Consider the following 121896-nt stretch of genomic DNA (forward strand, 5'->3'; position numbering starts at 1 on the left):
AGAATACAAACTGTTCGGCATGGCATTTGGAACACAATAGACTTAACATTACAATTATCGAACACCGACAGGTTTGGATTATCGATATCACAGTACCCACAGATAACAATATTAACAACAAAGAACTGGAAAAAATTACTGAATATCGAGATCTGGCAACGAAGTCGGCAGGCTGTGGCTTAAACCCACTAAATTTATCCCAATAGTTATCGGTTCACTTGGCACAATTTCAAAGAAGCTATCCAACTATTTACAGCAATTAAACATCAACGAATTGACCCCATGACCTACAAAAAACAGCATTGCTTGGAACAGTCCATATTTTACGATGCTACCAGACAGACTATTCTTAGATTCTTGGGTAGAATCTGAATTGTTCTGTATCACCAGTCAAATTGTTGTGTATATTTGTGTATTTGTTGTTGTGTTTTGACTGTATATCAGTTATTGTTATTATTATTATTATATGACACCTCCAGGGAGTCCAAAGTTTCATCGAGGTCAGTATGGGCAATAGATTATGTGAATAAATAATAATAATAATATTCCGTCTCTGGATCTCGACATGAAATCAGAGGTGGCGAATATGAGGTAAGCGAGGAAGCGTATGCGTATTAAGATATGCATGGATGGAAAGATGGTCATCTTAGAAAGTCATTTGTGAAATCAGATGCGGTGTTGCGACAATAAGGAAGTGAACTGGCAATACCTCTGGCTACGTTCTTTAATGTGAGTCTCAACTCTAGTAGAGTTCAAAGGGAATTAAAAGAGTGAAAATAATTTCCTTGTATAAGGGAAGTTCTAAGACGGCAGTAGAAAATTGTAGACCAATCAGTATCTCAAGCATGTTGGTAAAAAACCGGAAAAATTGGTCAAAAAGAGAATTCAAGAATGGGGATAAAAACATGATACTGTGTGAGCGCAAGATGGATTTGTGAAGGGTCGGTCATTCTTTAGTTATTTACTAACTTTTTATAATAGAGTAACAGCAGAGTTGGATAAAGAAAATGGCTAGACGATGATTCTGCTGGATTTAGCAAAGGCATTTGACAGAAACCACATGGAACTCTGTTAAGGATTAATATGACACAGGTTAAGTGGCTAAGAGGGTGGCTGCTGGACAGATATCAAAAACCGGTACAGGGAAAGGCAGAATCAAAACATCAGAAGGTATTTGGACCATTGCTATTTAATTTGTAGTTAAATGAAATAGGAAATAACCTGAAAGTATGAATTCAGCTGTTTGCTGATGATGCGAAATTAAGTAGAATAATAGTTAATCAAGGCGATATGGAGGGCTTCAGGACGATTTAAATAGGCTGTTATTATGGGCAATAGATAATGATTATCAGTATAATATCGAGAAATGTAAAGTTTGCATTTTGAGATAAATAGATTACAAACCGTGTATGACATTGATGGCACTGCACTCCAGGAAATAGATGAAACTAAAAATTTAGGAGTGATGCTAGACAGATAGTTAAAGTTTAGAGGACATATTGCTAATGTTGCTAAGTTAGCTCATAATATTACTTGGCTATTGAAGTACACATTAGCAAGTAGAGACAAGGGAGTTGTTCTCTAAATGTGAAAGGCTTTGATACGTCGACATATGGATTACTGTGCTCAAGTCTGGTCTCTTGGGTTTAATGGGAAAGAGGAAGTGTTGGTGAAGATTCAGAGGCGAGTGACCAAGATGGTGAGTGGTTTGTAGAACGTTCCTTGTGAATATAGATTGATGGTGTGTGGATTTCAGAAATTGGTTGATTGGAGAAAAAGAGGGGAGATGATAGAAATATTTAACTTGCTTAAAGAATTTTATAGGGCTAATGCAAAGTAAATGGTTCTGCACTTGGCTGGAGGGGGACAGAGAAAGGGATCATCCCTGGAAGTTGAATAAAGTAGGGGTGTGAGGACTAGATATTTTGCTTGGAGAGTTGTGAATGAGTGGAATGTGTTGTCAGAGTCAATTGTTAGTTCTTCATATGTTAATGGATTGAAAAAAGAGATATGATAGATTTTGAGTGTAGTTTAGGTCTTCCGCGACGAGTCTTTGAACTCCATGAAGGTGCCCGTACAAAAGCAACAACAACAATGATAACATTGGTAACCAAAAATTCGACACCATTTCTAGTCAGGGATTCAAGTTTTAAGAGTATTGGTGAATTAGAATCTTCATAAGCTTTCCTGGATGTAGAATATGCAGACTGATCGAGGCGTTGGATAGGATGAGGAATAAGAGAGCAAAAGTGTTATTGATAGTAGTAGGGACAAATAATTTGGACGGGAACAAAGAGAATGTTAGATTGGATATAACGAGACTGTGGAGGAGAATAAATGATAGTTGCAGGAAAGGTAGTCAATGTGTTGCATAGGTATGACAGTGATGAGCTGGGGGGGGGGAAAGTTTGTGACTGCTATTTGAGGAGAAAGGAGTGCATTTTGTGGATCTGTGAGGTGAAGTTAAGGAACAAATGGAAATAGTTTTTGTGTGAGTCACCTGGATACATAAATTTGAACAAATGGGGGTGGATATGAGAATGGCTCATGGACCGATGCTCAAAGGTAGTGTATGGAAGAGCAGAGTGATTAATGAAGCAGGTGACACTGTCTGTGATTAGACCATTATTTGGATCAAATTGCTCACAAACATGTTTGGTCACAGAACGCTTGGGCCATTTGGTCTACCAGCCCCGTATGAACGAAAGTAATGCTCAGCAATAAACGTCTTTTGATCCCACATCAACACCATTGTTACAGCTAAGTGTAATAATGTACAATTTACATGTGCTCTTCTATTAATGTGCATGCAGTCCAATGGCATATCTCCTAGCACGTATACTGACTGGGGTATTGAAGTTTAGTACTGTTTTTTTTTTTTTGCACCATGCCATATTGTAGAATAAGATGTTCAATAACTTTTGTTTGTTAAAGTAGATCGTCCGGATATAATCGAAGGAGTGCCAAAACCAAAATCAGTAAAGGACTGCCGCATGCTATCATTTGTAAAACTGTTAATGGTGTTTGATATTATTTGAAGAATAGAATCTCGCCATAGTTGGAAGATTTTTGGAGAGGGATCCATCCGTCTTTACATGTAGTGTGCTTCCAAGGTGGTAATCTAGTTAACCAGAGCGAGCAATAATGAATTTGTAAGAGACGTCGTTAATCAGAGTAACTGTTTTTTTTTTTTTTTTTTTTTTTTTTTTTTACTGAGTCAAATATTTTTGAGGTCTTTAGAATGTGTAGCTCAATGGAAGTGGCACTTGCGTTCTCCGCGCTTGGTCGCTCGAAATTAGACTTAGGTTGACTAGTCGCGAATGGAGGAGCTTTTTCTAGGTCTATTTTCGACCTGTTCCCGAGTTAGTCTACCTCTGGCACGGACAAGCTTGTTTTTATTCCCGGAAACTGATTTTTCATCCCATAAACTCAAGAAAATCGACCGTAGTACCCACATTATTTCAGACAGTAACATATGCTGTTAGGGTTAGATACCAAGAGATGGCAACACTTTTGTTTGTCAGCCTCTTCATCGGTCGCTGTCTATAATTAGTAATAGACATGGGCCAGCTATCTCTGATTGGCTACCGGTGGCGATTGAACTGCCTACTCAGTCTCCGAAAGCTAGATAGGGTATAAAGGCCTCGCCTACTCCTTATAAGGAAATAAAACCGTTATTTGTGAGAGTGACCATAAGGTCTTTTCCTGGGAGGTGGAAAATTGTGTGAAATTTTCGATTAAGACAGGGTACATGTGTAATTACCGTGCTGGAAAGTATGACAAGCTTATGAGATTGCTTGGTTCAGTGCCATGGCATGTAAAACTGCAAGGGATGGATGTTTGTAGGCATGGGAAGTGGTCAAGGAGCATTTGCAGGAGGTTATAGCTGACTGTGTACCTAGAGTCCGAATTGTAAATCACGTAGGAGTTAAATGGATGAATAACACCATTAAGCTTGAGTTGCAAAAAAAGAAACAACTATGGAGGAAATTTAAGTAGAAAGGTGACCTGCAGGCAGGCGGACGGTATAAAACGCAGGCCAGAAGGTTAACGAGTGTGATAACAAATGTAAAAGCGCATTATGAAAGGAAATTAACCATTCAAGCTAAAGAGAATCACAATCAGTTCTTTCAATATGCTGTAAGTAAAAGAGAAACTATACACGGCAGAATAATTTTAAGGAATGCCGATGGTAGGGAGGTCGATATAGTGAAATTACTGAGTGAGCACTTTGCAAGAATATATCATCCAGGTGGTGACATTGAAGGAATGAGGGCACCATTAGTTGATACTGGAATTGTGGTATACCATCACGTAAGACCCGTGTTGGTATACCAGCACGGGTCTTACGTGAAGCGGCTAAAGCATTGTCAGTGCCCTTGACCATATTGTTTAATCTGAGTCTCGGGTCTGGTTTAGTCCCGAATGGGTGGAAAGAGGGGAAAATAGTTCCACTGCATAAAGGAGCATTCAAGACTACTGTTGCAAATTACTGATAATCAGCATATCAGGAGTCATTCTCAAGTCTTGGAGAAAGTAGTCAAGGGAAAAATACAGGAATGGATTGATGAAAATGAGATACTGTATGGTGGAAGGATGGTTTTTTTGAAGGGCAGATCATGTCTCAGTAACTTGCTCAGGTTTTATAACACATTGACGGCTGAACTGGATAAGGGTAATGAGTTTACAGTGATACCACTGTAAACCTGGCTAAGGCCTTTGACAGGATACGACATGGAATTCTAATCCGTAAACTGCAACATATGGGAATGGATATAGGGTTGGTGAGATGGATAGGAGGGTGGTTGATGGAGAGATATAAGAGAGTAGTTTACTCAGGAGTCCAAAAGATGGCCTGTGAGTAGTGGTGTGCTGCAGGGTTCTGTTCTTGGTCTTGATCCACTGCTGTTTAATTTGTTCATTAGCGATATAGGTAAGAATCTGAGAGGAACGGTTCCTTTGTTCACTGAAGATGATGCAAAGTTCGGTAGAGCAATAGTGAATGCAGAAGATGTCAAAATTTTGCAGGATGATTTGGATAGATTGGACGTCTGGGCTAAGGAGAATGGATGTCAATTTAATGTGGAAAAATATAAGGTTATCCATTTTGGGGCGAAAAGATTAGCAGCAGTATATCACATTGGTGGAACTGCACTTCAGGAGTTTGATGAGGCCAGGGACTAGGGAATGTTGGTGGATATGAGTTGAAGTTTAGGGGCACATTGCCAAAGTGGCTAAATCAGCTCATCAAATCACTTGGATGCTAAAGAATACTTTGACAAGTAGAGACAAGCAAGTTATTGTTCCTCTGTATCAAGCCTTGATAAGACCCCATCTAGACTACTGTGCCCAGATTTGGGCCAGGGTTTCTTCTTCTTGATGGGGAGGAGGTGAGAAGATCCAGAGGCAAGTGACCAAGATGATAACAGGTCTATGGAATGAACCTTATGGGCACAGGTTGAAGATTTGTGGGTTGCAAAAATTGGTTGATAGGCAGAAAAGGAGAGATATGATTGAGACATTCAAATTGCTGAAGGGTTTCTCTAGGTAAAAATATTCAGAGGATATTTTTGAGAACAGGACTGGTGGTGGGAGGACTAGGGGACACCCATGGAAGCTGGGCAAGAGTGTGGTTAGTAAGGGTGTTAGAGCTAGGTTTTTTACTTGGAGAGTGGTGAATGAGTGGAATGAGCTGCCAGAGTCTGTTGTGGGTACTATGACAGTGAATGAGCTCAAGGCAAAGTATGATTGATACTGTGTGAATGTCGAATAGTTGTGATGGGAATGATGTTTAGGGCCTCCCTGGATGAGTCTAAGGACTCCTTGGAATCGCCCATAATAATATTAATACTAATACTAATATTTAATCTTTTTATAACTCATTGGGTACTAATCTGGTAGAATCCCTTAACTATATTGATGGACTCTATCATATATCTTTTCCTCCTATCCACCATACTTTGCAATCCACATTCCCTCAAACACTATTCATAACCTATATTCCAAATACCTGATATCACTTAGGTCATTCGTCTTTGGACCCTCTCTAGTGTTTTACATTACAATGAAAAACCTGCTGGCACGGGCAAGCAGGTTTTTCCTATCGGAAACTCGGGTTTTTCGTCCTGTAAACTCAAGAAAATCGACCGTAGAACCCACATTATTTCAGACATTAAATATATTGTGTTAGGGTTAGAGACCACGAGATGGCGGCACATTTGAGCCGTCTCTCTTCACTGCGTACCGCTTAATTAGTGATAGCCTTGGGCCATCTGTCTCTGATTGGGTACCAGTGGAGATTGAACTGCCACTCAGTCTCCAAAAAGTTAGATAGGGCTAAATGGCCTCGCCTACTCCCGTATATACGGGAATAAAAAGGCGTTAGCTGATAGCTGATAGCTGAAATCTATGCGACCAAATCTGAGCACAATAGTCCATGTGTGGTCGGACCAATACGTGATATAGTGGTACAACCAACCTTCTCTTCTTTACTCATACATGTCAATGTACTTTTTATCATAACAGCAATATGATGTGCAGTCTTTGCTACCATTGTAATGTCCCTTTGGAATTTTAGTGCAGTGTCTGTCATTATCCCAAATCTCATCCACTTCCTGAAGTATAGCTTCATCAATACAGTATATAGTCTTATATCACTGTACCCCAAAGTTAAACACTTTGCATTCATTAATATAAAAACTGTAATCCCACTCATCTATTCAATCTAAAAGTCTATTCAAATCTTCCTCTAAAGAATTAACATTAGCAGTACTCCTAATAATTTTACCTAACTATGCGTTATCAGCAAACATTTGAATATCCCCATGCAACAGCATGAAATGTTATTAACAAATAAGTTAAAAAATAAAACGGAGGAGCGAAAAACAGAACCCTGAGGTAGTGTGTCATTGGTCATCTTCCTATACTGAGATACTGCTCCATCATACAGAACTTGCTGGTATTGGTATTTTTCAGAATGCCAATCTTCAATCCATCTAACTAATCTCTTATCTCATCCCATCTTCTGCAATTTATACACCCATCTATCGTGTGGTACTCTATTAAATGCTTTTACAAAATCTAAGAAAATCTCTGTCTATTAATCTTCTTTATCCAATATATTCGTCACCTTATCGCAAATTAGAATTGATTTGCGATAAGGTTGGTAAACCACACCAATCTGTAAGCAGATTGGTGTGGTTTACCAACCCATTCTGACCATCATAGAGAATCTTATGTCCATCAACCCAATCCTGTATTCTATTCCTAAGCAATTTTCCCAACACTTTGACCACAACTTAGCTATACTGACTAATCTATAAGTGGAACCTTCTCTACTAGAACCGTACTTGTGAAAAGGTATGCATATGCATTTCCTTTATGGAGTGAGTTTGCACTTTGTTGTAATACTTAAGTAGATTTCTGAACATGATCTCTTCCCTAACAAACCCATGCTGACCATCATAAAGTATACTGCTATTTTCAATCCACTTCTCAATCCTAGTCCTCATCAACTTCTCTAACACTTTAACAACAATCCCAGACAGTTCTATAATTTGTAGCATTAGTCTTGTTCCTCCCTCCACTTATGAAGTGGAATAATTTTTCCCATCTTCATTTCCTTTGGGACTCGCACTGTTGCAACACTCGTGTTAAATAGTTGGCCAAAGGTGTCATTAATTCCATAGGGCATTCCATCAAGACACGTGGCGATATACTAGAAATCCTTAATTTCTCATATACTTTCTGCTCATTCACCAGCAGTCCGTCCTCCGCCATACATTCCACACTTCAGCTTCTGAAGTTGCCTTCACGAGAAATACGCCGATAAACTGGTCATGTAATTGAATAATTCAGCTCTATCTTCCTCATTGGTTACCAATCTGCCAGTCGTCAACTAACATAATCCTCTGATAGTCATTTTCCATTCTACTTGCAATATATCGAAAGTACTCACTAGGATTTTTCTTAGCTTGAGTGGCTAATTTCTTCTCATATTCCACTTTTGCTGCCCTTACACTTTACACAAGGCTGACCGGGGCTAGAGGGGCTTGAGTGCTCCAGGACCCCCATCTCTCATTGTTTTGGGCATTCAAATTGGCTCTAAATTTTTCGGGGCCCCAACTAGAGCCTGGTGCGCCTGTGTTAAGTACGGCCCTGTTGACCAAGTGAAAAAAATTTCTAGAAATGTGCGTGTGTGTGTGTGTGTGTGTGTATATTGTTGTCAAGCAACAGCTGCTATATATCCAAGTACAGTATATATACACATATGTATATATATTTGAGAGAGAGAATTGAAATGACTTTTTAAAATTTTAATAAGCTTTATTTAGTAAACTTCTAATTTATAATAAAATCTGCTAACTTTTTATGTGTTTTCTTGGTTATGATATTTTGCAGACGCGAAATACCTACTCTTGTTTGGGCTCAAATCTGCGGTGCCATATCTCTTATCAAGATTTTAACTTTATATGTGGTTGATCGTCTAATATCATGTCATGCGTTTAGTTATCATGTCATGCTTTTAGTTAGAAGCAGCTTGGTTAAAGGGTTGTGGGAGGAGGATTTTTATATGTCGGTTGCTTTCGGCACTTTTAGATTTACTTTAATTTGTAATATGGCATGTTTCGTGACTTAGATAATGAATTATTCAACGAAAGAGTGAGCTTTTCAGTTTCAAGGCCGATTCAATTTCAAGCATCGTTGAAGACACTTATGATTTAATTTTGCTGAAGTAAATTCAGAATTTAAGCATGATTGCTCGTTCGTATAGATTCAAATTATTTTCACGAAGCGTGAAATTGTGTACAAGGCAGAGTAGATATTCAATGTGCACATCTAAGAGTAAAGATGAAATAGACTCCGAGAAAAATAACAGACCTCCTGAGGGGGTTTCAAACAAGGTGTTTCGTCTACTGAAAAATGAATTTAAAAGTTTCAGAAAAAGTCAGCTTAGTCCTAATCCCGAAATAGTGCCCAAAGAAGTCGATATTGCTATAATTGGTGGAGGTATAATGGGTTCGTCTATTGCATATTGGCTGAAACAACGGGCACCAGAAAGTTTTAGTTTGGTTGTTTTAGAGAGAGACCCTACAGTAAGTATACACACTTTTAACTGTTTTGTCGTTCAGTATTTATTACCATTAGGTGACATCTCAGAGGAAGCCAAAGACTCATTGTGACAAGGTAGTTCACAGCACATAACTGGCCAAACTACTTAATCCACTATGTGCATGTGCTACTTACTGATAGTATTTTTTTTTTTTCCCTGTTAATTATATGTGTTTTCTTTGGCTGATTTGCTTATATGCTAGATGAAAAACCAGTTTCCAGGAATGGAAGACCCTACTACTTCCATATGATATAAATTTAGTTCTTCTTCTTCTTCTTTTTTTTTTTTTTTTAATTGAAAGGCAATATCATTGCCCCATTGTTCTTCCAGCTGCATTGATCTGGCTAATGAAGACAATTAAAATACCCTCACATAGACTCATGGTTGGATCAGTTAGTATTGGCAATGCCCTTTGGTTAGAAAGACTTGGGTTTGAATCCTGTCTAGGATGTGAAGAATCTTTATAAGGTCTTTTCATCTGAAAATGAGCCATGGTCTCAGAAGGAGGTGTAAGGGTTTTTCACTCTACAAAACATAAACTGGCAGAAGAATACACACAATTAACAGATATGACTTCATCACCTTAGCTGCTTCAGTAATAACTCAAAATAGCTAAGTAGCTCATCATGAAAGACCCATTTTGTCTCATACATTGATTGTTATGCTTCTCTTTACTATCAGTTTAGTGCACTCACTATTAAGACATAACATTTGTCTCTTGTTAGAAGACCAGTTTCAAATCTAGTCTGTCTTGGACATGAGGAACCTTTGCAAAGGCTTTTAACTGAAGATGAGTTACCCAGTTTCATACAAAGGTAGCATTTTTTTTTTTTTTTTTTTTCTCATTCTACAACAAACTAGTCAGAGGATTTATGCAAATAAAAAAAAAAAAAAAGTTATAATATACTGGATCCATAGCCTTAGTTACTTTTGCCATAATTTTAATCCACCCATGCCATCAGTGACTTATCACATCTTTTGTCGAATACTCCATTCACTTGCCACTAAAAAAAAATCTGCTTCTCGCTCACATATTTATTTGTCTATTAATCTGTTTGTTATGCACATTCCTAACACAAAAGAATTTATTGGACACTCGGATGCAAGCTTGGTTACTTCTAATCTGGTAAGTTTGCTTTCACAGAGCATAGTAATTTTTCAAGGTACTTAAGCCTTTAATAAGCAGAATGGTAGTCTGACACCTGATGTTGAAAATTTTCTGTACCTCCAATTCTTTCACAAACAGCCATGCCACGGTGGGATTTGAATCTACATTTGTGTATTTGAGAGCACTCTAACCTGCTCAGCCAACCTGTCAAGTAAAATTCCAGGATGTATGTATCATGTCTTCTCTTTTTCTCCTGCTTAGCATCATGCAAACACTAAATCTTGCTTTTTTCTTTTTCTATTCCCTTTTGTTTTTATCAACTTTGTCAGTCTTTGCATATTTTTAAACTTTTCTTGCTTCTTTCCCACTGTGTCAGATGTTTCTTCATTCCAGTTGCTACAGTGTCATCACAAAGTTGATAAGAAGTTTTAGTCCTGGACTTCATCTTTTGCTTTATCATCTGTGACCTGACATTCATTGGTGACGAGGCCTAATTTTATAAAGCACTTGGTAATAGATTCAAAAGTCGAAGCATTTCTCAAGTCACGTATATTGCATTCAGGATATTCAGATTGTCTTACTGTGCTGTCAAGACAGCAAATGTTTCCTCTATAAAAGCATTACAGTATATTACTTTCATTATGTGGATGATGCCATAATTGCTTCAGACTTGATAATACCAGCAATATATATGCTGGTTGGTTGGAATTATTGCACTTTGGTATGGATGTTTGTGCATATCTTTAGGTGGTCTGTGATTTTAATTGCAGGTTGGTGGTTTCTGTGAGCCCACTATCCTACTTGTTAAAGGCCTGAAGTGCTCTGGGGAGAAGGAGGAATTTGGTCTCTCTACAGACCAATAAATATGGATTCTTTCTCTTTTGTAACACTTTTGTAATCCTTTTCTAACTTTTGTAAACAAATTCTTTAACTGACCCAGTATATTAATGTGGTATGTATTTGTAACCTTTTTGGGTGGAACTGTCAGTGTATGTATACACACACACACACATATATAGCAGATGCAAAAGAAAGGACATAAAATGGTGTGGTGGTTTACTCATGGATTACTCAAATCACATTCAACCACACACAGCAATCCCAGAAATGATAAGACAGGATGATAATTATTGCCTTGATGCATACAAAGAAATAAGCCAGAGCAGAGACTCAACTATATCGTGAATTTGATACTTTATGATAGAAGCGTTTTATTGTATGATTAAACCAAGATTTGAAATAACATTATAATTTTTTTTCTTTAATTTTCATTGATTGGGAGGTAGTGGTAACTTGTCACATAATTTTGTGAATAAGGATTTATAATGTTTGTTAGTTTGTAAACAGAGGGAAAAGAATGGTCAAAAAAAACAACATTGTAATATGTGAATGGCCCATATTAAAAGGATGCAAATATTTATTTTTTACTCATTTTTCTCTTTTCAGTACTCTCATTCTACAACTGCATTATCAGTAGGTGGCATTAGACAACAGTTTTCACTGCCAGAAAATATTAATTTGTCTTTGTTCAGTGCAGAGTTTCTACGGAACATAAAAAAGCACTTATGTGTCTTTGGTAAGTTCCCTATAATGATAAAATACTTTTAATACCCAGTTACATTTGTTTAAACTATCATTATGTATTATTCTACACTATGTCTAGTAATTAAGTTAAGGGGGATAGTAAATCCCGTATTGTTTTACAGCTGGGTACGAAACTCTGAGATCAAAATCTAAGAGTTTCATGCCGAAGAACTATCGGCGAGTCCAAGCATAAGTCATCACTTGGGTAGTACAACACTAAGGCAACTCAGAGCAAAGGTGGAGCAAGCTCCGTCACTATCCTTAATATTTTCTCATAATGTAAAATGCAGCTCCTAGGAGATGTATTACTGTTTTACATTGAGGAGAGGTCACTACCCAGACCGATTTCGACCCTTATTGAGGTCTCATCAGTGAGTAGGTAGACCCGGAATATCAAGGTTTAAGTGAACCGAACTTACATATACCCCTACTAATAAATTGCCAGACCGGTGTACTCGTATATTATTATTACTGCGATAAAGAGCCAAGAGGCTATATTACTATCACTTTATTAAAAAAATTACTGTCTAGTAATTTTTTTCTCAATTATCCCTCTCCAAACCAACAAATATATTTATATTTTGTTAGCATCTGGCTGGTTGAGCTCTGTAATTTTACAGAATTCTTGACAACAAATATTTGTTCTAATTTGAATTTTACTCTAGCATAAGCAGTCAAAAATAATAGCCTGTTCTTGAAGTAACTATGTGACTTGCCTGTTGTATGTTGCAATCAGTTGACTTCATAGGTTACACTAAGTATACTCTTCATTGGAAGGCAGATTTCCTTGAAAATATATATTGCCTTACATATTGTGGTATCTTATTAATAGACTCATGGAGAAACTCTGTAGTAATTTTGGAATTCATTTTTTAAGTGTATAAAAATTGAAAGTGTTAAGTCACGATGTAGCTTCATGCGAAGACTATTATTTTTTTTCACTTACACAGATAAAAACAAGTATATAATTTGCCAAATATAACATTCTATTCAATCCATTAAAAAAAAAAATTACATTTATCTCAAATAAGAGCCTCTGTTTTTATTTGAGATAAATGTAATTTTAAATAAGAGCCTCTGGTTGGCCGAGTGGTTAGCATGTCCGCTCTCCATCCAAGAGGCTGCGGATTTGAATCCCGCCATGGGCATGGATGTTTGTGATTGTCCTACAGACTTTGTGTGGAAAGGGAATCTGCAACTCTACCACTTATTCTAGCAGAAGACATCATTGCCAAAACCATGTGAGATACGGCAGTGACCATATGGCGTCTATGGATGTCAAATGTGAAAAAAAAAAAGAGCCGCTGTAACTCAGTTGGTGTAGACAAAGTCCTTTGGCTGGAAAGACCTGGGTTTAACCTTGTCCTAGATGCGAACAACCTTTATCAGGGCTTTTCAACTGAAGGTGAGTTAGCTGGTCTCATACAGAGGTGGTAGGTTTTTCTACCAGAAACTTGGATTTTTCATCCTTCAAAACAGGCAAACCATCCAGAAGAACATGCATAATTTAGAGCCATAGCAGACAATGAAGATAGGATTAACTGCACTATCATAAGAAGTATCAGGTTTCTAGAGACAAATTACTTGGCCATTGAGAGCGGAAGTGAACATCACTTCCGCTCTCAATGAATAGGCTGCGAGTTTGAATCTCCCTGCAGGCAGTAATGCTTGTGAATGTCTGCTTTCTTGATCAAGTAGATAACGTCTTCTGCTCTTAAGCTAATGAGCTGTCGATTTGAATCCCACCGTGGCACGGGTACTTGTGAAAGTCTTTAGGTGGAAGTTTTTTTTTCAGTGCTAGACCATCATTAAAATTAGATTAGATCCTTCGAGATAATGTGATTTAATTTATAAATACCTCCACAACAGTTTGTAAACTTATATGTAAACACAGTACACTGTTTACAAATACATATAGTAAATATATACAAAAAAAAATCAGCTCAGCTAACGCCTTTTTATTCCCGTATATACGGGAGTAGGCGAGGCCATTTAGCCCTATCTAACTTTTGGAGACTGAGTGGGCAGTTCAATCTCCACTGGTACCCAATCAGAGACAGATGGCCCAAGGCTATCACTAATTAAGCGGTACGCAGTGAAGAGAGACGGCTCAAATGTGCCGCCATCTCGTGGTCTAAATATATACAAATATGTATATATTTATGTAAATATATATATTGATATTCACCCTGTTCCCTACTGCTGGGTGAAGACCTTTCGCTAATGCAAGAGGATTGGGTCAGCTTCTCCCATGGTAATCCAGTCCATTTTGGGAGAGAGTATCTATTTGTTAAGTATGCATGTTAGGATTTTGAACCCACTGCCTGTTGGCTGGAGAGCAGATATGCTTGGACAATCTTGGCATGTACACACACACACGTATGTATATAAAGTAAGGTACATATAGTAAATATAAATTATATAAAGGCCTGTGTAGCCTTATGGAATTGGCAGTTACATCCGTAGTGCTAGGCTGCCAAAGAAAGCTGTCATCATCATCATCATACGTATCAAGGATTTAGGCCTAGCATGGCCTGTTCCGGCCTTAGAAGTCATCGTTGAATCATTTAAGAGGACGTCCTGGTTTTCTTTTTCCTAATGCTTGTACTTTAAGGCTTGTTTTGGTAATCTTTCTGTTTTCATTCTTTGAACGTGTTCCATCCATTTATGTTTATATTTTTTAATTTTTTCTGTTACTGGTTCTTGGTTTGATTCTTTTCTTCATTTCTTTTGTGATCAAATAGGGTATACTTTGCAGGTTTTCTCTTGCAGAAGAAAAAAAAGAAAGCTGTTCTCAGTTCAAATCTAGTCACTGACTATAAGAACTTTTTCTAACCCTTTCTTTAACCAGATCTTGAGTAATTTGATCTGTGGTACAGGAAAGGGTTTCTCTGCCCCCCCCCCTTTTTTTTTTTACCCCTCTTGGAAACTTGGGATTTTTGTTCCATAAACTTGAGAAATTAGCCATAAGAACCAAGTTATTTCAGACAATAAATATATTTTGCTTGTGTTAGGGACTATGAGATGGTGGTACTTGTCAGCTCAGCCATCTCTTCACTGGATGCCAGTTATAAGTGATAATCTTGGATCTAATCTAATCTTGTGACACCCTCTTAAAAGAGGAGGTGTCACAAGATTAGATTGCAGCTGATGAACAGTCCGCTTCCATCTCTCTCTATCTCTTGCTTCTGTAAGATGCTTGCCCGTCCATTCTTTGATGTTGTCTTTCCATTGCAGTCGGGGTCTTCCTCTTCTTTCCTCCACCATCCCCTGCAATACTATTCTGGGGAGCTCTCCAGAAGAACTCCTTATCAAGTATCCTGCAAACACTACTTTTCTTCTTTTGGATATTAGCCATATAGTCTCTTTTCACCTTGAATCTTTTAAGAATCTCTTCATTGCTCACTCTTTCAGTCCAGCTGATATGATCCATTTTTCTCAAGTGCCATATTTCAAATGCATTCAATCGGTCACTCATCTCCTTATTGATCGTCCAGGACTCATATCCATACGTCCTCATGCTCCAGATCATTGTCTTGAGGATTCTTACTTTTAAGTGTTTGTTCAGATTTCTTTTTCCTAATATGTGGTATATTTGGAAAAATGCTGGTTTTGTTTTTTTAATTCTGTTCTTAATCTTGGATCATCTATCTCTTATTGGCTACCAGTAGAGATTGAACTGCCTCCCCTCAGACTTCAAATGTTAGATAGGGCTAAAATTGCCTTGTCCACCTCTTATAGCAGAATAAAAGGTGTTAGTGGATTTTTTATTTATGGAGACACACACTTTCCATGTGGGCTAGAGTCACAGTTCCAAAAACACCTGGTTTCTCTAGATTCAGGGTGATATATGCTTCCAAGGAAAAGTGTCTTTTGTTGTAGAAAATACGTAAGGCAGCAACTTGCCATACAGAAAATATGTTATGACGTTACTTTTTGTATAAAATGTTATTTGTTTGCCTGTGCTAAGGTTGAATATAGATTTTTTTTTTTTTTTTTTAAAAGAGAATATAATTGCTTATCAAGTATAACATGCTACTCAATCTAGTTAGATAAAAGCTTTCTACCCAACTATCTTCTCAAACTTGGAGTCCAGAGTATGATTTTTTATTTTGTTTTGTTTTATTTTATTTATTTATTTATTATTATTATTTTATTTATTTATTTATTTTTTTTTTGAGATCTTTCTTGTATTCAAAATTTGGGATAAACTGAAATATTTAGAAAATTTAAGTAAAACATTTACAGTTAATTTGTTTATAATTTTGATGTTAAATGAATATTATAATATTGTAATTCTTTCTTTCACATGGTGATCAGCATTCATTTTTAAAAATTATAGAAACAACTACTATGTTATAGTAAAACTTCAATTTAATGTAAATCAAATTAATCACCTGATGTTTTGACCTTCATATCAAGGTCATCATCCAGACTGTATATACATTCCAGATGACAACCTTCATATGAAGGTCAAAACATCAGGTGATTAATTTGGTTTACATTAAATTGAAGTTTTACTATAACACAGTAGTTTATAATTTTTAAAAATTAATAATATTATATTGTTTTCAGTTCAATAAGATGTTGTATGTTTCAAGTGCAAAAAATGTTGGTTTTTACTATTTTAAAAGTGTTCACATGCTATAACCATACCAAACAGGAACTGTTTATGGTGGCATATTCTAGACTACACTATTTTACTGTTCAATTAATATTCTATTTCCTGTACACTGTTTACCAGCAAATATGATTGTTTAGTTTTATCATCTGCTATATATCATCGTGCCTAGCAACATGCAATATTTTGTTATAGTGTAAAAAATAAATTTTTTAATAACTGATATATATCGCCCTCCTCCCAAAAAAAAAAAGATAAATGTAGATCAGTGTTTAATGATCTGAACTAAATGAGTGTTTAGGCTTAAGTGATGGTTTACATTAACAATTAAATTTAATCGAATGACTACAGCACAGAAAAATAATTAAACATAAGTTTAATCATTCCTATATTTCATTTGTCATCAGGGATACAATAGTAAAATGGTATTTGACACACACAAAAATATAAAAACAGTAAGTGAAAGAATTAGAAACTAGAAGCCTGAAGTCTTATGAGGGGGGGGGGAGATCCTCTATTTGTTGACTAGCCTTAGCTGTTGAGTGGGAAGCCTGAAAATTAATGTTTCCCAAATCTTGGGAAGCTAAACACAACTATACTTTTATTTAGTTTTTAATTTGCTGCTGATTCTAAAGAAAGCCTTTCAAGTTTATCTTTGCTGCAATGCAGTGTAGTAGTTTTTTCCCATCTGATTCAGTGTAAAGTATTCATCCATACTGGTTACATCACTTGGAAAGGCACTATATAAACAGAAAGAGGGTGCAGCCATAGGCTCTTCCCTCTCTCCTCCTGTAGCCAATTTTTATATAGAGCATTTTGAAAAACATGTGCTTGATACTGCCATTCTTGAGCCTTCTATTTGGTTAAGATATATTGATTATTCTTCTGTATTTGGCTACATGCCTTAACATATTAGACTCTCCTCCTCAACCTTAACAGCCAGCACCTTAGAATCCAGTTTCCTATACAAAAAGAAAACAATAGCCTGCCTTTTGTAGATACATATCTACACCAAATAGCACCTGTTCTTTTTCAGTTTACAGAAAACCTATCTACACAGGTTTCCCGTGATCCCCTCTCAACAATACGTTGACAAGTGTTATTAAAACCCTTGTCAACAGAGTCTCAAACCAATTTTTGCAAAAAATCAGGTTTCTTTCACACCTGAACACTCCTTTATTCACCAGACTTTCCTGTCCAATTGTTACAATGTCTAAAAATATTAACTAAATAGTTGTTCTACAAATTAAAGATGCCAAAAATTATATTCTTGGTTTAATCCTTAATCCAAGTATAAACAAAGTTTGCATGTAAAGCAACTTCATGACTGAGTAACTCATATATGAGTATAGAGGCTAATGACTTCATATCACATTCCTTAGTATCCCGTAATGCAAAGCACATATCCTTCCAGACATGTATAATGTTATGCATTATGGGAAAGATCACTATCCAGACCGGTTTTCACCTTTGTTGTTTAGTCTGATCCAGAAGTGATACCAAGGTTGAAATAATGGAGAAGTCATATTTCGATATATAAGTAGCCAAAAGGTCTCACACCTTTAATTTATAGTATAGTCAAACGAATAATTTAATTTATAGTATAGTCACACCTTTTGGCTACTTGTATATGGAAATATGACTTCTGCATTACTGTATTACTTTACTGATACTTCAGTAAAGGCCGAAACCGGTCTGGGTAGTGATCCTTCCCAGAATGCACAGCATCATACATGTCTGTAAGGATATGTGCTTTACATTATGGGATACTGATTGCGAAGTTGCTTCTTGCACAAACTTTGTTTGCTTACGTGGATAAAGGATTAAACCAAGAATATAATTTCTTGGCATCTTTAATTTATAGTATAACAAGTGGAAAAACTTTCAACAAAAAAAAAAAATTGTTGTTCCTCACACTCATCCTCTTAACATACAGAATACAGTAATGCTATTACTATTCTCTATATCTGGGACATATTAAAAAATAATAGCTAGAACTATAAAGAAATATAATCTCTGCACTGCTTTCAAACCTCATTTGAACCTGTGCTCTTATCTGCTCTCCTAAGGATTCATTTCCTCTGTTCCAAGTGTTTACAAGGTTCCTTGTTCTTGAAATTTATCATATTAGGATCAACCGAGAGATCTACTAACATCTGCCTTAGAGAGCACAAGAAATACATCTGTTGCCACAATTATGGTCAGTTGGGTCTAGATGACCATGTTTTGCATAACTTGTACCAAATCAGATGGGATAAAACTACTATACTTCACTCAGAACAAACACAAACTTGAAGGACTTTTTTTTAGAATGAACAGCAGATTTAAAAAACTAATCTAAACTAAATAAATATAGTTGTGTTAAACCTTTCAAGATTTGGTAAACATTAATTCTTAGGCCTCCCACCCAACAGCTTAAAGCTAACCAACAGCATTCATAGATGAGAGACTCATAGAACTTTAGGCTTCTAATCTAACTTCTTTTACTTATTGCATTTATTTTTTTGTGTGTACAAATATTATTAATATCTTGACAGATGAAATATAGACACAATTAAACTTTAATTATTTTTTGTGCTGTATTCATTCCATTAAACCTAATTATGAACTAATCATGATCTAATTATTAACTATCAATTCATGATACTGTCAACCAAACTGTCTACTCTTGCTGTGCACCAGTGAAGCTGGTGTAGAGTCTTAATTGGTAATTGTTAAAATGAACAAACAGTAGCTAAGAGTTTCAATCTTCTATGTAAGGAATGGATATTTTTAAAATGTTCTGTATGAAATAAAAAAAAAAGTAATATTAATAAAATAAAAGAAAAAAGAATCTTCTGCAATGAGGTTTATCTCATTTTCTTCTCAGTATAGTAAAAGAATTAGTGACATTGCACAAATGCATGGATGGAAGCTTAAAACAGTACATATAATGAGTATAATTAAGTAATGTAGATGGTTGATTGTGTGGAATAGAGTTCTCTTCCCTGATAAGTCCTTGGTATCACATAATAATAATAATAAATAAAAAAAATTTTTTTTTAGATAGAGATCCTCCTGACATAGGTTTTCAGCCACATGGATATCTTTTTCTTGCAAATGAAGCTGGTGCTGAGCAGTTAATAGAAAATCATAAAATTCAAATGTGAGTTATTTTTTAAGTGACTTAGTAGTAGTCTAAAATGGTTATTGGAGTTGTATTTTTAGTACCATGAACAAGTATAGCTTGGAAGAACAAAAGAAAATTTATCATCATCATCATCACTATCAAATTCCTGCCATGTACCCTCAAGGGGTGTATAGGATATGACAGTACTACATGAAAAAATTACATCATTACTAACTTCCTATCTACAATTTTCCTCCAAATCAGTCTGTTACTTGTCAAGACTCTAACATTATCAGATCTTATATTTCTATCGTCTAAGGCACTTTGTACCATATCAATCCACCTATATCTTGGTCTTCCTCTGGGTCGTTTTCCTGCCAACCTGGCAGAGAACACTTGTTTTGCTAATCTTTCCTCTCCCATTCTATTAAAGTGACCATACCATCTGAGATTAGCTCTGCTAACGCATTCCTGGATGCTGACAATGTCAAGTTCTTTCCTAATATCCTCATTTTTAATATGATATTGCCATTGATGCCATCTGTTCATGCCTCTAATCTTTCTCAGGACTCTCATATCTGCAGTCTCTAGTCTTTGGTCAAGTGTTTTACTTCTGACCCAGCTCTCAGATCCATAAGTTAAAATTGGTTTGAACACAGTCTTGTATACAGCTAATTTAGTGTTCCGACTAATTTCTTTCTTATTCCATATGAATTTATTCAATTGACTTCCCACGATACCAGCTTTGCTGATTCTGTTGTCTATTTCTATATTTAGTTTACCATCTTCAGTAAAAATTGTGCCTAAGTAGCTGAAATGTTTTACTTGTTCCACAGGTTCTCCATTCACAACACAGTTGTCATTTTCAATGATTCTGCCTATTTTCATTGTCTTTGTCTTTTTATTGCTGACCTTCATACCATATCTATTACAACAGCTATTCAATTTAGTCAGGGAATCTTGCAGACTTGTAGCGGATTTATTTAGAAGTATAACATCATCCGCATAAAGCAAAGAGCTGACATTAACATCTCCAATTTTGATATCAGGTTTAATACCACATTCCTTCATAATGTGATCCATATAGATAATGAATAACAGAGGGGATAATGTACATCCTTGTCTCACACCAGATTTAACATTAAACCATCTTCCTGTACTTCCTTCAATTCTAACTGCTGACTCACAACTCAAATAAAGACTAAGTATTGCTTGATATAATGCCCCATTGACACCATATAACTGCAGCGTATTGAATAGCTTCTCTCTTGGCACCTTGTCATATGCCTTTTCCAAATCGACAAAACTTAAATACAGATCTTTGTTATATTCCCATGCTTTCTCGACTATTTGTCGTAAAGTGAAGATCTGATCCTGACAGCCTCTATTTGGCCTGAATCCAGCTTGTTCTTCACTAAGCTTTTTTTCCACAATTCTTCTCAACCGTTTCTCAAGTATACTTGCATAGATCTTGCCAGGAACACTCAGTAGGGAAATACCTCTGTAATTCTCGCATTCAGTTTTATTTCCCTTTTTATATATGGGTACTATGAGAGCTCTACTCCAATCATCGGGAATTCGTCCCTCTGTCCAGGCTTTCTGAACTATGCAGTGCAGCCACTGTAAGACTCTTATACCACCATACTTCAGCATTTCTGGTCGAATATCATCTACTTCTGCTGCCTTTCCACATTTCAAGCCTTTGATGGCTTTTTCTACTTCAAGTATGGATATGTATTCCTGACTGCATGCCTGGTCAGTGTTTTTTATCACAGTGCTGTCATCACTGCTTGTTTCATTTAGCAGTTTTTCAAAGTAATTACTCCATACTTCAAGGATATCTTTTTCTCCTGTTTTCATTTCACCTTTATCATCTCTAATTCCTTTTACAGCATGCTTTCCTCCATTCCTAAGCTTCTTCAACAACTTACAGAATATTTTGCCACCTTCTTGATATTTATTTTCTATATTCTTGCCAAAGTCCTCCCATGACTTTTGTTTAGCTAGTTTTACACACTGTTTAGCTTTCTTACATTTGTCTCTGTATTCTGTAAGAGTAAAAGCTGACTTATTTGCCAGGAACTTTTGATATGCTTTCTTCTTTTCCTTCACTACCTCTTTAACTTCCTGTGTCCACCAGGGAGTTCTGATTTTTTTATCCTTGCACACAACCTCACCACATGCCTCTCTGGCAGAATTAATCAATGTTTCCTTCAGAGTTTGCCACTGAATCTCCAAGGTTTGATTCCTGTTCTCAAACTCTTTCATTTTCTTTTCAATAATATTTCTGTATTTTAGTCTACAGTTCACATCTGAGAGCTGCTCAACTTTTATTCGCTTTAAAACTTTCTTACATGTTATTCTTTTCAATATGAAATTCAATTTTATCCTGCTCAAGACTAAATAGTGATCACTTCCAATTTCAAATCCTCTGTACACTCTGGTGTCTTGCACCAGGGAGAAAACATCACTATCAACAATAACATAGTCAATGAGACTTTTCTTATTCCTAGCCTCTTCTCTCCATGTGAATTTGTGCACATTTTTATGTTGGAACATGGTGTTAGTAATAACCAGTCCATGTCCTGAGCAGAAATCCAACAGATATTTGCCATTATTATTAGCTTTGCTCTTTTCTCCAAATTTTCCCAAAATATTTTTGTACGTCTCACAATCATTTCCTACTCTACTATTTAGATCCCCAACAAGGACCAACTTTTCCTTTTTCATTGTGTCAGTTGCTTTTTCTAAAGCCTCAAAAAATCCCTCCACTTCTACCTTAGTAGAACCTTCTGTGGGAGCATAGGCACAAATAAGTCTCATTGTCCAGTTCCCCATTCTCATATTTGCCCACATTACTCTACTTGAGACTGACTGCCATTCAAGAAGATTAGCCTCGTATTTTGTGTTGAATACTATGGCTACTCCTTCTTTTCCTTGATCGTCATTGCCTGAATATAACATTTTGTATTTATTGCTCAGAAAGATCTCACCAGTTTTGGTCTTTTTTGTTTCAGTCACCCCTATTATGTCGATCTGGTACTTATCTAATTCCTCAGCTAGCTCCATTTCTTTGCCATTCATGCTTCTTACGTTGATAGTACCGATCTTTAACTCTGGTGATGTTGAGTTGGGGTTTGTTTTCAGATTTGTTCCAGTAGCTGACTTTTCGCTGTTTGCCCTGGTTCCCTGGCGAAAACAACGGGGGCCTTGTTTAACCGGGCGACGCCCCAGCCGGCATGAAATTTTGTCATGTTGTACCATCATTTTTTATTTTGGTTTAACCAATAAGAATACAATTTGGTCGGCTAAATCCCAAATTGCCAGCCTATCTTCGTTCGTTCAGTATCAAAGTAGATACCCAACAGGGTGCACCACGAGAAGGTGAGGATTGGACATTAGGTCAGAAGCCCTGGTCAGTTCTCCGCATTCCTTTAAAGGCTATGTGGAGGTCTCCTCTCAGTTATACAGCTTTGACCCTTAAGCACCCCAAGAAAATTTATTGATATTATATATGAGTTTCACAAGGTTGCAGTTTCAAGATAGACAAGAAAGCAAGAGGTCATTTCAAGAGAAGCAACAAATGCAAAAAAGTGCAGGCAGGGGGGAAGTAATAGTTAGAATGAGGTGTGAGATAAAGTAATGCAAAAATATTGATTAATTGCTGTGTGTTTTGTAATGTGGAACTCTAAAACTTTATTTTCCCCACGCCTTCTATTTTGATTAGACTCTTGCAGATTTCCACTTTCCTATTTGGAATTCTTGCAGATCCCTAAAATCCCTTTTGATTTATTTATATTGAAGCAGTTTTTTGTTGTTGTTCATTGAGGGTGGGGGAAGTTATTAGTCAATTAAATTATTCTCTTTTGTAGAGAGTTAATGTCAGTCATTTAGTCATGCATCAGGAGCTAGAATGTTTGAGTTGCATATGAGTTGTTTCCTCTTTCAAGCTTGTTGCTTGAAAGAGGAAAAGCACTAATAAAGCTCAATACTTTTTATGCTTAGTTAGGGACGTACCATTAATTATGATCAATTAAAGATACATGTCAATCCACTTTGATGGTGGAATGAACTAAGCTTGGTTATTAGTTAAAAGATTGTTTTAGCTTGTGCAGGAAGAAATATGAACAATATTTTGAAACAAACTCTGGAATTAAGACAAACAAGAATGGAAATGTATAGTGTTGAGGTTAGAAAACAGCAAAGAAATCAGATGAGGAACAAGAAATAAGAATAAAAAGAGAGATAAGGAAGAGAGAAATTTAGCAAAGGAACTAGACAGGCATAGCCATTTCCTGATACTTGGGCCAAAATAAAAAGTTTTACTTTACTTATGTATTTCTATCTCCATTTGAATCTTTGCTGTTCACTTTCACAGTACTCTTGTATTTAATTTATTTCACTCCTGTTATTCTCATCAATATATGCTCTTGACATGTATCCTCAAGATGTGTGCAGGATACAGTGATAGTACTACATAATGACTTTTTATCAATAGTTTTTTTTCTAGATTAATCTAATATTAATTTGGAAGAAAATCAGTTACTGTTCTCTTAATCTTGCCTGCTACCTTAACATGGTGAGAGTGAATAGGCAGTGTGGACAAATGTATGCTGATAGTGTAAACTACCAGAAGGGTGACCCTACATATGAAGACCACATCATCATCATGCCAACTAAAGCAGAGGAGCATCAGTAAGTTGAGCTAGCAACCTCTCTGTTGCTTAAACACTGAAAGAAACAGTGCAAAATCTAGCTAGGTGGATTTGACCAGGAAAGGAAAACATTGGAAATAGAACATATTGAGGATGGGAAGTTTCATTTGTTCCTTAAATCAAAAAGTAGTTGAAGAATTAGTTAAACAAAATATAAAAACAGTGTGCATATCCAAAACAATAACAACAAAAAAAAAGTACAGGAATGTATAAATTAAATAAATATTACATTTTTGTGGAATAGAGAAGCAACAGAGCTAAAGCAGGTGTGGAAATAATGAGAATTTTCAAAATGAGATAAAGACTGGGAATGTATGTATCTGAAAGAATATCAAGAATAAAAATAAAATTGGGGTGCTTAAGGGTCAAAGCTGTATAACTGAGAGGAGACCTCCACATAGCCTTTAAAGGAATGCGGAGAACCGACCAGGGCTTCTGACCTAATCCAATCCTCACCTTCTCGTGGTGCACCCTGTTGGGTATCTACTTTGATACTGAACGAACGAGGATGGGCTGGCAATTTGGGATTTAGCCGACCAAATTGTATTCTTATTGGTTAAACCAAAATAAAAAATGATGGTACAACATGACAAAATTTCATGCCGGCTGGGGCGTCGCCCGGTTAAACAAGGCCCCCGTTGTTTTCGCCAGGGAACCAAGGCGAACAGCAAAAAGTCAGCTACTGGAACAAATCTGAAAACAAACCCCAACTCAACATCACCAGAGTTAAAGATCGGTACTATCAACGTAAGAAGCCTGAATGGCAAAGAAATGGAGCTAGCTGAGGAATTAGATAAGTACCAGATCGACATAATAGGGGTGACTGAAACAAAAAAGACCAAAACTGGTGAGATCTTTCTGAGCAATAAATACAAAATGTTATATTCAGGCAATGACAATCAAGGAAAAGGAGTAGCCATAGTATTCAACACAAAATACGAGGCTAATCTTCTTGAATGGCAGTCAGTCTCAAGTAGAGTAATGTGGGCAAATATGAGAATGGGGAACTGGACAATGAGACTTATTTGTGCCTATGGTCCCACAGAAGGTTCTACTAAGGTAGAAGTGGAGGGATTTTTTGAGGCTTTAGAAAAAGCAACTGACACAATGAAAAAGGAAAAGTTGGTCCTTGTTGGGGATCTAAATAGTAGAGTAGGAAATGATTGTGAGACGTACAAAAATATTTTGGGAAAATTTGGAGAAAAGAGCAAAGCTAATAATAATGGCAAATATCTGTTGGATTTCTGCTCAGGACATGGACTGGTTATTACTAACACCATGTTCCAACATAAAAATGTGCACAAATTCACATGGAGAGAAGAGGCTAGGAATAAGAAAAGTCTCATTGACTATGTTATTGTTGATAGTGATGTTTTCTCCCTGGTGCAAGACACCAGAGTGTACAGAGGATTTGAAATTGGAAGTGATCACTATTTAGTCTTGAGCAGGATAAAATTGAATTTCATATTGAAAAGAATAACATGTAAGAAAGTTTTAAAGCGAATAAAAGTTGAGCAGCTCTCAGATGTGAACTGTAGACTAAAATACAGAAATATTATTGAAAAGAAAATGAAAGAGTTTGAGAACAGGAATCAAACCTTGGAGATTCAGTGGCAAACTCTGAAGGAAACATTGATTGATTCTGCCAGAGAGGCATGTGGTGAGGTTGTGTGCAAGGATAAAAAAATCAGAACTCCCTGGTGGACACAGGAAGTTAAAGAGGCAGTGAAGGAAAAGAAGAAAGCATATCAAAAGTTCCTGGCAAATAAGTCAGCTTTTACTCTTACAGAATACAGAGACAAATGTAAGAAAGCTAAACAGTGTGTAAAACTAGCTAAACAAAAGTCATGGGAGGACTTTGACAAGATTATAGAAAATAAATATCAAGAAGGTGGCAAAATATTCTGGAGGTTGTTGAAGAAGCTTAGGAATGGAGGAAAGAGTGCTGTAAAAGGAATTAGAGATGATAAAGGTGAAATGAAAACAGGAGAAAAAGATATCCTTGAAGTATGGAGTAATTACTTTGAAAAACTGCTAAATGAAACAAGCAGTGATGACAGCACAGTGATAAAAATACACAGACCAGGCATGCAGTCAGGAATACATATCCATACTTTACTTGAAGTAGAAAAAGCCATCAAAGGCTTGAAATGTGGAAAGGCAGCAGAAGTAGATGATATTCGACCAGAAATGCTGAAGTATGGTGGTATAAAAGTCTTACAGTGGCTGCACTGTATAGTTCAGAAAGCCTGGACAGAGGGACGAATTCCCGATGATTGGAGTAGAGCTCTCATAGTACCCATATATAAAAAGGGAAATAAAACTGAATGTGAGAATTACAGAGGTATTTCCCTACTGAGTGTTCCTGGCAAGATCTATGCAAGTATACTTGAGAAACGGTTGAGAAGAATTGTGGAAGAAAAGCTTGGTGAAGAACAAGCTGGATTCAGGCCAAATAGAGGCTGTCAGGATCAGATCTTCACTTTACGACAAATAGTCGAGAAAGCATGGGAATATAACAAAGATCTGTATTTAAGTTTTGTCGATTTGTAAAAGGCATATGACAAGGTGCCAAGAGAGAAGCTATTCAATACGCTGCAGTTATATGGTGTCAGTGGGGCATTATATCAAGCAATACTTAGTCTTTATTTGAGTTGTGAGTCAGCAGTTAGAATTGAAGGAAGTACAGGAAGATGGTTTAATGTTAAATCTGGTGTGAGACAAGGATGTACATTATCCCCTCTGTTATTCATTATCTATATGGATCACATTATGAAGGAATGTGGTATTAAACCTGATATCAAAATTGGAGATGTTAATGTCAGCTCTTTGCTTTATGCGGATGATGTTATACTTCTAAATAAATCCGCTACAAGTCTGCAAGAATCTCTGACTAAATTGAATAGCTGTTGTAATAGATATGGTATGAAGGTCAGCAATAAAAAGACAAAGACAATGAAAATAGGCAGAATCATTGAAAATGTCAACTGTGTTGTGAATGGAGAACCTGTAGAACAAGTAAAACATTTCAGCTACTTAGGCACAATTTTTACTGAAGATGGTAAACTAAATATAGAAATAGACAACAGAATCAGCAAAGCTGGTATCGTGGGAAGTCAATTGAATAAATTCATATGGAATAAGAAAGAAATTAGTCGGAACACTAAATTAGCTGTATACAAGACTGTGTTCAAACCAATTTTAACTTATGGATCTGAGAGCTGGGTCAGAAGTAAAACACTTGACCAAAGACTAGAGACCGCAGATATGAGAGTCCTGAGAAAGATTAGAGGCGTGAACAGATGGCATCAATGGCAATATCATATTAAAAATGAGGATATTAGGAAAGAACTTGACATTGTCAGCATCCAGGAATGCGTTAGCAGAGCTAATCTCAGATGGTATGGTCACTTAAATAGAATGGGAGAGGAAAGATTAGCAAAACAAGTGTTCTCTGCCAGGTTGGCAGGAAAACGACCCAGAGGAAGACCAAGATATAGGTGGATTGATACGGTACAAAGTGCCTTAGACGATAGAAATATAAGATCTGATAATGTTGGAGTCTTGACAAGTAACAGACTGATATGGAGGAAAATTGTAGATAGGAAGTTAGTAATGATGTAATTTTTTCATGTAGTACTGTCATATCCTGTACACCCCTTGAGGGTACATGGCAGGAATTTTTGATGATGATGATGATGAAAATAAAATTACAAAATATAACTTTAAATCAATGCTTAGAAGTCCCAAAGAAGGAAAACCAACAATGAAATTGAAGTAATTTATGAAACATTATAGATCATAAAAAATAACAGCTGAATTAGTAATACTGACAGTAGACTTAAATGCAAGGATTGGAAAAAATGTAAAGAAACTCAAATAGAATAAGATTACTTCAATTTTGCACAGATAAAAAATTTAGAATAAATACTTTCTTTAATCACATGAGTCAATACAAAATAATGGGGAGAAATAACAGGATAAATGTCTACTATAGAATATACAATAACAAATAGAACAGTAAAACAAAAGCAGATGAAATATTGGATATTAGAGAGTTCTAACATCTGCAAATGCTGGAAGTTGTCGTGGACTATTATTGAGAAAATTTAAACTCAACAAAATATAAAAAAGCAAAATAAAGAAGTCTTATACTTTTTTAATATACACACACACACACACACGCGTGCGCACACCAAAATAGACTAAAAGAGCAATTTCAAAACAATGTTACCAGTGAAACAGAGCTCATTGGGCAGAACATAAGACTAATGCACAAGTGCTTCTAGATTTGAATATTCCTAACTCAACAATTCTTAACCCAATTAAAAAGCATCAACTTTGCTAGTTTTGTCACACTGTGCGAATGGAACGGGACAGACTTCCTCACCAGTTGTGGGTCCTATGGAGGATACAAGACCCAGAGGAAAACCAAGATTAACATGAATACATCCCTTAGAACTGCTTTGGACTTTCAAAGTTGTTGGCATATGAAAGAGCTTGCTTTGGACAAAGAACGGTGAAAGGCTCTTATCCACGCAGGTCACAACCTGTCTTGAGGATGGAAGGGAAGAAGAAGAATTTGTTTCAATAATGAAATACTGTGAGTTGGCTTATTGGAAAGAATTATAAAACCAGAGGAGAACTCACATAAGTGACTTTATTAGTGAAGAAATTTTTGCCCAAGTATCATAGCCATCATCAGTACAAGATCACAGAATGGCAATTAAACATTAACAGACAATTCTAAAAGTGCTACCTTTGTTGCTAATGTAAGATAACTATAAAAGGTCAATAATTTCTTAATTTATTTAAAAAAAAAAATGTATATTCAAACAAAATAAAGTTAGGAAAGATTAGCTGATTTAAAAAGTACCATCTTGAACATAGGGGATAGGCAAAAACCATTGGATCTGTTTAAGTTTGGACAGTGAAGCAAAGCTTCACACATTTCTTTATAAAACCGTTCTGTGAAGAAATAAATTTTTTGGAGAAGTCTTGTCTTGTTCCAATGAACTCTATGTTTAGTGTCAGTGGCATGCTCTGCAAGTCCAGACCACTCAGACTCATGGTATTTAATATGAGACTTGTGTTCTTCTGGCTGAATAAAAGCAGGGTTCCTGTTTTTCGAAAATAAGATGACCAACAATATCAAGGTGGAAATTTTTCTGATGGGACAAAAGCCAACAAAAATATTCAGTAGTTTTAAAACTTTCACTATGTGTTCAACTAATGTCATGCACATAAGGGATAGGAATGTGAGTTATTTCTTCTATATTTGAAACAGTAGAAATATCATAACTGTTAAAATCTCTTTTGATGAAGGAATCCTTAAAGCCATTAGATAAAAAGATGGAATTAATATGTTGTAATTCTTTCTGTAATAACAGTTTGTAGAAATATTAAAACTAAAGTTTTAATAGTTCCAGCCTTTTTGACTTGGATTATGATGAGAATCAGCATGCATATAATGGCCTGTATGAGTCGTCTTTCAAAAAATTAAAAAAATGTCCGCTACCATCTGGCTGATGAAGAATTAAAAGATCTAAAAAGGCTAATTGCTTACCTTTTGAAGAAGAAATAAATAAGCAATTATCCTTTTTAGATCTTCTTCTAAGGTGAATTGGATCCTGGGATGAAGTGGATTTTAATTTAGGAAGAAACTGCTGTAACTCAGAGGAAGAGCCTTTTCAAACTGCAAAAATATCACCCACATATCTGAACCAGCAAGTAGGTCTAGGTGAAATGTTATCAAAAATACATTGTTCAAAGTACTGCATGAAGAAGTTGGCGATAGTAGGAGAAATATGATTGCCCATGACTGTTCCTTTGTTTTTTGATATAAATTGTTTTTAAAGGAGAAATAATCAGAATATATTACAAAATCAAATAGCTTAACAATATCTGAAGGAAATTCTTGGCGAAGTAATTCAGTGGTGTCAGATAAAGGAACATTAATAAACAAGAATACAACATCTAAACTAATCATAATACCTGAAGCATCCAAATGAAGATCAGATATTTTATTTTTAAAATCCAAAGTATTTTTTTATATAAATAGTTCTTCTAGTTGAAGCAGCAAGTGAATTAGATGAGAATTTAGAAATTTTAGAAGTGGGACATACTATACAGTCTACCACTGGTCTTAATGGAATACTTGATTTATGAACTTTGGGAAAACCATACAATCTCGGTGGACAACCAAAAGTTTTAAGCTTTTTCTTTTGATATTTCTCCCAAATAGAAACATTATCAATAAGATAATTAAGCATGTTTAGTTTGATTACAGGTAGGATTAGATGTGACTGGCCTGTAAGCTGAATAGTCTCAAAGTAATAGAGATATTTTTCTCTAGCATTCTTTTCTGTCTTGAACAACAACAGCCTTTCCCTTGTCAGCCTTAGTAATAATTAAATTAAATAAGCTCTCTTGCTATTTAAAAAAAGTCCATATGGTAGAGTTCATAGCTGATGTTGTTTCTAAGAATAGAATCAGCTATGAAGCACTCTCAATGTGAACAAGTATGATTACATTTACATTAATTTACTAAAGATCTGGAAGACTACTATCATTTTAAGATCTAATAGTTGGACTGCTCTAAATTAACTTTGAGTTACAAAATAATTATACATTGTAGAATCAGTTACAATTTAAACTGATTCTACAATTACTGCTGTGTGCCTGTCACAGTTGTCATTGTGTTCTGATGATGCTGGGTAGAAAACCAGTAAAATATTAGTGAGTTTAATTAATGTATTTTTTATTTTTTACCATTAAGCATTATTATGAGTAATGAAACAACATCTAAGCCTCTCTTTACATAATTAATAAAACAGTTTGATTGAATAAAAACTGAAAAGATTTATGATGAAAGTCATGTACAAACTATAAACAAATGGATAAAAAAAAAGAGATCAGAATAGAATAAATACATTAATAGAATGGATTCAAAAAGAATAATTAAATTATCAAGAAACTGGAAACCAAATACAAAAAGAAAGACCAATTGGTAGACCAAAAAAAACAATGGACAGATTGCCTACATTGAAGTATTGTAGATGCAACATGCTGAAACTTAAAGTAAAAAAAAAAAAAAAAAGATTAATCTGTTATAATGACAATAGCATTGTCAGTTTTGCATTTAGGCTTCTAAGTTTACTAACTGCATCAATTCACCCAAATCTCTGGGTCTTTTCATGCCATTCTTGCATCAAACACCTGCTTTTTTTTTTTTTTTTTTTTTTTTGTGAACTGGTCTTCCATTCTGTGTAAGTGACCATAACATATACCTATCATGTTAGATCAGATCTGTTCAAATATTCTTGAATACTAACAATGTCAGCATTCTTTCTAATATCATTCTGGCATTGATAGCATCTGTTTACTAAATTGATTTTTTAGCTGTTTTATTTCCGGCCCATTGCTATTGTATAAGTTAAAATTGATTAAATTGTCTTGTATACGGCTAGTTTTAGTTTTCTGGCCCTTTGCTGTTTAATTTCAAATAAGTTTATTTATCTGGCTCCTCACAAGCTTTGTTTATTATATAATTGACTCTCATAACAACAAACTCATAGGGACCACAGGATTAGGTCAATATAGTGAATTTGTTTTAGCATAGCATTGTACCTATGAGACCTTGATTGATACTTTTATTATTATTATTATTATTATTATTATTATTATTATTATTGTTCCGGGAAACTCCAAGGAGTCAACAGACTCATCGAGGGAGGCCCTAACATCATGTCAAGAACAATTATTCAACATTCACACAGTATCTATCATACCTTGCCTTGAACTCATTCACGGTCGTAGCACCCACAACAGACTCTGGAAGCTTATTCCACTCATTTACCACTCTCCAAGTAAAGAACCTAGCTCTAACACCCTTGTCAACCACGCTCTTGCCCAGCTTCCATGCATGGCCCCTAGTCTTCCCACCACCAGTCATATTTTCAAAAATATCTTCTGGATCAATCTTATAAAAACCCTTCAGTAATTTGAATGTCTCAATCATATCACCCCTCCTTTGCCTATCGTCCAATTTCTGCAACCCACAAATCTTCAACCTATTCTCATAAGGTTCATTCCACACACCTGCTATCATCTTGGTCACTCGTCTCTGGACCCTCTCCACTTCCTCCCCATCACGAAGAAACCCTGGTGCCCATAGCTGGGCACAGAAGTCCAGATGGGGTCTTATCAAGGCTCGATACAGAGGAACAACAACTTGTTCGTCTATGCATGTTAAAGTATTTTTCAGAAGCCAAGTGATTTGGTGAGCTGTTTTAATTACTTTTGCAATGTGCCCCCTAAACTTCAACTCCCTATCCACCAACACTCCCAAATCCCTGGCCTCATCAATCTCCTGGAGTATGGTTCCACCAATGTGATATACTGCTGCTATTCTTTTTACTCCAAAGTGCATAACCTTATACTTTGCCACATTAAATTGAGATCCGTTTTTCCTAGCCCAGTCCTCCAAACTATCCAAATCATCCTGTAAAATTTTGACATCCTGTGCACTCATAATTGCTCTACCCAACTTTGCATCATCAGCAAACAAGTGAACACTTCCTCTCAGATCCTTTCCAATATCATTGATGAACAAATTGAAAAGCAGTGGTCCAAGAACAGAGCCCTGTGGCACTCCACTAGTCACAAGACGTCTTTTAGACTCCACTCCTGAATAAACCACTCTTTGATATCTCTCCTTCAACCACCCTCTTATCCATCTCACCAACCCTATATCTATACCCATCTGCTCCAGTTTACTGATTAGGGTTCCATGTGGTATCCTATCAAAGGCCTTGGCAAGGTCCAGTAGTATCACTGTAAACTCATTACCCCTATCCAGTTCAGCCGTCACTGTGTTATAAAACGTGAGCAAGTTACTGAGGCATGATCTACCCTTCACAAAACCATGTTGTCTCCCATACAATATCCCATTTTCATCTATCCAATCCTGTATTCTTTTCTTGACTAATTTCTCTAAGACCTTGACAATGATTCCTGATATACTAACTGGTCGGTAATTTATAACAGCAGTCTTAGAACCACCTTTATGCAGTGGAACTATTTTCCCCTCTTTCCACCCGCTCGGGACTAACCCAGACCCGAGACTCAAATTAAACAAAATGGTCAAGGGTACTGACAATTCTTTAGCTGCTTCTCGTACAACACGAGCTGGTATACCATCCAATCCCACAGATGTATTGACATTGAGGTTATGCAATAGACTACTCACCTCCACTTCATTAACCACAATTCCCGTATAATCTACTGGTTTATTCGTTTCTGCAATGTCACCACCTGGATGATATATTCTTGCAAAGTGCTCACTCAGTAACTCAACTATCTCAACTGATTCAGTTACCTCCCTACCATAGGCATTCTTTAAAATCATTCTGCCATGTACATTTTTCCTTTTACTTGCTACATATCTAAAAAACTGTTTAGGTTTCTCTTTAGCCTGCATTGCCAATGTTTTTTCGTAATCCTTTTTTGCTTTTCTTACCACACTCGTCACCCTTCTGGCCTGCGCTTTATACCATTCATGTGCCTACTGGTCACCCTTCTCCTTAAATTCCCTCCATAGTTGTTTCTTTTTTTGCAACTCAAGCTTAATGGTGTTATTCATCCATTTAACCCCTACTTGATTTATTTTTCGGACTCTAGGTATACAGTCAGCCATTGCTTCATACAAGCACTTCTTAACTACCTCCCATGCACTATCAACTTCTAGTCCTTGCAGTTGTACATGCCATGGCACTGAACCAATCAAACTCCTAAGCTTGTCATACTTTCCAGCCCGATAATTCCACATGTACCCTGTCTTAATTGAAAATTCTACACCTTTAGCCACCTCCCAAGTTAAGACCCTATGATCACTCTCACCGATTGGTGGCAATGTGGTCATATTTGTTACAGCCAAATCCTCAGATGTAATTACTAGGCCAAGCACTCTCTGACCCCTAGTATTTTCCATTACATGCTGTCGCAGATAGTTATCCCTTAATAACCGCATAAAATCCAGTTCCTTCCTCTCCCGTGTGTCCTCCCGTGTGTCCTCTCCTCACTCCAATCAATGCGACCATAGTTGAAATCTCCCATAATAATCACCCTCCTTCCACCCATTTCTTCTATTTGCTTGTGCATACTGTCACCACCATCTTTTCCATCACCTGGTCTATAGCAGCACCCAATTGTATATTTAGTTCTGCTAGCCACAATCTCACACCAAATGGCCTCAAATGTGCTCTTTTCTCTATCCTGCAATTCAACTTCTATTCTCCTTGGCTGGAGCTCATCAGCTATCATCAACAATACTCCTCCCTCCATTTTATTCTCTCTGTCATTCCTGAACACACTATACCCATCACATTCAATCCCACTAGTTATATCATCTACAGTCAGTCATGTTTCACTAATACTTTAACCTGTGGTCTGGAAGTGCCAACCATGGCCAAAAACTCTTCCTTCTTGTTCCTAATACTCCTAGTATTAGTGCACATGAATTTAAGACACCTCCCTTAGCCCCAACCCTACCTTGATGCCTTATATTAACTATCCCACTCAGATTTGTTGTCCTTATTTGCTCTGGCATATTATATTCATTCTTACATTCAACTGCCTCCATAAGGACTGTATCTCTACCCCCCCCCTTAACAAATCTAGTTTCCCTGAATTTGCACATCCACTACATTCAGCAACACTTTCTCAAGTCTTCTTACACCGTAACCATTCAAATGCAAGCCATCCATCTTATATAGATCCTTTCGCCCATCAAACTCACTCCACACATCCACAAATTCCACACCACTCGTCATACATAACCCATGCATAAAGTCATTCGCAATTATAGCCCTCCTTTTAAACATTTCACTGTCATACCGTGGCAAAAGACTAATCATTCTAACTCTCTCACTCTTTTCTTTTGCTACCTCAAACAATTCATTCAGGTCTTCTATCATTTCCATTTTATCTCCTTTCAAATCATTCGTACCTGCCACAACAATCATTTCTTTCACCCTTTCCTTTTGCTCTCTAATAGACTCAGTTACGTCCTTTATGGTCGCACCAGGTTGGTACGATTTTGTCAAATCCTCTACTAACACACCTCGTACTAACGAGTCTCCATACAGCACTCTATCCTTCATTTTGTTCATGCTCACATTCATACGTCTATTTTTCCTGTCATACCTTTTATTATTGGTTTGTTCATTCAGTCTACTTTTGTTCATGCACTCTAGCTGCTGTTTTGCTCTTTCTATCACACTATTCAACAACGCGATCTCACTCAATGCATCTATCTCATCTTTTTTGTTCTCTGAGAAACCATTTATACTATCATTCACACTTTCTACATTCACACTCTCACAATTTTCATGTACAACCTTGCCGTTTCTTGTCATATCGCTATTTCCTTCATTCTGAAGGTTGACAAAAATATCACACTCACGATCCGAAATACACTTCAATTCCTCATTCTCCCTACATTTTCTACACACATTCAATCCTTTATTATCATCTAACCACACTCCGACTGCACTCCGCAAAGCGTACATTTCACAGCTAGTACACTGACTCATTTCTTTTATGCTACCGTTCTTTGATAACGATGGCGAACCTTCATTACTGGCCGCCATTTTCCTTCGCACAGGTGCCATGCTTATTTGCAACGTGTTTTGTCAAATTATACGTTATAACACACCAAAAATAGACGCACTAAAATACGCAAGGCGAACAAAACAAAACTACACAATATTAAGTAATTTGTATCGATAACTGAAAATGATACTTATCTTATCTGGAGCTTGCATGAACACTACACATTACGAATTCATCTATCGGCGACTTCCCGACATAGATTATGTTATAAAACACTTTAGTACACTAACCACGCTAATAAAGCTCCAATAATATACCAAAATTACACACTTAAGTCCATTAAATTGAATCCAAAACATCAATAAATCAACAAAAAACACAAATCTTTCAGGAGCTCTCCGATAGCACGTCCGTTCACCAGCTAGCCTCGACACCCCGAAACCGGTAGTTTATTATAGTGAATTTGTTATAACATTGTTTGTAAGAGTCGAATGTATTAGCTATTTCCATATTATTATTATTCCTGACACCTCCAAGGAGTTCGAAGACCCATCGCGGGAGGACACTTACAACTGTCTTAACCACTACATCGAACCTCTACTACGAATCATCTCCATCAATGCCATCTACTACTCACCTCCACCACCACAACAACTAGTATTTTTTGTCTGTAAATTGCGTGTGTTCTGAATGGCTGATTTGTCTGTATGCAGGATGAAAAACTCGAGTGTCTGGGAGAAAAAACTCTGCTACCTCTGTATGAGATCGGCTAACTCACCTTCAATTGAAATCGTCCAGATAAAGATTCCTCCCATCACGACGAGAATTGAACTTAAGCCTATTCCAATCAAAGGGCGCAATATACTGTCGTTCTTCCAATTGCGCTACGGAGGCATAAATTATTTATTTATTTATTATTATATATATATTTATTATCTTCTTTTTTATAGCTAGAAAATTCAACTCATTTCCTAGATTCTCCATTGAGAATTCAGTTGATGCTTCACTGCAACTCTGTTATGTTCTCATAATTTTTCAACTGTTTGTCTTAAAGTAAAAATCTGACAATTCTTGTTTGGCCTGAGCCAACTTGTTTTTCACCATTATCCACTTTTCGAGTAACTTGCATAAATCTTACCAGAAACACTTAGTAATGAAATTTCTCTGTGCTCACATTATTTTATTTTCCTCTTTTAAATACTAGGAGAGCCGTACTTTAGTTATCTGGAATTTGACCTCTCAACTCAATCTTATGAATTAGGTGTGGATGGAAAACTTTTATACTTTGTCATTTGAGCATTTCTGCGTTTTTTATTTATTATTATTATTTTTTATTTTTAATGTTGATCCAATACATGAGAGGCAAGAAGAACCAACAAACCTGTTGTACATCAGTACTATATGTGAAGTGTAGGTAAGGGCTGACAAAGAAGAAATCTATTGACATTTTTCATGAGGAAGGCTGTTCCAGAGGATAGAAGTAGATGGAAAAAAGAGAGGAAGAGGAGAAGCAGTGTGTTTGCAGTTTTATTGAAAAAGGGATCTTGGGCAGCTGTTGCTCTTGTTTTAACATGTCCAGCTAGAGCTTGGGAAGACTTAATGTTTTGAGACTCATGGAGGCTGAGTATAGCCTAGATATCAAGTCTGAGTTCAAGTCTAAAAATTTACAATTATTTTATTTGATAAACTAAAAAATTTATTTTTGAAAATAATTCAATCATCAGTGGTTTTCATTTGTAAGTAAATTTTTATTAATGAAATAAATTTTAATTATACTGTTTTCCATAATCATAGTGTTTATTGATTGCACTCCATTTTTTTTTTTTTTTTTATAAATGAAACTACATTTTACTTAAATGCTGCATAAAAATTTAGAATGGAGGCCTTGGTTTTTCAGATCATTTCAAAACTAGGAAACAAATGCACCACAAATAAGCTAATCTTAATTAAATAAGCTAAACTTGTCACAATAAGCTAATCTTAAAACTGTTTAGCGATACTTAAGAAAGAATTATATGATGAAAACAAAACAATTTATTATAAAGCATTTGACCATAGTGATATGTGTATAAACCACTAAAAATTTTCCTTTTGTGTGCTCAAACATAGACAAAATTGCTGAAAGGTGTTAATTTTCTTTATTTCATTATAATAAATATATTATTTATATATTTAAAAAAAAAAAAAAAAATCAGCTAACGCCTTTTTATTCCCGTATACGGGAGTAGGCGAGGCCATTTAGCCCTATCTAACTTTTGGAGACTGAGTGGGCAGTTCAATCTCCACTGGTACCAATCGGAGATAGATGGCCCAAGGCTATCACTAATTAACCGGTACACAGTGAAGAGAGACGGCTCAAATGTGCCGCCATCTCGTGGTCCCTAACCTTAACACAATATATTTAATGTCTGAAAATAATGTGGGTTCTGCGGTCGATTTTCTTGAGTTTACGGGACGAAAAACCCGAGTTTCCGGGAGGAAAAACCCGCTTGCCCATGCCAGAGATCGACTAACTCGGGAACCGGTCGAAAAAAGGCTTAGAAAAATTTCCTCTAGTCGGCGACTAGATTTGAACCACCAAACCCTTTCTTCGTGCGGTCAAGCGCTGTAGAGTGCAAACGCCACTTCTACTGAGCTACACAGGCTCCCTTTATATATTTATTATAATGAAAGTTTAGCAATTATTGTAATTTATTTTTATAACATTTTTAGTCTTCAAATATTTAAAAAAAAAAAAATGAAGTTTATATATATATATATATATTTATGAAGAATTGTATGACTGGAACCGAGATTTAAGTAAAAAGGTTTTAATATAAAAACACTACTAGTTTCGGCCTGTAACAGCCTTCATCAGGTGACATTATAAAAGAAAGAAAAAACACTAAACACTGAAGGTTAAAAGACTATGAACAACATGGAGAGTCTCTATACATAATTAGCATGAATACGTCGTAGTTGTATTTAAAGCTGTTCTTTCGTTTGTTGCATTGTTGGGAGAGCGCATGCTTGCAGCATCCCGTGAATGCCAGTACATGATTACAGCTGAATGACTATCTGGGAGGTTGTAGCTCAAGTTATTATTTAGATGAACAGGATTGAAGATGATTTCTCTAGATTCCACAATTTTTCTCTCTAGTTCATCATTGCAACAGAAGATGTTAGTATATTTTTCCCAGCAGACTTTGACTTTGGTTTTCATCATTAGGATTAGCTGAGAAAAGGATATGACTTGATAATGCTCGCTGTCTCTTGTAAGTAATGTCCCTCATGTGTTCTTCCATATGCAATTCGACAGATTTGTCTGTCTGTCCAAAATAAGGAATATCACAATCACACAATATTTTATATACACCAGAGTATTTGAGTTGATGATGACAAGGTTTTGGGTGGCTTATTAAGAAACTGATCTTTGGAAGTGGAGTGAACAAGGTTCTGATATTGTATTTTCTTAGAACTTTTGCTAATATATGGGAAACTGTACTTATGTAAGGAATAGATATATTGCTTTTGAATCTATTTGTTTCTTTTGAGTGATGTCTAGGAGGATTAAGAAGGAATTTTTCAATGATTCTCTTGGAATATCCATTAACTTCGAAAGAAGTTTTCAGATGGTTTATTTCTGTAAGAAGTTCATTTGGGTCATACAGGAGAGAATGGGCTCTATGTCCCAAGGTGGAAATTATTCCAAGCATATGAGGAGGGAAATGATGGGACTATGCAGATATCTGTTGGTATGTGTGGGCTTTCTATATATCGATATTTTGAGTTTACCAGAAGAGCGAGTCAGTTTGACATCAAGAAAAGGCAAGGAATTATCCGTTTCAAGCGTGGCAGTAAACTTAATACTTTGATGTCGGCTATTGAGATGTTTGAGGAAAACCATAAGGGATTCATGTCCATGGCTCCAAATAATGAAGACATCATCTACATAGCGTTTCCAAACTTTAGGTGTTAAAATAAAGGAAGAGATAATATATACAAACAAAACATGGACTGGCTATGGGTAATCCTTTATCCCCTGTACTCGCAAATATTTACTTAGAGGATTTTGAAACCAAGGCTATCTCTTCTTAGAAAATCTACTAACATCTTTCGTTGCAATGTTGAACTAGAGAGAAAAATTGTGGAATCTAGAGAAATCATCTTCAATCCTGTTCATCTAAATAACTTGAGCCACAACCTCCCAGATAGTCATTCAGCTGTAATCATGTACTGGCGTTCACGTGATGCTGCAAGCACGCACTCTCTCCCAACAATGCAACAAACGAAAGAACAGCTTTAAATACAACTACAACATTTTCATGCTAATTATGTATAGAGACTCTCTATGTTGTTCATAGTCTTTTAACCTTCAGTGTTTAGTGTTTTTTCTTTTTTCTTTCTTTTATAATGTCACCTGATGAAGGCTGTTATAGGCCGAAACTAGTAGTGTTTTTATATTAAAACCTTTTTAATTAAATCTCGGTTCTAGTTCTTCATAAAAATATGTATGTTAATCGAGTTAATGATCATTCTTTCATATATATATATATATATATATATATATATATATATATATATATATATATATACATACACAGCATGTAAACTGAAAGAATAAAAATTGTAGCTACCAACTGCCATCTCACATGTGACACACATATATACTTCATTTTGTTAACTTAAATTTTAAATGTCAGTAAAACAAATTTAATATAAATTTTAAATAATGTTAGTCCCGAGCAATAAACTTTTTTAAATTGTTAATTGTGAATGTATTGAAATATAAAAAGTGAAATAAGTGTAAATATTTTCTAAATCCAAATTCAATATTATGTGTATTAGAATTGTTTAATAATAAACAGAGCATTATTAGTTAAAATAAATGACAAGTACAAGTAGTAAACATTTATTTATTTTTTTTTTTTTTTTCGATTCTTATTATATACAGAATTTGGACTCATTGAGTTTTAGACAAAGTTGGTCTAAAACTCAATAGGTGCCATAGGTTGGCCATCCCTGCCATAAAGCATCAAAGCTATGTGAAGAAAGCTCTTGTGTGAGAGATAAGGTGGAATTGACTTTTGCTAGGATTAAAACTGATAAGCTTATGAGAGAAGTTGATATTTAAGAGTTTAATAAAAGGTATGTTATAGAAGCTTAATTGTTTGCATAGAACAAGGTTTATCAAATTGTAGAGTGGGGTGCAGAGTATTGTATTCCTTATTAATAACACCTTGTTAAACTGTCATTTCTTTTTAAATAAAGTTTCACATGAAGCCTTTTTTGTTTAGAATATAATATCAATTGTTTACAATTATTAAATAAGTAATTGCTCAGCTATAAATGTGTTAATGGGAACAGAATGGTTGATCTCTTCAAAATGTATTTAGACAGCTGACATAGATAATTTTCCCATTTGCATTTTTAATTTTAGCAGTGTAGGAAACTTCTTGGTATGATGTTAGACAAAAAAAATGCTGAAATGAACTCCATGTTACTTTGATTGTTCATCTGTAATTTGTCTAATTCCATGTAAGTTTCTAATTCATGTTTTTATGTGACTCCCACTCATGAAAGGCTTCTATAAACCTAAAGTACATTCATACTGTGGATGGACTAAGAATTTTTTAATAAATTTTTAATAATTTTATATATTTTTTGTATTTTTTTCATTTATTTTTTTACATAGTCTGTAAACTCTGCTCTAGAGATCAAACCTGAAACTTGTCTGGCATGAGATCATCACCTCCAGTAAGCATAAGCAGGATGGTGGTCTCACACCTGACGATGAAATTCATCTCCCACCTAAAGACAATCACAAACATTCATGCCCACAGCAGGATTCAAACCTGCATGCAACCTGTTGGTTGGAAAGCTGATACACTAACCAACAGGTTTGAATTGGCCAACCAATTCAAAACCGAGCTAGCAGTGTGTTAGTAATAACTGTGCTGCTTACAGCTGCAAGATGGTAGGTCTTGCAGTTGTAATTATATATGATACTTAGATCTACACCAGATCTAAATATCATAATCTTGTAACTGATACAAGATCTACAGTCTCATCACAGCTGTAAATAGTACTGATTATGAATACCTGTAATTGGAAGCAGTAATAAATTATGCAAAATTAGACAAATAAATAACAGATAAATTACTATAAGTAATTGTGTATGTGCACATGCATTCTCAGAGTAACTTGCACAATATCTGGCCATTTAATCAGCATCTAGCTCATGCCTACAAACTGGTCACTTGAGATATGCTAGCTGCATGTAATTAGTCATTAAAGTTGGATAACTTGTATAGTAAGAACTGGATGTTGAGCTTCTGTGGACTAGCTAAATATCATATGACTTAAAATATATGCCTTAATTTATCTCTGTAACATAATAATAATGTCAACATTTAGTTGGAAAGATCTAGGTTCAAATTCCCCTTCACAGAAACCCTGGGTTTCTGTGTTCAAACAGGTGAACATAAGGAGTTCAAATAGGTGAACCATGTTTGAACTCCTCCCTTTGCAAAATAGACAAATTTAGAGACTAGTTAGAGATTGCATACATTGATGGATATAACAGACTCTGAAGATATAATTACTTCTCTGTAACTACTCCACACACATTTTATAAATCATCTTTTAAATTAGATTTATAAGAAGCAGAGTTACTTGGCCATAATGGTTCATTAGGCCTGACATGTAAAGGAAGATAGGATAAAGATTACCTTGTTAATATTTTCATGTTATGCATTTAAAAAATTGCCATAAGGTTTACTTACACAGCGCTGGGTATTGATGATTTCATGAATGTTGAAATGAGTTTGACTATTCAGAATCAGACTACTGTCAATACTTAGTGATTGAGAAGCCCATTTGCTATCTGCACCAGAATCTTTTGATTCAGAACTTTCACAGTTTTCTAATACTATTTTTAGGTGCATTTTATTAGTAAACTTAACCTAAAGTAAATTGAATCCGTTTAAATTATTAATAGCTTTATTTTTACTCTCTAGAGAACTAGGAGCCAAATTGGAACTGTTGACTGCAGCAAAATTAAAAGAAAAATTTCCATGGATTAATACAGATGGTGTAGCTATGGGATCACATGGTAAGAATGTGCTCAGAAAGAGAAAATTGAAAATAACTATTATGAAAGAATTTACTAACACGGAATGTTAGTAGATCATGATAGTTACCGTATTTGCCGGCGTATGAGACACACACCCTTTTTTGTACACATTTTTTAGGAAAAAAAACTTTATCACTGAATAGTATAATGAATTTATAGTAATAAGTAGGTCTACTTTCAACAAATACCTAATCTAACTAGGAAAAGAGTACCCACCTTTCCTTTTAATCTTCTTCGTCAAAACCCAGAAATTCATCTCCAGAGCTAAATGAAGAGACACTTGAAACCTCTTCAAAATCAGAATCTTAGTCCTCATATAACAAATTGCCCTCTGTACCATCCAGTGCATTATTAATGCCACACTTCTTAAATGACTTAACCATTGTCTCAGTTTTCACAGTATCCCATGAAGCTTTGACCCACTCACAAACTTGCGAAATGCTAGGCCTCTTCGTTCTTCATGATGGCATAACCTCAAAATCTGAAGACTGCATCCAGCTGTTCCACTTCTCCTTCATAAATCCTTTAAATAGTTTATTAATACAGACATCTAAAGGTTGAAGTTGACTAGTCAGACCTCCTGGAATTACAGCTAACTGAGTTTTCAATTCCTTGAGTTTATTTTTAACATTTTCTGTTCTGTGAGAATGAAACTGATCCCATACTAGCAGTGCAGGCTTCTTCAACAGTTTGCCAGGGCGCCTAGACCAAATTTTATCTATCCATAACTTTATTCCTCCTCCATCCATCCTGCCTTTTGCGTGAACATGTACAAACACTCCTTTAAGCAGTTTTCCTTTTAAAAATCAATAGCGGCGGCAATTTTGTTGAAAATTTCCAGAAATGAAAGTAATAAAAAAACTGAGTATTGCCGTATAAGACGCACCTTGATTTTCAGACCTATTTTCAAAGGAAAAAAGCGCGTCTTATACGCCGTCAAATGCAGTATTTGCTATTACTATATTGGATTTACTGGTTGAATGAATGAATGAAAAACAGCCTGTAACTTTCCCATTGCAGGAGGGATTTACTGATTATGTGCAGTTAACTTTCATTATAGGGAATTCTCATAAGAAGATGATGTGTATTGGGATTTTTCATACACTATAACATATAAATTGGCCAAAGAACATAACAGAGTTTATAGCCATAATATACTCTCTCTCTCTTCATAGCCTTAGTTGCTTTCCAAATCTAAGCAAGTAATTAATCAGCTGGTCACCATATAGAACACTGCTATAATAGTCTTCTACGTTCACTATAATATTACAAAAAAGTCTTATCCCGAATCTTGCAGTACTAATACTGTTTAATATTAGTGTTACTTCCAGACTTCCATGGTGTTGCCTGAAGAATCATTGCAGGAGGCTGAAAACTTACTACAATAACTATCATATTTTGACATGAAGACATTCATTGTTGGAGCACTCACTACCTCACCCCTCCATGTAAAAAGTCTCCTTTTCATTTTTCTTACATATGCTAGTTTCTTCTTGCGCTATACACATCACCTTCTTAGTCTGCACCTTATACTCGTGCTGCTGAAGGTACCCTGTTCTTTATATCTCCTCCATAGCATCTTCTTAGAATGCTCTTGTATAATTCCATGATTCATCCATTTCACTCCTACTTTATTCTATCTTCCTAACTTTAGGAAGATAAAATAAAAATCTGACATTACTTATGGCATTGCCATAAGTAATGTCAGATTGTATTCCTAAGATTTAGACCCAGGCACTGCTGATTTTTCTCTCTCTTGATCAAGCCACTGCACATTGTCCATTTCTTTTCTTAATTTATCATAGTTGCCTGCTATGTAATTCTACACCTCTCTTTAGTTATATGAAGTTTGTATCTGCCCAGTCACTTATCACTGCATAAGATGATATTAAATCCAGTGATTGTATCGCATTGTGCTGCTTTAACTATATGTTGCATAAATAATTCGTTCCTAATTAGCTTAAGGAATTCAGTCTTTTAAAGTCACCCATTATTATCACTTCAACTAATTTCATCTGTCTGAACATTTCAGAATCATTTCCTCTCTACATTTCTCTGACTTGTAGCAGCATTCCCACTAAATAATCTAAAATTCATGGTTACCTAAACCACACATCAGATGGCATAAGAGCCATTATGACTAATACTAAGTTCCACATTGAGGGGGAAACAGAATCATTTCCTCTCTACATTTCTCTGACTTGTAGCAGCATTCCCACTAAATAATCTAAAATTCATGGTTACCTAAACCACACATCAGATGGCATAAGAGCCATTATGACTAATACTAAGTTCCACATCGAGGGGGAAACAACTTCTGAAATCATAACTAATACCTCACCCCTATTTTATCCTTTCTATTATTTGGAAAAATTCTATAACCACATTCTATTCTCATGTATATATCATCCTTCATTAACTATATCTCTCATTGACACTGATGATTTGTGGACTCTTTATCTAGGCCACAAACTCTGCATCCTTGTTCTTAATACACCTTGCAAATGAAAATTCACTATGTAAGCTATTCCTTGGGTACTGTGTTCACCATAGAGAGTTGACTGACCCTCCCCCCTTTTTTTATTCAGAGAAAACTTAAAAACATTTTTTGTTCCTTTCAATATTTGTTTTCTTTTACTGTGTCTGTATTTCACTGCATTTTATTTATATGTATACTGGATATTTAATTTAAATATATCTAAATATAAGAGAATGAAGTATTCCATATGTATCAGTTATGTTTTCAAATGTTTTGCATATTAATTAAAAAAAATTTATTTAATGCATTTACAAATCTCATTAAGCTATTTACAACTTGGTTACTTCACATAAAATTTAAAATCAATTATGTTTATTATAAAACATCTTTAAAATTATTAGTATTAAGATTTTATTTCAGGGGTGTTTAAGGGTCAAAGCTGTATAATTGAGAGGAGACCTCCACATAGCCTTTAAAGGAATGCAGAGAACCGACCAGGGCTTCTGTCCTCATGTCCAATCCTCACCTTCTCGTGGTGCACCCTGTTGGGTATCTACTTGGATACCGAACGAACGAGGATGGGCTGGCAATTTGGGATTTAGCCGACCAAATTGTATTCTTATTGGTTAAACCAAAATAAAAAATGATGGTATGACATGATAACATTTCATGCCGGCTGGGGCATCGCCTGGTTAAAGAAGGCCCCCGTTGTTTTTGTCAGGGAACAGGGCAAACAGCGAAAAGTCAGCTACTGGAACAAATCTGAAAACAAACCCCAACTCAACATCACCAGAGTTAAAGAACGTTATTATCAACATAATAACGATCTTTAACTGAATGGCAAAGAAATGGAGCTAGCTGAGGAATTAGATAAGTACCAGATCGACATAATAGGGGTGACTGAAACAAAAAAGACAAAAACTGGTGAGATCTTTCTGAGCAATAAATACAAAATGTTATATTCAGGCAATGACAATCAAGGAAAAGGAGGAGTAGCCATAGTATTCAACACAAAATACGAGGGGCTAATCTTCTTGAATGTCAGTCAGTCTCAAGTAGAGTAATGTGGGCAAATATGAGAATGGAGAACTGGACAATGAGACTTATTTGTGCCTATGGTCCCACAGAAGGTTCTACTAAGGTAGAAGTGGAGGAATTTTTTTGAGGCTTTAGAAAAAGCAACTGACACAATGTAAAAGGAAAAGTTGGTCTTTGTTGGGGATCAAAATAGCAGAGTAGGAAATGATTGTGAGATATACAAAAATATTTTGGGAAAATTTGGAGAAAAGAGCAAACTAATAATAATGGCAAATAACTGTTGGATTTCTGCTCAGGACATGGACTGGTTATTACTAACACCATGTTCCGACATAAAAATGTGCACAAATTCACATGGAGAGAAGAGGCTAGGAATAAGAAAAGTCTCATTGACTATGTTATTGTTGATAGTGATGTTTTCTCCCTGATGAAGGACCCAGAGTATACAGAGGATTTGAAATTGGAAGCGATCACTATTTAGTCTTGAGCAGGATAAAATTGAATTTCATATAGAAAAGAATAACATATAAGAAAGTTTTAATGCGAATAAAAGTTGAGCAGCTCTCAGATGTGAACTGCAGACTAAAATACACAAAGATTATTGAAGAAAAAATGAAAGAGTTTGAGTACAGGAATCAAACCTTGGAGATTCAGTGGCAAACTCTGAAGAAAACATTGATTGATTCTGCCAGAGAGGCATGTGGTGAGGTTGTCTACAAGGATAAAAAAATCAGAACTCCCTGGTGGACACAGGAAGTTAAAGAGGCAGTGAGGGTAAAGAAGAAAGCATATCAAAAGTTCCTGTAAAATAAGTCAGCTTGTGCTCTTGGAGAATACAGAGACAAATGCAAGAATGCTAAACACTGTGTAAAACTAGCTAAACATGAGTCATGGGAGGACTTTGGCAAGAATATAAAAAATAAATATCAAGAAGGTGGCAAAATATTCTGGTGTTGAAGAAGCTTAGGAATGGAGGAAAGAGTGCTATAAAAGGAGTTAGAAATGATAAAGGTGACATGAAAACTGGAGAAAAAGATATCCTTGAAGTATGGAGTAATTACTTTGAAAAACTGCTAAATGAAACAGGCAGTTGTGACAGCACAGTGGTAAAAAACACTGACCAGGCATGCAGTCAGGAATACATATCCATACTTGAAGTAGAAAAAGCCATCAAAGGCTTGAAATGCGGAAAGGCAGCAGGAGTAGATGATATTCGACCAGAAATGCTGAAGTATGGTGGTATAAGAGTCTTACAGTAGCTGCACTGCATAGTTCAGAAAGCCTGGACAGAGGGAGGAATTCCTGATGATTGGAGTAGTGCTCTCATAGTACCCATATATAAAAAGGGAAATAAAACTGCATGTGAGAATTGCAGAGGTATTTCCCTACCGAGTGTTCCTGGCAAGATCTATGCAAGTATACTTGAGAAACGGTTCAGAAGAATTGTGGAAGAAAAGCTTGGTGAAGAACAAGCTGGATTCAGGTCAAATAGAGGCTGTCAGGATCAGATCTTCACTTTTTGACAAATAGTTGAGAAAGCATGGTAATATAACAAAGATCTGTATTTAAGTTTTGTCAATTTGGAAAAGGCATATGACAAGGTGCCAGGAGAGAAGCTATTCAATACACTACAGTTATATGGTGTCAATGGGGCATTATATCAAGCAATACTTAGTCTTTATTTGAGTTGCAAGTCAGCAGTTAGAATTGAAGGAAGTACAGGAAGATTATTTAATGTTAAATCTGGTGTGAGACAAGGATGTACATTATCCCCTCTGTTATTCATTATCTATATGGATCACATTATGCAGGAAAGTGGTATTAAACATGATATCAAAATTGGAGAAGTTAACGTCAGCTCTTTGCTTTATGCGGATGATGTTATACTTCTAAATAAATCCGCTACAAGTCTGCAGGATTCTCTGACTAAATTGAGTAACTTTTGTAATAGATATGGTATGAAGGTCAGCAATAAAAAGACAATGAAAATAGGCAGAATCATTGAAAATGTTAACTGTGTTGTGAATGGAGAACCTGTGGAACAAGTGAAACATTTCAGCTACTTAGGCACGATTTTTACTGAAGATGGTAAATTAAATATAGAAATAGACAACAGAATCAGCAAAGCTGGTATGGTAGGAAGTCAATTGAATAAATTCATATGGAATAAGAGAGAAATTAGTCGGAACACTAAATTAGCTGTATACAAGACAGTGTTCAAACCAATTTTAACTTATGGATCTGAGAGCTGGGTCAGAAGTAAAACACTTGACCAAAGACTAGAGACCGCAGATATGAGAGTCCTGAGAAAGATTAGAGTCATGAACAGATGGCATCAATGGCAATATCATATTAAAAACGAGGATATTAGGAAAGAACTTGACATTGTCAGCATCCAGGAATGCGTTAGCAGAGCTAATCTCAGATGGTATGGTCACTTAAATAGAATGGGAGAGGAAAGATTAGCAAAACAAGTGTTCTCTGCCAGGTTGGCATCAAAACGACCCAGAGGAAGACCAAGATATAGGTGGATTGATATGGTACAAAGTGCCTTATACGATAGAAATATAAGAACTGATAATGTTGGAGTCTTGACAAGTAACAGACTGATTTGGAAGAAAATTGTAGATAGGAAGTTAGTAATGATGTAATTTTTTTCATGTAGTACTATCATATCCTGTACACCCCTTGAGGGTACATGGCAGGAATTTGATGATGAAGATTTTATTTCATTCATAATAGCACTTCACAGTATAAAAAAGATCAAGAGAGGAAATATAAATTAATTTATCGAACTTTCTAATATTTTTTGGTTTTCCATCTCCACATCTTCAGAGCACAAATTATAACTGTGACACAGGCATTAAACTAAATCATTAGAAACAATTCAAGCTGTAACTAACATGGCATCCCTATGGGCCAGATAACCATAAAGTTGATTTGTTGAAGTTAGGCTATCTGGTCTCAGAATGATGTCTCCCAGATCTCTTGTAAATTAATGCAGCCATACTTGTTGAGGTTAGGATAGTGTTTCATAGTAGATGATTTTAAAAATAGTCTTTCAGACCTGCAGTGACTTCTGTGTAATTCCAGTGTCTGACTCCATTTAATCCTATATGAGGAGTATCCAAAGCATGGTCTGCTCATCCTGACTTGCCACAAAAATGATCATGGATGCAATTTTTGTGTTCTTCAAGGTGAATGTTAACTGACCTAACAATCTGCTCAAAGTAGGCCAAATGGCAGGTGCAAGGAACTTTATACACTCCGGGATATGCAAGAGAATGAAGTGGATCTTTAGGAGAGCAGATGAAGATGGCTAGTTTCTTGAGTGGTTTAAAAGTGGTATGGAGATCATATTTGTAGAGAACATTAGATATCTTTTCTGATGTGTCCTTAATATGTGGGATGGGGATAGTTTTACTGTGATCCCGTGTGTGTTGGTTGCAGAAGGGATGGGGAGTGCATGTAGTATGTTATCTATTTTATACAGGCTGTATAATGTTGTTGCAAACAGACTAAAGGTTCCTGTGGTCAGTTTCAAGGGCTGTGTCATTTGAACAAATACTGTGGGTGTTGGTTTTGATTGTTTATGTAAATACCTTCCTGTGTTTCTGTAAATGAAAAAGGATAAGGCATCAGGAAGCCTTGTCACTAGTGTATCTAGAAAGGGGAGACAATTGTTATTTAGCAAGATAGTTGGATACATTATTAGCATATCTCAACAGCCAGCATCCTAAAATAAACTTCACCATATAAAAAGAAAGTAACATAGAATGGGACAATTGAAAGTTGGAATACGTTCATGAATTCTGGATTCCTTAAGGCATAAAAATTTTATCTTTCTCCTCTGATGTTAATACTTTCTGCTTCTGGAATTTGAGCGAATTTGAGAATATAAATACTAAAGGGTTTTGTATTCTCCAGTTCATTTTTCCTTTTTCTGGACATTGTTGAGGGCATAAATATGTACTACACCATAATAATAATAATAAATAATTTTAAACTAAATTGACAATAAATGAAGAGCAAAACAAGTTAAAACAGTTCACTTTAACCATGGCTTTCCCTCTCCACCTGTGCAGTGATCTTGGCACAACAATCAGTGATGGGTTTGTTTAAAATGCAAACGTGTGCAAAATCTTGTGATGTAAATCTCAATTATTGGATAAAAAAACAAACCATGTTGATTGTTATTAGAAATTATTAATACTAATTAAGATGTTTTTTCTTAGTTATGGTAGAAAAATATTCATCCCAATCACTTCTCTTCATCTGGCCTTTCATGTGTTCGTAATGAAAAATTTTAATCACTTGTATGCCAGGGTCATAAAGCAACCAGTCATGAATCAGTATCTACTGTATGTATATATATATATTTAGCCACCTTTGTCACAAGTAACTTGTATATGTCACTTCTGAATGGTACATACCAAGTCAATTCATAGAAAAAGTAGCTTAAGCTCCCACTAAAATTTTTTTTTGTTGTTGGTTTTCAGAATATGATATTTAGTTTTCTTTACTGAACACATTTACACAAACTTTTCATTAAATAGAAATAATAAATTAATTAAATTAATATTAATTTAATCCATCTTAATAAATTAATATTAAATTAATTAATTAATAAATTAATGCTTACTAATTTTTAGAGTTTTACACATATTCTGTAAGTATTAAACTACTTGTTTGAACTTTCTTTGTTCTCTTTAAAAATGCTCCTTATTAAACATCTTCACCATATTTCTTGTAAACAGTTGCATCATATTTCTGAGAAGCTACAAATCAATGGAAGTGTCAGCCAAGTGCACATCCTAATTGCTATTTATATAATTTTTTACTCTTTCACTTTTTATTTATTATGATCAAATTCCTGATATGTACTCTCAGGGAGTGTACAGGATACTATGATAAGTTTACATTATTACTAACTTTCTATTTTCCCTCTATAATGAGTGAAATGGATTGCCAGAAGTAGTTGAGCTCCCTGACAGAGAGTGAGTGACTGAATGAGTTTCAGGAGAAGTATGGTAAGTATTATCTGTATGAAGGTCAGTGTGGAATCTCTTGCAATGAATCTTCTGAATCCATTGAAGAAACTTGTATAATAATAATAATTCCTCTACTTTAGTTTGGTTTGTCATTAAGTGCACCAATATCTTTCTTTCAAGAAACGTTTTATGATTGCAGCTTTCTTCCAAATAAGGACATTACCTTTGCCTGGTTCAATGCTAGTTATTTGCTTATTGATAACTGGAGTTAAGAAAAAAAAAAAAGTGCAGTATTGACATAGATAACCTAGTACATAAATACAAAGCAGTTGCTTTTTTGCTTGCCATTATGCTTTATTCGTATGTTATTTTTTATGCATGAGAATAGCTCAAAACACTTGTGGGTTTTTCACTGTCATAAAGAATTCAGTTATTAAAAGCAGCTTTTCAGGAATATCTGAATAGGATAAATAGAAATCTCAGATTCTGTTAATCTTTTTTCAACAACTAGTTAATACAGAATAAAATAGACATTGATGAAATTGTACCCCCCCTTTTTTTTTTTAATCAATGAACTTGTTATGCCTAATGTTTTTAAAATTTTTTTTTAATAGACTTAATTAACTTTGATCTGGGGAGGTTTTCTTCTGACCAGGCCTTCTGAATTTATGCAGTATAGCTACTGTCAAGTGGCCACTCTGTATATTCAGAAGGCCCATCTGATCAGAAAGGTCAAATTCTAGATATTTGGAGTAGATCTCAAATAACGAATTAATATCTATAAAAAGGGGAAATAAAATGAACGAGAATTACCTAGAAATTTATCTGAGTTCTTCAGATTTGATTTATGCAAGCATACTTAAGAAGACACTAGGAAAAATTACTGAAGAGAACTGTGAAGAAGAACAAATGCATGTTGTCTGGATCAGATTTTCACTTTAACACAAATAGGTGAGAAATATGAGAATATAACTGATGTGTATTTAAGTTTTGTAGATCTGGAAAAGGCATATGACAAGATGCCAAGAGAAAAGCTGTTCAGATTGTTACAATTGTTTCTGGTGGATGGGACAATATATTGAGCAATACCCATCTATATTTTAGTCGTAAATCAGCATTTATATTTGAAGGAGGTATGTAGGAAGATGGTTTGATGTAAAATCTGGTGCAAATAAGAGTGCGAATTATCTTCACCATTATTCATCACCTATATGAATTGCATTATAAAGGAAATGGCATTAGGCCTGATATCAAAATTTGAGATATTAATCTTGAGCTCTTGGCTTTATGCAAATAGCCTTAAATAAATCCAGCAGAAGTCTGAAGGATTTCCCAAGTAAATTGAATAACTGCTGTTGATAAATTTGGTATGAATATCAGCAATAAAAAGATGACAACAACTATGAAAATAAGCAGAAACATTGTGAAAACGTCAGCATCCTGAATGTTGAAGTCAGGCTAGCTGACTTCAACTGCAGAACACATAAAAACATTTCAGCTGTTTAGGCACAATATTTAGTGAAAGTGGCAAATGAAATATGAAAATAGACAACAGAATTAGGAAAGTTGGTATATAGGAAGTCAACTGAATAAATTTATATGGAATAGGAGAGAAATCAGTCAAAACCACTAAACTTAATTGTATATAAGACAATGTTCAAACCAATTTTAATGTATGGATCTGAGAGTTGGGGTAGAAATAAAACACTTGATCAAAGACTTGAGTTGACAAATGAAAGCTGTTGCAAAGATTAGGTGAGTGGGCAGAAGGCATCAATGGCAGAATCATATTAAAAATGAGAATATTAGGAAAGAACTTGACAGTGTTAGCATTAGGAATATGTGAGCAGAGCTATTCTGATGTGATATGGTCACTTAACAGAATGAGAAAGGAAAGGTTGGCAAAACAAGTGTTTATTGCTGTGATGGCAGAAAAAATGCCCAGAGGAAGACCAAGATATGGGTAGATGGATAAGTCTTCTTTGACATTTCTAAGAAAATTGAAATATAAAATTTGATGGCATTGGAGTCTTGAAACAGAGTTTGAAAGAAAATTGTTGATATGAAGTAATAAGATATTAAGTAATAAGTGATATTTTCATGTAATACTGTCATGGTGTTCTGTACAACTCTCGAAGATATTAAGTAATAAGTGATATTTTCATGTAATACTGTCATGGTGTTCTGTACAACTCTCGACGATACAAATTAATAATTTGATAATGAACATGACAAATTTCAGTTATTCTTTTGATTCATTTTGGGACTATCTTTGAAAAGTTAGTATTACCTTTTTTTGTTGAGTAGAACACTGTTTGCAAGTTCAAAAATTTAGGAACTGTTTTGTTTTTTTGTATTCAGGTCTTGAAAATGAAGGTTGGTTTGATCCATGGGCATTATTGACAGCTTTTAGAAATAAAGCTATATCTTTAGGAGCAAAGTACATAAATTCTGAAGTACAAGATTTTGAGCTTAGAGTAAAACATCGATCATCGCTTTCTTCTCATCCTCATAAGACTGTTAATCATCTTTTGGTAAGTTTATAGTTGTTTTTCCTCCAGTTAGATTTTTGGAATTGCTTGGCATTTCTTATTTATTTTTTAAAATATAGGAATCATGGGGCAGAGTTACTGGAGATCTGCAATACTCATTATTATTGCAGATTTTATCCATTGTATCCGTCATCTAATTTGGTATATAACTTCCTTTTACTGCAGGTTTAAACACTGATAGCTTTTTTACTACCTCTTGCAATGATCCAAACCACAGCTTGCAGATTTTGTTCAAATCAACATCCAATTTAGTAAACCACCTTCTCTTAAATCACCATAAATCTTTTACTGTTCCTACTAAATCCAGGTGAAATACATCTGCAGATTTTATCTAAAGAGCTATGATTTATATATCCAATATATATACCCTCTCATATCTTAAAACATTGTAAGAGTTTCTCTGGCTATCTCTCTCTATAAAACCCACCTCAAAGTTTTGTGGATGCTATTTAAATGCAGAATCTATATGCTTTCTGCTTTTTCAAAATTTGTTATTTGCAATGCTCTTTTATAATGTCAAAAAACTTTCAGAAGTAAAAGAAATAAAAACAAAAAACATTTATCTGACAATGTAAATTTAAATGTCATTTTTAAATAATGTTAAATCAAAATATCATTAGATATGGCATATCAACCTTTTTAATATCATTTTCATATATATATATACTGGCTTAAACAAACAAAAAATGATGGCACAACATGACAGAATATCATGCCGGCTGGGTTGTTGCCCGGATAAACAAGGCTCCCGTTGTTTTTGCCAGGAACCAGCGCAAACAGCGAAAAGTCAGCTACTAGAACAAATCCGAAAACACACCCCAACTCAACATCACCAGAGTTAAAGATTGGTACTATCAACATAAGAAGCCTGAATGGCAAAGAAATGGAGCTGGCTGAGGAATTAGATAAGTACTAGATCGACATAATAGGGGTGACTGAAACAAAAAAGACAAACAGGATAGATCTTTCTGAGCTATAAATACAAAGTGTTATATTCAGACAATGACAATCAAGGAAAAGAAGGAGTAGCCATAGTATTCAACACAAAATAGGAGGCTAATCTTCTTGAATGGCAGTCAGTCTCAAGTAGAGTAATGTGTGCAAATATCAGAATGGGGAACTGGACAATAAGACTTATTTGTGCCAATGGTCCCACAGAAAGTTCTACTAAGATAGAAGTGGAGGAATTTTATGAGGCTTTAGAAAAAGCAACTGACACAATGAAAAAGGAAAAGTTGGTCCTTGTTGGGGATCTTAATAGCAGAGAAGGAAATGATTGTGAGACATACAGAAATATTTTGGGAAAATTTGGAGTAAAGAGCAAAGCTAATAATATTGGTAAATATCTGTTGGATTTCTGCTCAGGACATGAACTGGTTATTACTAACACCATGTTCCAACATAAAAATGTGCACAAATTCACATGGAGAGAAGAGGCAAGGAATAAGAAAAGTCTCATTGACTATGTTATTGTTGATAGTGATGTTTTCTCCCTGGTGCAGGACATCACAGCGTACAGAGGATTTGAAATTGGAAGTGATCACTATTTAGTCTCGAGCAGGATAAAATTGAATTTCATATTGAAAAGAATAACATGTAAGAAAGTTTTAAAGCTAATAAAAGTTGAGCAGCTCTCAGATGTGAACTGTAGACTAAAATACACAAACATGATTGAAGAAAAAAATGAAAGAGTTTGAGAACAGGAATCAAACCTTGGCGATTCAGTGGCAAACCTTAAAGAAAGCCCTGATGGATTCAGCTAGAGAAGCATGTGGTGAAGTTGTCTGCAAGGATAGAAAATTTAGAACTCCATGGTGGACCCAGGAAGTTAAAGAGGCAGTGAAGGAAAAGAAGAAAGCATATCAAAAGTTCCTGGCAAATAAGTCAGCTTGTGCTCTTAGAGAATACAGAGACAAATGTAAGAAAGCTAAACAGTGTGTAAATCTAGCTAAACAAAAGTCATTGCAGGACTTTGACAAGATTATAGAAAATAAATATCAAGAAGGTGGCAAAATATTCTGGAGGTTGTTGAAGAAGCTTAGGAATGGAGGAAAGAGTGCTATAAAAGGAGTTAGAGAAGATAAATATCAAGAAGGTGGCAAAATATTCTGGAGGTTGTTGAAGAAGCTTAGGAATGGAGGAAAGAGTGCTATAAAAGGAGTTAGAGAAGATAAAGGTGAAATGAAAATGGGAGAAAAAGATATCCTTGAAGTATGGAGTAATTACTTTGAAAAACTGCTAAATGAAACAAGCAGTGATGACAGCACAGTGGTAAAAAACACTGACCAGGCATGCAGTCAGGAATACATATCCATACTTGAAGTAGAAAAAGCCATCAAAAGCTTGAAATGTGGAAAGGTAGCAGGAGTAGATGATATTCGACCAGAAATGCTGAAGTATGGTGGTATAAGAGTCTTACAGTGGCTGCACTGCATAGTTCAGAAAGCCTGAACAGAGGGATGAATTCCTGATGATTGGGTAGAGCTCTCATAGTACCCATATATAAAAAGGGAAATAAAACTGAACGTGAGAATTACAGAAGTATTTCCCTACTGAGTGTTCCTGGCAATATCTATGCAGTATACTTGAGAAACGGTTGAGAAGAATTGTGTAAGAAAAGCTTGGTGAAGAACAAGCTGGATTCAGGCCATTTAGAGGCTGTCAGGATCAGATCTTCACTTTACGGCAAATAGTTGAGAAAGCATGGGAATATAACAAAGATCTGTATTTAAGTTTTGTTGATCTGAAAAAGGCATATGACAAGGTGCCAAGAGAGAGAAGCTATTCAATACGCTAAAGTTATATGGTGTCAATGGGGCATTATATCAAGCAATACTTAGTCTTTATTTGAGTTAGAATTGAAGGAAGTACAGGAAGATGGTTTAATGTTAAATCTGGTGTGAGACGAGGATGTACATTATCCCCTTTGTTATTCATTATCTATATGGATCACATTATGAAGGAAAGTGGTATTAAATATGATACCAAATTTGGAGATGTTAATATCAGCTCTTTGCTTTATGCGGATGATGTTATACTTCTAAATAAATCCGCTACAAGTCTGCAAGATTCTCTGACTAAATTGAATAACTGTTGTAATAGATATGATATGAAGGTCAGCATTAAAAAGACAAAGACAATGAAAATAGGCAGAATCATTGAAAATGTCAACTGTGTTTTGAATGGAGAACCTGTGGAACAAGTAAAACATTTCAGCTACTTAGGCAATTTTTAGTGAAGATGGTAAATTAAATATAGAAATAGACAACAGAATCAGCAAAGCTGGTATGGTGGGAAGTCAATTGAATTCATATGGAATAAAAGATAAATTAGTCGGAACACTAAATTAGCTGTATATAAGACAGTGTTCAAACCAGTTTTAACTTATGGATATGAGTGCTGGGTCAGAAGTAAAACACTTGACCAAAGACTAGAGACCGCAGATATGAGAGTCCTGAGAAAGATTAAAAGGCGTGAACAGATGGCATCAATGGCAATATCATATTAAAAACGAGGTTATTAGGAAAGAACTTGACATTGTCAGCATCCAGGAATGCGTTATCAGAGCTAATCTTAGGTGGTATGGTCACTTAAACAGAATGGGCGAAGAAAGATTGGCAAAACAAGTGTTCTCTGGCAGGTTGACAGCAAAACGACCCAGAGAAAGACCAAGATATAGGTGGAGTGATACTGTACAAAGTGCCTTAGACGATAGAAATATAAGATCTGATAATGTTGGAGTCTTGACAAGTAACAGACTGATTTGGAGGAAAATTGTAGATAGAAAGTTAGTAATGATGTAATTTTTTTCATGTAGTACTATCATATCCTGTACACCCCTTGAGGGCACATGGCAACAATTTGATGATGATGAATTTCCAATTTCATATAACAATCTTAATTTATAAATTCAATTAAAGATAACATTAGACTAATGTAAAAATTAAAGATCTGAATTTAAAAAAAAAAATATATATATATATATTAATTTAGAAAAATGAATATATATATATTTTAGTGTGTTATCCGGATTAAACTTTCCCATGTTTTTGACAAGGATATACAATTGTTTCGATTCAAGTTAGGGCGTTGAAGTAAGGTCTCAGCACTCTCTTTGAATAGGCATTCGAATTTATAGCGATATCTGTGTAGAAGGCGAGTCTTGGACTAGAGCAGTGTTTCTCAAACTTTTTCTACGATGGAACACTTCACAAATCCTGAAATGTTCACGGAACACCTTTGGTTATTTTGTAATGTATTAATTAATAATTAATTGGTAATTTAGCTTATTTTATTGTTAATCAATAATTGATAATTAATTAATTAAACATCAATTAAACCATCATTAAATTAATTTGTGCTGATTTTCATTGACGTATCCCTTTCTGATCACCAAAAACGTATAATATTATAAGTACTTACTGTGAATGCAGACTTTTTCTCGTGTGTGCTGGTTTTGTAGGTTAGGTAAATATAAATAAAATAAATGAGTAAATCTAAGCGTTAAGAAAAAACAATCATTTATTGTCAAATGTTAATTAGTAAAAACAAAACACATAAAAATAGTAAAACATGTATTGCAAATTAAGTTCTTAATGACTCCGATGTTTTTGGGTCTTTGAATTACAAATTCTTTTGATATCAGGCACAGTATTAGAAAGTTGAATTCTCATATTTGGTGTAGCGTCGAATCTGTTCCTGGACTTTGATTTGGTTGCAGCATAATATGAAAATCCTGCTTCGCATAAATATGTCGTTGTAAAAGGAAGTAAAACAAAAATAGCTAGTTTTGATACGCTTGTCCAGAAATCATTTATTGGCAGTTCCTTGTATTTTTGTTTTAAATCAGAGTCACTAATTAAGTCAATTAGATATTCATAGTCACTTGCACTGAAGCCTGCTGGCTTAGCAGTCACTGTAAATGGATTCAGAATCCAGGAATTGTCCTCACTGGATTTTGGAAAATATTGCAAAAGGGTTGATTGCAAGTCATGCAAGTGTTCTAAAATTACGTTAGATACTTCTTCATTTACTTTAGAATTTATTTCAGTCAAAAATTCATGCAAGGTGGGAAAACAATCAAAATTATTCTTTTCAACTGTAGAAATCTAGAATTGCAACTTCCTATCAAAAGATGCAATTTTATCTCTTGTATTAAAAATTGTAATATTCTTTCCTTGTAATGATAAGTTAATTTCATTGCACTTTGTTAAAATATCTGCTAGATACGCAAGACTCATCAACCATGAAGAATTTCTTAATAATTCAATAAAATTTTGTCCTAAATTATGTGACATCAAGAAGACCATTAACTCACTACGAAGTTCAAAAAGCCTCAATAATTCTTTTCCTCTGGATAGCCATCTCACTTCAGTATGTAATAAAAGTGCATTATGTGCACTACCCATTTCATCGCACAAAATTTTAAATAATCTGGATTGAAGTGGTCGAGATTTTACATAGTTGATCATTTTTTCGGCTTCATCCAAAATAGTTTTTAAATATGTAGGAATTCTTTTTGTTACTAGTTCTCGTATGTGCAAAGCACAATGACGTTTGGTGGCTCTTGTAGCTCTACTTGCAGGATACATGTTACAACTCCCTTCATCTTTCCTACCATTTCTTGAGTACCATCTGTACAAATATCAATACACTTCTCCCAACCGATTTCCTGTTTTGTAATATAATTATTAATACAGTTGAATATATCTTCTCCGGTAGTTTTTTCTTGTAGATATTTGCACATGAGTAAATCTTCTTCAATACTTTTATCAATTATGTAACGAACAAACACTAGTAATACATGAGTCCTGCGACATCTGTAGATTCATCCATTTGCAATGAATATTCACTGCAGTCTAAGTCGATGAATTAGCTGTTTTTCTATGTCAGCAGAAAGATCTTTGATGCGCCGTGAAACAGTATCATTTGATAATTGTACTGCATCTATTTTTTAGCAACCTGCTCGTTTGACGTGCATGATGCAATGTCTTTCACACAAGGCTTAATGAGCGTCTCACCAATTGTATGAGCTTCACCATGAAGTGCAATGCGGTAACTCACGCGAAAAGACGCCTCTGTTGCATTTTCAGTTGTAGCAATTGTAGTCATTTGAAGTTTAGATTTTTCTAGCAAGTCACGTCGTCTCTTAAAAAAATGTATATCTTTTCCTTTGTAATCAGTGTGTTTCGTTTCAAAGTGCCTACGAAATTTAGCTGGAGCCAAAGACTGTTTACTAGTATTTCATCATCAATTTCCTGCCATGTACCCTCAAGGGGTGTACAGGATATGATAATACTACATGAAAAATTTACATCATCACTAACTTCCTATCTACAATTTTCCTCCAAATCAGTCTGTTACTTGTCAAGACTCCAACATTATCAGATCTTATATTTCTATCGTCTAAGGCACTTTGTACCGTATCAATCCACCTATATCTTGTTCTTTCTCTGGGTCGTTTTGCTGCCAACCTGGCAGAGACTTGTTTTGCTAATCTTTCTTCGCCCATTCTGTTTAAGTGACCATACCACCTGAGATTAGCTCTGCTAATGCATTCCTGAATTAGGAATGCATTAGCAGAGGATATTAGGAAAACGAGGATATTAAAAACGAGGATATTAAAATATTAAAAACGAGGATATTAGGAAAGAACTTGACAATGTCAAGTTCTTTCCTAATATCCTCGTTTTTAATATGATATTGCCATTGATGCCATCTGTTCATGCCTATAATATCTTTCTCAGGACTCTCATTAGTATTTTATGACATAAAACATCAGGAGCATATGTATTGCCAATACACGTAAATCCATAATTTGAATAACTTTCATGGTACTTCCGTTTTTGGTCTGTTCTTCGATGACTCTTGTTCTTTGATATTAGCTTTTGAAGAAACCACAGTTTGCAATTCCATATCTTCTCCAATCATATGAGTAGATGTGTCAGCAGAAGTACTTGCTCTTCCTTGTGTTAAAGTTCCTGTCTTTAAACAAGAATCCATTGGTATTTTTTTAATAATATTCAAATTCCAATATTTGTCAGAGCTATAATAAAAATAAATAGAATTTTGTTGTAAAGGTAACTTTAGTATGAAAAACAATAAGATTATAAATAAGGAATGTCGAACAATATAAAAGTAAATGAATAATGCAAAATAGTAAAAAAAGACTGCAACACACAAAAGTAAATATGAATTGTAACAATACTTGTGAGAAAAGTACTAAACCGTATCAAATAATGTAAAAGCAATTGTAATAAGAATGATTTGATAAAATGTTCATTAACAAAAATTAAACAGTTCGAAATAAATCAGATATTAATTATAAAATTAGTTAAAAGAGTAAGAAGAATTCTTTTTTTAAAAGTTGCCTTGCCTACTCCCTATATACGGGAATAAAAAGGCATTAGCTGATTCCCCCCCCCCCCCCCTGAGGGCCCAGTCCCAACAAATTTACTCGTAAAAACCTTTCCAAATTTTTTTAAAGTTCATACATTAACATAAGTATTAATAATTAATTATGGCATAATCATAAAGAGTATTAGTACACTTATGTATACAGTGTGACATGTTGACAAATATAAATTATATTTAAATTAGTTATCAATCACTAGACTAATGAAATGTTGTAGTGTCGTGACATTGTTTTCTTCATGTTGTGTTCGAATCCGCCATTTTGTTACTAGTCACTTTCATAAAATAAAACACAACTAATTGTAAATTGATCACCAATCCAAGGGCAGAGAAATTTCTATTATACTGCGCCACTCTATCCTTAGATAAGTCTATATGAAATAGTAGGATCAATTCAAAGTTAGTTAGCAGTCTTTTCATTCAATCAGGCCGAAGTATTTATTTTCTTTCTAGGATTCCTGCTAGATTCGAATTTTTGTGAACGGTGCAGTAAAAAGAAATTCAGGCAAATACAATAGTTAGATTAACAAATAAACATTTAATATAGGTCATATAACACATACATAAATATTACTTCTAATTTACTTATATTAGAAACAAGTCAAACATTAAGTCAAGATAATCACAATAGCACAATCTTCCAAGTCTTCACATGTACTTTCTCAGCTTCTGGGTTACAAAGTTTCTACACTTAATTAAATAAACAGAACATCCAACCTAGTCAGTTTTCACACAATTCTCAGTCATGCTATAAGTTCAAAATATCACAAGCACTAATAGCTGAAAATATCTTTCAAACAATTCTTATCTCCAACTCTCAATCACGAAGGGTTTCCACAGTTAAAGTTAATATTTCACTATGATAGACCTTACCGGAAGTGGTTCCTAGAACATCTATTATGTTGTGAGCAAACTTCTGGAATTTACTTATCACACTTAAAGAATAAAAACACATCTACAAAACTTATCCGCAGTTATACTTAAAGCACTATGAATTACGCTTCAGAATTCTTGACATCAATTAGGGCACTTCAACTATCCTTATTACCACTCATAAATTAATTAAAACACTGTGAGGTTCTCTTTAGGGTAGATCGGAAATAAGCTGCAATACTAGATCAGCTGGGTTTATTCAGAATTCTTCCTTGAATGTTCAGCTTTTTACTTTATCCGATTGTAGCTTTAATTTTCCTTCTATTATTACTGCTGATTTCAATTTCAGCTAACTATAAAATTTGTTACGTTCTTGCTCACTTATAAAAATTATCCACTTAACTCCTACCCTTAAGAATCTTTTATTTACTTCTACTTCTTTAGTTTATCACCTTACTTCCTTTTACTTCCAAGTTTCCGTCCCCACTCCTTACTTTCTACATATTTTTTTTTATTCTCTCTTCAGCCCACGCTCTGTTCCACTCGCGCTCGTTTATTTCACGCGTCTCCATGACAACTGACAAATATAAACATTCTCGCCAATGTTAGATAAGGTTATACTACTACATTGAGTCATTACATACGTTAAGCTTTATACACAAATAGGAATAATTAGAATATTTGCTTTTCAATAAATGCGTAGTTAATATTGCAAACACAAGTTTTTATAATATTGACATAACAATAAATAAAATAGCTTAATAATATTTAATACAGAATCTATTTACCATTAACACATTTCTTTGATTAAATAATTAAATATTTGATATAATTAAGGTAGTTATATGATATCAAATTATATTTACGTTACTTACATTAAATAATATTTACAAATGCAGCCTTTGTGATGGAAAATCATGTTGGATTCTGAATCAAATAACATTTATTTTATTTTCTACATAATTAGAATCCAACAGTAGCATGTCGTAGTTTATTCAGGCAAACATCATTAAATTAATTTGTGCTGATTTTCATTTACATATCCCATTCTGAATCACGAAATATATTTATATTTATAATATTATTATAAGTACTTACGAGTGAATGCAGACTTGTGTGCTGGTAGTTTCCCCCCTCCTTTTGTACATCCTGGAGATCTTTGTAGGCTTCAAGTGGATGACTCACTATCGGTTCCATCACAAACACCTTCAATAAGAGATTTCTTAATACCAAAATTAAACAAAGTGCCTTGTCTCTTATTCATATCAGATTTTAACTCTGTATTCCTATTACTTTTAAAAAAATCACGGCACTCCAGTTTCAGAACAAGCACTTACACACTGCAATACGAACTTGCAAAGAAAGTATTCAGTAGTAATAGATTTGAGAACCGGATACAGACTACCTTGATCTTCAATTTCAGTTGAAAAATTTTCTTTATACTTCCTTGCTGATTGGTCACTGATATTTGCAACGCAGATGTTATTTCGTTCAGTTTTGAGAACACGCCGCCCATTGTTGTAATCGGCTTGCAGGCAATTTTTATGATCGGTCATAAAGGTGGTATTCTCTTTCCCGATTGTTGAAAGATTTCAATGCGTGAAAATTAATGATAATTCATGAATACTTCCATGTTTAAAAATATGCTACTTGGTCACTGACATTTGCTACACAGATGTCATTTCCTTCAGTTTTGAGAACAGAAGATATGACACCAATTGTTGTAATGGGCTTGCAGGCAATTTTTATGACCCGTCATAAACAGCAGCATTCCCTCTTCCAAATGTTGAAAGGTTTCGATGTGTGAAAATTAATGATACATAGATGTTATTAGGTGTGCTGGGTCTGAACTTTTTGACATATTCACGAATATTATTCTCCTCAGAATATTTTTACTATAAAATATTTATTCATGAAAAATGCTTAGAAAACTAAAATGACAAATTTCAGAACTTCTCGCGGAACACATATTCACCTTCCGCGGAACACAGTTTGAGAAACCCTGGACTAGAGAATGTTGTGGCTTGTCTCTATCCTGTGCTGTGCCAATCCAGACTTATCGGATTTGTTGTGAAGAATGTTTGTTGTGATTGATGTTCTTGTATTCTTTTTTTCTATAGAGCGTCTGGTTTGTCCAAAGTATGACAGATTGCACTTATAAGGAACTTGATATACACCAGGCAGAGACATAGTTGAGCATTTATCTTTAGAAAGAAGTAGGGGAAATAGGTGGATATTTTGTTAATAGGGATTATAAGTGGCTGTTAAATCATATTTCTTCAGAATTCTTGAAATTGGTTCTGAAATCCCAGAAATATATGGAATTGGAACTCGACATATTGATTCTTTGTTATTCTGGATTGGATTGTAGGATTCGAAAAGATGTTGTGTAGTTTTTTCAGAGAAGCCATTTAATTTTATGTGATGTTGAATAGTTGAAAGTTCTTTCTGTAATTCATGGGGAGTTGAGCAATTAGTTCTAGCTCATCAAATTAAACATTTTATGATTCCTGTTTTTTGATAAGGATGATGGGCAGATTGTTTGAGAATGTAACGTCCAGTAAAAGTGGGTTTCCTGTAAACTGTTGTTGTTAGAATACCTGAAGGTGAGCGGATGAGGAGGATGTCTAAAAAGAAAATATGATTTAACAGCCACTTATATCCCTATTAACAAATTATCCACCTATTTCCCCAATTCTAAAGATAAATGCTCAACTATGTCTCTGCCTGGTGTATATATATCAAGTTCCTTGTAACTGCAATCTGTCGTACTTTGGATAAACCAGCCACTCTATAGAAAAAAGAATACAAGAACATTAATCATACATTCTTCACAACAAATCTAATAAGTCTGGATTGGCACAGCATGGGATAGACACAAGCCACAACATTCTCTATTCCAAGACTCGCCTTCTACGCAGATGTCACTATAAATTCGAACGCCTATTCAAAGAGGGTGCTGAGGCCTTACTTCAATGCCCTAATGTGAATCGAAATGATTGTATATTCTTGTCAAAAATATGGGAAAGTTTAATCCAGATAACACACTAAAAAATTTAAAAAAAAAAAAAAATTTATTTTATTTATTTTATTTTTTTAATTGAGACCTTTAATTCTTATAGTAGTCTAATGGTATATTTAATTGAATTTATAAATTAAGATTGTTATAAGAAATTGTGAATTAATACCTATAATTTATTCATCACTCTGATGAAATTTAACTCTCTTTAATGCTTAGCAGTGTAACATCACATGGCTCGTTCTACTTTTAAACGATCAATTGTTTGTATTCCACCTTGTAAAAACTGTTCCTATCAAGCCACTGAGGATAGTCTGTTAGTTTCAGACTAAAATGTTCAGCAAACATTAAAATATTCTTGTGTTAACATGTTTATAATTCTTAATTTAATGTCACAAGTATCTCTCAAGAATAAACACCTTCTAAAACTAGCTAAACAAAAGTCATGGGAAGACTTTGGTAAGAACATAGAAAATAAATATCAAGAAGGTGGCAAGATATTCTGGAGGTTCTTGAAGAAGCTCAGAAATGGAGGAAAGAGTGCTGTAAAAGGAATTAGAGATGATACAGATGACATGAACACAAGAGAAAAAGATCCTTGAAGTATGGAATAATTACTTCAAAAAATTGTAAAATTAAACAAGCAGTGATGACTGACAGTGGTAAATGCAGTCAGGAATACATATCCATACTTGAAGTAGAAAAAGCCATCAAAAGCCGTAAATGTACAAAGGCAACAGGAGTAGATGATATTTGACCAGAAACGCTCAAGTATGGAGGCATAAAAGTCTTACAGTGGTTGCACTGCATAGTTCAGAAGGCCTGGACAGAGGGACAAATTCCAGATGATTGCAGTAGGGCACTCATAGTACCTGTATATAAAAAGGGAAATAAAACTGAATGTGAGAATTACAGAGGCATTTCTCTACTGAGTGTTACTGGTAAGATATATGCAAGTATACTTGAGAAACAGTTGAGAAGGATTGTGGAAGAGAAGCTTGGTGAAGAGCAAGCTGGATTCAGGCCAAATAGTCAGGATCAGATCTTCACTTTACGACAAATAGTTGAAAAATCATGGGAATATAACAAAGATCTGTATTTTGGTTTTGTCGATCTGGAAAAGCATATGAGATGCCAACAGAGAAGCTATTCGAAAAGATAGTTATATGGTGTCAATATTGCATTATATCAAGCAATACTTAGTCTTTATTTGAGTTGTAAGTCAGCAGTTAGAATTGAAGGAAGTACAGAAAGATGTTTTAATGTTAAATCTGATGTGAGACAAGGATGTACATTATCCCCTCTGTTATTCATTATCTATATGGATCACATTATGAAGGAAAGTGGTATTTAATTTAATATCAAAATTGGAGATGTTAACGTCAGCTCTTTGCTTTATGCAGATGATGTTATACTTTTAAATAAATCCGCTACAAGTCTACAAGATTTCCTGACTAAATTGAATAACTGTTGTAATAGATATGGTATGAAGGTCATACCATATCTATTACAGCATTAAAAAGACAAAGACAATGAAGATAAGCAGGAACATTGAAATTAACAACTGCGCTGTGATTGGAGAACCTATAGAACAAGTAAAACATTTCAACTACTTAGGATGTTTAGTGAAGATGGTAAATTAAATATGGAAATAGACAACAGAATCAACAACGCTGGTATGGTAGGAAGTCAGCTGAATAAATTTATATGGAATAAGAGAGAAATTAGCCAAAACACTAAATTAGCTATATACAAGTCAGTATTCAAGCCAATTTTAACTTATGGAACTGAGAGGTTTGTCAGAAGTAAAACACTTAACCAAAGACTAGAGACTGCAGATATGAGAGTCCTGAGAAAGATTAGGGGCATGAACAGATTGCATCAATGTCAATATCATGTTAAGAAAGAACTTGATATTGTCAGCATTCAGGAATACGTTAGCAGAGCTAATCTCAGGTGGTATGGTCACTTAAACAGAATGAACAAGTGTGAAAAAACAAGTGTTCTCTGTTAGGTTGGCAGGAAAAAGACCCAGAGGAACACCAAGATATAGGTGGATTGATCCACTAAAAAGTGCCTTAGAAGATAGAAATATAAGATCTGATAATGTTGGAGTCTTGACAAGTAACAGACTGATTTGGAGGAAAATTGTAAATAGGAAGTTAGTAATGATGTAATTTTTCATGTAGTACTATCATATCCTGTACACCCCTTGAGAGTATATATCAGGAATTTGATCATGATGATCTTATGTCATTATCAAATTTAGCTCATGCTTATTGGAAAATTATTTGAGTATACATAATTGTAAGTGGATAAAAAAAAGCACACTTTCTTGTTTTTTTGTTTTGCTATTAATTGTCACATTAAAAATATAAAAGTTACAATTAGATGCAACATATTTAATTGAAGTATATTTGTTCAAAGTTCTCTTACATGTTCTAACTACATTTCTTATATAGCTGCTAGTTTTTTTTTATATATATTTATTTTTTATTTTTTCTGAAATTTGTCTTACTAATATGTTTTTTGATAATAATACTTGACTAAATTTATTGAACAGCATATTATATAGGCTTCTATTTAATTGAAGTATATTTGTTCAAAGTTCTCTTACATGTTCTAACTACATTTCTTATATAGCTGCTAGTTTTTTTTTTATATATATTTATTTTTTATTTTTTCTGAAATTTGTCTTACTAATATGTTTTTTGATAATAATACTTGACTAAATTTATTGAACAGCATATTATATAGGCTTCTCCAGAAATTAAGGGATTCATAAAGGGAGGACCTTCCAGATCACACCATGCATAAATGTCAATATTTCTTTAAAAGCTTTCACTGAAGATGCACTCACAACATCTACTGGCAGTCCATTCATCACACACTATGCCACATCCCTACCTTACACATTTTCCAGAGATGACTCCAAGTTCTCTCTCTCTCTCTCTCTCTCTCTCTCTCTCTCTCTCTCCACCTGCCATGAAATGTAAAAAACTGCATGTCTATACTGTAAAATCCTCTTACCAACTTCTGTGTTTCTGTCATATCTCATTTCTTCCATCTATTATTTAAACTTGGAAGACCATATTCCCTGGTCTGTTCTCATATGCAGTGGGCTAGTTATCATCTTGTTTCCTTCTGTTGAATATTTTCAGTTTTCTCCCCTGAACTCAATGATTATATCTGAACACGGTAGTCAAGATGTGATCTTATCAGTCTTGTATAGTGGATGAATAACTTTATTCCTGCAAGTTGACATTCTTTTAAGCATTGCAATTATCAATATGATGACTTTTAACTGTGTTTGCAGTGTGGTCCCTATACTTTAAATTCTGCCATTACTCCAAGATCTCAATCCTCATTGACCACCTGTAACAAATTACCACAAACTGTAATACTCTGCTTGTCATCAGTCCAAAATGCATAACTGTGCATTTATAGCAACATTGAACTGACACTGATAGTTTATCTTGATCATCTTGCAAGGTTTTTATATCCAAAATATCCCTTATCACCATTCCTATCTTTGCATCACTGGCATATAATTTTATGTTACTCTTCAGACTAATCGCAATATCATTAATATAAAAGATAACAGTAGCGGACTGTTGGGAGGGGGTGGGGTGACATATTTTAACTTTCATTCTTGTGCATGCCATCCTTTCATTTGCACCTCTAGTAAATTATTCACTTAGTTCTGAGTGTTTAACTCTTAACTACAAAATAAAAAGAAAACACTTGAAGTAAATCATATATCAAAATTTCACACAGATTCTTATCCCAAGACATCACATATATATCTTATCTTCATCCAAAACACTTCAATAATTTAAATTCACTTTCTCCATGAAAGTCACAGTAAGCTAGTTTATTGAATAAATACTAAAATCATATGAATAATTTCATCAGTTTAGAATGAATTTATTTTCTGTATGAATGTCTCAATATCGTTCATTGAAGACAAAAATAAGTGTTTTTTTTTTTTTTTTTTTTTGAATATATATTTGATATAAAATTTTATTAAAAATTATCATATACATTTTACTTGTATATACTTACATTTTACGTATAAATGTGTATATCCAGCTTTCCCATAGCTGGTTTAAAGGGAGGATACCTTCATAGTTGGAAGAAATGCTAACTAAACCACTAGATCAGTGGTTCTCAACATACCCCCCCCCCCCCAGAAATGTGTATGCAACTGGCATACCCCTTGTATAGATAGATAAAACTATAGTTATAGTATAACAATGGGAATAAAATAAAACATATATATTTATATATGCACATTAAATTTTGTATTCATAAATTACACATCTTGATAAACACAAAAAGTGACATAAACAATTTATCAATCTTATAAAATTATAAACATTTTACTGAGTAATCATTGAGTTGGTTGCCCTTGTTTATGCTTACACAGTTCATCAATGGTTGGGGTTATCTTGCTAAGGTAGAGTCACAAGTCATTGTCAACATCCAGCCTGTACCCATATTTATTTTGTAAAGCAGTTAAAGATGAAAACCTACTAAACAAGTTGCTGCGAAAGATAACAAATATTTGACTCCAATTTTTGACAAAGTCGGATATTCCTTCTCCATTCCAGTCCAAAAATTATATCTGAACACAGTAGTCAAATAGTAATCAATGGCTTTTTGGAATGAATGCTTTTTAAACTATTGTCACAAGATATCTCAACCAACTCTTCTTTATTGGACAATGGAAGTTTATATTTTTCCAATCCAATTGTGAAGGGATCTAATCCATTCTTGCATCAGGGGATGGAAAATATTGCCTTATAAGAGTTTTAGAGTTCTAGTGAACAATCATTTGTTGTCTAATGTTTTCAAAGTCTGCAATCATTTGTTCATTTTCTTTAAGAAATGAATCTAGTCGCTGAAATTAGTCACAGCTGTTCTTTTTAACTTTTTTACCAGAGATAAATTTGTTTTACCATGGCCTCTGTTTTCTTCTCAACATAGAACACATCAATGTTGTCTCCTTGCAACGATAAGTTTCAAATATTCAGTTTTTCAAAAATATCAGCTAAATATGTTAATCGTAGACGCCATTCTTAGTCTTGTGGTTTCAAAGAAAGTCAAAATTTGTGGTCAATAAAAAAAGCATACCTCATTGTGAAGTTCAAATAAACAGCAAAGAACATTTCCTCTTGACAATCAATGTACTTCTGTGTGAAGCAGCAATCTCTTATGCAGGCTACCCATTTCTCCACAGAGAATTGAAAAAAAAAGTCTAGATTTCAGTGGTCAGGTTTTGATGAAATTACCATTTATACACTTTCATTCAGGGAGAAATTTAGCTATCAGTGCTTCCCAGTGAAGACAACAATGAGTGAACTTACATTCTGGTACAACTTGTTTATACAACTTGCTAGTCCTGTGATATTAACCACTCATTGCTTTTGCTCCATCAGTATACATACAGAAATACAATTTTTCCATTCAAGGTTGTTGAAAGTTTATTTTTCACTTGGTTAGACTATAATAAATTTAGTTTAATCCTTTATCCAAGTGTGAGCAAACAAAGTTTGCTCCTGAAAGTGTCTTCAGGACTGGATATGTATTTTTTACTTGCGGATATCACACTTGGATAAAGGATTAAACTAAATTTATTATAGTCTAACCAAGTGAAAAATAAACTTTCAACATCTTTCTCTAAATCCAGAGTAATTTAATAAAAAGGTGGCACACCTTTTTATTAAAGTTTGGCAACTCCTATAGGTAGAGATGACCTTGCTAATTCTTCTGCCTGGTATCTCCACTTGGGCCTGGCTCCCACTAAAGAGACCTCACTAAAGGTCGAAACTAGTCTGGGTAGTGGCCCTTCCCTTAATGCATAACATTATACATATCCACAAGGAGATGTGTTTTGCATTATGGGAGATACTGAGATAGGAGTGATGTTCGCTTGCTCAACTTTTGCTATGAGTTGCCCGGTGTTGTACTACCTTACCAGTCCCGAAGACACTTTCAGGCTCAAACTTTGTTTGCTCACACTTGGATAAAGGATTAAACTAAATTTATTACATTCAAGGTTGTTTTTGGCAAAAAATGAATCAATCATATAAATTATATAAAACTATATAAAAGTATCCTCACCTGTAGTAGAAGTTTTGAGTAGGTTTACAAAATAAAATACCTTCAAATATTGCATCGTGTAATTTTCCATGTACAAAAACAAGTAGCCCAACTATGTCTGTTGACTCATCCATTTGTATAGAAAACCGGCTACACCAAGTAGCTTGAATGAGTTGGTCCTTAATATTACAGACCATATCTTTAATTCTCCTGGAAATTGAGATGTTTGACAAAGGAATGGTTCTAACAAGGTTTGCCTCTTTTTGACCAAACATACAAGAAGCTATTTCTTCTACTACTGCTGCTGGAAGAATGAGTGACTTGCCTATTATGTGACCCTTTCTGGCAGTTTGAAGGCTTACTTTGTAAGACGCACTAAGTGCACTTTCATTTTCTTCTACACCAGAAAAATGCTTAATTACGGTTTTTCTACTACTCAAAAGAGATGGTTTCCTAGAATTTGTGACAGGACTTTAGAGCAAACAACATGCTGTGGATTTTGTTCTGTTGTTCTACTAAATTTCTTGTCCATGTAAAGACAAATTGTAAATATGAATCATGATATTTATGTTTTTTAATTTTTTTAATCACTTGATTGTTTAACATTTAATGTTCTTTTAGTTACTGCTGAATCCACCTCTTTACTCACATGGAATGATGACGTTGTAGATGTAGAAGCAGTCAGCTCCATGTTACTTTTTTTCTTAATTATCCATTTATCCATATTTCAAGGCACTTTAGAAACACGTTCATTTAACTTCACATTAAACTGAAGACTAAAAATCAATCCCAACAAATACATAGAGCAATAAGAAGGCATATTCACTCACTGAGAATGGATGTTTTGACTGTATGATCAGCTGTTCAGGTAGGTTTGGCTCTCAGGTAGGGAAGGGGAGGGAGGATTGACAAAGGTCTATAAACTTGAACTACAGTGCTGTGCTTTGTCACTCAGTTCTCAGAAATTAATCAGTATCAGTGTTGATAACCTAGCAACTTTTGTGCTCTCACAGTGTACCCCTGAAAGGATACACCACGTTGAGAACCTTTACACTTGATGATAGATGTTTTGTGTTGCTTCATGAAATATGACCAAGATCACCCAGCTTATTGGAGACCTGAAGTGGCATATGCCATGTTTGGTCTCCAGGGATTCTGGTCCCCCCCCTCCCCCGTCCCACCCAGTGAGAGTAATACCCTTCAAGGATATGCCATTTATACTTAGACTCTTAACCACCACTGTTTCGAGAGCACATCAGTAAAAATGGTAGTGCCGCAATCCTGTCTCCAGTTAGTGCACAGACCCAAACCTGTCAATAAGTCAGGTGGCTTCCTGATCAACTGGTGTATAATCTTGCTGCTGCATGCTCTGCCAAGTCAATGCATGGAGAGGGAGCGGTATGTGAGAGGCACTGTCAAGGCCAAGTTATGGCAAGGAGACTGGTCACTCTCTCTGTATGGATGGCTTATCCGAGCGTCTACGTCCTTATTCTATCCTTCATCTAGCCACACACTAATGATAAACCTTACAATGACAGTGACATTGCGACAAAAAGGAATCTCCCTCATAAACTTATTTCAATAAAAACAAATACACAGTGCAACCAATCACCATATACAAACTATGCAATAAGCATAGTTTGTATATGGTGCAACCTAATGCAATGCATTACATCTACCTATACAAATTCCTCACAACCTCTTCACTCACCCAATACTTGGAATCTTTTTTAACCATTTCTCCTTCCAAATACACCATACAGGTCACCTCTCTGCAACTCAGACCACAATCTTGTATAAGTCTCCTCTCTCACAGAATGCCCTCCACAAGCTAGTCCTGACCTTACACTCTCTGGCACTATAAAGGTGCAAAATGCAATAACCTTTGGAACTTCTACTCCTCCTTACCTTATTATATAGGCTCCTGCAGAAAAAGGATTCATAAAGGGAGGACACCATGCCTAAACACCAATATCTCTTTAAAAGCATTCACTGAAGATGCACTTGCAACATCTCTCACTATTGCTTCAGCTCATCCACCCCTTAACATCTGCTCTGAAGAAGTCAGATTATCCTTACTGGCATGAAGCTATTTATCCTTTGTTCTACCCAGAATTCTTGTCTGCTTTCCAAACCTTGGTTTAGCAGAAAGTATATCAGAATAGGCTAAGAAAAAAAAAATTAAGCTTACTATAGGTGGCTTGCATCAAGAACTTTAGCATACCTTACCTATACCAAACACACAAGAAATGTAAAACAGTCGCCAGTAGATCTAAATATAACTTCATAAAGCCAACAGCAGAAACTTGCCTCCTGTCCAAATGGAAGCCATGCTTTCTGGTCCCTTCTTGATAAGTCTGCTGCTGGATGCAACTTTTGCTTAGCTGCTCTTCCACGGCTCTCCCATCCTGATGGCACCACTGTCACTTCACCCAAAGATAAAGGTAACCTCCTAGCATCACTCTTTTCTTCAAACTTCTGCATTGATGATCAAGAGAAATCACCTCCTGCCATACTGGAATCTAAGCACTGTATGTCTCCTGTATTTTTTTGACAAAAAGACATCAGAAAATTACTAAATAATTTAGACACTACAAAGTCTCTTGGTCTCAATGGCATCTCTCCATTTGTTCTCAAACATTATCATCATTGGCTTGACAGCCCCAGATAAATGAGAAAAACTGGCTTTAGCATGCCAGTTTTTCGCATTTATGACTTAAATTCTTTTCAGTGGCATCTTCCCATCATAATCTTAGTCTCCCTCCCTTTCACCTTCCTTGAGGTTTGGCAAAAAAAATTTTTTTTTAACAGGATTGTTATCATTAATTTTTATGAGATGTGCATCCCAGTTAAAACGATTAATTTTAAGAAATTTGATTGTCTGATTCTTTAAAATATCTATAAAGTTCAAAGTTAAAGCATCTTCTCCACTGATCATTTTCCTTAATACCACAAGGATGCTCCTGAGTAATTTTCTTTCAAAAACAGCAATTTGCTTTTCCTCATTCTTTGTCACTGTCCAGGTTTCTGAACCATATGTCAGCACAGGTTGAATTAGAGTTTTATAGAGCAGGAATTTATTATTTCTGGATATAAACTGCAATTTTATTGTTTCCCTAAGACCATAGAAACTTTTATTAGCAGCAATGATTCTTTTCTCTACTTCTGTTGGAGTTTTATTTTGGCATTTCAATTCAGACCCCCATCAAACATTATTCTCCAGAGCTAATACCCATCATGTATTGCCTCTACAATCATATATAACTGGTATTTATCCTAACATGGGGAAGCAGTTGCATATCTAGCCTATTCAAAAAAAAAAAAAAGGGAGATAGAAGCATGCCATCATTTCAATCCTCTCCAAAACAATAGAGAAGGTCATCAATAGCCAACTTCTTGACTACCTAGAGAGGCCATCCATCATTTAATCAGTGATCACCAGTATGGATTCCACCATTGAAGATCCACAGCTTATAGCTTAGCTTACATTACCCACCATTGGACATGTGCAATGGAAAGGTTAGGTGTGACTTGTGCTGTCACTCTTGGCATTTCAGAGCTTTTGATTGTGTCTGGCACCAAAGCCTTCTAAACAAACTGACACTGTTTCGTTTACTTGCCACTCTCTGTAATTGTGTTGCGTTGCTAGCTTCCTCTCTGGTCGTTCACTGTATGTTATGGTTGATCGCTCCTTATCTTCGAGTTTTGGTACCAATGCTGGAATACCTCAGAGCTATGTCCTATCACCTGCCCTCTTTCTCATTTACATAAACAACCTACTCTCAATTACCACTAATCCCATCAACAGCTTTGATGATGTTAGTACACTCCACTTATCCTACTCATTTGACAAACTGCGGTGTGCAGATATCTCAAACATCAGGATCATCTATAACTAGTGCTTTAAAGATCGATATACGTACTATTCTTCAATGAGATGAGAACAGTTTGGTCATGTTTGATGCCACCAAAATATGGTCTTGCCTCTTCTCTCGCAAAACACATCTCAGCTCACATTGGCCTAACATCAGTAATACATAAATCACCAGACACAATCAGATCTCTCTCTCTGCTTGGAATAACATTCACCTCCAGTCTCTCCTTGCACAAACACATCACACAAATAGCTTCCTCAGCAACCAAAAATCTAGGCATTCTCTTTTGTTCAAGATGCTAGTTTACATCCAACTAACTCAATATAAAAATCCCAAATCTGCCCATGCTTAGAATACTACTCACCTGCTTGAGCACCTAAAGCTTCCCTAAATATTTTTGATGCTGTCCAGAGGAGAGCAATGTGGCTCATAGATGATCCACTCTCTTTCTCTTACTAATTCACTTCAGACTCTGCCTCACAGTGTTTCAGCTATCTGTTTTTTAGGTACTTTAATGGTCATTGCTGCACTGAACTGGCAATTATCATTATTCCACTTTCTATTGCATCTGTTAATACAAGAGCAGCAGCAGCTGCCAGCATCCCTCTACTGTGCAATTATAAACACACCATATCTGCCTTTCTTTGTGTTTTATTCCATCTACCTCCATCCTTGGAAGAACAGCCTGCAACAAGAAGTATTGCCAAACATCTACAACTTGCGACTCTTCAAAATAAATGTCCACGAACTTCTGAGTCGTCACCTTCAGCCTCTCAACCTGTATGGAATCAATATAAAATATATACTTTTAAAATAAATTTATCATTAATAAATTATTTAATATTATTTAAATTAAGGGGATATTAGATCCCACATTGTTTTAAAACCAAATAAGAAACTCAAAGATTGGAATCAGAGAGTTTCATGCCAAATATAGTATAAAAACTATAAAAGTATCGGCGAATTCTAGCGTGAGCTAATGCAAGTAGTCCTAGAACGTAGTACAAACACAGGCAACTCGTTGTAAAGGTGGGTAAAGTTCTGATCGCTATTCTTAGTATTTTCCATAATGTAAAAACACATTTCCTAGGAAATGTATGCTGTTATTACATTATGGTGGGAGGTCACTACCCAGATCGGTTTCAGCCTTTTTTGAGGCTTCATCAGTGAGTAGCTAGACCAAATTAATACTAAAGAGTATAATGAAAAGAACTTACATACTCTGCTATACGAGTTGTCCAAAAGGTGCACCCATTAAATTACTTAAATATAAATAAAGAGCCAACAGGCTTCATTTCGGTGATATAAACATTATTTAAATTAACCCACCTTTACTTTATTATTTACCCACCTTTGCAACGAGTTGCCCGTGTTTGTACTACATTCTAGGACTACTTGCATTAACTCATGCTAGTATTCGCCGATACTTTTATAGTTTTTATACTATATTTGGCATGAAACTCTGATTCCAATCTTTGAGTTTCTTATTCGGTTTTAAAACAATGTGGGATCTATTATCCCTTTAATTTAAATAATATTTATATCGCTGAAATGAAGCCTGTTGGCTCTTTATTTATTTTATATATTTAATTTGTTTCTCTTATTCGAAAAATATCAGTAAATAATTTTTTAGTTTTCTTTTCACAATCTTTTAATTTTTCCTGATGGCAAATAATAAGCTGGCACTTATTTATCACACATACACACAAGCACTTTTTAATGTTCTTTTATTTCTGTTCTTTCTTGGAAATGCAAGTAACTTCAGTTTCTTGATACCCTCAAGAGGCTGTTCAGGCCAATGTGACAACACTACGTGAATAAGTTTACATCATTAATAATTTCCTATTAACAACTTTCCTCTAAATTAACCTATTCCTTTTCAGCACTCCAAGATTATCGTATGTAATATTTCATTCTAATAATCCTGCTCACACATTCTAATAATCCTGCTTTAACGCTAAGTTCCTTTCTAATATCAAGTTTCTAATGTCAAATTCCTTTTTAATATATTCATTTTTAATATGATTCTATCATTGATGCCATCTGTTCACTCCCCTAATCTTTCTCAGAACTCTTATATCTGTGTTCTCTTATCTTTGATCAAGTGCTTTATTTCTAACTCAGTTCTCAGATCCCTAATTTAAAACCGATTTGAATGCTGTCTTGTATATTGCCAATTTAGTGTTTTGGACAAATTTTCTCTTATTCCATATAAATTTATTGAGTTGATTAACTTCGTATATACCAGCTTTGCTTATTTTGTTATCTATTTCAATATTTAATTGCTTCACATCTTCACTAAAAATTATGCCTTACAAGCCAAATGTTTTACTTTTTCTATGCTCCATTGAGAATGGCAGCCAAAGTTCTCTTTTTTTTTTGCTATGGTTTTGGTCCTTTTATTGCTGATTTTCATTACCAAATTATGCAGTGTTCCCACTGTAAAATTTTCATGCCCCCATATTTAAGCATTTCTGGTTGAATGTTATTCTCCACTCCAGCTGCTTTTCCATATTTCATGCTTTGATAGCTTTTATCCACCTCAAGTTTCAATATATATACTGTTATTTGCATTCTTCTTGAATATTTTTTACTACTATTCTGTCTGTTTCATTTAAGAGTCTTTCAAATTAATTACTTCAGACATCTAGAATATCTTTGTCTTCACTTTTCATGTGCCCATGATCATCTTTGATCTTCATTTCCAAGCTTCTTCAAGAGCCTCCAGAACATGTTGCCACCTTCCTGATATTTATTTTCTATATTTTTACCGAAATCTTCCCATGACTTTTGTTTAGCCACTTTTACACATAGCTGAACTCTCTCTCTCTCTCTTATATTTTTCTCTGTATTCCTTTAAGGAATCTGTTAATTTATTTGCTAGGAGCTTTTGATATCCTTTTTTTCTTTTCCAGGACTGCTTCTTTAACTTCTTTTATCCACCATGGTGTTCTTATTTATCTAGCCTTGCAGAAAATTCCATATGACTCCCTAGATGAATCATTCAGTGAGTGGCAAACTAAAAAGAAAACAGACTCCAAGGTTTGATTCTTGTGTTCAAACTGTTTCTTTTTTTTTTTTTTTTTTTGAATAAAGTTGGTATAGTGAGTCTACAGTTTATCTATAAAACCTGCTCAACTTTAATTATTTTTAAAACTAATTTTCTTACACTTTGAAAAGAACAATGTGATATTCATTTTTATCCTATTAAAACTAAGTGATGATCACTTCTAGTTTCAAATGCTCTGTATGCTCTTATATCCTGAACCAGCATGAAGATGACACTCAACAATAACATGGTCATTGAGGTTTTTCTTATTTGTGTCTTCTTTCCATATGAACTTGTGGTATATCTTTGTTGGGATATGGTGTTAGTAATGACTAGTTCGTTAAAGATGCAACTATTTTGCCTCCAGCTGGTGACAGTGATCATGCGGTAGAATGAATGTTCATTCCAAAAAGGTTATGTGCTGAACTACAAAGCAGGAAATTATGACCAACTCAGGAGTATACTGGATTCAGTGCAATGGTATCAGTTGCTGGATGGGAAGAATATTGACAATGCATTTAAAAAAAACACTTAAATTATGCAATATAAGAATGTGTCTCAAGAGTTCACAGAGTAAATAGGGTAGGAGTCAAATGGATGTGTAATCTTATCAAGCAGTAGATTTGTAAGAAAAAGATAATGTGAAAGGAATATCATGTACATAAGGATGAGTTTTGTTATGAAAATTACAAGCAGTAAGACAGAAGAGTTACAACTGTTGTATGGAAAGCTAAGCCTGAGTGTGAAAAGAAACTGGCTCTGCAAGCTAAAGACAATGCCAAAGAATTCTTTTGTTATGCTGCAAGTAAAAGAGAGAATGAATATGAAAGAATAACTGTACTGAATGCAGATTGTTTGAGATGATAGAACATATACAGAAGAGATTGTTCAGCAAATGAGTATCCACTTTGCTAAAAGCTATCAACCTCCTGTATGCAACATTGAGTTCACTTCTGCCTCTTTACTAGATGAAGAAACAGTTGTATGAGGAGGTATTAGAGCTGTTGCACAAATTGCATAAGAATTCAGCAGAAGGGAATGATGGGATATTAACACAGATGCTAAAACACTGTTCAGCTGAACTGGCTATTCCTTTCATCAGACAATATAATTTGAGCCTCAGAACAGGAAAGATTCCACAGGAGTGGAAAAAATGTACGGTAATTCCATTGCACAAGGGAGGTGCCAGACTGATGTATCCAATTATCGACCAATCAGTATCTCAGGAGGGGTGGTAAGATTTTGGAAAAGTTGGTTATGGAAAAGTTGACTGAGAATTACTAAGGGAAGGTCATTTTTTAGCAACTTGCTCACATTCTATAATAATGTTACCATTGAGCTAGATAAGGGGAATGGATTTTGCTAAGGCTTTTGGTATACTAGCATGGAAGACTAGCATAAATTTGAGAATATGGTATCGGTATAAGAAGAGATGTGAGTCTGCAAGATTTCAGGTAACCAGTGTGTAATGCAAGGATCAGTTCTTGGTTTGCTGTTATTCAGTCTGTACATTAATAACACTGGGAAGGATTTGACAGGTCACATACAGCTATTTGCTGATGGTGCAAAGATATGTAGGATGATCAGGAATGCAGATGATATGCAGTAATTGCAGACTGATTTGAATAGGCTGGAATTGTGGGTATGGAAAAATGGATGTCAGTAAATGAAAAGTTATTCACTTTGCAGTGATTAGATATCCCATGTCATATTATGTTGGTGGGATCTTGCAGAGTCAGTAGATAAGAAGTTGAAGTTCAGGGGCCATGTAGCAAAGATTGCAAATGCAATGCTAAAACAAACTTTGACATGTAAAATAAGTATGTCGTTTTGCCTCTTTATAAGGCCTTGATAAGACCTCACTTGGACTATTGTGCACAGATCTGGTTTCTGTTGTGATTCTGATACAGTGGAGAAAACGCAAAGGAGAGTGATAAAAATTATATCAGGATGTGGAATACTGAAGATTGAGAATTTGTGACTGCAGATGCTAGCAAATGAGAGAAAGAGAGGTGATATGATTGAGACTTACAAACTTCTGAAAGGGCCATGCAGGATTTCAGTCAATGGAATTTTTTATTTTATGGAGATGGGGAAAAGATGAGAGGGCATCCTTGGAAGCTGAGGGTGAATAAAATGCTGCCAATAAGGGGATGAGAACTAGATTTTTCTCTCATAGTGGTACATGATTGGAATAGATTGCCATTGGATGTGTGTGCAATCAGTATGAATGAATTCAAGGATAGCTGGTGCATGCAATGTGTGGCCTCCCTTGATGAGTCCCTGAATTCCTGGAGGGCTCTCTTAATAATAATAACAATAATATCCTGAACTGAAATCCCGCAGGTATTGTTATTAACCTTGCCTTTTTCTCCAAATTTTCAAAAAACATTTCTGTTTCTGGTAGGATTCATTTCTTACATTGCTGTTTAGATCTCCAACAGGAACGACTATAATGTACTATAAACCTATAGTACATTAATACAATCAGTTTCATCCAAGGATTAGATAGTTCAGAAATAACCCTGCTGTATTGATTAACATAGAACTTTTTTCAAGCTATTTTGGACCCTCCAATAACCAAATTAGTAGTCTCCAGGCAGTGATATTCATCTACAATATACAGATATTTGCAAACATCCAAGCTCACAGCGATTCAAACCCACAGTCTTTTTGTGGGTTTAAATCCCATTTTGAGCCTGTGACCACCCAGGCCAGCAGTGCCTAGTTGATATGAACTTGTAATGAATCCTTAGTTGCATTGGTTATTCTGCTCTTGTTCAAAATACCACTATTGTATCCTATGCATCCTCAAAGGATGTACTAGAATGATGAAGCAAATGATAATGATTAATTAACTTGATAATGATTAATGACAAACTTCTGAAAGGGCCATGCAGGATTTCAGTCAATGGAATTTTTTATTTTATGGAGATGGGGAAAAGATGAGAGGGCATCCTTGGAAGCTGAGAGTGAATAAAATACTGCCAATAAGGGGATGAGAACTAGATTTTTCTCTCATAGTGGTACATGATTGGAATAGATTGCCATTGGATGTGTGTGCAATCACACATCCAATTCATATTTTATTTTAAATTTTTGATAAGAACTTCAGACAAATTCTTGACTTGTAGTTTGTTAAACCATTGAAAGTAATAATTTTCATATTTCATTTCAGATGAAAACTGAAGATGGCGAGATACACAAACTGCAGTTTGCCATTTTGATTATTGCTGCAGGACCTTATTCTGGTGAAGTTGCAAACTTACTTGACATTGGTAGAGGACCTGAGGTTTTGTCTGTACCTTTACCTGTAGAACCAAGGTATTATTTGTTTCCATGATAAAAATAATTATGCAAAATAGATATTACTGTGGAGTGACTAGTCTTTTGGGCTAAGTCTTGAGAGTATTTATCTATCCAAAACTTGACACTGAATTTTATAGACTGGATGACCAGTGAATTATATAAGTGTGTGTGTGTCTTGTTGTATCTCTATTTTGTTACTTGCAGGCAATCGCATGTAAAAAAGCAGATGGCTGCAAATGCATGGTTTCCTTACCTTACATCACAAATGTTACAGATAAAATAGCAAAAATCCTACAATAATAACTTAAAAGTTGCTTTTTGACTGCTACAAAAAAGTATCCATGATATTAAGATAGCCAAAATTAGAGACAAGGAGCATAGAAAATCTTATTTTAATTGTGGTGTTTGTTACATTGGACAGATGGGTTGGTCTGGAGAAATGTTTCAAAAGTAACATTGTCAGAGATATGAAGAAACAGAAATCTCGACTACTTTTTCATGCCATCAGTGAAAATCCTAAATTTAAGTGGCAGTTCACTAAAATGCCATGTATAGAATTTAATGAACTGGGTCAGAGTAAAAAAAAAAACAGGATCTAATCTTAAAGCAGCTCTGGGCAGCATACATATTAATATTAATTAATGTATTATTTAATAAGTATCTACATATTAATTAATTAGGTTATGAGACAAGCTATATCATGTTGAATGAATTAAAAAAGGCAGTTCTTAATTCAGAAATCTATGTAAATACCATTTTTGTTTTCTGTCCTAATTTGAAGTATGCAATAGTGCTGTACTAAACTACTAATTACTTTATTAAAGTGAATTTACTTTTTTTTTTTACATGGTGATTACACATACACACTGTTTATAAAATTGGACCTATTTACAAATTTACTGATGTGTATCCCCAAAGGGCGTTCAAGGCTACTATGACAGCACTACATGAATAAGGTTACATTATTAATAATTTCCTATTAAAATTTTTCTCCAAATTAGTCTATTATTTGTCAGTACTCCAGTAGTATTGTATGTAATAATTTGCTGTTGTAGGGCACTTCTGACTAAATCAATCCACATAGACCTTGGTTTCCCTCTGGGTCTTTTTCCTGCTATCTTGGCATCGAACACCTGTTTTGCTAACCTTTCTTCTCCCATTCTGTTTAAGTGACCACATCATCATAGATTAACCCTACTCGCACATTCTTTAATACTAACAATGTCAAGTTCCTTTCTAACATATTCATTTTTAATGATTCTACCATTGATGCCTTTTGTTTTGGCCACTAATTTTATTAACAACTCTATCTGCAGTCTCTAATATTTGATGAAGTGCTTTATTTCTAAACTCAACTCTCACATCCATAACTTAAAATTGGTTTGAACACAGTCTTGTATACTACTAGTTGAGTGTTTTGGCTAATTTCTCTCTTATTACATATAAATTTATTCAACTGGCTCCCAACCATAACAGATTTGCTTATTCTTTTTCTATTTCCAAATTTAATTTGCCATCTTCACTTAAAACTGCACCTAAATAGCTGAAAGATTTTACTAGTTCTATAGGCTCTCTATTCAGAATGCAGCTAAGTTTTCTTGTACTTGCCTATTTTCATAGTTTTTTTTGGTCCTTTTATTGCTGATTTTCATGCCAAATAGATTTTGTTACAGCTATTTTTTGATTTTATTAGAGAATCCTGTAGGCTTGCCCTGAATGTATTAAGGAGTACAACATTTCTGCATCAAGAGCAAAAAAAAACAGCTAGTTCATTTTTGAATAGTTGCCATGACATATGTGGCACTGTTGTCTAGAACAGTGTTTTCCAATCTTTCAGTACTTGCATACTTTTAAAATTTTAATGACACTACCGTACCCTTCTGAGGCAGAGGCAATTTGTGAAAAGTTATATATTTTATTCAAATATCAATAATATAAAGATTTTTATTTTTTAAAATTAGGATTATAATAAATTACAAACTTGCAAAATAATTTTCTTTAATCATTCAATACATTTTTAGTTGTATGAATCCAACACACACACACACACACACACACACACACACACACACACACACAACGTAGAAATAAAAATTGTGGCATTTGTTCTAGAAATCTCAGAATAAATTCCAATTTACCATCATCAGAGTTCAAGATTGGAACCATCAACATAAGAAGCATCAATGGAAAAAAATGGAATTGGCAGAAGAATTGGATAAGTACCAGATCAACATAATAGGAGTTACAGAAATAAAGAAGACAAAAAAAAAAAAGTGAAATTTTTCTAAGCTACAAATATTATTATTATTATTATTATTATTACTACTTGACACCTCCAGAGGGAGGTGTCGAGGGAAGGCATCTACTCTACAACTGTCTCCACCACTCAAATCCACCAATGGACAACTACACCCACACCATCTACTACCCATCACCACCACCACCACCACCACTGTGATTTCCACAGACAATCGCAAATATCCATGCCCACAGCAGGATTTGAACCCGCAGCCTTTTGGCTGGTGAGCGGATACGCTAGTCACTCGACCAACTAGGCCTTAAGACTTAAGATGTTATATTCAGGAAATAACTTGGGTAAAGGAGAAGCTATAGTATTCAACACTGGATATGAAGATAATCTTCTAATGGCAAGTAATATCAAGTAAGTGATGTGGGCAGATATCAGAATAGGGAATAGGACAATGAGACCTGTGTCTGTGGTCCCATAGAAAGGTCTGCTAAGGCAGAAATGGATAAAGAAGGTAGCTCACACAAAGAAGACAGAAAAGGTGGTCATTGTTGGAAATCTAAACAGCAAAGTAGGAAATGATTACCATACACATAGAATAGTGAAAATTTGTAGAAAAGAGCAAAGCTAATAATAATGGTAAAACACCTGCTGAATTTCTGTTCAGGCCATGGACTAGTTATTACCAATAACTAGTCCATTTCCTGACAAGAAAAATGTGCACACACACATACACTTACATGGACAGAAGATGCAAGGTCTCATAGACAATTTCATTGTTGAAAACAATGTTATCCCACTAGTTCAGGACACAAGAGACTGTATATAGGAGATTTGAAATCAGACGTGATCATCATTTGGTTTTGAGCATGATAAAATTGAATATCATACCGAAAAGAAAAGTGTGCAAGAGTGTTTAAAATGAATCCAAGTTCAGCAGCTTTCAGAGGTGAAATGTTGATTAAAATATGCAAATATTATTCAAGAAAAAATGAGAGTTTGAAAATAAGAACCAAACGTTGGACATTCAATGGTAAACCCTGAAAACACATTAGATTCTGCCAGAGATGATGGTGAAGTAGTCTTCAAGGATAGCAAAATCATCATAATTCCATGGTATACACATCAAGTTAAAGAGTCGGTCAGGAAAAAGAAAGCATATCAAAAGTTCCTGGAAAGTAAGTTAGCTTGTGCTCCGAGAGAATACAGAGAAAAATGTAAGCAAGCAAAGCATTGTAAAACTAGCTAAACAGAAGTCATGGGAAACCTTTGGTAACAAAATAGAAAGTAAATATAGGTAGGCAGAAAAATATTCTGGAAGCTGTTGAAGTTTAGAAATGGAGGAAATAGTACTGTAAAAGGAATCAGAGATGATCAAGTTGACATGAAAATTGTAGATAACGATATTCTAATGTGCGGAGTAATTACTTTGAAAGACTGTTAAATGAAAAAAAGCAGTGGCAACATGGTAGAGGAAATCCCAAAACAGGAATGCAATCAGGAATATAATTGCATTCCAAGAGTATGATTTATCAAAAACCTGAAATGTGGAAAGTCATCTGAAGTTGATGATATCTCATCAGTTTAGACTAGGTTATTTATACCTCCATGTTTAAACATAAAAGTTTACAGTGGCTACACTACATAATTCAGAATGGTTGGTCAGAGGATTGAATTCCAGATGATTGGAATAGGGATCTCTTAGCATCCATCTAAGTGTATTGAGCACCTCACTTCCATAGTATGACAAGGTTAAAGACACTCTAAGTGACAATTTAATGAAAGCTATGGAAACACATCAGAGGTTATTGTTGGCCTGCTGGAAGATCAGCTCAAAATGTGATGAAATTGAAAATGAAGCAAATATATCAGCATATCTATTCTAAGAATTCAGATTGACATTCTGAAGAAGAAAAAAGTTACTTGCAAACTAGGAGACAGAAGAGGATTGCAGAGCTGTTGCCACAGACAAAACACCTGGATATGAATGAGAATATGAACAATAATGGCTTATGGAAAGAGTGAAGTAACAGCAACAGAGAGAGAGAATACTTGCAGAATCAATTGTGATTGTGACATACTACAGGAAATTTTGCCAAGACATTTTGTGCCCAAAAATTCACATTCAAGACCTGACATGTTTGCAGCCAGAGCACTTGCTTTTAACGCAGCAATATGTTTCACATGAAGTATCTGATCTTATGTAAAACCATGAATAGCAAGCATGCCCCTCTTCTCATCCACATAAACCCGATAAGAGTCCTCCAAACTTCAACTGGCTCCCTAAGTTGAAAGAAAAAGACTCATTCCATGAGAAATGCTTCACTACCATTGCTAAGTTTTCTGCTGAAATAACCTTACCCTTTTTGTTTTTAATTCCACATGAGAGGTATAATAACCTATAGCACATCAATGCTATGTATGAGGTTCAAATAAGGACTGAGAGAGAAGAAATCTATTGACATTTTTCTTAAAGAACTGGAGGGTCAAGTTGTTGGGAAACTCATTATGGAGAAAGCTGTTCCAGAGGGCAAAGGTAGAGGGGATAAATGAGGAAGAAGAGAAGCAGGTTTGATGTGTTTGCAGTTGCACTGAAAAAGGACGGTGGGTAGCTGCTGCTCTTGTTTTATCAGATCCAGCAGTAAGTGGAGGACTGATATTTTTGACAGTTCACTGGAGCAGTGACCATGGAAGACAGAAAATGTCTAAACAGTATTCTAAGGATGGGTGGATTTGGAATTTATATAGGTTAGTAGCTGAATAGGTGTAAAATAGTGCTTCTTGAATAGTTTTTTAGAGGCTGAGGAAGCTATTTTATGATGTAATATGTTTGTTTCAGGAGAGGCTGGAAGTAATGTCAGTTCAAGGAGAGAGATCTCATCCTGTCTGATGATGTGCATATTACTGAGAATAATGGAGGGTCAGCTGAGATCTGTTTTGTGAGAGAAAAAGCTGAAACTTGTTTTGGTGGCATTGAAGATGCCCAACTTGTCAATAGTATATCTGGTAGAATAAATGCTTTCCCAAAGGAGAGCAAAGTTGATATGTAGTCTTCCTTTCCTTTTTTTTTTGATTGAATATGCTGATTTCTAAAATCCTCAGAATAATGTCTTCACATCCTTTCGAAAATATGAGACATTTTAAAAGAGCTTTTTTTTTTTACATTTGTATTTTTCCAGGATAAGTACTTAACATTTATTTTCCCATCAAAGTTGCTCATATTTGACAGTGAGAATTTATAAGTTCAGTGATGCAATAACTGAATTTTTAGCCATTAATACTAATAACAATACAAATATATACTGAATAGTTTCACACATTAAGAACCAGTAGTTTCTTCAGGGTGGTAAATTAAATAAGGATTACCAGTAAAAACAAATTTAAAATTTTGATAAACAATTTGAATAATAACAAAGAACAAGGAGACAGTGATGTTTGGCATCTGTCACCTACCTTCTAGTATTTCTTGAAGGCGATTGTTTTGAGAAGCTGTGCTAGGTATGTTAAGAATCTAATTGATGACTTCTAAACAACATTTAAAATAAGTCAATGGTTTCTGTCGAAGGAGACATGTAAATGAATCATAGTAGTAAACTCTGATTCAATGTGAAAGGAAGCTTTCTTTGTCAAGATAAGGCATGGTGGATTTATCCCAATTGGTGACATGCTTTCTGTTGGAAGAATGATAAGCATGTTCCGATTTTTTTTTTTTTTTTTTTTTTTTTTTTTTTTTTTTTTTTCAGAGTATGACATGTTAAGATATTCCTTCTTTCTTATTTCAAAATCTCCATCAAAATCATTATTATTATTATTTGACACCTCCAGGGAGTCCAAAGACTCATCGAGGGAGGGCACCTGCTCTACAACTAACTCCACAACTCAATCCATCAACTGACCACAACTACCACCGACCACCACTAGTATTTCCAAAGACAATCGCAAACATCCATGCCCATGGCGGGATTCGAACCTGCAGCCTTTTGGCTGGAGAGTGGATATGCTAACCACTCGGTCAGCCAGGCTACACATTTCATGTGTAATCAAAGAATCTGCTACTGTCATTCACTCATATGGCCTCATGTTAAATTATGTCTGGAAATTATTAATTAGACCTCTCAACATACCTGAGTTCAGCTTTTCGAACAATTTCAGAGTAGCCTATAGACATATCCAAACCATACTTACCTCCCTGCAATCTCCAGACAAACAGGAACCTGTATTATAAATATCTGGGTGTTCCTGTGGTCTACCATACATAGATCAGACAACTAGAAGTTTCAAAATAAGAAAAGGCATTGAAGACAGACCACTTCATTTCATGTGTAGTCAAAGAATCTAAATCTACTACTGTCATTCACTCATATGTCCTCGTGTTAAATTATGTCTGGAAATCATTAATTAGACCTCTCAACGTACCTGAGTTCAGCTTTTCCTATAAGACAGGTGACACATGCTATATATCCCTGGCTTCTCATTTTTTGATCATTAACACTAAAACAATTCGTCTCACATTTTAAATTTGTCATCATCATCAAATGCCTGCCATGTACCCTCAAGGGGTGTACAGGATATGATAGTACTACATGAAAAATTTACACCATTACTAACTTCCTATCTACAATTTTCTAATTTTAAATTTGTTTGAATTGATAATCTTTACTTAATTTACCACCCTGAAGAAGCACTGAACCTCAGAGCATGAAACTAATCAGTATATATTTTGTATTGGTATTATAATTAACAACTAATAAACCCATTTCTTGTATCACTGAACTCGATCACAAAATTTTGTTAATTATGAACAACCTTGATGGAGAAATGAAATGTGCGAGTAATTGTTTATACATTGTTTCCAAAAACAATGCACAGACAATCAAATTATTCCAAGGATTTTAAAAATCAAACATATTTGATATAAAAAAAAAAAAAAAAAAAAAAAAAAAAAAAAAAAAGCAATTACAAGGTTTCTCTTCCTCTTCTCTGGGAAAGAATTTCTTCTATCAGATATGCTATTGAAAGTTAGACCTTTATATTTTAATGTACACTACATAAACGATTTGTATCTCTATTACTCTGCTTTGTTGTTCTTTACTTAATATTTTCATGAATGGTTGGCTACCTTAACTATCGACTGCAGCCATTTATATACTTCTTCTAGATTTTATACTCTCTCATGCTCTATAGTCTAACAAATTTATTTGTTTTAAGACTGCACCAGTTAGACTATATATTGAGTGTGATTTTATAATATTTTAAACTAAAGACAAAACAGATATCATTTGTAATTCTCACTTACCATATTTTCCAGTGTATAAGAGGCTCCTATGTATAAGACGCACCCAAGAAATTTAATACAATTTTCTGGAAAAAACCTGAACTTTAAACCATTTCAAAATTGTAATTTTTTCGATGCTGAATCACATATTTATGAAAAGAAATAATTTTGTCTTCATATTATTTTGGCAATTTTTGACTGATTTTTGTTTTTGTACGCATACAAAGTCCACGGGGGTGCTTAAGGGTCAAAGCTGTATAACTGAGAGGAGACCTCCACATAGCCTTTAAAGGAATGCGGAGAACCGACCAGGGCTTCTGACCTAATGTCCAATCCTCACCTTCTCGTGGTGCACCCTGTTGGGTATCTACTTTGATACTGAACGAATGAGGATGGGCTGGCAATTTGGGATTTAGCCGACCAAATTGTATTCTTATTGGTTAAACCAAAATAAAAAATGATCGTACAACATGACAAAATTTCATGCCGGCTGGGGTGTCGCCCGGTTAAAGAAGGCCCCCGTTGTTTTTGCCAGGGAACCAGGGCGAACAGCGAAAAGTCAGCTACTGGAACAAATCTGAAAACAAACCCCAACTCAACATCACCAGAGTTGACAACATAAGAAGCCTGAATGGCAAAGAAATGGAGCTAGCTGAGGAATTAGATAAGTACCAGATCGACATAATAGGGGTGACTGAAACAAAAAAAGACCAAAACTGGTGAGATCTTTCTGAGCAATAAATACAAAATGTTATATTCAGGCAATGACAATCAAGGAAAAGAAGGAGTAGCCATAGTATTCAACACAAAATACGAGGCTAATCTTCTTGAATGGCAGTCAGTCTCAAGTAGAGTAATATGGGCAAATATGAGAATAGGGAACTGGACAATGAGACTTATTTGTGCCTATGGTCCCACAGAAGGTTCTACTAAGCTAGAAGTGGAGGAATTTTTTGAGGCTTTAGAAAAAGCAACTGACACAATGAAAAAGGAAAAGTTGGTCCTTGTTGGGGATCTAAATAGTAGAGTAGGAAATGATTGTGAGACATACAAAAATATTTTGGGAAAATTTGGAGAAAAGAGCAAAGCTAATAATAATGGCAAATATCTGTTGGATTTCTGCTCAGGACATGGACTGGTTATTACTAACACCATGTTCCAACATAAAAATGTGCACAAATTCACATGGAGAGAAGAGGCTAGGAATAAGAAAAGTCTCATTGACTATGTTATTGTTGATAGTGATGTTTTCTCCCTGGTGCAGGACACCAGAGTGTACAGAGGATTTGAAATTGGAAATGATCACTATTTAGTCTTGAGCAGGATAAAATTGAATTTCATATTGAAAAGAATAACATGTAAGAAAGTTTTAAAGCGAATAAAAGTTGAGCAGCTCTCAGATGTGAACTGTAGACTAAAATACAGAAATATTATTGAAAAGAAAATGAAAGAGTTTGAGAACAGGAATCAAACCTTGGAGATTCAGTTGCAAACTCTGAAGGAAACATTGATTGATTCTGCCAGAGAGGCATGTGGTGAGATTGTGTGCAAGGATAAAAAAATCAGAACTCCCTGGTGGACACAGGAAGTTAAAGAGGCAGTGAAGGAAAAGAAGAAAGCATATCAAATGTTCCTGGCAAATAAGTCAGCTTTTACTCTTACAGAATACAGAGACAAATGTAAGAAAGCTAAACAGTGTGTAAAACTAGCTAAACAAAAGTCATGGGAGGACTTTGGCAAGAATATAGAAAATAAATATCAAGAAGGTGGCAAAATATTCTGGAGGTTGTTGATGAAGCTTAGGAATGGAGGAAAGAGTGCTGTAAAAGGAATTACAGATGATAAAGGTGAAATGAAAACAGGAGAAAAAGATATTCTTGAAGTATGGAGTAATTACTTTGAAAAACTGCTAAATGAAACAAGCAGTGATGACAGCACAGTGATAAAAAACACTGACCGGGCATGCAGTCAGGAATATATATCCATACTTGAAGTAGAAAAAGCCATCAAAGGCTTGAAATGTGGAAAGGCAGCAGGAGTAGATGATATTCGACCAGAAATGCTGAAGTATGGTGGTATAAGAGTCTTACAGTGGCTGCACTCCATAGTTCAGAAAGCCTGGACAGAGGGACGAATTCCCGATGATTGGAGTATAGCTCTCATAGTACTCTTATATAAAAACGGAAATAAAACTGAATGTGAGAATTACAGAGGTATTTCCCTACTGAGTGTTCCTGGCAAGATCTATGCAAGTATACTTGAGAAACGGTTGAGAAGAACTGTTGAAGAAAAGCTTGGTGAAGAACAAGCTGGATTCAGGCCAAATAGAGGCTGTCAGGATCAGATCTTCACTTTACGACAAATAGTCGAGAAAGCATGGGAATATAACAAAGATCTGTATTTAAGTTTTGTCGATTTGGAAAAGGCATATGACAAGGTGCCAAGAGAGAAGCTATTCAATACGCTGCAGTTATATGGTGTCAATGGGGCATTATATCAAGCAATACTTAGTCTTTATTTGAGTTGTGAGTCAGCAGTTAGAATTGAAGGAAGTACAGGAAGATGGTTTAATGTTAAATCTGATGTGAGACAAGGATGTACATTATCCCCTCTGTTATTCATTATCTGTATGGATCACATTATGAAGGAATGTGGTATTAAACCTGATATCAAAATTGGAGATGTTAATGTCAGCTCTTTGGTTTATGCGGATGATGTTATACTTCTAAATAAATCCGCTACAAGTCTGCAAGATTCTCTGACTAAATTGAATAGCTGTTGTAATAGATATGGTATGAAGGTCAGCAATAAAAAGACAAAGACAATGAAAATAGGCAGAATCATTGAAAATGTCAACTGTGTTGTGAATGGAGAACCTGTGGAACAAGTAAAACATTTCAGCTACTTAGGCACAATTTTTACTGAAGATGGTAAACTAAATATAGAAATAGACAACAGAATCAGCAAAGCTGGTATCGTGGGAAGTCAATTGAATAAATTCATATGGAATAAGAAAGAAATTAGTCGGAACACTAAATTAGCTGTATACAAGACTGTGTTCAAACCAATTTTAACTTATGGATCTGAGAGCTGGGTCAGAAGTAAAACACTTGACCAAAGACTAGAGACCGCAGATATGAGAGTCCTGAGAAAGATTAGAGGCGTGAACAGATGGCATCAATGGCAATATCATATTAAAAATGAGGATATTAGGAAAGAACTTGACATTGTCAGCATCCAGGAATGCATTAGCAGAGCTAATCTCAGATGGTATGGTCACTTAAATAGAATGGGAGAGGAAAGATTAGCAAAACAAGTGTTCTCTGCCAGGCTGGCAGGAAAACGACCCAGAGGAAGACCAAGATATAGGTGGATTGATACGGTACAAAGTGCATTAGACGATAGAAATATAAGATCTGATAATGTTGGAGTCTTGACAAGTAACAGACTGATTTGGAGGAAAATTGTAGATAGGAAGTTAGTAATGATGTAATTTTTTCATGTAGTACTGTCATATCCTGTACACCCCTTGAGGGTACATGGCAGGAATTTGATGATGATGATGATACAAAGTCCACTGCATTTCATGAAACGGTAACACCATGATGCACCACCTTTAAAATCTTCAATGTAACGCTCACAGGCTACTTTGACTGCGTGTGTACGAATCATTTTTGTTGAAATGGCAATGCCATTTTGCCGATTTTCTTGCACCCATTTCAAAACTTCGGTCTCTAGTTCTGGCCACTTGGCAAATTTTCCACGTTCCGTGCGCTTTTCATTACGCAAATTGTACAAAATCTCCTTCTGACACTGCCAGGTTCTAATCATTTTTTCTGTAGGTAGAGGTCCAAAATGTCTTTCAGCTTCCCTATTCTTCTGTGCTCTTCTGCATATTTTACAACCTGCAATTTGTAACTTGAAGAATATGAATGTCGCCTGTTTTTTTCCATCACGAAAATCTATGGGGAAATATCAAACTGAACACAAAATATCTCAACACGTCAACTCAATACTGATAAACATCGGTAACCGATTACTCGGATAAGATATTATGAAACTCGAATAGGGACTCCCCGTTCTTAGCCAATGACGCGCTAGAAGTCATGCATCAATTTGATTGCACCATTAACCGCCTACAAAGATCTTGGAACATAAAAGGGAGTGCGTATGACTTTGAAAAGCGGAAATAATCTTTACCTTCATTATATAAGATGCACCCCATTTTTAAGATGAATTTTTAAGGTAAAAAAGTGTGTCTTATACACTGGAAAATACGGTATATTTATCCTTACCTAAAATTAGTCATGGCTTGATTATTTAAACTTTATCTTATGCAAGTTCGAATTTTTCAGGATAGAGTATTGACAGAATCAGCCGTATGTGTTGTTCACAAACCATTTGATTAAATCAAAAAGGAATAGTTATGGAATGATTCACATTAACATATATATACAATTTTATTACAATTCTTTTGTTATTCTCAATTCTTCCTAATCCAAACTTAGTTCTAATTTTCTTCCTTTAAAGCTAATTCACAATCTAGAATAACCTGCCGGTCATATATACATTAACTGACAATAAAGCATACCTAATTCAATATCGATATACATTATCTCATAAACAAACATACTTGATGTACATTCTTATTCAGAAATTAACATATGTATAACTACTTACAATTCTCGTTCAGCACACTGCCTTTTGTATGAATATTTTTTCACATGTAAGTGCTCCTTCTTGTCTTTCTTCCCATCTGCTGACTCATTCTTGATATGCCGCTAAATTTCTTCCTTGTCTAAGTTGTTGATTATTTCTTGTCCTATAAGACCCTTAAAATGGTGGCAATGTAGCTCTTTCATTTCAAGATGATCAACACAATACTTCTTATGGCCACACACCCAGGTAAGAGAACTCAGAACCTGCGATGCTTCTCTTTCGATTACTGGCAAGTGCCTCACTTGGCAGCAGACCTAGGTAAGAGATCTAGAAAACCCCTAAGACAAACAACGCTTCTCTTTCAATAACCGACAGTGGATCTAACTTGATGGCAGACCCAGTTAAGAGAAGGTTTAGAAAACTCTAAGACCAAAATTCCTTCTCAACGACTTGCCTCATATATGCCCGGACTTCTGTGGTATGCATTCTCATGGTTTTGACCTTTCCATATATGGTCATGTACTGACTTTTGGACATGATGACATCATACTTCACGCATCTTTGGACATTTCATTATAAGACCATTCTTAGAATCAGACTTACTGATTTGACATGAGTTAACAGCATTACATGATGACATCATGGCACCACATTACTTTAACAAAGGCTCATTTAAGTTAGTAAAATTACAAGATTATTACAGACAAAAGTAACATTTTAAATTAAAGATACCAAGAAATTATATACTTGGTTTAATCAATTATCCAAGTGTAAGCAAAGTCTGCACCTGAAGTATCTTTCAGGACTGAGGCAACTTGTGACAAAGGTGGTGCATTAAGGGAAGGGCCACTACCCAGACCAGTTTCGACCTTAATTGAGATATCAGTGGGAGCCAGACCCAGAGGTGGTGATATTAAGGTGGAAGTAATGGAGAAGTCATATTTCCATATATACCAGTTGCCGAAAGGTGTCGCACCTTATTATTAAAAATGCTCTGGATTAGAGATAGATAGTTGTTGAAAGTTTTTCAGTTGGTTATATTATAAATTAAAGATACCAAGAAATTATATACTTGGTTTAATCCATTATTCAAGTGTAATAAGCAAACAAAGTTGACTCCTGAAGTACCTTTCAGGACTGGGGCAACTCTTGACAAAGGTGGTATAACTTCTCCTGAAAGGTACTTCAGGGGCACAAACTTTGTTTGCCTACACTTGGATAATGATTAAACCAAGTATATAATTTCTTGGTATCTTTAATTTATGATATAACCAAGTGAAAAACTTTCAACAAAAGAACATTTCTCTAAGTACATTCCTCTTAAAAAAACATGTAAAAGAACATGTTACATCTCATAGAGATTTTACACTACAACACTCATACAACCATACTTTTCTTACAGAAGCAGGCTAAAGAAAAAATAACATGTCTATTTATCAATAGTTAGCAGGAAGTCTACCTAGGTGAGCAGCATCTGTAATCATAGTAAAAAAAAGTGAGCCAATGATGTACTAAAGTCTATGAATCAAATAAAGGATTTGTGAAAACAGTTATAATACTTTTTTTTCCTTTTATATTTTTGTCACTACTGTTGCAGATATTCCATGATTAATTTTTTTTTCAAGAACTAGAAAAATCTGAAGTAATTTTCAAACAAAATGTGACTCTTACATGTATTGACTAACCTTCATAAGAATGCCATCTGACTGATGCACAGTTGTGTTCCAACCATGTGGTCTGAACTATGTACATTAAAAGTTCAAATTCATATTGTTCAAACCACATGGTCTAAACTGCTAAATTTCAAAATCATCTGCTTTCAGCTAATGCCTTTTATTCCCTTACAGGAAGTAGGCGAGGCCTTTTTGACCCTATCTAGCTTCTGGAGACTTAGTGGGCAGTTCAATCTCCACCAGTAGCCAATCAGAGATAGCTGACCTAAGATTATCAATAATTATAAGCAGCAACCAGTGAAAAGACTGATAAACAAGTGCTGCCATCTCTTGGTACCTAACCCTAGCCAGATATGTTAATACCTGAAATAGTGAAATAGTGTGGGTTCTACAGTTGATTTTCTTGAGTTTCCAGGAGGGAAAAACTCACTTGCCTGTGCCAGAGACTACTAACTCGGGAACCAGTCGAAGAAAGGCTTAGAAAAAGTACCTCTATTCGGCAACGAGACTTGAACTTATGTCTGTTTTCGGGCAGTGGAAGAGGTTGCAAGCACCACTTCCACTAAGCTACACAGACCTTATCATATCATAAATTTTAATAGTCATCAACAATTGTTTGATGACTGGTGACTGTAAATGCATCTCAAAACAAAAAAAAAAGTCTTCTTGACATGGAACCCCCATATACTGCTAGAAATAGCATACAGAATTAGATTTCACCAAACTAACTTCTTCCCACCAAAAACAATTTCATGTCTCATTAGACATTTTATTATTATTATTGAAAATTTAAAATTCATAATTTTTGTAATCATCATCAAATTCCTACACATACCCTCAGAGTGTGTAGAGGATATCATGATAGTATACTAAATGAAAGATTTGCATCATTAGTAGCTTCCTATCGAGAATTTTCTGCCATAATATGTTATTTGTCAAGACTCAATTATCATATCAATCCACCTAGCTCTTGGTCTTTCTCTGGGTCTTGTCCTGCCATCCTTGCAAAGAAAACTTGTTTTAGTAACTTTTCCATTCTGTTTCAGTGACCCTATCACCTGAGTTTATCACTGCCAGCACATTCCTAAATACTAATAAAGCCAGGTTCTTTCCAAATCTCCTCATTTTTAATATAATACTGAAATTGATGCCATCCATATACTTCCTTAATCTTTCTCAGAATTTGCATGTCAATGGACTGTGATCAAGTGTTTTATTTCTAATCAGCTCTCAGATCCATGAGTTGAAATTGCTTTGAACAACAGTTGTGTACAGCTAGTTTAGTGTTTTGACTAAACTAGCTGTACACGACAGTGTTGTTCAAAGTTTAATTTATTCAGTTAACTTCCTATCCCACCAGCTTTGCTAATTTTGTTGTCCATTTCCATACTTAATTTGCCATCTTCACTAAAAATTGTGCCTAAATAACTGAATTGTTTTATTGTTCTATAGGTTCTCCATTCAGAATGTAGCTGATGTTTTAATATTTCTGTCTATTTCTTTTGTCTATCTTTTCATTGCTGATTTTCATACCAAATTTATTGCAGATAAAATATATTGCAAATAATTAGCATCTCCAATTTTGACTAGTTTAATACCACTTTCCTTCATGTGATCCATATAAATGATGAATAACAGTGGAGATAATGTACATCCCTGTCTCACACCTGAAACATCAAACCGTGTTCAGTATCTCTTTCAATTCTAACTACTGACTTACAAAACTCAAATACAGACTAAATATTGCTTGATATAATGTCCCATTTACACCATATAACTATAGCATTTTGAAGAGCTTTCCTCTTCCCACCATGCCATATGCCTTTTACAGATCTATAAAACTTAAATATAGATTCTTGTTATATTCCCATGATTTTTCAAATATTTGTCTTAAAGTGAAATATGATCCTTACAACCACTGTTTGACCTGAACCCAGTTTGTTCTTCTCCAACCTTCCCCTCCACTATTTTTCTTAACTGTTTCTCAAGCATACTTGCATAAATCTTTTTTTCATTAAATAATTTTAAAAGTTGATACTGATTCGAAATTTTCCTTTAATAGAAAAACATTGTATAAGTGAGAAAAAAAATTGTATATAAAATAATGGACAATTGCAAAATATTTTGTTTTTTAGAGTAAGTAGATTATAATAGTTTAATTTTTCTTTTTTTGTTTCTGTAGGAAGAGATATGTATATGTATTCCACTGTGAAAATGGACCTGGTATAGATTTTCCTCTTGTGATTGATCACTCATGTGCTTATGTACGCAGGGAAGGCCTAGGAGGACACTATATTTGTGGTCGATCTCCATGTCAAGTAGGTTTTTGAAAGTAGATTAAATTCTCTATCTGACCTTAAGATAACCAAACCTTCAACTAAAATAAACTCATAGAACAGCACTATGTAACTGTATTCGATTAACTTAACATCAGATTGATATCCCAACACTAAATTAGCTGTATACAAGACAGTGTTCAAACCAGTTTTAACTTATGGATCTGAGAGCTGGGTCAGAAGTAAAACACTTGACCAATGACTAGAGACCGCAGATATGAGAGTCCTGAGAAAGATTAGAGGCGTGAACAGATGGCATCAATGGCAATATAATATTAAAAATGAGGATATTAGGAAAGAACTTGACATTTTCAGCATCCAGGAATGTGTTAGCAGAGGTAATCTCAGGTGGTATGGTCACTTAAACAGAATGGGCAAGGAAAGATTAGCAAAACAAGTGTTCTCTACCAGGTTGGCAGCAAAACGACCCAGAGGAAGACCAAGATATAGGTGGATTGATACGGTACAAAGTGCTTTAGATGATAGAAATATAAGATCTGATAATGTTGGAGTCTTAACAAGTAACAGACTGATTTGGAGGAAAATTGTAGATAGGAAATTAATAATGATGTAATTTTTTTCATGTAGTACTATCATATCCTACACCCCTTGAGAGTACATGGCAGGAATTTGATGATGATGGATTACAATTAAGAGATTGTATTGCATTAGTAAGAATCTTATTGTAATAATTAAAACACCATTAAATATATTACAAAATTGTTTATTTCTAACTTATAAAGTAAAAATACAAAGCAAAAATAACAAATTAATGTGCTTCTCATCCCACTATAGCCCCCCAAGATGGCTTCAGCACCCACTGGGGGAGGGGCGGTACCACCTACTTTGGGAACCTATGGTCTAGTGGTTAGCATACCTGTTCTCCAACCAACAGGTCACGGGGTTCAAATCCTGCTGTGGGCATGGATTTTTGTGATTGTCTTATGATATGTACTGTTATGTATTACAACTTTTGTTATGGTGCAGTATGACATTTGCTGTCATTACTCCATTAAAATCATAATTCATCATCACTTGATTGTTACTGGTTCTATTCTAGAGGAAGATAACAATGCCTTCTGTTCAGATTTACAAAAAATGAAATAAACTTGAATAACTATCTTTTAATAATGGAGGATCTCAGCACCAGAGTATAGAATACAAGAATGAATGTCGAAGTCACATGTAACAGAAATGGATATAGACTTAGAAATTTTTCTACGCATAAGGACCTAAAAATTACTAATACTTTTCAAGCATAAAGATTACCATAAATTCACCTGAAAAACAAGAAAACTAAAACATAGAATGGACTGTATAATAACTTATACTGAATAGAGTATTCAGAGGAACAGAAATACACGGTCTTGCCATAAATACTGTTACATCTTCCACACACCCTGCACTGCCCACAGAATTGTGCGAGCCCAGTTTCGTTGGTGGTGCTGTGTGCAGCCAACATTCATGTGTTTATCAGTAGAGAAAGAGTTATCTAGTTGTATGGGTTAACATGCAGTGGAAAGATTATGAGAACCATGTAGCTGTAATAGCACTTCACAAGGTTGGAATGCAGCCACCTGTTATTTTCAACATGCTAAAAACACTTATGATCAGTAGGATGTTTGTGCATTGGACTATTAACTGTTATAACAATACAGATGTATTTGACCACCAAAGAACAGGTCAACCACGTTGCATTAGGACACAACAGCTTGTGAGGGCTGTGAAGGCATGCCTCTATTGTAATCTTGTGAAATTGCAGAAAGTGATAGATGAACATTTCACAGAGAATGATGTCATGTGTACTAACTGATGATCTGGAGGTGAGCTTATCGTTGTCCTATTGGACACTTACTATCACCACAACTCATGCAACAGAGGGTGGTAAAATCAAAGGCACTTCCCTGGCGGTATGTAAACAATAGACGGAGATATCCTTTTCACAGATGAGAAGATTTTTATCATTGAAGAGTTGTTTAACTACCATAACAATTGGGTTTTTTCCCTCATATAGTTACACAGCATTTGGCATACAATCCAGGATTCAGAGAGGTTATAACCCCATGTCAGTGATGGTTTGGTGGTAGTGGTGGAGCGATGTATCAGGAGGATATCCAAGTTTCATTTCCAAGAAGAAGGGTTCAAAACCTTTGCCAAAGTGTATCAAGATACTGAAAAGATGCTGGAACCTGTGCTATGGCCCCTAAACAATACCTTGTTTCATGGTAGTGTACCTTCCAACAGGACTCAGCCCTTACACACAAGGCGAGGACCACACAACAGTGGTGAATGAGCCAGACCACATATCACCATCTCATTGGCCACCTGGAAGTCCCAATCTGAATCCATTGGACTTCAGATTGTGGTCATAGCTTAAGAGAGAGAGAGAGTAGTCTGCAAGAAACAACATTCCAGCATCGTCAGCCTGAAGGTGGATTTGGAGCGAGCAGTGGCAGTATTTCTGTTGGATGGTGTGCATGCCACCATCGATATGTGGCCTCACAGACTTTGGGCATGTGTGAAGGCAGAAGCCAACATTTGAAACATTGAGTGCTGCTATATGTGCATTATACATGTGGTTTTGTATGTGCTGAAAGCTGTAAATGATTTACTGATAGATTAAAGGTTTATGCGCTGTTCAAGTTGTAACAGTATTTATGGCTAGCTGGCTAGCATCAGATCATTATATGATGCAAGGAATATTAAGAATATCCTCAAGATGGTTTCAAATTAATCAAATCAGAGCAAAGAAAAATCCTCGAGTATTCTAGAGTTCAACTTTTAGATGACATACTATTATTTCTGTTACCTCTATATACAGAGAATAAATAAAAAAAAAACTAAAAAAAAAAATTTATAATATAGAATGGAATAATTTAAGAAAAACATAAGTGGAGCAACAGAATGCCTTGCAACACAAAGTAAATAAAAGAAGAAAAAAAGAAACTGAGAAGAAAATATTGAAGCAGTAAACAAAGACAAGAAAGAAGGATGTAAATTGTTGATAATTACTAGACACAGAAAGTAATTATAAACACAGAAGAGCAGTAGCACAAAAAAAGCAAGTATGAAAAAGAAAATAGAGAAACATAGGATCATGTCATAATTGGAAAGGATTCTTACAACGAAGAGGTCAAATAGATACAAAATATTAAGTAAATAAAGAGATAAAAGAAAAAGTTGAAATAATTTAAAGGAAAAACCTAGCTTGATTTCTTCCAAACCTTATGATACATAACAATTATAAAACTGGTCTCGCATAAATTACAAAGGAAGAAATTACATCACAGGAAATTCAACTAGCAATACAATGTGGAAAATTCTCTGGAGAAGATGGAATAAATATAGAACTTATTGAACACTCAGGCATACTATTCATCAGGTGACTATTAAAATTATATAACAATATTTGACCATTGAACGGCATAGCATATTAAGAGACTTCTGGTACAATACCATGTAATCGTACATTCATTATCCAATCCTTCAGTTATCTAACTAGCAAATTGTTCTTCTGTTGGTTAATTGAGGGATTATAACTGAGAGATGTTTTAAAAGGAATAAAAAAAAATGGGAGGCTGATAATTCGCTTGCCATTTTTCTCTGATTACTCGCCCATGGTGAGAGGATTTCTGGAGCCCAGGTGGCATTAATTTGGAAATCTGAAAAAAAGGAAGCTATCCATTATGATACATAATAAATATTGCCTGATTAAATTCATTAGAAATGTCAAAGCAACCATGTTAGTTTCTACAGAATTTTCATGGCATGTGTCCAAAGGCAGAACATTTTCCTTAATTTTTAAAAGAACTTAAGTGAGAGATGTGCAATGATAATTTAATTGTTGACTTCTATCATCCTATTTTTTGGAATAGGCAATATAGACTTGCTTCCATGTTCTAGGGTAGATGCTGGATAAGCATGAAAGAATATGTAGCACAAATATTCTGGAGCAAGCTATTAGGTATACTTGGATACCAAGCTTCTGATCCTGATGGTATCAGGACTAGAAGACTTGATTGTATAAAGGAGGATATTGAAGGATTTTTTCTGTTGGCAGATGCAGACCAAAAGGAGTCATGACGTGAGCTGTCTTGAATGACCCTTGCACACTTGGAAAACCAAGGCTTGGATAGCGTGTCAGGGATTTTGATTGGAATGGGGAGGGGGGGGGATTAAGGTTTATTTCATTTAGAAATGTTTGCCTGATTGGAGCAGGAGTAGAGAAACATAGTATATTCTAAAGTGAAGGAAACTTAACTAGTTATTTAGCTACTAATTTGCATTATCAAGAAGGGAGAGCTGTCATCTACAGTATTTTATGGTAGACAACAGAAATATAAGATCTGATAATATTGGAGTCTTGATAAGTAACAGACTGATCTGGAGGAAAATTGTAGATCGGAAGTTAGTAATGATGTAAATTTTTCATGTAGTACTATCATATCCTGTACACCCCTTGAAGGTACATGGCAGGAATTTGATGATGATATGAAATATTTCAGTTGTGTTCATCTTTTATATTATTATATGATACGCTTCAAGGACTCATCACAGGAGGGCACTCTGCTACACATCTCACTGTCTCCCCTACTGCTTAATTCTTCCACTATGCACAAATATAATCGACACAATCTACTGTCCATCACCACTGACAATGGTATTTTTTTTGTCGGTAAATTGTGTATGTTTTGATGGGCAATTTGCCTGAATGCAGGATGAAAAACCCAAGTATCTGTGGGGAAAAACCCTTCTACCTTTGTAGGAGATTGGCTAACTCACCCTCAATTGACAAAGTCCACATAAAGATTCTTCTCATCATGATAAGAATCAAACTGAGGCCTTGACCAGTCAAAGGGTGCAATGTACTATGATTCTTCCAACTGTTACAGAGGCTCATATGTTAACATTACTTATAAATCAAGATGATATGAATGCTTTTGACATTTAGAAAAAATTATACTTAAGATGTATTGAAAACTATAACCTTTTTGAAATATATCAGATTCATTTTAGTTATAGCAAGAATTTTAAATATTTTGGTGTATGTAGAAATGCTTCATTTACCCCCCCCACCACCACCATTATTTTCAGAGTGAAGAACCAGACATATCCAACTTAGATGTGGATTACAACTACTTTGAAAATGCAGTTTGGCCTCTGATAGCAAATAGATTACCTGTATTCGAAGCTATAAAGGTAAGCTGAAATTGCCATTATAATGATTGATTAGAATTTAGCCTGGAAATGTTAAGCATTTTGTTTAAAATGTTCAAAATTAGTCTGAGGATAGTCATGTAACCTGCTTCTCATAGCAACATTGTGGGAACACTTCAAAATAGGAGATGGAAATAAAAACCAAGAAGAAAAAAAAATTATTTCTAAACAAATATAAATTTAAATCATAAATCATAAACATAGGTATCTACCTGGATACTGAACGAACAAGGATGGGCTGGCAATTTGGGATTTAGCCAACCAAATTGTATTTTTATTGGCTTAAACCAAAATAAAAAATTAATGTACAACATAACACAATTTCATGCCGGCTGGGGCATTGCCCTGTTAAACAAGGCCCCTGTTGTTTTCGCCATGGAAATAGGGCAAACAGCGAAAAGTCACCCACTGGAGAAAACTAAAACCCACCTCAACATCACCAGAGTTCAAGATCAGTACTATCAACATAAGAAGCCTGAATGGCAAAGAAATGGAGCTAGCTGAGGAATTGGAAAAGTACCAGATCGACATAATAGGAGTGACTCAAACAAAAAATGCAAAAACTGGTGAGAGCTTTCTGAGCAGTAAATACAAAATGTTATATTCAGGCAGTGACAATCAAGGAAAAGGAGTAGCCAGAGTAAACACTAAATATGAGGCTAATCTTCTTGAATGGCAGGCAGTCTCAAGTAGAGTGATGTGGGCAAATATCAGAAAGGGGAACTGGACAATGAGACTTATTTATGCATATGGTCCAACACAAGGTTCTACTAAGTAGAAGAGTGGAGCAATTTTTTAAGGCTTTAGAGAAAGCAACTGACACAATGAAAAAGGAAAAGTTGGTCCTTGTTGGGGATCTGAATAGCAGAATAGGAAATTATTGTCAGACATACAAAAATATATTGGAAAAATTTGGAGAAAAGAGCAATGCTAATAATAATGGCAAATACCTGTTGGATTTCTGTTCAGGACATGGACTGGTTATTACTAACACCATGTTCCAACATAAAAATGTGCACAAATTCACATGGAAAGAAGAGGCAAGGAATAAGAAAAGTCTCATTGACTATGTTATTGTTGATAGTGATGTTTTCTCCCTGGTGCAGGACACCAGAGTGTACAGAGGTTTTAAAATTGGAAGTGATTACCATTTAGTCTTGAGCAGGATAAAATTGAATTTCATATTGAAAAGAATAAAATGTAAGAAAGTTTTAAAGCGAATAAAAGTTGAGCAGCTCTCAGATGTGAACTGTAGACTAAAATACACAAACATGATTGAAGAAAAAATGAAAGAGTTTGAGAACAGGAACCAAACCTTGGAGATTCAGTGGCAAGCCCTGAAAAAAACCCCGATTGATTCAGCCAGAGCGGTATGTGGTGAGGTTGCCTATAAGGATAGAAAAATTAGATCTCCATGGTGGACACAGGAAGTTAAAGAGGCAATGAAAGAAAAGAAGAAAGCATATCAAAAGTTCCTGGCAAATATGTCAGCTTGTGCTCTTAGAAAATACAAATGTAAGAAAGCTAAACACTGTGTAAAACTAGCTAAACAAAAGTCACAGGAGGACTTTGGTAAGAACATAGAAAAAGGTGGCAAGATATTTTGGTTGTTAAAGAAGCTCAGAAATAGAGGAAAGAGTGCTGTAAAAGGAATTAGAGATGATAAAGGTGACATGAAAAACAGGAGAAAAAGATATCCTTGAAGTATGGAGTAATTACTTCGAAAAATTGCTAAATGAAACAAGCAGTGATGACAGCACAATGGTAAAAACAACTGACCAGGCATGCAATCAGGAATACATATCCATACTTGAAGTAGAAAAAGATATCAAAAGCCAGAAATGTGGAAAGGCAGCAGGAGTAGATGATATTCAACCAGAAATGCTCAAATATGGAGGTATAAAAGTCTTACAGTGGCTGCACTGCATAGTTCAGAAGGCCTAGACAGAAGGACAAATCCCATATGATTGGAGTAGAGCTCTCATAGTACCCATATATAAAAAGGGAAATAAAACTGAATGTGAGAACTACAGAGGTACTTCTCTACTGAGTGTTCCTGGTAAGATATATGCAAGTATACTTAAGGAATGGTGGAGAAGGAAGAGGCCATGGAGTCTTTCAAGTAATTAGAGAGGGCAGCTGATGCATAAGGAAAAGTTGAAAAGCTGGTTTTTGGTGGAGATCTGAACAGCAGAGTAGAAAATTAATACCACATATGTAGAAATGTTTATGGAAAATTCAGAAAAAATACCAAAGCCAGTGATAATGTTAAATACTTACTTTTCTATTTGGGACACTGACTAGTCATCACTAACACCATATTCTAACATAAAGATGTGCATGAAAGGGTCAAAGCTGTATAACTGATGTCATATATATGGTATGAAGGTTGGTAATAACAAGACAAAGACAATGAAAATAGGCAGAAACATTGAAAATATCAATTGCATCGTGAATGGAGAACCTATAGAACAAGTAAAACATTTCAGCTGCTTAGGCATGATTTTTAGTGAAGATGGTAAATTAAATATGGAAATAGACAACCGAATCAACAAAGCTGGTATAGTTCGCCCACTGATTTGAGGTCCCTTGACACTTCTGCGCATCTCAGAAAAAGGAGAATCCATTCCAATAATAGGGTAATCAGTCCGTATAGTGGGATGAGTTGTTTATTATTACTGGTTGGAAAATTAACTTCTCTTTTATGATTATTGTAGTTAACTATGTTTCTTGTATAACAGTTGGAAAATTTTACCTAAAAAGCACGTGATTTCGCGTGTTGGCGACCAATTCAGATGTCCTTCATTTCTTTCTCCCCTTCAGCATGAATCGACTATTCTTGGAAAGACGCGAAACAGGGACCTGCAAACGGTGGTCAAACTATATGGTAGAAAATCAACTGAATAAATTTATATGGAATAAGAGTTGGCAGGAAAAAGACCTAGAAGACCAAGATATAGGTGGATTGATACAGTGAAAAGTTCCTTAGAAGATACAAATATAAGATATGATAATTGATACAAAATTAATAACGGAAAAAAAACTCATATTACAAAAATTATTTAATAGTGTCATTTTCGCCTGTGCATCAGAGGCATCTTCAGTACATTAAGCTCAAATTAAACAATGACTGACAATTCCAAAAAGCACCATCTAAATAGCTGGTGTAAGATAACTAAAAAGGTCAATAACTTTCCTAAAAAAAAAAAAAAAAAAAATCAATACAATAAAAAGTTAGGTAAGATTAGCTGATTTGTAAAGTACTATCTCCCATGAAGGGGATAGATGTAAGCTGTCGGATCTCTTTAAGTTAGGAGAATGAAGTAGAGTTTCACATGTTTCTTTATAAAGGCGTTCCATGAGAAACTGACTTTTGTGAAGAACTCTTGTGTTTCTCCGGTGAATTCTGTGTCTAGTGAAGATGGCATGTTCTGCAAGTCCAGACTTTTCAGGTTTAAAGTATTCAATATAAGATTGGTGTTCTTCTAGCCGAATAGAGGCAGATCTTCCAGTTTGTCTGAAATAAGATAATCCACAAGAGCACGGAATCTGGTAGACACTTGGATGCTTAAGATGTGGAAGTTTGTCCTTAGGAGAAGTGAGAAAGGTGGAGATTTTTCTAAACAATCGAAAGGCAACAAAAATATTCAGTGGTTTTAAAACTTTTGCTATACGTTCACTGATGCCTTGTACATAAGGGATAGTAATGTGCGTTATTTCTTCTGTGTTTGAAGAGGAAGACATATTAAAACTACTCAGAGTTCTTTTAATGAAGCAATTCTTATAACCATTAGATAGAAAGGAAGAAGTTATATATTGTAGTTCTTTCTGTAAAAGATTCTCTGAAGAACAAAAGGAGTGGGCCCGATGAACCAGTGTTTTAATAGTTCCTGCCTCTTGACTGGGATGGTGATGAGATTCCGCATGGATATAATGGCCTGTATGAGTCTTCTTTCTATAAACTGAGAAATGTAGGTTACCATCTGGTTGGCGAAGAATTAGAAGATCTAAAAAGGCTAACTGCTTATTTGATTCTCTTCTAGGGTAAACTTGATCTTAGGATGAAATGTGTTTAACTTAGTGAGAAATTGTTGAAGTTCATCCGAAGAGCCATTCCATACAGCAAAAATGTCATCGACATATCTGAACCAATGAGTAGGTCTGGAAGAAATGTTGTCAAAGATACATTGTTCAAAATGTTCCATAAAGAAATTGGAGATAGCAGGAGAAAGAAGATTACCCATTGCTGTTCCTTCAATTTGTTGATACAACTTATTTTTAAAGGAAAAATAACCAGAATTTATTACAAAATCAAATACGTTTACAATGTCTGAAGGAAATTCCTGTTGTAGTAATTCAATGCTTTCTGAAAGAGGCACATTTGTAAATAAAGAAACATCTAAACTGATCATGATATCAGAAACGTCCAAATGAAGATCTGAAATTTTATTTTTAAAATCCAAAGTATTTTGGATTTCAAAAAATTTTTTCAAAAAAAAATTAAAGATGTTGTTTCTTTATTTACAAATGTGCCTCTTTCGGAAAGCATTGAATTACTACAACAGGAATTTCCTTCAAGCATTGTAAACGTATTTGATTTTGTAATATATTCATTTTGTCTTTGCTTGCAGCAAAGACAAAATGCTCCTTGGAGGCAGTGATTGCTAAACAGAGGTTGATGTACATTGGACATATTATGTGAGCATATGAATCATTGGAAATGATTACTGAATGAGTAATCATTAATGGCAAACTAAGTTATTCCAATGATTATTGGGCAGTAGGGAAAATTCATGATAAGAATTTGTGATAAGAACATAATAGTGTTAGAAGTTGGTCTCAATTAAGGATGTGACAGGTTTGCTACCACTTGATGACAGTGATCATGCCATACTGACCTAGAAAAGTAGCTCAGTATTCTAATTAGGAAAGGATATGTGAATTGCAACGTTGAATAAGATATCAGCCGTGAAAAGATGCTTAAATGATAGAATCTGATTGCATCTCTAGAGTTTCAAGAACAAATAGGGTGGGAGTGAAATGGATATACAATCTCATTAAGAAGAGATCCAGAAGAAGAAGCAGATGTTGTGGAAAGAATATTGTGAGAATAAGGATGAGAGGAGTTATGAAATATACAAACAGGATAGACATGTTAAGAGTATTGCACAAAAAGCAAAGTTGAAATGAAAGAAATTGGCCATGCAGGCTAAAAGATAATCCAAAAGAACTTGATTGTTATGCTGCATAAAAGAATGAGTGAAAGTGGAAGAATAACCGTACTGAATGCAGACTGCATGCTTGTGCCTGAATCAGATTGTACCATTGTTTAAATAATGAATGCTCACTTCATTAAATCATCCTGGTGTGCACAACATCGAGTACAGTGCTACCATTACATTGGATGAAGAGAGAGGGAGAGAGTTGCATGACAAGGTGGTTGTACAACTCGACAAATGTTTGGTAATGGGGACAGATGGGAAATCAACATGTATGTGTTAAGTCGGAGTGAAACAAAATATTAAAGAAAATCACGTTTCACTCGGACTTAACATCGTTCTCACTCTCTTAAGGAAAATAATGGTTTATCAGAAATAAAGAAGCACTTGCATAGAAATCGTAATTTAGTTTTTGTATCTTATCTTATTTAGTAATGTGAAATTTCATTGTATTATTATTATATAGTTGCTTAGTCTAAAATATTATGTAAATAACTAACCATTTGCTGGGTGAGAATAACCGTAATGTGAAATGGCCGACTTCTGAGACACGTGGTGAAATTTGAATAGGATTGTTAAAGAGAATCATGAATGGAATTTGATAAGTATTAAGAGTAAAATTTGATTGATTAGAGTAGAAAATTGAGACTAAGTGATTAAATGTTAGTATTTATGTTTCTCAGATAGAAATTCATGAAAAGGGATAATTAACTGTATGTAAGAGTGCTAATGCTGTATATAAAATTTAGTTGAATGATTAACTCAGTGCTTCTAAGTGTAATATATGTATTCTACCTGTAATTAAAATGTTTTGTTTTAATGTGAATGTTGTCTTGCCTGTACTTAGATCCTACTGCACTTGCTCATAAAATATAACGAACCACAAAAGGGCGGGAAATTGTGTAATATAAGGTCATGACTGCAAGTTGTAAATTTATAGCTGAGAAGAGTGAATGCTGACTGTGTTCTAACTCCTTGGTCTTACATGTTTAGTATATCCTAGGATTCAGGGTGGCGCAGCGCAAACAAATAAATTTTCTCTGAATTTGAAAAGGGAGATAGAACCAGTGCTGAGACAAAGAAATAGGCATCCGCCATTTGCATTTCTTTGTCTCACAAAACAACAGCTTCACTCTTATCAGGGATTCAGCCAGTAGCGTTATTGATAAGAAAGGATTAACCTGGAAATAATAAGTGTAGGATAGAAATAAGAGTTATAATATATATATATATATATAGTTGTAATAGAGATAAGAAAGGGCACATAAGGATAGGAAACGACACAACATATGGAATGAGTCTTGTGGAATCTTTCCTGAACTAGCCACACTTAGAGCAAGGAAAATGAGGCTGCAGATAGATCTGCTCATTTTTTATGATATTGTCTACTAGTCCTCTACACAGGTGAGCAGATTAGAAGACAAAAATGAACCTAGGGGCAAAAATCATGGAATAGAGAATAACAATAAGCTATACCAGATTAAGCCTGAAATTAAACTGTGGCAGTCTAGTCTGCATAGGGTTTTGCAGAAAGGAAGTTGTTCTTATTGAGCTCCATATAGGTTATAATTATTTCACCTGCACAGTCCTTCCTGTTGAGGGTGATAACATGCCTGTATATGAGTATAGCTCTGTATTGACCATCATACATATTTTTAATGACTGTCCTCATTTTGTTAATGAGTGCAACCATTATCTTAGTGCTTTTGATAATCTCCCTGGGCTCCATACTCAGTAAATTTTATCTTATTCATCCAACATTTAATGTTTTTTAAAATTTCAACAAAAGACTAATATTTATAATTATAACACACACACACACATTACTTTTAAAGAAAAGTTATTTTTATTTATTAATTTTACATTATTCCTGACTATATTTTTTCTGTAGATACTTTTATGTTGACTTATAATTTCTGCTGTGGTTTTACACACACACACACACACACACACACACACACACATATATATATATATATATATATATATATATATATATATTTTTTTTTTTTTTTTTTTTTTTTCAAAAAAAAAGACAAGCTTCATAAATTCAAGGAGCTATATAAATTCATTCAGAGTAGGCTTTTACAAACATCCATGCTCACAGTAGGATTTGAACCCGCAACCCATTGGGAGAATGGATGTGCTCTCCACAGCCAACTTGCATTTTTAATGTTTTAATGATGCATTATAGCTTAAGATATGACAGAAAAAAATCAATAAGAAAATACTTGTGGCACTAATCTAATTAATTAACCTCTTAACTGGCCAAAATGGATGAAATATTCAGGCATCTTAGGATTTTTCATGGATCAAAACATCATCAGCATTCTGCTTTTCATCATATAATTACCCTCCTCCAATGTTCATCCTTAATGGTAATTGTAGAGCCATCAGTGGATTAACTCTAATGGAGCAACCTTTGTATCACTTGACTTGAAGTATACTGTATTACTTTGAATTTCTTCATTGTCCTTCGATATTTGAACTTTTTGTGACCCAGTTTATTTTATTGTCTGTTCTCAAAGATGAAAATGAATTTCATATGTGCAAAAATAAACAATCCTGAAATGACCACAGATCATTCTTTGCAATGAATTTATTTAGTAGTGCTAAATTTATTGCCTTCATCATCATCAAATTCCTGACATGTATCCTCAAGGGGTGTACAGGATATGATAGTACCACATGAAAAATTTACATCATTACTAATATGTAATTCCTATCTACAATTTTTCTCCAAATCTGTCTGTTACCTGTCAAGATACCAACATTATCAGATCTTATATTTCTATCTTCTAAGGCACTTTTTACCTTATCAATCCGCTTATATCTTGGTATTCCTCTGGGTCTTTTTCCTGCCAACCTGCAGAGAATACTTGTTTTGCTAATCTTTCCTCACATTCTGTTTAAGTGGCCATACCGCCTGAGATTAGTTCTGTTAATGCATTCCTGGATGCTGACAGTATCAAGTTCTTTCCTAATATCCTAGTTTTTAATGTGATATTGCCATTGATGCCATCTATTCATGCCCCTAATCTTTCTCAGGACTCTCATATCTGTGGTCCTTAGTCTTTGGTCAAGTGTTTAACCTCTGACCCAGCTCTCAGATCCACAAGTTAAAACTGGTTTGAAAACTGTCTTGTATACAGCTAATTTTGTGTTGTTTTGACTAATTTCTCTCTTTATTCCATATAAATTTATTTATTTGACCTCCTACCATACCAGCTTTGTTGATTCTGTTGTCTGTTTCCATATTTAATTTACCATCTTCACTAAAAATGACTTCACAAAGCATTGAAAATATCAACAACAGTGTAGTTGATATTTTCAATGCTTCTGCCTATTTTCATTGTCTTTGTCTTGTTATTACTGACCTTCATACCATATGTATTACAACAGTTATTCAATTTAGTCAGGGAATCTTTCTTTTAGCACATTTATTTAGAAGTATAACATCATCCACATAAAGCAAAGAGCCAACATTAACATCTCCAATTTCGATATCAGTTTTAATACCACTTTCCTTCATAATGTGATCCATATAGATAATGAATAACAGAAGGGATAATGTACATCCTTGTCTGACACTAGATTAACATTAACCCATCTTATCTTTAAAGGTACCTGCGGGCATAACTATAAATAATAATTACATGATAACCACAGTAATTAACTTTAATGAAATAAAAGTACAGATATTTCGTACTGAAATTAACAGTACGTTATCAGTGTAGACAACAAGCAATTCAAAGACAATTCACCAGCTGTTAATGTACAGGGTGTCCATAAAATAACTTTCCCTCTTTGGAGGCATCTGTATCTTTCTTTCTTCTTCTGCAGCTTCTCCCACTTAAGTGGGGTCACTGTTGGTGATGAGTCTCCTCCACATCCTCCTGTCTTGGGCTGTCACCACATCCAAGTTCTTCATCCACAAGTCCTCTTCTACCAGCTCCCTCCATCTCTTCTTTGGCCACCCACGCTTCCTCCTTCCTTGCACATCCATTTGCATGACCCTTCTTCCCATATATTCATCCTTCATCCTCCCTCCTCATCACATGACCAAACCATCTCAACCTTGCCTCCTGTATTTTCGCTCCCAAGTTCGTAACTTTCACTGTTCCCCTCACATAGTCATCTGTAGCTTTCTTTCTTCTTCTGCAGCTTCTTCCACTTAAGTGGGATCACTGTTGATGATGAGTCTCCTCCACATCCTCATGTCTTGGGCTGTCACCAAATCCAAGTTCTTCATCCTCAAGTCCTCTTCTACCAGCTCCCTCCATCTCTTCTTAATTCTCTTTGGAGGCATCTGTAGCTAAAACCAATAAATTGAATGAGATCAAATTTTATATCGAGACTTTTGAAGGCATGGGGAGATGATTTTCATGAAAAAAGATTTAGTATCAAAAGTCGCCAAAAGGGGAAATTTTGGCACTGGCGTAGCCGGAAACAAGCAGATAATTACATTAAAGGCAGATAAAATGGAATAATAACATTTCGACGGTGTAATGTGCTTATCATAATCTGCGGTAGTTAGTGCTTGCACACGACTGAATTTATACAGATAGAAGTGAAGCATTTTCCATAAGATTTTTCAGACTGTACCATAAGCCATATCAAGTTTGCAAGCTATGGCACGAGCACTTGGACCAGTACTGGTCCCAGTGTCGTCGAACACTGCAGTAGCAACGTCTGTTACTGTTTCTTCTTGCACTGCTTTCCATCCTCTGCCAGGTCTAACTCCTAGTGATCCAGTTTCTTCAAACTTCTTAATCATAGCTCTCAGTGCTACAGCTGACATAGGACCCGTTTGCAGCTTCTGAAGCCTTCTAAATTCCCGAAGGGCGCTACGGCATTGCACTGTTTAAGGTAAAACAACTTAAAGCATGCTGAGGCAAGGTAGAATGCATATTGAGCACAATTCGTCAGTCATTCGAATAACTGCCTGAACGTTCCCAATCCCTTTTTCGAAGTGGAATTGGTGGCGCTGCTGTCACGTACGCACAGTAAAATTTGCCTAATCCTTTTTACCTGCGTTTACTGCAAATATTTGACTGCTTTCGGCTCTGCCATCACCAAAACTTCCCCTATCGGCATCTTTTGGTACTAAATCTTTTTTTCACAGAATTCATCTCCCCATGCCTTCAAAAGTCTCAATATAAAATGTGGTCTCATTCCGTGTATTAGTTTTATCTACAGATACCTCCAAAGGGAGAAAGTTAATTTAAAAAAAATAAAGAAAATACAGGATGGCCATCTCTTCCCGGCCATCCTGTACTTCGTATTCCATTCCTTTGAATTGCTTGTTGTCTACACTGATCGTGTACTGTAAATTTCAGTAAGAAATATCTGTACTTTTATTTCATTATAGTTAATTACTGTGGTTATTGTGTAATTATTATTATTATATAAACCATCTTCCTGTACTTCCTTCAATTCTAACTGCTGACTTACAACTCAAAGACTAAGTATTGCTTGATATAATGCCCATTAATACCATATAATTTTAGCATTTTGAATAGCTTCTCTCTTGATACTTTGTCATATGCCTTTTCCAGATCTACAAAACTTAAATACAGATCTTTGTTATGTTACCAACGATTTGTCGTAAAGTGAAATCTGATCCTGACAGTCTCTATTTGGCCTGAATCCAGCTTGTTCTTCACCAAGCTTTTCTTCCACAATATTTCTCAACCATTTTTCAAGTATACTTGCGTAAATATTACCAGGAACACTCAGTAGAGAAATACCTCTGTAATTCTTATTCAGTTTTATTTTCCTTTTTATGAATGGGTACTACGAGAGTTCTACTCCAGTCATCGGGAATTTGTCCATCTGTCCAGGCCTTCTGAACTATACAGTGCAGTACCTGTAAGACTTTTATATCTCCATACTTGAGCATTTCAGGATGAATATTATCTACTCCTGCTGCATTTCCACATTTCAGGCTTTCGATGGCTTTTTCTACTTCAAGTGTGGATATGTATTCCTGACTGCATGACTGTTGAGTGTTTTTACCACTGTGCTATCACTGCTTGTTTCATTTAGCAATTTTTTGAAGTAATCACTCTATGGAGTCAGCAGGTGGTGCCTTTGAATAAGCAACGTTAAACTTATGCTCCCGCATTTTATCATAATTGCAAGTGTTTTTTGTGAAAAAATAAGCAATAAACGGAAAAGTAACAGAAGGTACTAAGCAACTGATTACCTAGCACAACTCGTAAGTACCCATTGTCCATTAAATCAGCTATTTTTTACAACTAAAAACAGCCACGTGAAAGTGTTATGCCTACCGTGCGAAGTAAAGATGGCGGCAACAAAGGCCAACAACAGAAGATTACCTCGAGTCCTGTCAGCATAGCATCACCAACAAACCAAATGACATTATGAAGTGCCGCAGCTGTAAAACCGAAGTCAAAGAAAGAAAAAAAGGTATATTGTGCGATTTCTGTTGCAACTGGTTACATATTTCCTACACGAAAATAAATGAATTGGCACACAAGCTCTTTACCGATCTTAACCAGCCCCACTTCTGTATGATGTGTCTCCCTTCCATAAAACAGATACTAAACTAGGCAGAAGAGTTGAAAACCTCGAGCAACAGCCTAATACTATGATCGATATTTTCTCCTCCAAAATCGGAAAGTTGGAAACTAAGCTTGAGATGCTCGACGACCAGCGCCCATGCCTGCTAATGAACTTCGTTAACTAATTGCATCAACGGTACATGACTCACTTGAGGCCGAAAATAAGAAATTCAATGCCATTATCCTGAACTTTCCAACAGAAAACGATAAATCTTTAAAAGAATACATCGGCAAACAAGCAGGAGAATGCAATTTCAATCCCAAAAATATCGTCAAATGCTATTGTATCGGACCCATAAACAAAAGAAAGGACGGAATGAATTTTCCAAGTCTCGTGAAAGTGACCTGCGACTCGCTAATAAACACATCTAAATTTATAACAGCGATAAACCAAAAGCTAAAGGACACTTTCACTCAGTCGCGCATACGTGCTCGATCTTATATAGCCTTTGCCCAGAGAGAACAAAGATGCCAACTCCGAAGACAACTAGAAGAAAAACGCCAAAATGGAGACAACAGTTGGATGATAGACTACAAACAAACCAAACTAGTACAGAAACCAAGTGACGCCACTAGTAGCCACCAAGGACACCAGTATGCAAGCACTGCATAGGAAACGTGCAAGACACTTGGGGTCAAATCCATGTCTCACAGAACCTTGCATATCCACTTAACCAACATCCGTGGCCTCAACTCCAACCTTAATAGCATCCACCTGCAGTCCACCAAACCCCACCTACTCTTTTTGACAGAAACTCAAATCTCACCTTCCCCCAGCACTATTCATCTTAACCTTCCTAACTATACACTATTTAACTCCTTTCAACCCAAGGGTGGTGTCTGTGCATATATCCACTCTGACATACCCTGCCAGAGAGCAACTAACTTAGAATCACCCAACTTCGACCTTCTTTGGCTGAAGATATCCCTCCACCACTCAGTCAAATTCATCTGCTGTCTCTATCGCTCTCTTAATACCACCACTCACTCTGAGCTCTTTCATTTCCTCTCCTTAAAAGTTGATTTTCTCCAGTCCCACTCTCCTAACAGCGAAATCATCCTCCTGGGTGATTTCAACATGCATAACACCAATTGACTTTCCTCTTCCAGTTATACAGATCCTGCAGGCAGAGATGCTGAAACATTTGCAGTCACTAATGACCTTACACAAATTGTTCAAAAATTGACCAGAATACCAGATAACACGAACCACTCCCCAAATACCCTAGATCTCTTCCTTACTAATGACCCCTCCAAATATTCAGTGAGTGTAGTGAGTCCCGAGTAATTCTAACCACAACTTAGTGCTCATCTCCTCCCCCATGCAACAACGCTTACACAGTCACTCCCACACGAGTAGTTTGGCATTATAACAGTGTCAAATGGGACAGTCTCTGAGACTACTATGCTTCATTCCCACGGTTGGACTATTGTTTCCAGTCTTCCAGTCCAAACATATGCACCGAACGTATCACCAAAGTAATCCTCACTGGCATGAAAACATATATTCCCCACACTCCTCAGAATTGCCATCCCCTAACTAAACTCTGGTTCTCCATAAAATGTGCCAAGGCTGTACAAATGAAAAATCAGGCATACCACAACTGGCTCAAATCAAGAACCCCATCCTCATTCAAAGCCTATATTGAAGCCCAAGACAGATGCAAGAAAATTATCTTCTTCTTTCGCTATGCAGCATCTGCATGTTACTTAGATGCGACTTCTTGTTAGTACCACTCTCAACCGATCTGTCGCCTAGTCTGCTGCTGGGGGGATATATTTTTGGCTGTAGAAGCATATGTTCATGGGGTTCATGGGTTTGCCTGCTTGCAGGATGAAAAATGCCAGATAAACTGGCAGGAAAAAACCCTACCTACTGCCCACACCCAAGACCGGCTAACTTGGCTATGCCTGAGGAAGATTCTCAAGTTCCTCACGTCTTTGACGGGAATCGAACCTGGGATACTCCTTCCACAGGCATATGATTGTGAAGCGCAAAGCCACTAGGCTAGCAAGAAAATTATCAATATTTCTAAAACAGAATTTGAACAGGCAAAAAGCAGGAAGCTGGCAGCTTGTCCAAACGGCAGTCATGCCTTTTTGGTCTCTTGCCAAGGCAATTGGCCGTAACTTTTGCCCTACGCTATTCCCACCTCTATCATACCCAGATGGCTCAATTGCAACATCACCCATACAAAAAGCTAACTCTCCTGGCCACTTTACTTCCAATGCACACATAACTGACAATGGCAAATGCCCTCCAGTCATTCCAACTGCCAAACATACAATGTCCCCTGTATCCTTTTGCCAAAAAGATATCACAAACCTGTCGTCTAAATTAGACACAAAAAGTCTCGTAGCCCTGACTGCATTCCTTCAATTATCCTGAAGGTCTGTGCACCAGAACTGACTCCTATCCTATGCCATCTGTACACACTCTCTTACTCCACTGGTATATATCCCAAAGCCTGGAAACTGGCTTATATTCAACCCATTCCTAAAAAGGGTGACAAATCACTGCCATCTAACTACTGCTCTATTTCACTCACTTCATTCCTATCTAAAGTAATGGAGAAAACCATCAATTTTCAACTCCTAATCTACCTTGAAGGTACCCGGCTATTAAGCGACCACCAGTACGGATTCCGTCAAAGCTGTTCAACAGGAGATCTACTCTCATATATCACCCATCACTGGACAAACGCCATGGAGAAATTCGGTGAATCCCAAGTAGTTCATATCTCTAAAGCCTTTGACCGAGTCTGACATAAAGGCTTACTAAGCAAACTCCCATCATTTGGACTGCCTCAGGATTTCTACAGATGGATTGCCAGCTTCCTGTCTGGACGCACACTGTGTGTGATGTTAGACGGCTCCCTATCCTGTCACCATCCATCTAATGCTGGGGTCCCACAAGGTTCGGTTCTCTCATGACCCTCTTCCTTCTATATATCAATGACCTACTTCAGTTGACCTCTAACCCATTATACAATTTTGCAGATGACAGCACATTATATTCCGCCCTTTCATTTGACAAACCCTACTCTACACAACTCGCTTCAACCCACAGAACATCAACCACCACTGCCCTTAATTCCGACCTCCAAGTCATCCGCCAATGGGGCTCAGATAACCTCGTCCACTTCAATGCTAGTAAAACCCAGTTTTATCTTATTTCTCACAAAAAATAACCATTTTCCCCCAGCATTGTTTTCGATAACACTCAAATTCCCAGGCAAGATGAAATTTCTCTTCTCGGAATTACCCTGACATCAAGCCTCTCTTGGCATAAACACATCACAATTGATGTGTTTATGCCACCTCGGCTTCCAAAAAACTAGGTTTTCTGTTTCGCTGTTAACATTATACAATTCACAAATCCGCCCAGCTATCAAATACTGCTGTCACATCTGGAGTGGGGCTCCTAAAAGCTCCATCAAAATGCTTGACTCAATACAGAGGAGAGCAATTAGACTAATAAATGACCCATCTCTCACCAACTCGCTCCCCTCACTTTCACATGGACGCTAGGTCTCTGCAATCTGTATATTCTATAAATATTTCCATGGGAAATGTTCATCTGAAACAGCATCAATAATTCCCTCACTCTGTACTAAGCCCATTGGAACATGTACAGCTGCCACCTAACATCCTTTCACAGTACACCTTGAAACCCACAGAACAAATTTCTTTTCTTCCTCATTCATCCCTGGTACTGTGGAACATTCTTCCCCCTAACGTATTTCCCAAGGAATACAACATATAGGCGTTTAAATCAAATGTAAACAAGTTTCTCCTTTTCCAACCCACCACCCATATACGGTATTAATGTACTACCAGCCAACTGCTCGTATATGAGCCCCCCCCCCCAAAAAAAAAACTTCAAGGATATCTTTTTCTCCTGTTTTCGTGTCACCTTTATTATCTCTAATTCCTTTTACAGCACTCTTTTATCTATTTCTGAGCTTCTTCAGCAACCTCTAGAATATCTTGCCACCTTCTTGATATTTATTTTCTATGTTCTTACCAAAGTCTTCCCATGACTTTTGTTTAGCTAGTTTTACACAGTTTAGGTTTCTTAGATTTGTCTCTGTATCCTCTAAGAGCACAAGCTGACTTATTTGTCAGGAACTTTTGATATGCTTTCTTCTTTTCCTTCACTAACTTCCTGTGTCCACCAGGGAGTTCTGATTTTTCTATCCTTGCAGACAACCTCACCACATGCCTCTCTGGCTGAATCAATCAGTGTTTTCTTCAGGGCTTGCCACTGAAGAAAACATTTACTCCAAGGTTTGGTTCCTGTTCTCAAACTCTTTCATTTTTTCTTGAATAATGTTTGTGTGTTTTAGTCTACAGTTCACATCTGAGAGCTGCTCAACTTTTATTTGCTTTAAAACTTTCTTACATGTTCTTCATTTCAATATGAAATTCAATTTTATCCTGCTCAAGACTAAATGGTGATCACTTCCAATTTCAAATTCAAGTATATGTACTGAATAAATTACAAATGAAAAAATTCTTCATCAATTTTATTACATTTCTTTCTTCATTTATGTGGAACTGTAAAACTAATTCATCTTAGATGTTAATTTACACCATTAGTGTCTGATTGAGTTTAGTCACTAGAGAAGGTGTGTTGTTTGGAATTATGACTGTAGCAACAAAGGCTATGAGGTCAGTATATTATGTCTGTAAATTGCATGTTCTGGCCAGTTTGCTCCTGTTTTGTGGTGAAATGAAAACACGAGTTTCACAGTACGGAAATTCTGCCACTTTCATATGAGATTGGCGATCTACATTAGCCAATGTGAAGCAATGGTTTCCAGAAAATATATCTTAACTGCTTATAACAGATCCATCTGTGAGTCTGAGTCATGTCACCTTCAAGGCTGAATTCCTTTATGAATCTCAGATATGAAAAAGATTTCAAACATACATTTCATTCTCTAAAACAAAAAAAGCTTCCACTCTTAGAATATTTCATATTATAATCTCCAGATCAGCAGAAAATGATTTGGTTTCATGAGATAGGAAGAGCATGTAGTCACTCTATTAGTTAGTACAGTCAACTCTCTATATAGAACCATGGGGGCACAGGAATAATTTGTTATGGTTGGTTATTTTGGATTTGAGAATATTATGTCTATAAATTGCATATGATCTTCTGGCTGGTTTGCCTGTTATGTGAAAAACCCTTCCACCTCTGAGACCAGATAAACTCACCTTCAGTTGAAAAGTCCGATAAAGGTTCTATGTGTCATAGATAGGATTCAAAATATGAAGGACATTTTCGATACTGACTGAGCATAATTTGTTATGGCAACTCCAAATGGATGTTTGATAGTTTGTTATAAGAATGATGTATGCTCCTAGTGAGAGTGAGTTAAGCATAGCTTTTTATACTGATTTTGTGTCTTACATAAACATGAAACATTAAGATCCTAGTATTTTTACATAGAACTTGTTCACTGTTAAGCCAACATAAATTCATTTTGAAACGTTTATCTGTTTAAGATAAGAATGGTCATTATATATGCAAGTTTTTTTTTTTTAAAGGTAATATCAGTTGAGTTTGTGTGCTTTTACTACAAAAATTGAATGGAAAATTTTATTTTTCAGCTCAAGAGATCATGGGCAGGATTCTATGATTACAACACTTTTGATCAGAATGCAATTTTCGGTCATCATCCCTATTACAATAATGTTATCTTTGCTACAGGTTTCAGTGGCCATGGAATTCAGATGGCACCAGGTATAGGTCGAGCAATGATGGAATACATTTTGGATGGAGAATATAGAACTATTGATCTGTCCCGATTTAGCTTTAATCGTATCTTGATGGACCAACCTTTACTTGAAAACTGCATTGTGTAATTAAATTGTGTTGATACATTTTTTTTAATGACTGTAATTTTACATAACGAGTTCACAGAGCTGTTCTTAAAATATTCTAGCCTGTTCTTTGGAAAGAACATGTACAGTGTCCTTATTTCAAGGATGTTTGAATGTAGTTCTATTTTTATGAAATGACCTTACTGATAAGTCCACACACACACACACACACACACACACACACACACACACACACACACACACACACACACACACACACACACACACACACACACACACTCTCTCTCTCTCTCTCTCTCTCTCTCTCACACACACACACACACACACACACACTTTTTTTAGTAGTTTCAGCAAATTGTTTAGGGTCTGAACTCAAATCATTAGAATGGTATGTTAGACATAGTAAAAAACGTATTAAAATTACCAACAGATATTTCAAATGACTATAAACTGGTTGATAGCTGATAGTATCAATTCAATGAATTACATTCTTACAGTTCTATGTCTGAGGATTCCACAATATGATATTACATATTCTTTTTTTTTAAGGTTATAATGTCACATATTTTGCAAGTTTTTGGCTAAAGTTTATAAGTAACAAAAGTTTAGCCCAAAACTTGCAAAATTAATCTTGGTTGTGCTTTTGCCTAGTAAAAAAATCTAAATTTAAAGAAGTCAGTTCAACATATAAATTTCTGAAAATATTTCACGTAGCTCCAAAAGTCAGTGTAACTACCTAGACTTTTAAAATGAAATGAGACTTCTCTTAAACAGTAGGCTATGTATTAAGGTTTTATTGGCTAATTAAATTATCATTAAATGAAATTTTAAATGTATTAAAAACAGTATAATTTTGAACATACCTGGATATCTTGAAGGCAAGGATGATATCAATATATAGTACTGAGTTCAAACTTGCTCAAAATATAGTATAAATATGGAAAAATGTGGAAGATAAGGAACAAATAAGTATGCATGGAAATATGAAATGGTAGGAATGAAACAAACAAATTAAAAAACAAACAAGCTATGAATTATGAAAAAGTAAGAGATTGACTAGAAACATGCAATGTACATGACAAACCAGTTGTGTGGATGACAGTATGCTGGCCATTCTGTAGAAATCATCAAATAAGGGGAAAACTAGTTA

The 121896-nt window shown here is 35.2% G+C and overlaps 1 protein-coding gene across 1 annotated transcript; it reads left to right on the plus strand.

Annotated features, from left to right (window-relative positions):
* Positions 1 to 8589: 8589 nt before the first annotated feature.
* On the plus strand, positions 8590 to 121021 carry LOC150098382 (FAD-dependent oxidoreductase domain-containing protein 1-like). Its single transcript, XM_090405122.1, has 9 exons — positions 8590 to 9095; positions 11667 to 11796; positions 19471 to 19570; positions 42861 to 42955; positions 53846 to 54018; positions 81549 to 81694; positions 97717 to 97852; positions 102965 to 103069; positions 120513 to 121021. The coding sequence occupies exons 1-9, from the start codon at positions 8754 to 8756 to the stop codon at positions 120765 to 120767; spliced, it is 1482 nt and encodes a 493-aa protein (XP_090261248.1). The 5' UTR covers positions 8590 to 8753; the 3' UTR covers positions 120768 to 121021.
* Positions 121022 to 121896: the final 875 nt, after the last annotated feature.

The sequence above is a fragment of the Typopeltis vanoorti genome, chromosome 15 (assembly GCF_054136105.1).
Source record: "Typopeltis vanoorti isolate ZY-2024b chromosome 15, IOZ_Tvanoo_1.0, whole genome shotgun sequence".
NCBI classification, from domain to species: Eukaryota; Metazoa; Arthropoda; class Arachnida; order Uropygi; family Thelyphonidae; genus Typopeltis; species Typopeltis vanoorti.

What these genes read in the sequence shown, in the direction of transcription:
- LOC150098382 (XM_090405122.1), top strand. Translation starts at nt 8,754, where the DNA reads ATGATTGCTCGTTCGTATAGATTCAAATTATTTTCACGAAGCGTGAAA. An exon ending in AAAGCACTTATGTGTCTTTG is followed by an intron (nt 11,797 to 19,470) that starts GTAAGTTCCCTA and finishes ATTTTTTTTTAG; the next exon opens with ATAGAGATCCTCCTGACATA. An exon ending in GAAAATCATAAAATTCAAAT is followed by an intron (nt 19,571 to 42,860) that starts GTGAGTTATTTT and finishes TTTACTCTCTAG; the next exon opens with AGAACTAGGAGCCAAATTGG.